A 144,179-nucleotide genomic window follows, 5' to 3' on the forward strand; every position below is an offset into this window, starting at 1 on the left:
ATCCTACAATATTGACAAGCTGTAAGCTGTAAAGTAAAGCATCACTAAGAAGCAATTCTTTTTTCCACTTCAGCATGAGATCTGTCTTCTGATGAGGGTGAAAATAAAGACCATGTGATGTTTAAAAACAAACTTTACAGAATTACCTGTCTTAGTGTTCCTGGTGCTGATGTATAGATGCAGAGGCTGACAATTACTGAAGTGTAGTGCCATATCAAAAGGGAACACACATTTGTGCTTAGTATCAGTAGCGTACAGCACAGGCTCTAAAAGCAATAGAAACAGAGCAGAGAAGACATCCTGAGCTCTGCTGATAAGAGAAAAACTGACTACATTTCTGCCCATTTTGTAATTCAGTTAGACATTATGGCATCAATGAAGAAAAGCCATACAGGGCAGAAGGTCACCTTCAGGAGAAGATAGCCATTAAGAGGTGAAAATGAAGAGGAAATAGCATGCTATGGAACTGGAAAAACTGTGCAGGAAGAGAACACTGTCTCAATAATACAGCTAAGAGGAGCTGAAATGGTATGGGGTGTGCATGAGAGTGGGTGAGCATGTAGAAGGCAATGCCTGCAGGGAAGAGCTCTGAGGTATGGAGCCACAGGCCATATACACCTACAGAAAGTGTCTCAAGTCAACTGCCTTTCTTCACTTTACATTCTTAGAGGATCATGGTTGTTACATTATTATGTACTAAGTATTGTGTAACAGTATGTTCCAGAGCATACCATGCTTTTTCTTATTATGTCTAATACACACAGACACACACAAATCACTGTAATTTTAAAACATTTTCCAAACCCATTACAACTGTAATGATGATAATGTGATATGGTCACCTACTTGTTTACCACAGTTAATCCTAGCAGAAGTGAGGAAGTTAAGTTATTCTTGAACTCTTAAGTAGATCAGATACTGATCATTAAGCATGATCTGAAATATATTAAATGAAATCCCAGATATAGAAGAAAAAATCCAAACTTTTTCTATTAATCATATACAGAACCACATTTTTAAGTTAGTCATCTCCACAACCAGAAAGTTGAAACATTTAATATCTCCAAAGTTATACTACTTATATAGTTCATCATCATCTTCCAACAACAGAAAATAACTCTGCCCCATATGCAAGTGCTTTATTTGGAAGTGGAATGCATAAAACAATGAACTGAACAGGAAAGTCTGGTTCATTTTAAAGACTTCAAATGCTCTAATTTTATACTCTTTATGACTACTATGTGGGATATTATGAGGTCATTGCCATCAGAAATGCAAGACAGAAGAGCAATAAATTCACAGTATGTAAAGGTGCAAGAGTGATTTTTCAACAAGCTACATACAAAAATGAATGCTGAAATGTTATAAATACCTGAATATGGTATTCTGGACTTTCAAAAGCCATTCTAGAAGAATCAATGAATTGATTGCTTTCAAATGGCACAAAAAGGGATGCACTGCCTTTTTGTATTATTTATATCAGGATAAAATTTTCAAACATTTAACTACTATTATGAAATAAGAGTCCCAAATTAATTTGCTTCACAGCAAAGAGCTCCTTCCAAACAAATCCAAAACAGGTACACGGTATAGCAAATACAACCCCATTTTCGTACACTTATGCATGTCTAATGATAAAAAAATCAACAGATCTACGGTCTTCCTTATTTACCACTAACAATGTAAAGAGCTTAACATGAAAATGAGTTAAATATGCACCTCAAGACTCCTTTACACTCTCAGCAGCGTATAAGGACTTCAGTAAAGAAAGACTATAGTCCATGACAGAAGAAGTTCAGCACATTTCTGTATCTCTTCAGAACCCAAGTATGCCTTTAGACTTCTGCAATATTAGGATTGGATAAAGTCTATTTCATAAAGTAGTAACAGACCACAGTAGAAGATCTGTGTTCTGTGAAGTTATTCAATTTATGTTTCAGATCAGTAGCATGTTGAAGTTAAATAGCCTTGCACAAACAGGGTACAATTTAATAAAAACCTTTTGGTTGGCAGTTATTTGGAAAGAAACTTAAGAATTCTTAGGGTTAATCTGTATAAAGTCACTGACCACAAAGAAACTAGAATTAGTTATCCCATTTTGGTTTTTGGAATTAAGCATTTTTATTTGCTGCTAAAAGTCATGCTCTATATATTTCATTTACTGTCACTAAGAAACACAGAGCTAGAGTTTTTAAATACACCTGTGCAGTTTGAATTTTGGTATAACAATTGAATTTCAACCTGATTATTTTTGCTGATTTGATGGTGAGAAACAGATCAACATACCCACCTTCATAAACTTCCATGGAATATAGATTTTAGAATGTTTAAAAGTGAACTGTATCTGTTCTTAAACAGGTTGGGGGTTTTTTTCCTGTTTTTAGGCAATTTGTTGAGCCTGTATTGTATTTAAGCAAAATCATTCCATTTGAATGATATATGTTTTGTCTTATAAACAGAACTGGGATGGGAGGGAGAAGGGAAAGACCAAGGAATTGTTCCCTTTGAAAGGTAAGAAAATTGGCCTATTAGGTCATTGGGTACCACATTGTGAAGAATTTCAGATGTGTTAAGAGACATTCTTAGCACATCACAATGATTTGCATTATATGAATACCTGCTATGACAAGAAATCAGAAGATTTGTTAACAATACAGAATGATTTATATAAACTTAGATACATACTAAAAGAAATCATGTTACAGTTTTTTCACATCTTCATTCAGTTTAAGACAACAGAAATCCTCTGCCATGTTGTGGGCTAAGACCATGCCCAAGATTTGAATTTTACCAGCCCCGTCTGTCTCATTACTTATTCCAAACCAAATTTATTTTAAGCTATGAACTTAAATGCCCACGTACAATTTTAATCATGATTTCTAGAATTTCCATTATCAACTTGTAGTTAGTGTATAGTCCAATAACTATACATTTTAATTTTGACAGCCTCCAGTTTGGCAGTGATGCTTCATTCTGCTGTAACACACTGGGTTATTTTTTCACTTTTCATAGCCTAGTGGCACAGGCACCACACTTACAGTTACTGAGTTGTCTTAAAAACATAGATTTGGATATCAATTACAATGATGAGGACACTTAAGGTTTTCACTGAAGAGAAGTTTAAATGCAGAAGGATACTGAATGACATCTGGCAGATTGTTGACCTCGTGAGGACAAAAAGGAATCTTGAAATAGGAGGATATCAAAACTAGATTTTGGCAATATAGAAGATGTATTGTCCATGTAGTTCTTTCATAAGCTTTAAAAATACTCTTATTAAATAAGTTTTTTCTTAAGACCAGATAATACATGTAACCAATAAGAGTCCACGGGTCAGATTCTTCTTCAATTCTTAATTATTCTCTATGAGTTTTTTTTATTGGCTTTTCTTCATAAGATTCTCCATACTCATTCACTCTGCTCTTATCCACAGGATAAAGCCTGGCAGAAAAAAAAATGATTAGCTACATGCAATACTGTCTGCCAGTTCAATGAGATTCAAGCAGTTCTGTGCTACTTGATTTTAAAAGTGAATTCCTTTGTCATTCTACTTTATTTTACAAGTCAATTCCTTTCTCATCATAGTCTCTATTCCCATTTGTGGCCTAAAAAACACAACAGTCAAAGATCAGCTACAGACACATCAGCTTCTTTCTATTAAGACTTAACCAGTTGTCTCAGCAGGGCCTCTCAAAGGATGACAGAGCTCCCCTAAAGCTTGGCAGGAATATTTCTCAAGCAGCCCAGGATGCTTTTCCCAAGTTGAACCCAGTGCCAAGCCCCTGTCAGAAGTTTCTGGGCTCTTAATTTCTAAAACAGTACCTTAAAAGGGGCCTGTTTTATGTGGAATTATATAAAGCTAAAACGCAAGTTCTCATTGAGTATTAATGATTAGTCAGATGTAAACATCCACATAATCTGGTGTAATGTGAACTTGGCTTAAAATTCCTGTTTGCTCCACAGATAAATATTTATTGCTGAAAACAAGAATATGTCATATTTAGCTTAACTTATGAATAATATTTCAATGGCTACTATATGGAGCCTTCTTCCCTTCTGCTTTCATTTACTTAAATAGAATCTGAAACTTGCCAGGTACTTCAATTACTGGAGAATCTGACAACTTGCGTTTGGAAACAGACAAAAGCAGAGCAGGACAATCCCTCACCAGAAAAACATCCTGTGTTAGTGCCTTGCAGAGCAACTCAGGAAGTGTGCCTCAGCTACAGAGGCCTGCGTATAGACAGGCAGCCCCTTGGCAAGGGTTAGAAGCCCAGGACTCCTATGTGGGTTTGTGAATACAAGCTTAAGAATTGCTCTTCTCCACCTTACTTCAGGTCTTTGTCTTTCAAACTATTTTTTTTTTTTTTTTGGCAACTTGCAAATGTGAAACTCCACCTGTTGAAAAGCAGGAGCCTTGTTTGGGGAGGGAGAAGAGAAAAGAGACAAGAATTCTGTAATGCTGCGAGAAGAGGTTTAGTACTTTATTACTATCTTAGCATACTAAAAAGGGTCCAGGAATAGTGTCAGTTATGGGAAGGTGCTTTTGCTATGCTTAGCTTATTTGTACTGAGATTGCCTTTTCGGGATCCCCCACTCAGCCTTCCCATTCGGTAGGCATATACAGAAGTACCATTATCCAGACCATACTATATACATTAATATGGTATAAAAATTCTGTTTAAAGTCTATCCCAAACTATTCCATCCCCAACTATTCTGTAATTCTTTATAGCAATAAGATTGCAAGCATTTAGAGTGCTTTAAAAACTCTTATCAATATTAAGGAAAAGCATACCATCTTTGGTAAAGATAGACCAGGAACACAACATCATCTCTAAAGCATGCCAGCCTATGAGATGTTGGCATAGTGATGATAAAAGCAAAGATATCATCAATAAAGGTGTTGAATGCCTAAAAATGAAAGAAAAGCATACTTCAATTGGGTATGAAGAAAGGAAGTAATGTATCATACAAAGCTACAGGAAACAGGCTTTTTAGAACAGTATTTTTCAGTAGATACACAGATTATTATGCATCTATAGCAATATTTAGGGGTTAGGCTGAAAAACTAATTAATGCAAACTTCAAAGTGCCTTCCTTTAATGAAGACTGTACTGTCTACTTTAAACCAAACAATTACAGACAATGTGTAAGCACGGTCTAAGTTACAAGTAAAAAGGAAGTAGGACTACTTCAGGCAAGTGAGAGTATTATGTGAGGAAAAAGCATACATTAGCAACTTCACTGAAATCTTTAAAACAAACAGATGAAACACTATAGCCTCCCATTACTCAAAATATTCAGGATTCACAAAATGTCATAGTTCACTTTCATTTTCTGTGGGAGAATGAAATAATTTGTATAAAAACTCTTATTTACTATTAAGAACATTAACTTGACAACCTTACACCATTTTCAAGTTTTCTACCTCCACTTAACTAGGCATGCTAGAGGTTCTGTTTTTGAAGCAATAGTAGAATATTTTCTGACTACTTGTTTTGAATGAGAAAGTTTAAATTCCAAGATATCTGCTGGGAAAGCAATACAAGCAGGCTCTGAGCTATGCACGGGTGACAATATTTTGACAGAAGAGGTAAAGACAAACAGAAAGGTAACTCTTCTGGATCTGATCCTAGCCTGTGGGAAGGGGTAGATATCAATACTCACACTCTAGCACTCATCGGATGGTGCAATAAACTGATTCAAATCACTAAAAACAGCTGGAAACAAAGCTGGCAAAGAATATTCACGATTGGGTTAACAGACTGAATCTGCTTATGAGAGCAAAAAAATCATATGGCTTCTCCTTTCATTACTGGTGAGCTCTTAGGCTGGCTCAACTGTATATAAATCCATACCTTAAGAAGTTGGGAAAATGATACATTTTCTAACTAGAGAAGGATTCATTCTTGGGGGGAGAAGGGGAGCAATGTTTATATGACAAAACAAAGTCAATTATTCAGTGGAAAACTGGGATGTTGGAAAGGGAAGAGTTCTGATTAGTTACAACAGGCAAGCTCTTTCTGGCAAGTCAAAACAAATCTGTCAATCCCAAGTGATCAAAGACTACAGACAGCACTTCTCAAGACTGCACAAAGAAGATCTGCCAGCAGAACAAAAGAACCCGGACAAATCACAGAGTGAGGCCTTTCCAAGTTAACATCCAAGCCATGTCTTCCAGCAAGGGTGAAAACAAGCACTCAACTCCCCACCCTTCCAGATACTTATGCAGCCCTCAAAAGTCATCCCAACTGAATACCTGAAGGTAGCCCTTCTAACAGTGTTTAGTGTCACTGATTTGCTTTTCAGATTACTTTGTTTGAAGGTATTCCGGTGCATAAAAATAGTGACTACAGCAACTGAAAAGTCAGAATGATCTCAATTTTTGCCAGTCTTCAGTAACAAAAAGAATACTGTACCTAGGTAACATTTTTGCTATTCATAAGTAATAAAAAAAGGTTTCCTAGAGACGGCATAAACTCCTAGACATGTTAACAAAATGTAGAGTTCAAATTAAAGGCAAAAAATGCTTTGCCTGCTTAGGTGAATATCAAAAACGCCAAATCACACCAAAACAGGGAAACATCCCAAAACTAAAACATTGATTTTATTTAAACGTGCCCTGAAGTGAAGTTGCTCTCGTTTTTTGGATTTTAATAGGAACTCCAGAAGCTTCCAGAAGCTTCCTAAGACATGCTTTAAATAATTGTAACAAGCTATTGAAATGATATCAATTCACTGTTTTGAGAGAGGGCATGCAGGCTCCATTAGTAGCTCTTTTCACTGATTAGGACCAAATCCCAGAACACAGAAAAAAATTAAGGTTTCTCTTATCTCCAGAAACAAGCACACACGAGACCTCAGACTATTCTTTCCACTATTCAGAGTGCAGAAGACAGCAAGCAGCTTTAAATATTCACTAGGAAAAAGTAAGTTATCCCCCTCCAAAGGCCAATAGTTAAAACTAATTTTAAAAATCATATACTTTTTCTACATAGACACAAGCTTTTGTTGTGGGTAGCCTCTGGCATCTTTTAACAAGAAACTAAGTGCTCAGTAGAAGGTGGCTATTCAGAAAGTGCATTTTACTGCTTTGAATACAACCCGTGTTGCCTATTCAACTGCTGAGGTCTCTGCTCAGTTACAAAACATGTATTTTGTTGCCAAAGTAAGACTGAAGTTGGTTCACTAATATTCCCTAATAATACAGTTCACCTTTTTCTTATTAGGAGACAGGCTGATTTGCCTACTAGATAGGTGAAACACTAGAAATTCATTTTAATTTTTGGCCATATTTCCATATTGCATACTGTTCAGTTGCTATCCTGCTACCAGGTATACTTCAGTATGTTTTTCCTAGGTCCTTTGTGATTTTTTAAAAATATCAGGAAGGCAGAAATTGTGGCTGTGGCTGCAGGCTCACAGAAATATAAAAACTATGAAAGGCTCTTTTAATTTCAAAATTTCAGTTCCTTTGTCCCAGATTATCAGTTCAAAAGTGTACACCATGTTTTTAGAAGCTTTTAACACTGCTTATTTTAAAGCACTATATGTTATGGAGAATGCTGATACACAGGTGTGAAGGGAGAATGAATAAAAGTGTTCACACGTGGAAGCACAAAAAAGGGGCACGTTGATGGACCTAGATTAGCACGTTATCAAGATCCCAGCACATCTATGTGTACCTTCTCAGGACACAATTATCAAGAACACAAAGGGCAGTACAAGCAATCCTAATGACTCACAGAGGTGGGACAGGATGGAGACCAAACACTATAAACTGTTAAAAGATAAGAGAACAATACATCCCAAACCAGCATGTAGCTGCTGATTTAGGAGGAATGGAGGAGACATGGGAACTCAGGTTGGTGTCCCTTGTTCTCCATATCATCACAAGGAATCCCAACTGGGCTACTTGGATACACCCATTTTGGTGCCTGAATACTATACAAACCATTTGGACACACATGTGGGTGCCTGTGGGAGTGCAGGTATGAGACTGTTAGTGAGCTGATTTTTTTCTGAAATGAACTCGTTTTCCCATTCTCTAAAGTTTGGTGCTAAGCTTTGCTACATTGTTGCATTATTTCCTACAAAGGTAGCCGTAGGTAGTGGGCACACCACAGTGCAACCCCTTTTTCACCATGTAACAACCTACTATACATTGGTCACTATACTTCCCAGAAGTTCGGAATTACTATATAAGCACAACACAGCATCTACATTACTTCAGTCTCTGGTCACTCCTGGAACCTGTCAAGATAAGGTCTCCTGGCAGTCCTGTCTATTTTTTAAGAACTGTCAGTCAATAATAAATCTCTCACTTGCTAAAATAATTGAGACTGAAAAAATTATTTGCAGGACCAACATTTGTACTCACACAGGACAGGAGAAAAAGCAATATTTTCATCAAAACTGGGATGCAGTTATTCTCATTACATGGAAGCCATTATGAAAAATGGAAGTTGATTTTTTTTTTTTAGGATAGTTGCAAACAAATTTCTACTTTTACTGGCAGTTTAGTTCTTAAAAATGAATTCAGCCTTAAGCTAGGTCATACTATCCTGTTTTTCAAGGAAAAGCTACTTCTGAAATAATAGCACGAGCCTTTAAAAAAAGTACAGCTTTACTTACTTTATATGTGAAAGCCTTCCACGGTAAGTGTGCAACAGATTTCATCTAGGATTAAAAAAGAAAAAAAAAAAATCAAGCTGTAATAAAGTCTGGAAGAAGAGACAACAAAAGTTGACTTTCATCACTTTTCAATCTTACCTTGTAGTTTACAAACAGCTGGGGCAGCATAAATAGGAATCCAAAAGCATACACTCCTGAAGATAAAATATGAATAGTTTAGATGTAAATGCACAACAGAAGTACGCCAGCCAACTATACTTTCAATTAGAGATTCACGTTTTTCTTCCTAAAGAGAGAAGCTGCATCTCATTCTTTTGGCTCACTTCTCCCTTTTCTCAATTACTGCAGTAATTTTGGAAACCATGGTCAAATTATTTTTCCGTATCACATTCTTCCAGCTAATGCCAGTTAGTTTTCTACTTTTGAGTCTTGGCCTTAATTTGAAGAGGTATAAAGAAAGAAAAAGGGGGGTACTCACCATTGACAAAGCTGTTAATCAACCAGGAGTACCAGCTGCAAACAAATAAAAGCCAGTCCAGTTACTTTTCCATCTCAGCTAAATAGATACACCCATAATACATCCATCCCAGTGGCTGTATGCTGCCAAGGGCTACCTGACTACTCAAAGAAATTGGCTATCTTGTGAACTACTTTACAGAAGAACTAAACACCTCACCTTCCTTTGATTAGAAAAGGCTCCAGAGAAGCTCTTAATAGTTTAAGCAATGGACACTTATCAGTGGCATCCAACAAGTTTGGAGAACTTTATCAATGGCTTAAATAATTTTTCAGAATGTTCCACGACTCCTCCATGCAAACTACATCAGTGTGCACTGCACACTGTCCATATTAATGCCTACAAAGAGTAGCACTGTATTTCTAAATATTAATTAGACGTAACATGGCACTGCAAGGATTTATCAAATTTAAGACAACAAATACCATTCAGTGTCGACCACTGTTTTAAAGAGTAAATACAAGTAATCTACATCCTTCCCTAGTTAAATCTAACAAAACCTCCCAGATGTTCAGTGGAGCACAACCTTAGCCAAATAACAATAGTGTTACACATGGTGGTTAAACTCCGTCCTTCCATCTGCAATAGTAAGAAAGGCTAATAATTGCAATGCTCACATTGCATTATTCAAAATTGAACTTGTACACAGATTAACAGCAATGTTCTAGCTGCAGCAACATTAACCCACATGCCTCTACAAAATACATCAGAAAACACAGCCTGTAAGATTAAAGGATAATCCGCTGCTAAGATTATTTGTTCCATCACATTTCTTTACAAAAGTAGATTTAAGTGATCAAAATTGTATGAATTTTCATTTTCTTAAACTACAGCTTACAGAACATTTGCCATATATTATTTTGCAGTACTGAATGAATTTAAGAATTTTTTAAGAAAAGCAAAAATTTGTTTAAGTGCTGCATCTTTGTTAACTCCTTACAGAGACAAGAACCACTGAAAAACATATTTTTCCAATAGCTCATAAATTGTCTCAATTTCTACTATAAGCACTATTTCCCACGTACATTGCAATAGTAGTCCTTTCTGATGCTATTTTAAGCTGTTGTTTTCCCTCCCAACCCCCTTTGGCCTAGAGAATATGAAGGATTTTCCTGCATGGCCCTCACCAGGCATTTGCAGCTTTTTTCTACAACAAAGTTTCATGGCTGTCTACTTCTCTATATTTCTCCAATACAAAATGAACTAGCTGCACTATTTTGCGTGAAAGTGGACAGCAGTCTCACCTTTTCATGAAATATCAGACATTAACAAGAGCTGAAGACTTGATACAGTGCGGTAAAGCCATGGCTCTGAGGGCACACAGACTCCCTTCTTAAAAAATACTTCTGCTTGCTTACCATCCTAACCATCACATTTAAGAACACAGGAACCCCTCAGGGTCAGAAGAAAAGTAATTTGGAGCCCTTTTTACTTCTTCCTGTTATTGGATAGGTTCAACCACTGAATTCCTCTGCTCTCTCCCCCATGTTACCTGTTCTCTTAACATCACTGGCAGCTTTCTTCCTCCTCTTCTGATTGACAGCTTATTTTTGTAAGTGATTGAATTCTATACTACAGCACTATCTGCTCACCTGCGAAGTACAATTGCCTGTAGCTTACAGGATGTTAAAAGGCAGCTAGTCTTTCCAGCTTTAAATCCTACAGAACTAGGAAGTTTCTGGTTCCTAACTTAAGAATCAAGCAACCTAAAATAACCGATTTCCATATCCCATCATCTCAAACTAATTAGCACTGAAAAAAAAGTGAAATATTTCAATTCTATATAATATCATTTATAGATTTACAATACCATACCTTTTGTACTTGACATTCAGCAAGGAATAACCTGCACCTCCAATACAGAGTGGATATAGCAAATATGACAAATATTTCATAGCCTAACAGACAAGGAAAGTAATTTGTTAGTTTGCATTTTATAAGTAAAGGATTTTTCATGATGTCAACTGGAAGACAGCTAGGTAACTTTTTCCCTGAAAATCTTTTCCATTTTCTGAATATCTATGATTATTTCCAATATGCTTCCAGTCCAAGGGAAGGTAAAAATTCCAGTGCTCAGTTCAGACCTCCAACGCTGCTTAGCGCATACATAGGCAACATGACACAGTATGCAGATCAGAGTCTAAGAATAGCTCTCTGCTTAACACCAATGTTCAAGTACTTTCATGAATCAGGAAGCACGCGAACATTCCTCCACATAAATAACAGGTACAAATATCACAGTTTTCAAATTCGTGAGGAACACGCAAGAACAGCAACCCATTAAGACATTCCTCTTCAGATAAGTTACTTGCAGTTTGGCTTCTCAGACAATGTTTCAACCAGATTTCAGCTTCAAACACAGAAGTAAGTCAAAACTTTTGGTCTTTGTTATAACAGCATGCATACCTAATCCATAGATCAACTAATGCCATAATACCTTCTAAAACTTTCCAACACAGAAAGAAGAGAAGAGTTCCTTAAATTCATATTATTTCACCAGAGAATTCTGCTACTTTTTCTGATGATATCAACTGACTGTGTTATCTGTTCCCTCAAGATAAAGAGTGAAAATAACATTCCAGCACTCCACCACTATAAAGAGCTTGGCTCCATCTTCTTGATAACCTCCTCACAGGTGCTGGGAGACCCCCTGAAGCTGCCTCTTCTCCAGACTGAGCAAACCCCACGCCCTCAGTCTCTCCTCACAGGGTGAATGCTCTAGCATCTTAGCAGCCCTCTCCTGAACCTGCTCCTGTTTATCACTATCTTTCTTGTATTTGGGGGCCCAAAACTGGATGCAGTATTCTAGATGCGGTCTAATGAGTGCTGAGGAGAAGTGTATAATCACTTCCTTTGATTTGCTGGCTATGCTTCACTTGAAGTTATCAAAATACCATCTTACAAGACAGACCAACACTTGTCTACAATATAATAAAGGAAGGACCATAACCATGAGGTTTCTGCTTTTCAGTAGCATCAGGAATCCCCTTTATTGGAAGTCTATTACTGAACCACAGAACTAATGATTTAATACTAGGTTTTGTTATTCCTAAGGAATCTTGTTGCAAGATATAATTAAAAATCAGAAACACCATAAGAACATAAGGCATCCGCACACTAGGCTGAACCAAGTGTCCACCTAGCCTGCTATCTTTTCTGGGTGGCCAAAAGATGATGCGTTGTTAAAAACGTAAGAATAGAAGACAATTCAGAATATACCCTATCTAGTTTAAACATTTTCAGTTCAAGTCAGTGACAAGTGAAATTGTTCACATGTAGTCAGCCTTAGGGTAACAGCCAAGGCTAGCTGAGCACTTTACCCATACAGCAAATCTGGTGTCTCAACTTGAAAGAGACAGCACTGATTTGCAATTCTGTAATGACTTTAGGACAACAGATCTTACTATGTGTTCAAAGCACGATCAGTAGGCCACATTAATACTTATATACCAGAAGTCACAGGATTCCCTCTTACCTGGGTATCATATTCTTCAGTTTTCTTTTCAGAGTCATTGTACGTACCAAACTGCAAATCATATAAAATATATAATTAAGTCAGAATTGTGGAAAAAAGTATTTTTAACAAAAGTAAAAAGTTGCTGTAAAATTCAAGAATGTTCCTAAGGTATTAGACTTCAAAATCTACAGGATGCCACCATCTAATCAGAATGTCTAGTAATGGAAGAAACATACATGAAAAAACATTACTTGAAGGTGAAGGTGCATTTTCCCTCCTAAACAGCATTTGATATCATACAGCAATTCATATTTAATTGCATTTTTCACAGAAGATTATAACAAAAGGTTAAAAAAATATATATCTGTTATATCCCACGCTAAACTGAAAATGGGTAAGGCATTTTTCTTTTCTACAGGGAAGGTTCTTTTCTTTGTAGGATAATTCTAGCATCACACTATGCTCCAAATAGTAATCTTATTCCAAACTAATTAGCACCTCAAAAACAACACATTTTCTACTGACACAAAACAAAGTCCTTAGCATTTACTGCACAACTGCCTAAATGGAGATTTAAACTGCAAACTAAACTAGACATACAGCTTAGTAGTAGTTCAAAGTTCTACATGCTTCTATATAAGACAGTCACTATAAATGATGTGTGCAGTCTGCTAAATATAGGGTAGCCTACAATGTATAATTTTTTCCTTCATATTTTACATTGAACATCCAGGACTTTTCTGCTCTGAAATGTGCTGTTGAGACAGCAGAGTTCACCAAATGAAAGCAAATGACTAGGAATTTGGCAGTTAGAGGAAGCAGTTATTAATAACCATAACCATTTCATGCACAAAGAGGTCAGTTACAAATTATCTCCACTTCAATTCCATTTTTCTGAAGAAGACTGTTAATAGTTTCCTCCAGACAAGCCAGTGAAGTCAAAGGTTGTTTTATTTTATTTTTTTAAGAAACCTTTTCATCAGAATTACACACGTTCCAACAGTACTTTTTTGAAAACAGTATTCACCAGCCTTTAGGTAGAGGATCAAAATTCAGCAAGTGACAAGATAGCTTGTCCAGTACAACAATTGTGAAAACACTGTATTTTAAAAGAAAAATACCCGATGAGTGTTTTTTTTCTGTCAATCCTTTTATGGGCTGTTCTCATTGTTTTTACTATGCAGAGGTTTTTAAATGTTAGCATAACTAATAACCGATTTCTGTTTCCAGACTGAAATACTACTGTTCTTAAAGCTAAACAAGTGATTCAACCAACTATGTCCTTGTAGGCTTAAAAAAAACCAACCAAACAAAAAAAACCCTCACACACAAACCACAGTTGTAATAGTACAAAAACTTTGAAAAGAACTAAGGATTGCACAGAAGTTGTGATTGTTTAAAAATGTTTCCTTGAATACTATCAAGGGAGCAAACAGAGCTATCAGCTACTTAAAATGCAGACTTCAAGCAGCAAAAAATGCCAGAACTACTTGTGATGTAAACATTGGAGATTATACAACTGTTTCTCATACCAAAGAGAAAAAAAACTGTTCTAATATAGACTCTCTTTTAAAAAATTTGTATGAAGTTACTGTGGCCCAGAATTTCATGATCTTCATTACCAGCAAAAGTGAAAGACCACAATCACATAAAAAAAAAAAATCAAACTACAACCAGGATTAATTGGAACCTCGGCTGACAGCACATGTCCTGCAAATAGTCTAAAGACTTTCACAAATCCTCAGAGTAATAGTTTAAGACTCTCCTCTCCCCAGAACATCGGTCACATCACCTGTTAGTTGCACAGTGTAGAAATTGCACCTTCAGTTTCATGAAAAATACAATCCTTTAGTTCAAGTCACCATGTGTAAGAGTGCTTTTCCAATATGGCGGCAAGAGCACAGGCCTACTTGTTAAAATTCAGTGGGACTGAGAGGCTTTGAAGTTTCACGCATCATAAATACACACAAATCGTTTATCCTTCCACACAAACTGATCAAAAATAAATTTGTAATTTTGAAACTACTCATCTAAGCTTCTGTATTAAGTCATCCTCAAAGACGATATGTGCGTACAAGGTTTTTATAGTTTTTATATCTTCATTTTACTGAAAGTCAAGTTGCACAGTAACCTGAAAGGAGATAGAAAGTTCAACAGCTCTAATCAGGAAAGGGCTGATGTCTGCAGTACCTGAATTTTGGGTCTTATGCCTTGCCATTTGATTGTCATTTTCAAAGCTTTCTTCACTTTCCAGAGCTGTGGTTAACAAAAACAAATTGCACACATACAAAATTATCTAAAGGAATTTCTTCCACAAGATTCAGATAATCAAAAGGCCACAGGTATAAATGCCTGATCACAGCAGACTACCTGCATATACACGCGTACGAACTAAAAGCCACGTCACCAGACAGGTACATCATTGAGAGTCTGCATAATTAAGTCCCCATATTAGATGATATACTTGAAATGAAATAACATAGTCTTTCCAGGATATTTGTATTGCAGAGCTTAGGTGGGAGTTAGTGGCTCTCAGCATTAATGCACCTCAGGTTAGATATCCTCCAGTAACCACCTGCTAAGAAGGTTTTTACATGCCTTCAAGGTTAGCTGGGGTCTCCAAGATGAAGGTGCCTCCAAACTCCTACCACTGATTACACAGGCCCTTACATGGTCACTACATTTCAGTAGAGGACGATGAGGATTAAGGCAAAGTCAGTGAATCCATGGGGCGGTTTGGCTACTTACTGTAACGCTGTTACAGTCTGGCCCTCATGCAACCAAAGGTTCAGTTCATCTGAAAATTTAGTCAAGTAGCCACCCCATTGTATAGTTTCTACAAGTTAAAAAATACAGTAAGCTCAGCAGGACTACATTCCATGAAACTTTTTGTGGGCAAGGTTGTTTGTTTGACTTGAACTTTTTGTTTGAATTTGTTTGCTTGAATAAGGACACGGATACTCTTTTCCCGCCCATCCTATCTTCCAAACAAAACAGCACAATTGGGTAAAGGCAACGCTTTACTGTCAGCTTTGACACAGGCGAGAAGACTACTTATTACAGAAGCACTGTCACGGTTACTACTGCATGAGAAATAGGTGTTAAGGATAAGTAGTGAATAAGTACTCCCAGGTAGCCAAATTTCCTTTGAGATATATAATCTGTATGTTCATTTTCACTTTAGATAAGCATGTTACCTCACCATCACTTGAGATCAGAGATATTTTACTTCAACAATACTTTAACAACTTCAACTACAGAACATTTTCCCTCCATACAAATTCCACATAATATACCCATATAATCCCTTAAATGCAGTTCCTCCAGCCTGCAATCCAAAAGCAACATATCCGAAAATAAGGCGTATGAAAAAGACAACAGGAAGCAAACAATCGTAAGGACTACAGATCTCCAAGAGGTCTATTTTCTAGCTCTTTGGGCAGCTCCAACAAGAATCTCTGACAGGCACAAATACTTTGGAGTCCTTCAACAAATGAGATATGGATTTGCATGTTCTTAGGTAATGGCAACCAATAAATATATTTTCTTTATAAAACAGGAAAGCAAAATCTTCAAGTTTCAACTGAATTTAAATCTTGAAATGTAGTTGATCCTGTCTGTCGCCCTACCATATGTTCCTGATCTGGTTTTCACTAAAACTTTTGAAAAGAAAGCAATTTAGAGACTAACACTATTTTTTATTATTTTTTACTGTAACCAAAACTGTCATTTATCTTGACAATACAGATTTTAAAATCATTTAACCCTTTTGGATTTCTGAAATCTTTAGATTCAAAGATTTTTTTGATCCTTAAAATCCAAATAAATGATATTTGGCAAGATTAGCAGCATGTTTATAGCAAGTTATCACATTGGGATATATATTTATCCCTGAAATCTTGTTGGATGTTACTGTGAATACTGATATTTAGTTCTAGAGCTTTAATGACTTACCTCAATCACTGCACCAATGCCTGCTGGAATCAGTACCAATAAACTTGTTTGTTCATCCAAAAGGAAAAGAAATATTACCACAGTACTAAAGCACCGCCAAAGGACTAGACAGAAAAAAAAAAACCTATTAATATTTAAATGAATAGTTGAGACAACAGAAGGCTGTTGGCCTATTTACTATAATTCTATCTTACTTAAGCAGTTTAAGCATGAACTTCTCCTCCATATATCTTTATATGTCCTAGAAAGCAGCCCAATTACCTATATACCTCCAAGCGGATTGAATAAGACACATAACAAGGAACAAAACCTTTTTAATGAAATCTTTATCACAAGAGATGAAAAGAAATCAGAATATTTAAGGAAGATTTCTGTACTACAGCAGCTCAGCAATATATCAATACTGTTATGAACTATATGTTCGTGACTCTTGTCTTGAGCAAGCAGTAAATCATCGAAGTAACGCCAGTCTTTGAAATTCATGCAACTAATTTAATGTTCGTAAACTGCTAGGAGAAAATCAATCCATTTTACTCAATGGCTTTGAAACCGTAAGTAGTTTATTTTAGGGTTATTTTTCAGGTTCTGCAAAATCCTGTACAAGTATCTCCTAAATAATTCTTAGATTAAACTAGGTAGGGACAGAAATAGGGAAGAGCTACAAGACACTTGGACATCAACAATTATGTTGTACCATTTCATGGTAATTTCCTGTCCCACACTTCCTGCAGGGGAAGGAGGAGGAGATACAGAGAGGAAGGAGATTAAAGTTTGCTAAAGAGACAGTGGAATCATCAAGTCAATTACCGGAGAGTGAACACTGAGACCACTGAGACGTTGATAGTAAGGTTAAAAAAACCCTATACCCCTCAGTCTTTGCAATTTGACTTTTCTCACTTAGCTAATTGGCAATTAGCACTTCCAAGCCTGAAATTCCTTGGATCACTTCAGATTTTCACTGACCTTTTTGTGTACATATACAAGCTGCAGTATAAATGCCTTATGCCCTCTGACAAAGAAAAAAGAAAAAATCTCCACTTGAGAAAAGCATGTTGCTGTTTATCCTAATGTCACAATGCCTTATTTTTTCCTATTGATATCCCTGCCATATTTTAATCAATCTGTAAATATTGTAGAATTAGGGAGATACAGTTTTAGAGGGTAAACGACTCCAGATTTTTCATGTCGGTTTATAATCTCAATGGATAATCTATTAGAAAAACAAGCAGTAAATACTAACAGAATAAATAAGGTCGAGTATTTTAACCTCAAGTGCCCATGGCTGGCTGCTAACCTCTAATCTGTCTCTAAGAAAGCTTGACAAGATGTCAAACCACTATGTTTCATCGGAGTCCTTCTCACATCCAAAATCAAACCACAGCATTAGAGTATTGCATTTCTTTTCTTTTTCTTTCTTTTTTTTTTCTTCAAATAAAGTTTGGAGCTTGTTGTTATCTAAAAGGGACATTTGCTATTTGCAGGATAACATTACATATGACAGCACATTCTCTCCAGTCAGAAGATTTTTTCATGTCCTCATTCTTTTCTCTAAGTATTTTTGTGTCCCTCCTTTTTGTGTCCTTCCACCAAAGGGAATTTTAAACTTGTTCTCAGTTTTAAATTTATTCTCGATTGCCAGAGAGTCAAACCTTGAAAGTAACACAAGAGCGCTTAAAAGCAAGTGATACTTGAGCGCCAGGCTATTAAAGTTAGAACCAACTGTGAGCCACCTTTCCATGATCATAGAAAGAAAACATCTCACTTTACCACCTTCGATGAATCTACGTGTCAGTTTAGAGCAAGAATAAAAGCAAGAATAAAAGCATAGTATATACTATCTAGCACACATACATACAGCACTTTGAATTATAGGTCATACCTGCTTTTGTAGACATCCCAATCATGTTCCTTTTTTTCTTCCAGAAACTGATGTCATTTTTGAATGCAAGGAAATCAAAAAGGAGCTGCAAATAGCAAGAAACATGCTGATTTGCTTGAAACGTGTGCCAATCAAAAACTGCCAGCTGAACTACTAAAAATGCATTTAAGATGGAATTACAAGTCAAGATTCATAAAACTGGAATCAAAATTACACACCACAAATACAAGCTAAAAAAAAAAATCTGTTTTAGAAGCCTGTGATAGAGGATGAAGAACTGAGGTCCTTGAGAAGTTGCTCAGCTCCTTGATAGATCAGGGAACACCATACCAAGTTAGATTCAAAGTGCTTTGTATTGGATTGACAGTATTATTCAGTTTAGGTTTGGACAGTACCAAAGTTTAAGGGGAAAAAAAAAAAAAAAAGTCCTGCAGTATGGCAAATCAGGTTTTATCTTGATTTTAGCAATAAGAAGTTGGCCTAAACTTCAGGGACTCATTAAATTTATTTGCTCCAAACCATTTTTTCTTTTCAATATTCTCTTTAAGCATTCCATATTTGAAAAAGCACAGATGATTCAAGAAATTCCTGGGTCAAGTAATTTTAATGAAAAAGTACTTCTATAGATATATCACAACTTGATAAACAGAATGGAAGAAAATAAATGAGTATGACTGGGAAGTATAAAGGACTTTTCCCACCAAATTAATTACATGTACTCTAACTATAAGGAAGCATAATGTGCTCTGCAAGTTCTTAATTATACCAGAACATGGGAGTTGTACTGAGCGTAATTGTAGATGACAAAAATATTCAAAGTAGAATGATGAAATCTGAAAAAAACGTTCACTAAAAGATTCACATTTAAACCAAGATAAACACAATGCTGACAGAGGTGAGGGACACTGTAACAACATGCCTATAGCAGCAAGCTCTGCACATTCCAGCTGACAAATTTTTAATGTAAACCTGGAGCTGATCTAAATTCCTACAGGGGTTAGAAGTTGGTGACTCAAAGAACTATTACTGGTGCTCCAGCTATCCCAATGCAGTGGTACACCTTGTGATAACTCAGCTTATCAGAAAATCTGAAAGTGTTGGCAGGCATTTAATTCTGGGGGTTCTGGTTCCACTCCAACTGAAAAAAAAATGATGATGAAATTAAGTGTTTTATATTTCAGTCAAGGGTGTTAGTTTATGGGCTCATACTTCTATCTTTTCTGGGATTTTTATATTAACTCTGTATTGGAAATACTGTTGACTTGTACAAGATACCACTTGTACTGCTTTACTGAAATTACTATTTCCAAGAACAGTTTTCAATAAATGAAGGAGCAGAAGTTCAAGAAATCTTTATTTTCATGTAAGCTATAATTCTCAAAAAGAAATTTTCACCACTTACATGGAATGCTGCTACAAAGAATGTCAGAGCCAGAAAATACAGGTTAGTATCCACAAAAATTCCTTTTACTTCATCTGCATCCTTTTCTGAAAACCCTAAGAGAAAGAACAAGTAATCGTGCAAGAAATACTAGAGCATTAGTTGCCGTTGTGCTAGATTTCAGTATGAAAGAAATCTTCCTATTTTACCTGCATGTATTTTGGTAAGTAATCGTAAATCCAAAACAAGGTAGCAGGTCTATTAGTTAAAATCCAATTGTAAGTATATTTTGACTAATGATTTGGCTAGCTTTGAACAAAATCTATCAGTCAGAAGCAGCCTCACGTGCATTTAATATCCTGTGTAACTACAACCTAAGCTGAACAACAGAGACAAAAACAACAAGCACAAGAAGTCATCCTGGCCTGAGGGAAGAATAAGGATTATTCAACTTGTCCTCTGAACTTTCGCATGATACACAAGGAAAGTGAGCTTCACAGCAAAAACTGAAAAAGCAGAAAAGGCATGCGCTACAGAAGACAAGAGGTCAGTGAGAAAATCAGCCATATGTGCAACAGTATGACTCCTGAGAATGGATCAGCATCAACTCTTTCTACAGCCCTGCAGAATTAACTTAGAAGCTCCTTCTTGATAAATTGAAAAAATGCAAAGCATCTTCCAGGGATCACAGCCTATAAGCTGAATATGTAATTCTCAACTCTCTTATCAAATCTCCTGAAGGAGTAAGGTTGTCACCTTGTTAAAAAGGTAACTTTTAAGCAGCTTAGAAAAGAATAATCAGAAAGAACTGTACCGTCCAAGGCTTTGCTGTATTTAACCCTAGGTATATGGCTACATTCCCAGTGATCACCATTTCAGAAATTTATCTTTTCAACATCTCCTGCATTCTTCAAAGCTTATGTAACACCTATTCAGCTGTCTTTGTTCCATGGATGATAAGGAGAAGCCATGTGAAAAATTTTCTCCTCTACTTTGTCCTCTTATGCTTTTACAGTAGTATTCTCTTGAGAAAATTGTAAATTAATAAATCATTAATCAAATAGTTTCCTATCATATTTTAACATTTTATTTCTATCTTTATTATATTAATGTAAAGCAGCTTACATTTGTACACTAAAGGTTTTCACCATCTTACCAGAAAACAGAGTAGTAAATATCTATGAAGTTGAGAGGAATTTGAGAATTTAAATTTTTGCCTTATGTCATTAAAGATTAAAAAAACCATACCAAACTGTTGGAGGGAGTACACAGCATCCTGCATGTGGATCCAAAATCGGAGTTTTCCAAGAGATATTTTATCATATGACACTGTAAGAGGTAGCTCTGTGGTTGAACGATTTATAACCTGTATTTCAAAGAGAAAGAGTTTCCTTTTTAAGAGCAAAAATAAATTCAGCAGTTATTTCTATTCATATTTTTTTGAAAATAAAGGAAACTAATCATATCACATGATTTATCATAGGTTGATTTTAAGAAGTTGGTTTGTTTTTTTTGAAAGGACTAAGAGCTTCGATCTCTGGACTGTGATTGAAATTTTGGGGTTTTTAAGAAATGCTAAATTAGCAGTCTGTTCTTTTCAGGTTTTTATACCAACCTCACTGTTATTGTATACAAGAGCCTTTGAAAAGCTTACATAAAGATCCTTCTGCTAGTCTCAGCTCAAGTGCGAAAAGTGTGTGTAAGGTAGTTCTCTATTTTGGTAGTTCTTCTCCAAATGTGCATTAACCTAAGCTATAAAACAAAAAAATAATCTGTAAGGCCACAGTAAGAATTTTACTGAGACTTTTTTATTGCCTTCGAGAGGAATGAAAGTTGTAACAAAAGAAAAAAACAAGCTCATACAAAAGAAAAAAAAAGGGGGGGGGGGCAGAATGTTGCTGCTTCCTTAGACTGGAAAAGAACAATGCTAAGCAAGATACCCTGCCTGCAAGACTTGGATCTGGGGTGTCACAAAGTCCTTCTTGCCCTCAACAGAAAAAACTTCAGGCTAACCCTACTGTCTCATATACATTTTAGTTATGAGAACTATCTGTGGCCCCTACATTTGGGGGGGGGGGGGAAAAAGTACTCTAGTGAGTACCAATAATTTTCCTAACGGTACCTCCTTCCCCAGTCCCTATAAGCTTATCAGAGATAGGGGCAGCACATGCATGTGTGTAGAGGAGAGATAGGAAAAGCTTTATAAATGCAAAGATAGAAAGCTTGAAAAACTAGAACGGCGTTAGGGATCTTTGAACTGTCTGACAAAAAACAGGGGGGAAAAAAGGGGGCAGGGCTGAAAATAAAGAACGCTAGTGAGATTTTACTGCTGTTTACCAAAAAACACATACAGGTCTTCCAGGCTTCTCCCTGTAAAAGGATACCTATAATACCTCCATTCTCTTTCTAACTGCTCAATCTATAAAAGATAACATCAACATTTCTGAGAGAGGATGGAAAGAAATTTTTATCTGTGCTGGACAGACAGAAAATAAAACATAGGAGAGTAACATGCAGTCAGTGCACTCTACCCAGACAAAACAGTACTAATAAGTTAGAGGTACCGTAGAAAGAAAATTGGAGCATTAAGACAGAAATTACTGGACACCAAAAACATGAACATATAAAAACCAGAAGAAAGACCTCCTTCCTAAGGGACCACTAAAGCCCACAAGTGCTGCCTCACAACCTAGCTGAGCATGATGATTGCTAAGCCTTTGAAAACTAGGAAGTTATCAAACCTCTGCAATACAACCTACACTTGTAGTAAGGCCTCCGAACAGCACTCTATAAGTACTACAAAATTGTGTGTGAAGAGGGCAAAGTAGTTCTGCAGAATGACTTTTAATGTGTTCTCAAATCAGAACTCTGTGCCCTCCCCAAACTCCCAGGATTGGCATGAACATTTGAGAACATGAAGAACATGTAACCTCTCAATCACAATGCAAGACACCTCAGCACTTACCCTAGGAGATCTACATCTGGGTCAAAGTAGCAGTCAGTTCAAAATCTATACAGACTATCACAGCAGGGAAAATGCATCTTTAGCTACATGGCTTTAGGTCAGGCATAGCATTTATGCTCCTATTTACATCATTCAAATGCTGACTTTGCTCCACACAAGCTGTATTACCTTATTCTTTCTTCGTCTTTGCTTACAGTTTGCTAACTCATCATATACATACTATTAGACCACTCTTACTGTAGGGCTTGTCAGCAGTTTGGCAAATCACTATCAAGAAGCTACATGAGCCAGTGCTGAAGGGGAAGTTCGCTAGTTTGGTAGCTTAGTCTTTGCAGTGCTTGTTTTCAAGATCTTTAACCACTTTAAGGCAGAGAATTACAATAGCAGCAATTGTGATGTGTGCAACAACGGTGGGAATATCATTTATAAATAATCTCAGTATTATCATGTTATTAACAGGGTATATGACTTGACCAGTTAGAAGCTATTGTGTACTGACATGAATGCACTGAACTTAATAATGAGCTCTGGTAAGAAATTCAAAACAAAAGACAATGACTGCAGATAAGGACATCACAAAAGAAGTATCTAAAGAAACACTGGACAAAACTATCTACTCCTAAGATCTGTAAGTTTGTAACTGAAATGTTCAGGAGTTTGTTTTGTCAAATAGAAAGTCTGGAAATAAAAAAAAAAAAAAAAAAAAAAAAAGCAAGTTCCTAAAGAAGATTCTCCCCAGCATTCAGCAATAAAGTTCTTTGTCTATCCTGAAGTTTGTGAATTGGGAAGGTCTGTGGAAAATTCACACCTGCCAAGATTGCCAGCTGGAATAAGATGAATCCAGACATACTCACTTATTAGTCTGAGACATTTGTCAAGAAGGCTTTTTTTCCCTCAGGAATTTTTTGGTTGGCAATTACCATTAACTGCAGGGCTTAACTAAGAGCTGCATAAGGTGATCATGGTTCAGATGCAGGGGACTGCCATGTGAAACTCATAGCAGTAGAACCATGTGATTTCCCCAAAAGAAGAGAGTTGGGCACAAAGTGAAATACAAGAAACTGCATTTGAATATATATATGTAAAAAAAAATTATTTATTTAACTGTAAGGCTGACTGAACATTGGAACAGGTTGCCCAGAGAGGTTGCGGAGTGTTCATTCTTCGAGACATTCAAAACCCAGCAGGGCAAGGTCCTGAGCAACTTATTCTAAGTGATCATCCTTTGAGCATGGTGGTTGCAGTAGACAACCTCCAGAGGTCCCTTCTGACTTCATTCTGCTAAGTCTGTAAGTTCTGATTTGAGTGCACAAAATCATGAGATGTGTGGTGCGTACTGCACTGGTGTATTTCCAAGTTTTAAGATGCTCAGGGTACTTTCTAACATTGTACAAAGCACCATTGCAAAATTAAACATCAGTGAGTATTTTCAAGGTAAGTCAGTAGGTATTCTCTTATCTCAGTGTAGCTTCAGTACCAGCTGCATTCACCATGCTCTCTTCCCTAGAAGATATTAGGAGCAACTCTGGGATGCTAACGCATCTTCATGAGCCAGCTTAGACAGTCAAACTGCTGGTGAGACTGTTCATGCCACAGCTGCTGCTGCAATGTCCTCCGCATCTACCCCACAGACAGCAACAAGGGAATCCAGATATCTTTTGGCAGAACAGAAGGGAGTGTTTGGCAGCTATTTCTGCCAAGGGGGAGTCTCAAAACCCAGATCCAGCTTCTGCAGTTGCCACAGTTGATCACATTAAATTAAACAACAGTTAAGATCACTGAGAGTCCTTTTATTAATTTCTTACGTTGTTTGCTGTAATGAAAAACTATGACAAAAATCTTAATTAAAACAATTTTCAAGATTGCTGTTAAAATTGTTAAATGTAATTAAAGGTATTCTATTACTCACCATCAAATCTTTCACTCTGTTGCTTAGCTGATCAATAAATAATATTGGAAGGTAATGCACTGTCTTCCCCAACTGAACCCTAGGATGTTTAAAAATGGATTTTATGACTGTAATGATCTAAAAAGAAAACTACTTTTATTAAAATTAGCACTCAATCATCACTTTCAGACCTACCCATTTAGGGGGTCCTACCATTTTCCACCGTCTTTTCAGGCACATTTTTCTTTAACACATGGCAAGAGAGAAGCAACTAGCCTAGACTCTTTAACTGAGATGTCTGTATAACAGTTAGGCATGTCATATTTCTTTCTTTAGCTTCTGCTTTTACTTTTCAGTAGACAGGCAGAATAAGCAATAAAGAATGAAAGACAAATGAAATTGGCTGTGATGATGCCAAAGCTGCCGTGTGAACAATGGTAGTGGGAATTAAATTCTGTCAAAGGGAAACATGCTGAAGTCATTACTACGTATTTGTATCCTTTATTTCAAGTATCCCTCTCTTTTTGCAACAGTGCCAATTCTCCTCCATCTCTCCTATCCTCTGCATCTCCAGTGACAACCGTCAGGTCAGTGACAGCACTTGCTGTAGCTAGCACAGGACTACGTACAAGGCAGCTGGCTGCTAGTGCTGTACGGTGCTGGAAGTCTGGACACTACTGAAGAGTGCACAAGGAGCATGAATCTTCTCTGCCTCATCCTCAACAGCAGCACTCATTCAGATTGCTCTATCATCTCAGCAATCTACATAAAACCAGTAGAAACTTAATCTTTAAGCCCCCAAAGATTTCCATTGACTGGAAATTGTGACTTCATTGGCCAGTGATTTAGCAGATAATCTATAAGCAATTGCTTTGTTGGTATCTTGGAATAGGGTTTAGCCTAGTGCCCTAGGAGTACTAGAAAGGCAATTATCCACACTGTGATGTACTTGATAAAAGCAAGTCTATGGAACTAGCATAGCTGAGCCTTTTAAAGCCTGAAAGTTGAATTTGAGCATTTCACAAAAAAAGTCTCCATGTGTGCCAAGAAAGACTGCATACTAAGTATACAAGGGGCAGCTGGCCCTCTTGCAGTAATATAGAAAAAGCATTAACTCAAGGTTCAGAAATACTGTTTGACTATTTAACTGAAGAGGCTTAAATTTCTATACAATAGCTACTAACAAAGCTACTGCTAGTGGAACTGCAGCAGGCTATTTCATATTCAAACTACTGCCTGTATAAAAAACAGTGCTGACAAATCTAAGTACAACTGGAAGAGGTATCCTCATTCATCAAGCCTGGTCCAACCCTTTTCTGTTATGGGCATATCTTAAGAACTACTAAGTTTATCTATTCTGGTTGGGAAGCTATCCCAGAACCTCACCGTTTGCTCGTTAACAAATACTTCTGGATTCAATAGGATACTTGTAGAGAAAGGCATCAAGGTAAGGCAGCACAAGCCAACACAGCACTACTTATATGGTTAACCCTGGAAGTCATTTAAGTGAGCTGTGAACAGAAGCTAGCGCTTGCATTTAGCAGCCTAAAAGCCTATCCTTGCTTTTTAGTATTTTCTTGAGAAAATTGACATGATGTAGGAAGACACATTTTCAAAATAAAATAAAACCAGTCATGGAGGGAAAAAGATGGAACAGGAAATCAACTCTGCCACTTAAGCACCTGCACTTTATATAGATAACCTGCACATGAAGGTTAATTGGAAAGGTCAAGGGACAATCGCCTTAAATGTCTGAAGTACAGCTAGAGAACAAGAAGCCTGCTGTAGCATTTTGCTTTTGTCTTTGCAGTTATAATTTGTCTCACTGTAACTCCATTCAAAAAAGTATTTTACACTCGGAGCTGCCTTGAGCAGCTCCTATCTGGCTCTGAGCTGCAAGATATTATGTAGCAGAAAACCTCACTGGAAATATGTTATTAATTATCGCTACTGAAAAGTGAGCATTAAGAATATCTATTCTTATCTCCCGAGGTCTGATTTAAATGTAAAATACTAAAGGAGGACAGGCAAGATTTTCAAAGAAGTGTGCAGTAAGTTTATAATACTAAAAATAGCAAAATTAAGTCATTAACTTACATCTTCATATAACGGTGAACATCAGCAGGGAGGGATGAGCCATCGAAGACAAAATCTTCCACCATGACATTTAAGGTTAACCTTGACCTCCAATGTGAGACAGGTTCATCTAAAGCATTGGTCTGTTTTTCTGCTTCAATTTGCTTTAAAAATATAATCAACATACACACTGCTAAACAAAACAGAATTTTGAATAAGATGATATTTCAGCTCACAGAATCTATGGAGCCATTTGCTGTATCACAAAACAGAGGCTCATTAAGAAACGCTTTACCTTAATTTTGACCAGATCAAATATTTTGTGCAAATATAACAGAACTGATCATAATGGCCCATCATAATTTGACACTGAAAAACTCCAGTACCCACTCACAGCCTTGCTCATCAGGAATGAATATTTAACTAAAATTAATACCCTAGGAAGCTGAACACTTGTCAGAAGAAGTCACTTGAAAATAAGGACATCAGAGCAATCAGACATTATTTCAAAAAACCATTTGCTTTGAATTTCTGAGCTTCTAAACACTGTGTAAAGTAGTGCTTAAACAGAGTAAGACCTTGGCTTTCAGTATGTTGGACCGTAGCCTCAACTCATTTTCAACTTCATTTACATTCTAACAGGGTTTAGAAACAGCAGTACTGGCTACAGATATATTTCAGATTCCAAAGGAAAAAAAAAAAAAAGGAGTGAAATTCTCAAAAAAAAAACAGTAAAAAAAAATCTCCATTTGAATATGACGTATAATAACCATTACAAGTATTTCATTCTCTAACACTGCATTTTTTTTTTCCCTAGTGAGTAAGCACAGCATTTGACAAAGGATACTATCTTATTCACTTGAATTGCAGGGAGAAATAAAAACATACTAAAGAAATAGAAGCAATCTACACTTTCATCACTCACCAGTATCAAAATCAAGTTCATGCCTCTTTTACATAAGCAAAGCACGGTATTTTACATTAATCCAATTTACCATGCAAAGCAGCATCATTCTGTTACAGGACAAAACAGTGGTAACAATATATGGGTAGGTGTAACAGATCTCAATGCAAGACAGACACCATCTTCACCAGGATGAGGGTGCAAAGTCTCTCTTTTCCTTTGTTGTCAGCATGACCTTTAAGTTAATCGCAAAATAAAGCATGCCTCCAAGTCTGCTTTTTTGCTACTTTCTTAAATCAAAAACAGTTTTGAAGAGAAAGGCAGTCTGGTGTCTGTTAGCACCAAGTTCCAGATGAACAATCAATGTTTATTTTTTATATTTCAACGTACATTGAAGATGGAAATTATGTATAGTATAGCCAACACAACAACGATCTCCAAATAGCGTTCTTGACATTTTGGCAAGAGCGTGAGATCAGAATTTTTAGCCATGGTGAAAGACACTACAATTTGGAACCAAAAAAGGGCAAGATTTATGCATCATCTACTTTGATATTAATATATTACAGTTTGAGCTACAGAGGCCTTACTTGCAAACAACACAAGTACCTTTCCCTAAACTAAGCTTTCTCATATTATAAGCAGCATATGCCCAATGTCATGTTCAGGCCAAAAAGGCAGAAGTTGAGTTTTGCCCCATAATTTGGGAACATATGTTTATTCGGCTATCCAGGCTCCGGACCTTACAAATAAATTATAAATAAGTAAATAATAAATTAGAGAATTTATTTCACACAAAGTGCTAATCCAGCTTACAGCTTGTTAAATTACTTCACGAGCAAGCACAAAAACCTACTTCGTGATGCTTCAAAGCAAGTCTTTATTTAAATATCTTTTCTTGTTGAACTGTTGAAAAAACACCTACCTGTGTGTCTGATTCTCCAGTGAGCAAATTAATCTCTTCTGGTTTAGGAACCATATATGTAGTCAGAGGACTTACTATGTGCACCTGTTTACCATCGTGCCATGGCAAAATGCCAGCATGGTGAAGAAATATATATGCATATAGTGTTCCATTATTTCGGGTTTTCTTTGGTACAGAGACATTGACTGTCCTAAAATACAAAAGAAATACATTATGAGATGACACAGTGTAAGTTGAAATATTGATCTGCTACTTAGAAAGGAGCACAGCAGGTGTTGTGGAAGTGAGCAAGAAGAGGCTGAGGTAGTTAGAAAAACAGAAGAGATTCATATAGCTTTCCACACAATAACTACTTCTGGCTAATATGCCTCAACCAGCCTTGGCTGGGTGGGATCAATTTATATACTCCAGTATGTGTCATATTTGAATTATCAAGGTTTTACTGTTATCTTAAAATATCTTAGTCCCTGTCCAATTCATCCTTTGTTACCCCAGATAACACAGAAAGACTGTACCATCAGTTGTTTTGTTGTTTTCCCATGACGATTGCTCACAGGGCCAAAATTATCACAGAACATATAGAAAATAGCCTTCTATGTGCTGAACACATACCAAAAAGTGTTGTTTTTATTCTTATATCAAGTGTACCAAAAAAAGTTTTGCCAAGCACTTCGCATTAACAAAATATCTTCTCAGCTATGGCAAATGACAAGCACAGAACTCTAGATACCAGAGTCCCAAATCATGAAATCACTTCCCTTGCATTAGCCAAGAAATCACCACACTTGCCACCTTGGACTATATATCCCTTCTCTATTCTTGTCAGTTTGCTGAGGTTGTAAGCCAATGAAAGTATTTGGAGAAAAAACAAAAGCAGACTGTGTCACAGTAAAACAATTCTTATATTTTCAAGTCTACCAGAGATGAAGTTTAACATTTTTAATCATAAAAAAAAAATGCACAACGTGAAAGAACTTCGGAGAATCTGTGATAAGAGCCTCCAAAAACAAGATGACAGTTGGTTTTAAACAAAAAACGTGAGGCAGTACAATACAAGTAGTTCTAAACATTTTAACTAAAAAGAATCACGTATTCTGAATAGAAAGAACATGGTGTTATGCTCAGAAATTTGACTTCAGGCATGAGCCTACTGCATGTTAATGAGCAGCAATGTCCCTTCAAAAGAACTCAAAATCTTAAACCATCAGGAAAAAAAGATTTAGTTTTATGATTGTCAGGATTGAAACAGTTATAGAAAAGCATGTTGCTAAAACATGAGTGAAAAGAATGTGGTTCTGGACTTCCAGGTTCTGTACCGAGTCTGAAGCCACAGCTACTAAGAAAAACATTGTGTAGATAGTAGACTGGCTACAGATGTTATCAGAGGAAAGTCTCAAGCGTTCCCAGTCATTTTGACTTAGATTTTCACAGTAGAGTCATTTTTACTATTACAAGCAAAGCATACTTTTTTTGAAACATTTGTTTATATGGCTGAAAATGGTACGTTGATCCAAACTAGCCAATACTCATAGTTTAGCACAGCATACATAACCAATCTAGTACAGTCAGTGAGATGAATGCTCAGAGCGGGATCAGAAAATTGTCTGACAGACAAGAAAGGACAGCATTCAAAGTTTGTAAAGACTACATGAGAGAAAAAACTATTCCTATATTTATCACAGAGACTTTGTTTTGCAGGGATTTGTTTCTTGCAACATAGCTGAGATGATAGCTCAATGCAAGAAAACTTTGTGAAACAACCTATTCTTTAGTGCCACATGAACTTATTTCACCCTTTCCATCAAGACAGTCACTTTATCAAAACTTAATTTAAAGGTTAAGGAACCTTTAATTAAAAAAATAACCCCCTCCACCCAAAACGCTGCCTTTACATATAGGAGTACTTTATCCTAAATGCTAAGCCTGACGCATGACTAACTTCTTTGCTGCCTTAGCATTGCAAATATGGTTACTGATTTACTAAAACACGTGTGAACTGAACAGCCTGTAGAATATGCAATAGTAGCCTTAACCCCAAACCAAAAAATACAAGAACAGCAGCAACAACCAACTCTTTCAACACTACTATTATGAACAGACAGTCCATCTCATGTCATTTGTATTTGCATACATGTGATTACTAGTTAGGATACATTCTTCCGAATTAAGCAAAGAACTAGTAGTGCTAACACTTACCTTTCAAATTTGGATTCGATGTCAAAATCTTCCACATTCAAAACCAGATCTATATTATTCTCAGCACCAATGTTTGACCTTGTGGTAGTATACACACTTAACTGAAATTAAAAGACAGTACATGGCAATCAGTACACAGAAATACTAAGTTCATACATCAGAAAACTTAGAGCACAGTTTTGTAATTCACCTTCACTAACCTTCCCAGTGGTAGGATGATTACGTACACTGAGAAAGAAGATGATCTACTCAAAGTTTTAAAAACCTTTTAGCTATCCCTGCCCTCTCTTTTTGGGCAGAAATATAACACAGCCACTAAATATGGTTTTATAGGATCCCTCCTATAGGGACAATCAGCTATGCTTGAAGTGAAGTAACATTTTTTTTCCAAGGTAAGTAGAGCCATTTTTCCAGCAAGCCTGTTCCATTTATTACATGTGCTAACAAACACACAATACCAGAAAAACAGAACAGAGTTTCCTCCAATCTGTGCTTCAGCCAGAGCCGTTATCTACAATACAAGGAAAGACAACATAGGGCACTATTAGTGCACTCATCATTTTCTGCTCATCCACCTTGAAACCTACAGCGCCAAAGCCAGTATACAGCTAAAGTCACTGCGAACAGCTCAGCGCTTACAATAGCGCAGCAGCAACCAGCTGGAGCCGTGTGTCCTGATTAGAGGAAGGCGGCGCAGTAACACAACCGTCAGAAAAGTCGGGGCTGCAGCTTTGGCCCACTAAAAAGAACAGGAAACACACACCGGAGAGGACATTATTCATTCTGCCTCTAGACCAGGACTCAGAGGCGTGCCAGTATTAATGAGCACATTAAACAGTGAAGCTAGACAGCAGGCTACGTAAGGACCCAAGTGCTGGAGAAGCAGGAGCACACTGAGTGCGCCCAGGCGGGCGGCCGCGGGGTGGGCGCCGGGGGAGAGCGGCCTCCTGGGCCCGCCGAAGGGAGACGGCGCTCGCCGAGCGCCCGTAAGCCAGGCCCCGGCAGCCGCGCAGCCCGTGCTGAGAGGGCACCCCCTCCCCGCCCGCCCCAACGGCCGCGCCTCACTCACCTGCAGCTTGGGCCGCCGCGCCAGGTACGGCCAGACACAGCCGGCCGCGCCGCCGCCCGCCGCCGCGGGGCAGGGCCGCGTGTACACGATGCCGTACATCACCCAGCACGTGTGCGCTACGTACACGGCGAACACCCCCACCACCAGGCTGGTGAACGAGCTACGGCTCAGCATGGCGCCCGCCCGCTCCCAGATCACCCGGGCCGCCCCCGGCCGCCCAATCGCCCCCGCTGGCGCATCCTCCGCTCCCGACGCCCAGGAACCGCCCCAGCCCCGCCCGCGCCGTCACTTCCGGGACGCAGCGGAAGCGGCACCACAGCCTGGCCCCCCTGTTTCGTCGTCTAGCTACCGCCTTCGCGCGGGAGGGCGGAGCGCGCCCTGGGGACTGCCACACTCGCGGCTGATGCGTCACGGCGCGGACGTCAGCAGGGCTGCGCGAGGCCGCAGAGGGGGCGCCCCAGAGCAACGGCCGGAGGGCGGGGTCTGGAGGCGGGGCCGGGAGGCGGGGCCGCTCCCGCGCCGCCATTTCACCCCGCCGGGCCTCGGGCGCCGTGGGCGTTTAGGCGGGTTTCGCGCGGGCTCCTCCTCGTCGCTGCAAAGGCTCCAGTGTAGCCCGAGGTTGCCAGGGGGGCTCTGCGCTTGCCGGGACACTACCCTGTGCACCCCTGACTCCAAAGCCCACGCAAGGCAGGCTCACAGGGAGCAGAGTGCCTTGCACCTTGCTTGTGCTGGGTTAGGCAGTTGCACATCCCAGTTTCAGGTCGCAGTCTCAAACCCAACCGTGCTGTGCCTCTGAGGTCATGCCATAGCTCTGCAGGCACGTGGAAGGGGCCTGCCTTGGCTCGCGCTCCACTGAAGGGAAGCAGCTGCAATAGCTCGGGCCAGGTGCTGCCATGGGGGCGCCCTCATGGCAGCACCTGGCCCTTTTCTCTGGGCAGTGCTCGCGTGTGTCTGCAGGGAGCAGGAACAGCTGTTACTACTTGTACTAACTGCACAAGACTGGCTGTGGCCTGTGCCTGTTCCCTGATATCAGGTGTAGTGTGGCATGCAGCCAGTACCTGCCCTCGTCTCCTTGTCCAGCCTGGGTGTTCAGCTCCGTATCAGGCACAGGCTCTGCCATGGGCACTGCCTCAGAGCATCCTAATCTGCTAGTTAACAGCCAGGGAGCAGTGCAGAACTACCATTCTTCGCATTATTTACTCGTATAGAAGGAAGCACAGATTGTAAAAACCAGCCTGATCTCAGGGTTCATCTGATTAATGAAAAGCTCTTTTCTCTTCTCCGCTGGAAGCTTCACCTACCTGTTTCCCTACTGGTTTTGCACCCCAGGGTCTCTGGCGCTGCAGGTCCTGCTGCCCCATCGAGCTGGCTTTTGGGGTTCCCATGCACCAGGGCAGTGCACCTGTGAGCCCAGGCAAGGGTGGCTGGAAGCCCCACGTATGTTTTCAGTCTACATTAAGTTTTGCCCCGTCACAAAAACTGACATGACAACTCAAGGGAGTTGAAGAGCCCCCCTACACTCCTGCACTACAGTGTAAAAACAAGTGTTTCTTTTGATCCTCATGTCTCTGCTCGTGTTGAATCAGGAGAAATCTGTGGTGCAGGTAAGTATCTCAAATAAGTCTCAGGCAAGAACATCTAGCAGAAGGTAGGTGGAGGCAGGAAAGACCACCAAGCAGCAACAGAGCAGTGGCCCCTGACAGTGAGGGGCGGCAGCACTATGCAGAGCTTGCCTAGGACACAAATGGGACCCTGGAAACAGCTGCCCAGTGCACATGAGAAATGCACTGCTGGATGTGAAAAGGTTGGAAATACCATGGGGGAAGGTGGGGACATACATAACAGTTCGAGGTAGTGTTCCTTTCCTTTCCTTCCCCTGTCTCTGTCCTTTCCCCTTCCTCTTTTCTTTTCCTTTCTTTTCTCATTTTTTTCTTCTCCCTTCCTTTCCCTTCTTCTTTTCCCTTCTTTTTTCTTTTCTTTTCTTCCCTTTTTCCTTTGCTTGCTCTTTAAGAAGAGGACAAAGTGGGGGAGAGTAATAGGAGTAACATGAGGTGAGAACAAGAGGGTGAGAGGGAGGAGGGACCACGGAGTGAGTGCTCACAGCTCCTACAGTAGCAGTCTGTCACCTAAAGACACCTAAAGAGCAGCCCGTGGCAAAGAAGGCTGGCTACTCCCCGGTGAGCCACGGACTGCAGTGGCCAGAGCCGCCAACGATGGCAGTGTAGCTGCGCAGCGGGTAAAAGCAGGGCTGGGGCTGGGTGCCTTTGGCAGGCTGTACACTATGATGGCAAATGGCAGGGTAAAATGGGCTTAAAGCTAGACAATATTTGCTATGTAACAGGGGCAGGAGAGTCAGAGGCAATGAGAGAAGCTTAGTTTTTTTCTTTTAAGGAGGCAGTAGAGGGGGTTAATCTGAATTACATTAACTGTTGCTCAAGCCAACTACAAGTAGTTTGGCTTAAAAGCTGAATGGACAACTTGTGTTTTGAACAATGGCAGACACCAAATCCCAAATATCAAAGTTTGGGCAATACGGAATTCAAGGCCTCACTTTGTTTTGTCCTGTAGAACTGGCATAAATGTATTACAGAAATATCAACGTAAATTTAAGTCCTTGTCAAGAGTCTCCATCCCTGGAAATTTCAAACCCTTTATAATAAGAAATCTTGGATGCATATTTGTGCATTTACATATTCTGTAACAATATTTTATGAGTATTATCCTTTTCATTGGTAATTAAAAAGTGTTTCTGAAAATACAGCACATTCTGATAGCATACTCTGGAATTAGTTTCTTCTTAGACATTTTGCACAGTGTAATCCATATAAGGATAGAACCAAGAAAAATTTGCATTATAGAGCAGAAGAAAAAAGGAAAAACGTCTAAACCCCCCCCCCCCAAACTTACGTAGAAGGAAGTGGAATACAGGTTTATGAGATGTCTTAGTTGTTCAAGTTTTAAACCTTCGTACAAAAATGCGCAACTTGCTGCATGACTAATAGGACTTCACTGAAAGAAGAAATAATTTGTTTTGGACAAATACAGTATTTGGTATTTTTAAAATAGGATGAATTTGTACTCATTTGCTCTCACCTACAGATGTTTATTCTTTCATAGAAACCACTGCTTAACTAACCTATGTTAGGCTGCAGAACGTTACTCAAAATCTGCATTCACCCTATAACTTGAAATTAGAGACTATTTTTAAGAAAAACATTAACAGCAAGTCTTCACTTACAGCCTTCACATCATGAAGCATATATGTAATTTCTGTGGTAAACTTCCCAGTGTTTAACTTACATTCTTAAAGATATTCATATTAATAGTTCAGTTTATAACCCCTGGACCTCCTGTCATTTTTCACCTTATCAATTTCTTATTTGTGTCAGTATCTGTGGACTGTCGAATCACATCTTGTCTGTTTCTTGGATAAGTAATGTAGCTGGAGCTACTTTAGTCTAATTTACATTGACTTCTTGTCCAGACTTCTAGAGCACTTTTTCTGAATTTGTTTTGATATTTCAATATTCTTTCTTAAGCATGGACAAAAGAACTGAACTCAATATCCCTGTAATCCTTACTAAAAACAACCCCCCCCCAAAACCTGTATTTCATACTCCCACTAGTCAGGTAAATGCCGTTCTACACACTGCCACAGAGGGAATACAATATAGCATGCTTAAATATATATGGACCTGGTTTTAGGCACAGCTATGATTTATATCCTTTTCCTTGTTGTAAACCTTATTGTTTATCAAAAACTTAGATCTAAAAAAAAAAAAAAAATCCAAAGGAAACCAAACATTTTTTGTTGTTTTTAATTTGGTTTCACGCTGAAAATTCAATTTACAGTAAGCCAGTCACAAGGAAAATGTCCAATTGGGCAGAATGAGCCATGATTGTATACTGCGCATCAACTCTTGTAGTGTATCACTTAATTACCTTTTAGTAAATCATATGACTTACAGCACAGTTTAAGCTTCTATGTCATTGTTATTTGGCTCAGCTAGTTCATTCCACACTACAGTCCGTTTCGACCTATCAGACAACTAACAAGAAAATAATGCTCAAATTGAGGTATTTCCTTTAAGAAATTACTGATCACTGGTATTCAGAGGTAATGTTAAATCATATCATTTTAAACGTTGAAAAAATGTACAAAAACAAGTTCATTTTTTAAAAATAGTATCCTTAGTCTTCCATGCATGTTAATAAAAAATATAAAAATCAAATTTGTAGCACTGAAGCCGTACTCTTCATTCTGCAAAAGGTTAACCATTCCAAGCATCTCCACCATTGGAACCACAAGCTATAATCATCTTTAGTACACTACTTATTTTTGCTTTCCAATTCTGAAGGATAGTCACTTCAGTGCAAAGATAACTGTCTATATACACACACCATAGGAGCCTGTTAACAGGAAAATTTACAGCAGAAATATGTATCGAGTTCATTATTATCCATTAGCACTATATATTGTTACAGGTATGACACTGCATATCCAAGGGCTGTAATAAAAAACTTGCTGCCAATATGCGCCTTTAAACACACAAGGTCTGCCTGTGCAGCTCTGAAATCAGAAGTACCACTGATGAAACAAGCACATAATACCTTCTAAGCGAGTTCACACAAAACTTAATTTCCTGCTCCATAAGCACAGGTTGTTGGTCCAACTAAACATATCGTCTTCATGGCAGTGTCTGAATGGGATTCAGGAGTGGTAAAAGATGATTTCCAAATTTGATTTTTTAAAAGATTAACTTTTTTTTTGCATTTAAATTCTCAGTTTGTCCAAAAACATAGCAATATTTTTTCAAAATATATAAATGACATCCTCAATGCTATTTAATAGTAATTCGAGAGATCAAAAATTTTTTTTCTGAATTATTTCTCAGCTTGTTGGTAACTTTTCTTCCAAAAAAAGATCAATTAGTATCCAAGATCAAATTAGAAATGTCTTGCATACTTGGAGAGATGCTAGGAGTTACAAAAAAGTTTAGAAAGTGATCCCATTGAACAGATGTTAGATACTTTCTACACACCGCCGTAACACTGAAGTTAAATAGTACATAATACAAAGTTAGCAGATGCTTAGTCTTGGTCCTCCTTCAGGATACAAAATCTGTCACTTTTAAAGAGATTTACTTCTGATTTCTATTTCTAAAATTACTGATATACATGGAGCTCTTAATATCCTTAGAGCAATTACAGAAAGCAATGTAAACAAATCACCAACACAAACAACAATATGGACAAGCAGCTGCAACTGTTTTCCTTTTTGTCTAAATATATACAATTGAAAAGGAGTGATATTTAACTTAAGGAATTCTGATCCACATATCTAAAAAATACAATATCAATTTTAGCTGTTTACTTAAAACTGCTTCTGTAGTCTGGAAAGTACAATACTGGCTAACTTAAATCTTCCTTCTGAAATACAAGAAATATTTTGCTTGAACTTTAAAGAAAACATAGGACAAAAATATATACTTAGGGCATACAAGATCTTTACAAGTTTTTTTAGCATTTAAAATACAAAATTGTCTTCATGCTGGATAGTCAATAAAAGACATGTATTTGGGTTTCCCAATATACATTCACACACTTAGAAATAACCTATCATCAGATGAATTTCATTTCCAATACCATGGTAGGATGAAAAGTTTCTGAGGTTCAACTTTCTTCACTATCCATGATGAGAACTGGTTTCCTATTTGCACACTGCATTCTGAACTTGGAGGTAAACAGGCACATACCAATGTGACATACACAATCCAAGTCTATCCAAATCAAGGTTTCATTATACTAGATTTCAAAATTGAATTTCTTATTGTTCACAGAAACATTAAGTTTCTTATAAGCAGTTTCAAGCTTGCTGTCACCTGGACATACCCGCAATGGTTGAACTGCGGGAAAAGAAAAACTAATCCTATGAAGACATAAACACAAGCTAACGCAGTACACAGGCCTTCAATTTCAGTTGACATTAGCAGAACACAACCTTAATGTTCACCTAAAGTCTGTGAATGAAGCGTAAGAGAGGTGAGGTCTGCTTCAGGCTGCAGCCAAACTGCAACAGCAGAACAGATAGCACGAGCAAGAGCTAGGGATGTGGAAGACTAAATCCACCAGCTCAAGGGACAAAATAAGATTCTTCTCTACTGTGGGAGAAGGCCAGCTGTAAAGTGGAAGCTTTGCTCGTGTGCTGTTTTTTATGGGATTACAACTTTCTGGTTCCGCCTAATATTTCTCCTTTTGATTCTTTGGCTCAGAATTGGTACTCTCAAATAGCACCTGTTCATAGTATCAAAATGTACTATTACAAAAACTAATGTGACTTTTGTCTTGCTTCTAAGACTTTTGATCAAAGGGAAAGAACTGACTTATAACACTATGTCCACAGGTTATTATACAACACCTTCTTAGAAATCCCCAAGCTAACCTCAAATGAGCTGGCACGTTCATGTGGCCCTATGAAAATATTAGATCAGAATCAAGAAGCGTAAGAAATGTGTTGTGCTGGTATGAAACTACATGTAAGCTGATTATCTCAACAGCAACAGCTTACTTGGGTGCAGTCTGTGCTGAAGTGATTCTACTGTTTCCCTTTCTAGTCTTAGCAGTGTGACTGATCCTTTGAAAATTGTGATTAGCACCCTGCTTCTTTACCTGTTACAGATGGCCATCCAAAGTTAGACTGAAAAAGTGCTCTGCTATGCCACTTTGCTAAAGGAAATGCAATAAGCAGCCTCTGCTATCAAAACTAGCAAAATTATTTTGCATAACGAACTTGCAAGAGTTACTTGCCACTAGGCAGACTATCAACTACTGCAAAAAAGGTCTCATCCTATTTCACAGAAACATAAACCTTGTGTTTTATAAGCCTTTTAAACTTTCTGCTCTCTCAATATTGCCTAGTTCAGTTTGATGCCATTACACATGATGAAGCACATCATCCCACCTGGGGAAAAAGAAGCCATCCTCTACAAAACAAGTCACTCCTCACTGACAAAAGACAAAATAATTAAAATCTTGAAATAAAATGGGAATGAAACTCTCATAACTACATCAACGAGATAGAGGAAATATTCACATGCATGTTTAAGCATATCTAATGGATGATCTCTTTGCTGCTGTCTTTTCTGTAGTTTTATCTCATTATTATATCATTTATGCACATTTTGATCAAAGGTGACTAATTTGTATACCAAGTTTTGTGCCTTAGCTATAGCACACAATGATGGTGTTAGTTCCTCTGAGGTGCTGCTGGAGGATTTTATCTTTAAGAATGTCTTTCAAGGTTCTCATCATGGTGTGTATGTTTTTTTCTGGTCTTCATAGGAGAAGATCATCACCAGCTGTGCTGCCAGTGACCTGAACAGTCACCTAGATACACCATGTTGCAGTACCTTCAAGAAATCGTCACCTGACTGAGGAACAGGTGGCTTAATCTGTACATAGCTGGAACTGCAATATCATAGCCTAGAAAGTGAGGATATCTGAAGAACCATCCTGGTCTTCCTGTTCATCTGTGAACCGAATCCTGAGGTCTTGCTGGACTAATTGAACAATGGCACTGGTTACAAATTCCTACTTTCATTTTCAAACTGTTGGACCTACTCTTCCTCCTTTTTTGTAAGGATCTGGCCACAGTGATTAGGCAATTGAAGTTTTCAAAATTAGCTGAAAGCCAGATACCTAAGTAATCAACCATCTGAAGTGCTCAGTTAACAGGGAACTTCTGTGTTCTGATGAGTTTAGGAGTCTAACTTAGAGCTTGCTAATGCAAAATGCTTGGCCTACATATTTGTAATTTCTGGGCTTAATTACAGAGCACTCTGAGGGCTTAATTACAGAGCACTCTTGTGAGTGCTGCTAGAAACCAAGCAGAGGTCTCAATCTAAACAGAAAGCAATAGTGCAACAGTTCGGAAGGTCACATGACCCACACTGACCCAGAGGAAAATTAATTTGACTTGGTCAAAGTTATCAGAAGTGAGTTTTTTTCATACTAGTTCAAGTGCCATAATAGATGCAAAGCTGTGTTTATACAGTCAATGAGAACATGGGACCTATAGGACACCCCACTCAAGTTCTGCATCTATTCTTTTAAGTTCTTTCTCATTAATTAGTTTTATTTACAAAAACACTTTTTTGAAGGAGCAGAAAGCAGAATGGGAGTTTAACACTGTTTTGAAACAGTGAGACATTGGACTTACCATGCAATGATATGATGTAGGAAAAATCATTTAATGACAATACCAAAGATAGTCATAGAAGGAAACTCATAAACAATAAAAATACACCTAATTCAGAAAAATATATCAAACTATTCAGAAGTTGAAGTGCAACAATTTCTTTTCTGGAAAAAAATATTTACTACATAATATTATGAATAAAAATATACTTTCCAACCAGCCCAATGCTTAAACTAGTTAACAAACCTGTTCAGTGTGCATAAAAATACTCCCAAAACAGCTATGTACAAAAACTGTCATTATTTACTTCCTGTAGCTTTGCTTCTAAAGATATTGCATCACTTCCCTACTGCACAAGTGTCTGCATTTCAAATAAACTGTGACCTAAGGATTTAGACCTTCAAAGTGGGATTAGCCAACAGCCAAAATACACTTCTTGTCTTCTAGCACAGTAAGAGGATTCTGACTAAAACAAATGCATTATCATAAATAGTGAAATTCACTGGTATAAAACTAAATATACAACCTAATTTCTCCATTAAGGCTTTAGAATTGTCTATAATACCTTTTGAAGTATGTATCTGCTGAGATCAGTGCACTCTGAGAAATCTACTGTAGAACTTACCTTCCTGTGGTGAAGACAATTGTTTAAACATGCTTTGCACCTTTTAAAATAAAAAAAATTTAAAACAAAAGTTTGTTTGAAGAGAAATAAATGAAGCAAAAAAGACACTTTTTAGATGTCTTGGATTTCCAAAGTTTTGGGGATTTTGGTGTTCATATTCCTTCAAAAATTCAGCATTTTTTTTTCAACCATATCAGAATAACAAAGCTTTGGTTGAGTCTCTCTGATACAACATACAATAAAATTCAGACTGTTGTAACAGCACTACTGGCAAGGGATGGCAGTGTTACATAAAAGTAGCAAAACGTTCATCACTACTAGCTGACTAGAGACAAATGTCGAGAGTCTTCGCATCACTGCATTTTTTATATAAGGATTATTTGTTAAGTGAAACTGCTGTAAAGAACTGAAGTAATTTCTTTGTGTGTCTTGCTGTGAATTTATGGGCTGTTGATATCATCAGTTAAAACGTGTGTGTAAAACCGGTAATTGAAAGCCTTTACACACCAATGTTTGGTGGAGGGGGAAGGAAGCTGTCCAGCCTTTTCACGCCTGGTCTTGCAGCCCAGCAAGACGCTGAAACTTAGTGTATCACAATCTAGCTGTTCCATAGTCTAATGCCTTTTTAAAAGACTGGTTAGGTGGAACCACTAAAACATTTCTGCAGTCTGAGTTTGACAGTTGAATTCAATGAACATTGCTACGTTAATGCAATGTGTTACTCGTCTCAGCTGTCAATAAAGTGAGTTTACTACCCTATAGTAGTGGGGCTTTTCTGTCACTACAAGGCAGTCTAGTCTAATATTGTAGTCCAATATACTACAGATGCTGAAATCCCCTGGATTGCATTTATTAATGTTTCTGAGACATTGAATGTTTCCATATAAACTGATTAGGTCTTCATCCTGATATTTACCACATTATTTCTCTACCTACATCAATCACCTCACAAAAGAATGAGTGCTGGAAGTCATTACAGAATCTAGATGTTTTTTAAATGGTCACTCCACCAAGGCTGCTTGTTCACCAAGCAAATGCAGCACTGGTCATCTGGGCTTCTCCAGCACTGCAGCTGCTGCAATGTTTCAGCTCTGTGGATAGAACTGACACACAGGGTTTTTAAAGCATCTTCATCACTCAATGTCATGTTTAAGGGCCCATCTACTGCAGGCTGCAGCACCCTTCAAAGCCGTACACTCTGAACAGCTTAGTTGCATGCTTACAATTGCAGTTATTACATTCACCCCAATTAAAAAGAAACCCCCTCACCAAACCAAGTAAGAAACCAAACAAACTTTTTGCTTCTTTTTAGAAGAGAGGTGCCCAAGTTATAAGCACCATACATACAAATTAGGTGTACTCTAATTTAGCCAACATCATGCACATTTCCTTGTTCTTTCATAGATGTGGGCAGAGCACTCCTTTCTCTGGAGACCCCCTCTCACCCAAGGTCTTCATGGGATGCTAAGCTGCTCTTTTTCTTGTTTGCAAACATGCCAGAGATCCCTCTCTCCTCTCCTGCACTTTGAAATCCTAAGCTCCCCAAGTTCACATACACAGCAAAACCTGACCATCTATCTTATGGGCAGCTGTCTTGGGCCACAATGGAGTGCCATAAGAGATCTTACAGGTCAGATGTGATGCCTAAACTACAGTTTGTGTCCCCTTCCTTGCATACTAAAATACCTACTCTATAAAAAAAATTAACTATCAGAAAGTAGACTTCAGAAGAACTACTCCTACAACCCTAAGGCATGCTCAGCAAAATCAGTAGTGTCTCTGCCTTAGCTGCCTGTCCTGTTTGCAGAACCTCCAATGAGGGGAGGCTCCTCAGCCCACCTGGACAACCTGCTGCAAAGCTTAATTAGATGTGTTGCAAGTTTTCCTAATGCTTAACTTGCCTTTTAAATGAATTGGCTCTATCTGCCAAAGAACATGGAGAAAACTTCCTATCTTCTCTAAAGCAACTTTTTCCGTATTTGAAAACTGTACATGTATCTTCCTTCAGTTCCCTCATCCTTGATTAAAAATTTCTTTCCATCTTTTTATTATTTTCTGTCCTCTGGACTCCATCCAAATGCTTCCCATCTTTCTAAAGTGCCCCAGCATGGATAGGTACTTCTAGGAAGGCCTTAATCAATCCTTGGAACCCAGAAATATCACACAGACTACACTTTTTACGCATCCCACTATAATGACTATCTTTGCTGCAGCAACAAGTTAACTGTCCTCAGTGTGCAATACACTGCACCCTCCCTGCCCTTTTTATGGAGTTATAGCTGCTCCCTCCTGTATTTGATCAGCAGACTCCTCCTGCCTAAGTGTAGTTCCTTACATGTCTTATTTTTCAAATTGTTTCTCCGATTTTTTCAAGACTTTCTTTGGTGACTGTTTTTAGTTCTAATTCTGCCTGCCAATCTGCTGCAACCCTCCAGCTTGGCATGCATTACTTAGATAAATCAAAAATTTAATTACACCACCTTCAAATCAGGGCATACCTCTGCCTATCCCATAGAAAGCATTATTTCTTACCTTTTGTTTCCCCATACCATTTCTATTAAAGCCAGTTTCTCCCAGTTTGGAAACTTGCCACATGCAGCTAAGGATTTCTAAGGACACATTCCAATACCCTAATGAGCTTCAAAAAGCTTCCTGCTATTAAAAAAAAAAAAAAAAAATTTGGTATAAACAGATTTCCTTCTGCCAAAATTCCTCCCTTTCAAATATAATTTTAAAGCTATACTAACATAGGGAAGATCCAAATCTCAATGGCAGCTTTCCAATCACAAAAACATCATTTTAATGTGGCCCCTGCAGGGTTAGTCACATAAGTGATTTGAAAGTAAACTGTTGGTGGTGGTGTTCAGAAGCAGACTTGCCTTCACAGTTGTTTTGTGACAGAGCACTTCTTCCTACTCTTTGAGGCTTTTGTCACATTTCTGAATATGCGGAGCTCTGTGTTTTTTGAATTGTTTCAATATTTCTCTCTGAGCTCTTCATTCGTAATTAAGGCATTTGGCTTTACAAGAGGAAAGATGTAAGAAATGTTCCTAATACAAATGTTTTTAAATTTCTTTTAAAGAGTTCTAAAATAATTTAAGTTACATCTATGTTATACACAGTATATCTAATGTTGCTATAGAGCTTTAATTAGTATTCCTTTGGGATGTCCTGCAACTTTTTGCTCACTTTGCTTTGGGAGTAACTGCAACCTTTTCCAATTTGTGCTGATACAACTAAGTTTTATAGCATCTTCCATGCTAAGTTGTCTCTGTATACAGGCTTGCTACAAAAGAAATCTGATAGCTTTAGATTAAATATAATTGTTGACAAGTCTCCCGTGTAAATGTTGGGTGGACAAGATCTGAACAGGTTTCAAGAGAAAAGTGCAGAAACAGTTTTGTCATGTGTTTGCAAACAACATGTGGTATGTCAGTTTGGAAAAAAAAATTCAAGTTTAATTGCATCCAGAAGATTACAGTAGAAGAAAAGTGTTGGGGATGGGGGGGGTGGGGGGGTGGGGAGACAGCCTTTCCTTTTCATTCTACCATGAGTGGATTGAAAGAGAAACAATTCTGTCATTCAACAATAAAAATAAAAAGCAAGTAATCCTTAGCAAATTTCTTTGCATTGTTGTTTTGGAACTGTTCATTGAAACCAAAACGAATGGCCAAAAACATGCTTGCCTTGTTCAAGAGAAGAACTCCACTGAAATCAACAAGCCTGACTATGCAGATATGGACAGCAAAATTTGGCCCCAAAACATCCCTGTAACTAGGGAAAACACTAATCACCAAAGTGCACTTAACACCATAGTAGCTACAGTTTCTTTATACATGCACAATTTGTGCAACACTTTGTACATGAAACTAGCCAATGAAATATAAATAAGTGTGCCGCTTCCTTTTAAATATGAACATTAATAATGAAGCACATTCACATTCTTGCCTTTCAAAGACTTTTTGGAAAAAAAAATAAGAACACCTTCCCCAAAGTAACATGGAACATACTAATAAATATAGCACATATGAATCAAAGAATGGTATTAAGGGAGAACTTTCACACACAAAACTGGTATTTGCTGTATAATTGGAGTGACTTATGAAAATCCCAAGAAAAGACAATCCTCTCACCAGGAGAGGAAGGTAACAGTTGTAGTATTAATTCAGTTTCTTCTGCAGGGGCTTCTTTTTATCTTCAGTATTTTCAGGGCTGAAGTCAGTACAGATGCCATTAGGAGCAGGAAGAGATGAAGTCTCCAAACCACTCTCAGCTCCCATCTGATCGGCATACAGATAGTTTTCTGCAAAGTGTGGATGCAATTCGGCAAATCTGTAGAAGTCATCTAAAAAATTTTTTTTGTTACATGTATTGGCTCTTTGAAACAAAGAAATGCTAAGTTCAAACACATATGGAATATAATCACAGGATCACTTTGTAAAAAAACAATGCTAGTCTCATAGCTTGTTTCAGCTTTTCAACAGAAGTTTACCACACCCTCACAACTGAGATGCTGCAAAAGGTTATCTAAGCATTCAAAGCCTTTCAAAGCAAAGTTAGTCACCTTAGCTTGTGTGGGGAAGGGGTAAACAGACTCAGATTTGCTTAAAACCACACAAGGAGCACTGCATGCCCTGACATAGCATCCCACTACTCACTGGGGGAAGGGCAGAAGCCCTCCAGCTGAGGAACAACGGTGAACAACTACAGGAGTCATTTCTTAAAGTCTGGGAAATCTGTTGCAAACATACCCTGTAATGCTTTCCACTGACAACTCTCTTCAACTGAAGGCTGGCTGTCATTACTGCCTTCCTCTTTCAAGATTTCACCCTTTCAAAGCTCCCGGTATTTTAGGGATTGATATTGCAAGAAGTTAATTCATTTGCTTGCTCATTTCATTAAAACACTATTATAATTTTATAAGTCATGACTCACATTGTGAAAACTGATTTTAGTGTTGTATATTAATAAAACAATATAGAAAACAAGATTAGCTCTTGGGGGAGGGGGGAATCCCTAACACCAAAAAGTAACATTTTTGTGTTAAAAATGAGGCAGTGAAGCCTTGTCACAATCTATCCATATGGCTGTTTATTCAGACATGATTTAAACATCAAGATCCAAGTCATAAGAAGCTATTTTTATAATGTAAACTGACACTGGAAGAAGCTGGATGTGAACGTTATCACTAACTGTCATCTATAGTATAAGCCCACTCAAATCCACTGATTTATCCCAAAAGAGCTTATGACCAGGCAGTGCTCCAAGTTCCCTGGAGTGCAGGGCAGATGACAGCTGAAGTAACTTTTCAGAAGAGGGAAGCCCAGTTCCTTCTGGTACAACTGGATCAGCATGGAAGAAGGAAACTACCACAGCCTCCTCTCTCCTCTGTCCTTTGCTGTTTGGAAGAGCGTATTTCTCTTAGCATTGCAAAGCATGGGGGAACGTCTTTTGACCCGCAGGTGCATGGAAGGCGTAGTTCAACACTGCCTCTGAACTGGTGCAAAGGGGTGGATGGGGAGAAGGCAATGAACAAATCTTCACCCTTCTGCAAACAGGAAAAAAATTGGAAACCTTCTATCTACCACTTTATATCGATCAAAATTATTTTGGACCCTGTAACTTCAATGAAAGCTGATGATACTCAGGTCCTAAAAAACCCACAATCCTTTATCATCTGTGTTGAAAAACCTATACTTTAATACTGTTTTATTCTTAAAAATGTCCTCCTGTCTCTGAAGTCCCCAAGGGCTTAATAGGTACAGCACAGGTTGATATGACATAAGTGATTCAGTGAAAATAAAAATATTTTAAATATGTCATAAAATGCACATACATTTTTCATTTGACAGTATTTTTAATGCAAGTTCTTTTTTTTCTCCTTTTAAATCTCATAGCAAAGAGTCTGATACTCTGATCATTTCCAAGGAGGAACTGTAGAACAATTATTTTAACGGTGGTGGTAGTCACAGTAATAGTGTATTAATAATATTGTATTAATAATATTGAAACACCTGAGTGCAAACTAATTCATCAGAATCAAAACACTTGAACACATTCAACTAACATGACTGAGGACATTATGATATTGCAGTAAAAAAGGTGAGTAATGACCTATCAGCCTCACTTGGGTCTAGCCTGTAGCAGGAATGTGAAAACATTTCCTTTTTTCACAGGGAAGTTTTAAGCTAGTCCCAGGAATCTACTCCTCCTCCTAATAATACACAATGGTGTTTATTATATTAATAACCATGAAAAAATTAGCCTTTTTAGGCTAAGAGTTTAGCCCAAATGAATAAGAAAAGTATAAAAATTCAACCAACAGCACCAAAGATGCTCTTGTAATCACATTAGGCACAAGCCTTTTTGCATGGGAAAGATTAGAAAATTTACTGTAGATGCCATTCTAAGTAATTCTTCAAAAGGCAACTGTATCTTCTCAGAAAAAGAATGTATAAAATCCCTTAAAGCGATTGTTCACGTAAATATGACTATATATATCCTAACCTGCATCCAGACAATGTCTCTTCAGTATTGGATCCAAATGAAAAACTCAGATTTTAAGGAGGACTGAACTGAACAGGATAATATTTCTGAAAGACCTAAGTAGGCATTTTGGGTCTTGTTGAAAGAAGTCCTAAAGATAAAGGAATAGTCATTTATCAAAATGCTTCAGAGCAGAGCCTAGAAAAAGACTGCTGGGATTTGTCTTATCCTTAGAAATGTGAGACAAGATGATTTACAAAGAACAAGCTGTTCCAGTAATGCTTCTAATTACAGTTCTCATCTTGGCACTCAAGCTTAAGACAACCATGAAGCATTGAGAAAAAGAGAGATCATCTTAGTCATCTGCTTAAAGAAAAAGCAATTTTGCTTTCCATCCTTTACCAAGGGGAAGAGGCAAACGCTGACAAAGGGCCCAAAGCAGAATTCTTTTAGAATTGCTGTCTACAGTTTTGCATTAAGTCTGTGCATGTACTACAAGAACTTCGGATCAGATGTTTTCCTCCTGCACACCCAACACTTGCATGAAATTCTCGCATATCCTCACTAATTGATGCTCCTGATGGAAGCTGCAAGTTCATCAATCTGCTCTATTTTTTTTCCCCCCCTTCAGCTACATAATCACATTAGTGTACAGGATCTCCAAGGCAAATAGAACAGATAGGTGGTGAATACAGATTCAAATAATACATTTTAAAGAACTCTAGTTACTAATAATTCTTCCTTCTTTTAAGTGTTCATCTGTGCAGCTATTCACAACACTGCCCTGCTCCCTTCTTTGTTGTCAGCAAGCAAGCCAGGATCAGCAGAACACTTGTACAGTTGTCATTTATCTATCAAGGGCAGGCAGAGTTTCTGAGAATTTATGATGCACACCTGCAGCATGGCTGTAGAAAGGTACAGGCACTTATTCAAATTCTCCAGAATCATGTCTCAAGATGGAGAAATTTTGTCCCTCTAGATTACAGAGACTGAATCAGCTTTGGAAACAGGGTGCATCTAAGTAGTTAAGCTAATAGCTGACTTTCTAAGAGAACTGACACAGTACACAGGCAACTGGTGCATTTCCAAACATGCCAAAAATCCAAACTTCTAAGAATTCAGATGCAGCATTAATCGATCTAGTTACATAATCTTAATTTTGCTATTGGCTATTTCGTTTATCTGCAACCTGAGCTTTTACTTAGGAATGAGATCTCTTGATTCTAGGATTCTTACTTGTACTATGATTTAGGCTTGATGGTTGGATAATTTATTTTTTGTTCTCAGAAATCATAAACCTGAATACTTGGTATTCTAAGGTGATAGAATTTGAAGTAGAAAGAGGGTAGCAGGCTTGTGAGCAGTCTTCCCTGCTGTGTGATCCAGAGTTATTTCAGTACTCTTCCACTGGATACAGACATAGCTTTTATTTCACAGAATTTTGCTGGACAATGCGTTCAGAAACACTGTAATTTGCAAGTTTTCTGCCTCTCCTTTCTCAGTGTTGCAACAAATTGAACAGGTGGAAAGTTACACACATTCTCAGGCAAGACAAGGCCCCAAAAATTTATCATAAACTGAAACACTGAGGAGGCACAAATGCAATACCTAAGTCTACCTTCATCTTCCAATTCTCTACCGCAATAAAAATGGGACACTTATTCTATGATTAAGCTTTCAGATAAGCTGCTAAAAATGTTTTTACAGTGTTTATATTATTTATAAAATGAGCAGTTTTCTCAGAAAAAAGATCTAAGCAAAATTTCAAAGCAGCAATGCAAACACCATCCCCCTTCATATAACCTCACAACAGACTAGTGAATGCAGAAGGAAAGGAGTGGAAATGACAGCCAAACATTTCAGTGGCCACCGTTGTAGCTGAATGGACCAACATTTCTTGTTACGGAAACATCCCAAAGCCACTCAGGGGAAAGTGCAGATTTAAATGCAACTGGGTATTATTAAAGATTGATATTCAGTGTAAATTATTCAATAACCCATGTGAATTGGTTTGAGTTTGCTTGTATACTATTTTGAATTTAGAAATTTTCAAATAATGAGATGTGCTAACATTAGGAGTTCTGCTGGACTCACCAGCTTAAGTTCAATGCTTGCATTTTTGAAGCTGGCAAGGGGGGAGGGCGGGGGGGGTGGAAATTAGAGTCACAACCCCAAATGAGTTGGGAGAAAACAAGGAGTAACAAAGATAGTCAGCAAAAGGGCAATCATGGAGGAAGGACAGAGACAATGCTGGGGATTTGGCAGGTGAAATGTATGAAGAAAGGGGTGGTACAGCAGGAATCAAGAAGGCAAAAAGGTAGCAGTTGGAGGGGGCGGGGAAGAGGTCAGTAGTAATGGGACTCATTATGAGCCTCATTCCAGCAGGTTCACTACACATTGCATGGTAGTAATGTGGGAATTAATATGGAAGTGAAACAAATTCTAAAAACATGTAAACATGATATTAGATATTACAGAGGAAGCTCAATTTTTTTATTCTAAATTTACTGTCTGCAGTGCTTTTATAGTTACAAAACAAGACAAAAAGATAAAGTCTAACAAAAATACAACTTGTTTGTAAATCAACATGAATTCAGACAACCTTTACATTTGTGACATTTCAGATCCACCTGAAATACTCACCATATGTAATCTCCCCCTTTTCTTCTTCATCTACAGCTCTAAAAAGGTGTGTTACATTGATCTGTGGCACACCCATGGCAGTCTTCAGAATATGAGCTAAATCCTCTTTTAGTATAGTTCCATTTTCTGACTGGTATAGCTATGAAACAACACAGCAAGATAAATCATTGCAAAGTTGAATATTAACTCCCATAAACAACAATACATTAAGAAGTTATGCAAATAAAATTTGGTTTTGGAATATACTAGTTGGTCTCAGATTGATGATGGTGTATTAAGAATTTCTAAATAGTTTGGGTAAAAGTTAGCATCAATGAAATTATTACTGGCCTGTGTATGCTTAGAAAGTAAAGCCTGCTATATCCAGAAAAACCTATGTTTGCATACCTCAACACTAGAATCAGAGTATTTAAGAGACTGCAAAACTGTTTAACATCTTTTGCATGCATATAAGTGAGAATAAGTATAGTGTCCATAGTGCTAGATGTCTACACTCTCAAGGAGTCTGTGCAATCAGGAAACCTATTTAGGTTGGCCTAAGGCAGATACCTTTTCCATTTGGTCAGCTGTAAAACTCAAGATTCCCTTAACTAGATCTTCACCAATGTCTAACTGATTAGATGCCATTTTGCACAAAAATGCCTACATCTAAATACATTGTCTTAATCAGATGACTCCTACCCCAAACAGTGAAATTCAAGGACTCTGGCTTTCTGCAAATAATTCTTCAGTGTTCTAGAAAATATCTTGCATCCTTCTCTGTTAAGTCCTGAAGCAGAGTTTCTCACAGATAAAAAGTTAGCTTTACTACTTAAAGGAGACTGATAACTGAAAATAATTGTTTATAGTCTCATTCTATCTTTGAATACATAAAATGCTTTCCCCTGGAAAAAGGACCTCAGTATTTACAAACATCTGTAACAAAACTTCATAAAACTTGAATAATTCATTTTGCCTCTTCAATAGAAACTGAGGCAGAAGAGGTTTTGAAACATCCTTGTCTAGTTTTTGTCAAGACAGCAGTGCAAATATTGAAAAAAAAAATATATATGTATGTGAACTGTTTTGGAAACTTCTTTAGTTTCTCCATGGCAATAAAAAGGTGAGAACTGATGAGGCTGAACAAAACAGGCATATAAGGAAGTATTTTCACAAAGCAAAAGTTGCTGCCACAAGAGAGCACACCTCAATGGAATCAAGAACACTAGAGTTCCATGGAAAAAAAAAGTTCACATCCAAAACAGGACTCTTGTGTTTTCCCCTTTAGCACCTAACTTACACTCTATTTCACAAAGAGTAGGGGCAAGAACAAGATACTGATTTAATAAAACCTGCTGTGTTTTCACAGATCAGGTAGTCAGAAGGTGATATTTGATGGAAAGGTTCACGAATATCACATTGGCAGGATTCACGACACCCTTTCCTTTCCTTAGCCATTAGAAAGGGAGGATGTCTGGCACTTACACTACAGTGATCCTCTTGGAATTTATCATCATAATTCCTTCTACTACTAGTTTTAATTGCCCACCAGTTTAGAAATCTGCTGGTGCAGTAAACTTTATTTTTCAAGTTCTTCAACAACATACTAGAAAACTTCCATTTTGAGCACTTGTTCAATTACATGAAATGCTGCAGTTTATCCCTAAAAGCAAATGACAAGATGCTTTGCAAAAAGTAGCACGTGGCTGAAAACAGCAACTATTCAAAGTCACACATTCATGAACCAGCCAGATCTTTTGATACCTCCCAACAAGCTGTGTGAAGATTTTAATGTACATGATCCTGGAAAAGGGAGGGAGAGGGGAAGGCAGAAAAGATTAAAAAAATACACACACACAAAATATACACACACATATATACACACACATATATATATTATACATACATACACACAATCACTTCACAAGTTTTATTTTCCTTTTTTCTTTTTCTTGAAATACTGTCAGCAAAATTTCCTCAGCCCAAGACCTTTTTTTTTTTTATCCTTCTGATCACTAGCAGGATAAACCATAAGCCAATGCCGCCCTCCTCTTGCTGAATGCTTCCCCATCTTAATGCATGCTATCTTTGCAGTTCTACAGTTCAGTCTGTCCTGCAATTAACCTGGGAACTCAGTTAATGCATCGTGAGTTCCGAAGATTACAGCAGGTACTGAAAAACAACAAACCTTGCAAGAAACAGTTCTATTAATTTTAGATTAGATGCTTCCAAAATAAATATCATTCGGTCTGAGATCTTATCTTTCTCTTAAATGGTAAGAGTATAATGCACATTTTGCATCATCACGCCAAATTTCTTTGGAATACTGCCCAAAAGCTACATTCAAATTTACTTAGCTGTGTTCATTTTATGGTGAACATACAGAGCTGGCCAGACAGCATGTGTCTATTTCCCCATGCTTCGCCAGTAACTAAGGACAGAGACCTCTCCGCTTTTCCCTTAGAAGAAACAGTAATAAGTTTACCCTCTAATTGCTGCTGATATTCACAAAATTTGTAGGAACTAAATGCTTTTGTCACTTTCTCCTTAGTCAAATTTGTTTGCCAAAGGGTGAGAATGGTAGATGCAAACACTAAACATTCACAGAAGACTCATTTCTTTAGGAAAGCATAGGGAAGAACCACCCCCCCCCCCCCCCCACAGGTATGCTGAAGAACCTGAGAAAATACACTCAGAAAATAAGGCTTCCATGTAGTAATATGCAGGGGAATGCTCTTAACTCCATTCATTCACTAGTGGTGACAGCATCAAGTGTTAGCACTCTCCAGTCTCAGTAACAATGGAGGCACAAGATACTGAGTTCAAGGGAAAGCGAAAAGACTGATACAAGATGTGTTGAAATAGCAGTATTAAGGAAATGAGTCAAAAGTAACAAATCAAGGTGTCAGACAAATCTACTGGAATGGCAAATATTCAGTATTGCTGCTGCCAGTTTCCCAAAGAGCCTGAACTAGCCATCTGTGCTGATGCTCCAACAAAATACTAGGGCTAGAAAATGATCAAGAGCACTTCTGGAGAGCTTAAGTCTGGGCAAAGAGCTTTCTTCAGAACTGCAGGACACTACAGAAACATGGTAAGACTAAAGGAAATGAAAGGAGAAATAAATGTTTCTATGAACATGTAAAAATGAATGTTTTGAAAAATGTTATTAACCTGGAGAGAAAAAAAAGATTCAACAGAATGCTATAAGCAGCAGTAAGCATAACTCATCAGCATTTAGTCTGGAGCAATCAGTACAAAGGACTGCAGTTCTGAAACTCACTGTGCTGGTAAAGATTCTAGCCAAGCTCCACAGAGATCAATGTCACTCTCCAAATTCCCATTGTTTTATATGACTGAAGCCCACACCTGCGGTTCATTCCCTCTGACTGCGACCCCCTAATCCAATTTTCATTAATATATTTTTTAAATGCAAGTACATATCAAAAGAGCATGTGAAACAAGATTCTGTAAATCTAGTGGCATCATTTCTAAAAACAAAGTATGTAAACCACATAGAGGAAGAAAATGCTGCTTACCTGAAATGCCAACTGAATTGTTTCCAGAGTTTTGGATGGTTTACACACAACTGACAGAGCAATAACAAATTCCCGTATGTCAATTATGCCATATTCATTCTGCAAAGGAAAACCTCACCTGAACACACTGCAATTTGTCTCAGAATTTTTATAAATACTTAACAGCTGCTACAGATGTAGAATATTCAGAAAGACCTTTACATACACAGTTGCAATAAGGGTCTCACTGAATGTGAATTACTTCAGTGCAAGAATCTGGGTGGTAAAACCTCTGTAGGCTCTTTTCAAAATCCCAGAAGTCATAATCCTGTGAGACACTGCTGCTATCATTACCCTACACTTGCATTTTTGAGGTTTTAAGACATTTTGAGGCATTAAGACATCCAAACTACCAGTTTAAAATTAGAATTAGAGAACCCAGGAACAAAACTAGCTTAAATTAAGCCCTGAATACATGACACCTACTCTCTGGCTTAGAGGAGAACATTGTGGACATAATCTAATCTCCTGGTCTAAATAACATCTCATCCAGACAAAGATAATGGTCATTTCCCCATCTTAGCTAATTGCTAAAGGAATGATAAGCTGGCTCATTTGCCAAGCTCCTGGATCCTTCAACATTTCAGGCATTTCCAGAACAACAAATGATTTATTTACAAGTTAAGGGAAACACTGACCAACAGATATTGCATCCAGTTGCAACAACAAGGCAGGCTTGGCCTGAACCAATCTTTTTTCCTCCTCATGTATTGCATCTAAAAACAAAACAAAACAAAAAAACCCAACCAACCCCCCCCCAAAAAACCCAACCAAACAAAAAAAAACAACCAAAAACCAAACAAAAAAAAGTCCAAACAAACAAAAAAACCCAAACACAAACGGTTGTGTCCAACTGATACTCCTTTTACCTTCTACCTGAATGACTGCTTTATTTAGTTGGCAATGCCATCAATCAAATGTAGTCTTACCTTGCTGAAAGGAAAGTGCAATAGGTAAATTCTACAGTGATATTCTCAAAAGCACTTAGCATTGGCTCAAATCAGACCTCAGTGAATGCAGTGGGAACAAAATTAGGTTACAGCAGAGTTTATCACAAGTGATACAATTTTTAAACATGGTGTTGTTTCTTACCTCATCAAAAAGGGCAAACATACATTCTAACGTGGGAGAAACTGGAAATTCCAAGTATGCTGAAAATCCTTTAAGATCAATCTTTTCTTTTTTCATTTTCATGGCACGTTCAGCATATTTATCAAGATCTCCTTCAAGCTTTTCTGGTTTCAGCCTAGAAAGCACATTATTTTTGCACATTTAAAAAATAAACCTAGTTTTAAAATAGAAGTATCAAGGTACTGAATGAAACAGGGAATGGTAATGGGGTAAAATGTTACAAATTCAGGATCAGAACTACTAAGTGACTTTTTTTTTTTAAATAAAATAATGGACCCTGATAATTTTGAGGCTTCCATTAGTTATTGAACTATGTTACAAATTATTATGAGGACTTAGGAAAGCTAGCCATAAACTAATTTTATTCTTATACATATGGCTTATAATCAAAGTAGAAGTTCAAAGTGTACAAGAAACACATCAGTCTAGAACTAGCTAATACGGAGTAGTAGGTAAAGGGAACTAGGTGGGATTTAGGTCACCTGAATATGGCCTTATTGTAGGACAGTAACATAAACCAATTACTGATTCCAAATTTACTAATGGCACTGAACAGGAAAGACCTGATACACTTTGCCTAAAAGAAGTCAGGGATGACATAATAGCGATTATACTGTTAATCCTGTTTGTTAGTCCTCACTTTTCACATTCTGTCCACAGTTGGATACTCTTGGGGGGCTATCCATCAAACAAGACTTTAGTAGCAAGTGTAGCTGCATAAATTTCCCCACTCTTTGATTGCAAAACCAGATTTTGATCTCAGGATTGGTGTATGAACAGCTTTATATTAATGGAGATACTATGCTGAACAGTTTTATTTCTTGTTAAGTCAAGCTTTTCCCCATTTTTGCTTCACAAAAATAGGTTTTATCATCTCAAGTATTTGCTGTGCTGCAGGTTTGCAGGGAAAATTAAGTTCTCTTCCCACTGTGGCATCCACCAAATCTTGATCTGCAGATTTGCTCTGAACTGATTTAAGGTAATGTGGGCATCCAAACTTTTCAGTATGAAGACAAAAGCAGCCAAAAAATCTACAACATTCTTCTCCAACATACTAAGCAACTCCATGCCCTGCATTTCTGATTTATAAGACCTTAACGTGCACCTTTTCTTTCACAGACCTATAGTTCCTGGAAAACATTCATGTGTTCTCCATCCTGACAGTACGGCATCTATCATCTGTTTTAGTCCTTGACAATATAACAAGAGCCAGATAACTCCCCTGCAGGCATTCGCTTTCCCTGGTATAATAGAAGAGTAGCAGGAACAACAACAAAGGAATCCGTGGAGAGTTTCAGATGCATACACAGCTTTGCTTCTAACATGTGGCATTACATAAGAACAGTCCACTAATCCTACCCAGTGAATATACATCCCCACTGTAGTAGCAGAAATGAATTCTAACTGTAGGATAAGGACAGCTGGCTTCTGAATCCTCTCTTCAGATAAGCCATCACTGACACAGAATATACAATCTAACATCTGTCCCTGTGAACCACAGAAATTTGATTTGGAATGAAATGACTCAAAATTCACCTTCTGGAAGAGAGTGAGTGTTCATTTCATGAGTAGCATTTGAGACTTGATGGGATTTCCTCTCCGCCAAAAAATAACTAAGTAATCTGAATAGATAAAAATTTGAAGAGCAAAACCTTATTTAAGAAAGTAACTGTGGCCTATCACAAATCTTAGACATATCTTGTGGTTTGGAATTATAAATATACAAAAAACCAAGTGAGCTAATCCCCCAAACAGTATGTAGATTTGTGAGGTAAACATTTTTAGCTTCAACTTCAGTATGAATGCATTGTACTTCCTGGCAATCCAAGGTGGGTTCACTTCCTTTTACCTCTTTCAGAATCAGAAAGTAATTGCTGTGTGGATGACTATGACCTACTATGCTGAAGTGTTTTGAAGCCAAGTGTTCCAAATCCCACAAGAGTTTCTTGTTCTGAGACTAGTGCTGAATTAATGTGAAATGGTTTGAATATCTCAATTCCTTTAAAATTGCTGCTTTTATCCCAAAGGAGGCTATAAAGGCTGGAAAAGCAACAGTGAATGCCTTTGCTCATGAAGTCATGTTTATTTGCCTAATGGCTTCAATGATCTCAAGTAGGACAGGATATAGCTTTATTTGCTGTTGTGGTGTTTTGCTTCATTTTTCTGTTCTTTTTAGCTGAGCACTTTGGCATGAAAATCATTCTTGAGCCCCTGAGGATGGAGAGGATGCATTTTCCACAATGAACAGCTCTGAACATTAAATCCGTCACAGCAGACTTCACAAGAAAAACCAGATTCCTGAAGGTAGGATATTTTCTGCATAACTACCACAATTATTAGCAAGTGAGATGTTTTAGCTGGTTTTAGCTGCATTTGACCATTTGAAAACAAACTCATTTCTTACATGTTCAGCATCTGCCAGCAAAAAACTCTTAGCATCTCACAGAGCTGGAAGTCGCATGTGAACATCTGGATCTTATAGCTAACTACTGTAAATTGCAAGCTCACAGAGAAATATGCCTTAAGCCAAACAAGTACAATACATTTGTGTTTATGTCGGCTGATGTTCTTCTGCATGACTTCTTGCCGTAATGGAGACTGAATACTAAACAGCTGCAAAACTGATCTTCTGAATACCCTGGCATACCCTGTCCCTTTCTTATGAGAGAAGGGCTATTGTGGCTGGTATTTGCTATACTGAGCCAGATCCACGATCCCCTAGTGTAATGGACAGCACTGCTTTCCGCATGAATGCAAACTGAGAACATCCTCCAGAGGTACTTTCTTGTACAGAAGGTCTTGGCACACTCTGAAGTCTCTCCAGTGTAGGTTAGGTGGGAAGGGTTATTACTGCATGGTTGCAAAGCTCTACCTACAGTCTAGACCACACCTTCAGGCAGAAATGGACAGCAAAAATTTGCATGGTGGTCTGGATGGTAAAGACTGTTGACCAAGAGCAGAACGGCACAAAGCCTGTGAGATAACTATCTCCTGCTTGTGGCTCTTATGAGCCACCATACAAATGTATGGGCACAGCCAAGTAGAAGCCTTGTGGCCAACTGGTTGGAGCAATATTCTACATCGGTGGTCAAAATGGAAGTACTACTTCATTTAGTTCATTCTTATCTCAGTACTAAGTTTTTTAAAGAATCAGAATTGATTCAGATTCTAAAATAAGTAGGTTTACTAACACTGAATTTCACCAGGGCCAGGGAGCACATAAGGAGGTAGATCTTGTAGGCTTTCTAAGGTTGAAGAACATTCTTCTGGGGACAGACAATTGTTCAGTGCAACAGACATTTCCGGTACTCATCACGTGGGTCCAAGAGTGCAGCAATATTCAAGTCCAGGAAAGCAAAGGTGACTGCTAAGGATGCAGAAAGAATTCTGAAAGAAATCGCTCCCCATCATTAAAGAGAAAAATTACTGAACTAAGCTAGAATAATTCTACTGTGAAAACTAGTAAATCTAGAGGGCAAAGGATTTTTTGCAATCCGACCTGAAAAAGAAAACATGGTGTAAACCAAACCATTTAAAAGAAATGGACATAAGAACAGCTATCACGTGTTTGATGAGAAGCACAAAGAACCTCAGAGTCTGTGTTGTAAATGCATCATAGCTGGTCAACAATCCTTCAAATCAAAGGATCCAGTGCTGTATGCATATCAATAATAGAACACACACTTGTACCACAACACCATATTATATTCCTGCTGTACTTAATATATTGCTTTTTGATGCACAAAGTGCAAGCTAGCTCTTGTACTAAATGAGAAAACATGACATCCTGAACTACAAGTATTAGTGCTGCCTGGCATCCAAGAAAATGAGAAATGAAAATCTTAATAAAAATCAGAGAGTAGAAAACAAAGATGACTAAAACAAAAGGAAATTAATCCTTGCTAGAAGTCCCAAATCACAACCAAGGTATTAAGTGAAAGCCCCCCCCCCCCCCCAAAAAAAAAAAAAAACCCAAGAAGTAATCAAGTAAATAATGCAGTACTAAATGTTAACAAATTGAAGGGCAAAAATAAGGCAAAAACAATACTGGAAGAGATCAGAGAGGAGGGGAAAAAAAAAAAAACAAAAGAGTGATAAGCAAATAGACTATCCTTAATCTGGCTAGAAGTTTCATGAGGCTACCAATGTTTTTTTTAAAACAATGCAAAAGGCCTGTCACTAAAATTACTTGAGCAAAATTTCAGGCTACATCAAGACTGATTTTATAACATTTGTCTAAGAGCAGTCAAAATATAGTAATCAAAAGATGCATGCCCTTTAGGGAAATCAAATGTAAGCAGAAAACAAAGGTAGAAGGTAAGATGGCAGAAATAAGACATCGGGAGGTGAAAGAAATGTTCTACTAAGTTAGGGTTGCAATGTGTGCAGTATTTGGCTTTTTAAAAAGGACAGATATCTAATATTTTCAGAAGATGAAAAAAATTACAACTGAGACTACTCATGACTAAAAAAATTAGAAAATCATTTGAATGAAAATTGAGCATTTTCTGAGAAGACACTGATGGTCAATAAGTTAGGGTTCTGTAAGAAAGCAGAACAACAATTAAGGCTAAAAGTCATCATAGTTCTTGGGCAAACTGAGTGCAGGAATTGGAATGAACAGAAATTTGAGGCTATAGGGACAAATCAAATCAGAACCTCTGAGTAGCTGCCTGCAAGGAGACCCTTAAGCAGCTCAAACAAATTTATCTCATAAAAAGATAGAGATGTGCTTTAATTGCAATGTATTAACACTTTCTCAGTGAGAAAATATCCGAAGAGCTCTTTAAGCAGTCAGAAAACCTTAACAAGCTTCAGCACCTGGAACGTGATATATATGCAAAGTACAAATGGGGAACCACTTTAAACAGTGGGCTATGTAATCGTGGGAATAAGCCATCAAATAAAACAGAGAATTCATAATTTCTGAAACTTTCAGTAAAGACTACACACAGTTTAGGAAACTGTTCATTAGTCAAATATACATTATTAGGTTCAACAAAAGTTTAACTGCTTGAGGAATAATGAACACAATTTGAGAAGGTCAGACTATGTGATCTCATCAATATGACAGTCATTTCACCATAGAATTGAGTATAAGGCAGCTGAGTTTCAGCCAGCTGTGACCTAGAAACAGTATAGCTGTGTCAGCACAGAGCCCAAATTAATACTCTTAGGGGCCCATTAGACAAAGCATGGGACCACACTACTGTTGCTACATGGCTTCTGGATTGGGGTTGGCTCCCATCCAGCTAACTGGAACACAGACTGAGCAGATTTTATGGACAGTGTTGATGAGTCCTGCATATATATATCACATGAACCAAAACAACTCTCCTATGTAGCAAAGGTATAAGATGATTTCAAATAATTTGTAACAATAATGAAACTGGATTTGCCTTACTTGAAAAATCTTGAATTTAAAACTGGATGCTTCCTGGAAAGCATGTTCTTGCTCAAAAACAAGTATTAGGACTAGATGCAAAAATCACTGATAAAATTTAAGTTATTCAGAGATGCAACTCGATGATCATAATGCTTCCTTGGCCTCAAAACCTTTGAATAAACAGCAAAATGACTGCATGTTTGATGGAGATACAGTCCTATTGCAAACTCCATCAAGCTGTGTCAGGAAAATAACCATAGTAATAGTCGTCTTACTGGCACATACTCAGATCAAGAGTGGATATTTCACCAAACATACAACTGCTCAAATCAGACGAAACTTCTGAGGTGTGGGGAACCTCACTCATACAAATGCACATAATTGTTTTAGAGGCCTTTGACAAAATAAAGAATCCAGAAAAGCATAATTTGAGAGAACAGCTGTAAGCTGAGCAGACAGAGAAGCCAGGCAATGTTACAAGAAGATTAAACTCAATCCCAGGATTATCAGCTGCACCATAAGAGGGTTTCTTGGTGGTGGTGGTGGGTTTTTTTTTTTTTCTGTTGTTGATTTTTTTTCTGTTGTTGAGTATAGTTAAAATCAGAGTTTTTGGAACAAAGCAAAGAACCCTCCTGATTCCCCTTAGAAGTCTTTCCTATGCTATTGGAAGCCTTTTCAGACAAAAGGTCCTTAAAATAAAGTAATATATACTCGTCACCCCTTCCTTTATCCTACATTCCTTATTATTAAATAACGAAGATAAAGATTGTGCACTATTGATGTGCACAAGCTGGAAGATGAAAGAAAAATTAGTGATAGGAAATAATTAAAATGTGGAATGGAAACATGAAACAATGTGCGATAGTTTCAGGTGAGGAGACGAGAAAAAATGAAAAGGAAAGGGTGTTTATATCTAAGCAGTTAAAAGGCTGAAGCTGTAAGATTAGTTTGTGGCCATTTGATAAGGTTAGAAGAGAAATGCAGAATAGTTGGAAAACAGCAACAAACTCAATGGCTGGTTTATGTGAATTCTTTCACTGTTTGGTGAAGCTTTTCTGAAAGGTGAAACCAGAAGAAACTGATGCCAAAAGAAAAGAGAAGAGATGAGCCACACTGCTTAAACTGCGCTTCAATTTTATTAGAAAGGACATCTAGCAGTAACCCACTCAAAAGATAAGCCATTTTTCTTGGTACTTTTGGAAAAGGGTTTTCCCCCTGCCTTCATTATTATGGCATTAACCCAGTCACAGGACTGTGTTAAGGCAGCACTGTTCTCCCTTCACAGGTGTTAGGGGGAAGGTCAGTTGACACTTAACTGTACCAAATATTAGGAGTCCCACAGCATCCCTGGCCCTCTTCAGGAGTTATCTTCTACTTACACTTTCATTCAGGAACAAATGCTTCAAAGACACACTGCTAAGTTGTCAGACTATAACAAAATTAATTTTACAATGTACTGTACTCATTAGGATGTAAGGGTGCAGGCCTGCAAGTGGAAAAAACCTGCATTTCTCTTAAAATGTGGGAAAATTGCTTCCCAGACGTGTGTTCCTCTTCTCATTTTATGGCCAGAAAAGAACCAAAGCCTCTTCTTATGCATAAGACTGCTTCCCAGTCGGGGGAAAAAGCCTGGAGACCTTGAGTATGTAGAAGTCAATAATTACATAGCTTTCCTGTTCAGATAACCAGAAAAGGATCTCCACTCCTTTTCTTACCCCTTGAAGAGATGACTTGATTTCCCACTAGCAGATGAGGGAAAAACAACGAAGGAATAATTTTTAAAGTGACCTAGGGCTGTTTTTCATCTACTGTCCCAAGGAAATTCTCTTCACCTTGGAAGCTGGGCATGGGATATTTGTCTCTAGTACAGTACTTTATTAGTGTTCCCCCAATTGTAACATGACAGCATTCCATTTGCACTCATAAGAGCAATATTGTTAGATGAGGAAAAAATATAAACACAGTTATATGCTATAGATGCATCTTGTATATAAACATGGCATATGCTCACCCAAGGCTTCTCACGAGCTTTGCAAATTCTAAAAGGCATGTGTCTGAAGGCAGACGAAGTTGTCCTTCAGCCAAAGCTAGCTGACAGTCTTCAAATGTATAGTCTGTCACAGAAACGCCCAACGCCCTTAAATAAGCCAAAGAAACATAGTAAGTGAAATAACCCATGAAACCTGAGCAGAATCTTTACTGTCCCATTTTGTATAGCAAGAAAACCTGTGATAATTACGCTCTATTCAGAAGAAAGATAAGGAAGTGAATGAACCCATAGGAGAAAGTTCACATACAAAGGATGAAATATACACTCTATATACCCATTGCAGTGCATCTATTTTAACTCTACAAGTATAAGAAACCATAAAAGAACACACAACACAAGTGTGTGGAGAAGAAAAAAGGCAATATACAGACTTTCAAATTCCTTAATTTTTCAATAGGAGTGAATAACAATAAACAGGGTTTCAAAAGTATTTGTCTAAAACAAAAAATTATTAATTTATCATTAATGTTTAATTATGTTAATTTTATCATTAATATTTAATTGTAATGTTAATTATTTATGCTATTATTACAGCAGCATATTAATAAATCAATAATCATCTGAGCAGAACAACTATTACCTTCAGGTAACAATACTAAAATTACATATTAGACAATAGTTTTAAAGTACACTGTTACAGTTATGCAGTATAAGCTCTATGCAAAGGATAAAACATAAAATATGTGGAGTTAACACATGAACTCCAATGAACTCCAAGAAAAATATAACTTTTAATGTATGATACAGGAAAAACAGTAATTCTTGAGTATTTTTTCTTCTGTATGTCACTTTTTTGCTTTACTTTGAATTTGAGGCTGTGTGGCAACAAAAACAACCATGACACTCCAAGACAATCTTGATATCGCAATTGCACTGCATTTGCTACACTGACGTTGAGAGAAAGACACTTCAGTTTGGAAGAGGCATTTAAAAATTCAGTGCACAAATTAAAAAAAAAGTATAAACTACAAATGGCTCCACATGAGTTACTCGTCTGCCATGCTTTCCAATATGGCCGATATTACTTATGTTAGTGAAGATTATCTCCACTATGCAGCCCTTCCTAGCCTGATAAAGTTCTTCTGAACCCCTCTTCCGAACTAAACTTCACTTTTTTCCTCTACAAGTTTTACTGCCTTATTACTACCACCTTTTTCGTCCGTAAAGCTAGTATACATTAATGACAAGATTGTAACAAACCCCTGAGGGTTTGTTCCAGAGTCATTCTTGCCTTGATGAAAAATCCGTATTTAATTCTACTCTTTATTGCAGCCATTTTGACCGAGTTCACCTCTCACCGCTTATTTCTGCTAAGTAACCTCTTCCCCAGAATCTGGTAAAGGCCTTTGAACGTCAATGCAAGCTACATTAGCCAGTTCTTTTATCCACCAATTAACTGTTAAACTTATGGAATTCTAACATAATAGTGAAACATGCACTTTTCTTATTACTAAAGCTACTGACATTGGTTTCTTTCTTTTTTCTGTGGCTGAGAAGGAGCCCTGGCCTACTCAGGAAGGGCACCTCACTGATAGATATTCAACCTCAAAAGTACAAAATATGTAACAAAAAAAAATTAAGTGTTATTTGTAAGCTACTTAGGATCATACGCAGTCATAGAGTATAGCAATTCTGGAGGAACAGCCTCCCCTCTGCAAGAAAAGCAAAGGGAAAGAAACAAAAGGAAAAAGTAAACTAAATCCCCAAAGGTATGGGTGCATGGGAAAGACATGTTAAAATATCCTACAAATGCTGAAGGCTGGATTGCCTGATATGGATGATCCTAAAAAGTTAAATTCAGTTCATCCAACTTCTTCACTTCTTGATCTGTTCCTATTTCATTACTCTACGCCTTCTTTGATGGGCAGTGTCCTAGGAGTTTGCGCAAATCAGTAAACCACCTTAATGGATGAACAAGAGGTTCTTACAATACTGCCATGTCTGGCCAATACTTCTCATTATATAGTATTTCAATATAGCATGGTATTAAACAGTATGAAATCAATTTTCTTTGCAAGAAAAAAGGGATGGAAGAAAAAGAGATTTTATCTTGCCAGTTTAAATTGCTTTCTATTCCCTTCCTCTTTCATACTCTGAACACTAGATCATTCCCTAGATCCCCTTAAGAGGATCTCCCTGACAACTGTCAGGGATATAGCTGAGTTCCTACAGCAGCAGTAACACAACATAACCCACAGGCAGCACTACCCAGAGTGGCATACATAAAGGGGTATGATAATAATCAAATCTCTCATGCAACCAGACACATTACAACAAATCTCATCAGATCTTAGGGAAACGGTTTGTATAATAGGCAACAGAAACATGGGAAGTTACAGGAGATCAGCAGAAGCATAGGGGAACTACACAGGAAAGAGGAAGCTAGTTAAAAATAAATTAAAAGAAGAAACTAAAGGGCTAAAGTGTTCCTTTGTAGTATAAACTAACACTATATTAGAGAATTACGATGAAGACGACACACTTCTCAAAAAATATTCTGTAAGGACAAAAAATTGCAATATGACTCAGCAACAGATTAAAGCTAGCACTTAGAAGGACAAGGCTTATTTTTTGAAAACATGTTCTGTCAAAGAAACCAACAAGTTAAAACATAACCATACAGAGACAAGCCACAGCAAGAAACAATAACTTGTTAAAAATAAATTCTAGAAGCTTTTCAAATACATCTAAAGAAAGATGACTAAGAAAGATCAAGCCATTCAAACTGGCAGGAAGATAGAGGCTTGACCGACTGCCATCCCAGAACCAACACTTGAGATTTAAAGAACATCTCCTAAATAACAGGCCCAAACATGTTGCAGAAGCCTAGGCAAAGAGAAAGCAAAAGCCATGATGCAGAACAGATTCCACAAACAGTGATCATCTTAGGGAATAATTTTTTTTTTTTTGTGCTAAGATTCTCAATTTCTTAGAGTGATGACAGACTTAGAGTTCAGTGTAAAGCGCGGATGCAGCTTAATTTACAAGATTTTCTACAGAACTAGTTACTAAACTATCGAACTTCAACTCCAAGGAGCTCTTTCTTACTTCCATTCAATTGTCACAAAAACAAAGATGATTTCTATCTGAAATTTGAGATTCAAATTGCAAGTACAACCCTGTGTTTTTAATAAACAGCTTTTCCTATACTTTCATTTGGAAGAATGTTTTTTTCCTTCATACTATCCCTACTTTCACAGCCAGTTAACTTGAGTTTACTCTTTAATGATCAGCAATTTTGTGTGGCCAGATGTGTACATCTGGCTTGACATATTTAAAGACCTCCTCCCTCCTTACCTTGCCTGAAATGCGAACTATACTCCTTTCATATCACACAACATGGAATTCCAAAGTCACCAAGAGACTTAACAAAACCTACTTTGCGAACTCAAGTCTGTTGCATGCAGTGCTTGTGCTTGTTATGTTCTGATTTCTCACACCAAACAGCTCCCTATGTCTGCTGCTTGTGCAGGCATAATGCAGCAATAAATTACCAAGTTTCTCATTTTCTGCATAGCAATCCAGTACACATGCAAAATTCTAAAGATGAAACAGTATGTGACTGTTGTAATATTACAGAAATGAGAAAAAAATAGTACTGAAAACAAAAGTGACATTCTCAATCTATGCTCCAATAAATACATTTCAAAAGTGTTTTTGCTATGTAATATTCAAAACTGAAAACTAATGTAGAAAATCCCACAAGCTGCTCAAGAAAACTTTTAAATCTAATGCAATCTTCAAGGGTTGCTGAACATAGTAAAAGGATATGAAATTTGCTATTTCACTTCAGAACTGAAAATAATCAGATCAAAGTTCCTCCAGGCTGCTATTCTGTCTTTGACAGTACTTATTAGCAGATATTTAGGATAAAATAAAACATGGTGGAAAGCACAATCCTTTTACCCAGTACTTTCCAATAACCACCTGTATAGGTACTTCTTGAGCCAGACACACTGTTTGCAACACTGTTTTTAGATCACTGATGAAACAAATTCTTCAAGAATATCTCATCTCTGATGAATCCATTTTATACTATTGAGTGCTTTCTATCTCTTCTGCTTTGAGGAATAACAGGCTCTCCTCACTATGCATTTCCAGAACCTTCACAATTTTACTGACCTACCGAACACTCCTGCGCTCAGTTACTTTTCTTCTTTCCAAAGCTGAAGAGCTCTCACCTACTTAGTCTTGGCAAGGGCAGATAGCCCTTCTTCGCTCCTTGTACGACTACTTGTGACATTCTGCAAGTGACTGAAGATCCAGTCATAAAAGTCTGGAGCTTGCATCAAGAATACGAAACCTCACTGTGGTTCAATTTTTTGGGGGGTGGGGGGGAGCAGCTACCAATGACTGCAGGGCACTTGTTCCTTGCATTAAGGAAAGGGGATTGTAATTGTAATTTTTGGCATGGATGAGAACTTGTAGGCCTGCACATCACAGACTTTGGAAGGGTGAAAGTTAAGGCAGGTTTTCTGTCTTCTCAGCACTTGAAAATCCAGTTCAAACCAGACTGTTGCAAAAATATTACTGAACTGCAAAAGTACATCTCCTTAACAAGAAAATAATCTTAGCAAGAAGGGGCACAGAATTAACCTGGCTCAGTAACTACATTTGCCTAATTGCCACACCTACTGTGTTCGCAGAGCAGAACTTTAAACAAGTGTACAGTGCAGTTGTCATCTCCATTCCTGCACATGGCAAGAAACCTAAACAAATGGATGCTTGTTAACTTAAGTGCTTCAGTAATTCCACTTAAACTGGTCTACATGCCTTTGATGCTATAAAAGGACAAGAATGGTCTTGAACTTCGAAGTTAAGTGCTGAGCATCCAACCAGTGCTTCTGCAGAATCACATATATGCCTTCAGGCAGCACAAGCACACAGCACAGCAGTATTTCCAAAGTTAGTTTTAAATGGCCACTGAAAATACAGCAAACAGTGAACAAACAGACCAATAAGCTACTGTAAACCACATACACCTAAAGTTATTCTTCAGAGACTGGCACCACAGTTAGTATCACATGCACTAGCAGATATCATGTACTGATGCTGTGAAAGCCTACAAGCAACACCTAATTAGCACCGTGTAGCACACAGACACAAAGGGAAACGGACACAGGAGTCTGTGGTATCTTTGGCCATCACCAGCATGCTGGTGGTGGTGGGGATTAATTCCTCAAAAATAAAAATGCAGTCCTTATATCAAGCTGGTAAGAGTCACTGCTTTAACAGTGTGATACGCAAGGACTTGCCAGAGAATACATAAGGAAAACATCTGTTTTCAAGTTTCTTCTCTAACACTGTCTACTGATCGATTTGAGCACCTGCAGCAAATATATGATAAACCATTCAGAGACATGGTTCTCCTCATGGTTCCTCCATGGAGGAGGGAGAGAGAAAGTTATATGCAAAAAGCAAGCAGACCAGACTACAAAGTTTTGGTATCTCTACAAGAAGTCCACATTTCTGGGATTGTCACAGAAGAGATGGTTAAAAACTAGTGGTTAGTCATGTATGTAGTTACAAGGCTGAGTTAAAACTCTAAGAAAGAGATCAGAAAAATGAAGTGCTCAGACCAGGACTGCTGCTAGAACTTCAGTTCTGAGGTACTTACTGTTAAAGAAAAAAAAAAAAAAAAAAAACCAAAGGTGTCTAGTTTTAATCAGTTCAAATACCTGCCATACGCATAAAAAATAAGCAAGTTTCACTTGCTTTTTTTCCTAATTATATTGGTTTAACCACACTCTTCCTTATTTGGAAGATAATTCCCCTTGAAGAGACTAACAAACTAAAGCAAAACAAGTAGTATTTATATATTAATAAATGCCTACTGTTCTTAGTGTGTAATTACTGAACAGGCAAAAGGCTGAAATCCCACAACCAAAAAAGATGACTTCTTTTTCCAGGGGAAAAAAAGATGAATTTTAAATGGATATCAACAAGTTCAAAATTATGATGCATAAGAAAAACAGGATGTAAAACTAAAACCAGAAAAAACTGCAACTGATACAGCTAAGAAGCGTAAGACAGTGTTTTTAAAGCATATTGCTAAGGGAAAGAAAAAGCCATGACATAACCTATTAGTAACTGAGGATAGTAAAATTGCCAAGAGGCAGAAAAAGCAGTCATATACAATAAACACTTTGCTCTGTATTATGAAATAGTTAAGATGACCTATCACATGAAGAAAATGAGGCTCTCTCCAATGCTTTAACAGCTGTAGAGATGTTTCCTTTTTCACTAAAGGAATTTTAGGAATAGGTACTTGTAAGGGTAAGGCCGAATGATTTGTTCCTAAAAATTCTAGAAGAGCTGGTTGAAGGCTCAAGCCTGCACACTGATAATTTTACATCACTACTGTAGTTCCAGTAAATCACAAGGAGTTAATACTATGAAGATAAAAAAAATAAATAAAAAGAACAAACAGGATAACGTAGGCCAGAAAGCTTGACATTCACCTAGGAAATATACAGAAGAAACAGGAAGTGATTAAATTAATAAAATAACAGCTAAAATTCAGGCATGTTCACTACCATCAATTACAGGGGAAAATATGTCATATAGATAAAGCACAAAATGGCAATTTTGGGATTGTAATTCATATTTACAAAAGTGAGCCAGTATAGTATCTTACACATTATATAGTATGACTTATTAGCGTGATGTTATGAGAACTGTATTAGTGTAATAAAGAACACAAAGTGAATTAAAACACAAGATATCACCAAGTTTAGTTTTATTTATTTATTTTTTAAGCAGAGTGCCTGCAGGGACCAATGCTGTATTTGAAGGCATTCAATATTTCTGGCAGTGAACTGAAAGCGACCCTAAACCCACTTCCTGATAACATTCTGTGGATGAAACAGATACTGACTACAGGGAGTAACAAGCAGAAAAGGCCAAAGAAATTGAAGACAGACAGACTCTCTCAAGTAAAAATCAAATGCAAAGCATAATAGGAAATAGAGTGAGGGGCCAAACTTTAAGCTGTGGATTAATCTAGTCTGCACACACTCCTTGTGCAGAACAAGAACGTGATCCACAAGAAGACAGCATGAAGTAACTATTTAGCAGCAGTGGCTATTCTGCATGAATAATTCCAGACATTTTTGGTTACAAACAATCCCCCCAAACAGGAAGAACAGCAAGCTGAGTGGCTGTAACAAGACTGCACAGGGTTCTCATTTTTTGCCCAATGCTTTTGGATAATAATTTTCCAGTGAGGTGGAAAAAAAAAGATTAAGGATTTTAGTGTCTATAATACTGGTAAATCTCTAGGTGAGATTAAGCAACACTTTTAAAAAGGAAATTTGATATGGATTCTTATAGATGCTGTATATATGTTGTAAAAGATCAGCCACTAAGGCTTAGATCTTGCTCATCCTCCTGGACTGAGTAACTTCTGGTCACAACATTCAAACCAATGAGATAATGATCAGACCTGATATTGTCCAGTAAAAATAAATCAGTACGTTCACATGCAAGCAGGCAGTAGATACTGGCAGAAAAGATGAACAAGACAAGTGGTGGGATTACTTCTGAATGCATCTTCAGAAAGATGCATCATTCCTTGTCACTCTGGATAAGTAGGAACACAAGGGAGAGGTGAACCTGCTCTACAGCAGTTAAGAACTGGCATTTCTTTTGTTATTGGTATGGCTGCCTGAGGGAACCTGAAACACAACAGCAGAATTATGCTTAAAGTCTTTGGCCTGAAATAAAGAGCCAAAAGGTGAGGCTCACTTTGGATTTCACTATGAACAACATTTTTTGGGCAAGTAAATTCATCCATTCTGCAAGAAACTGATGCCATTAAAAAAAAAAAATCCTTCAATGACACCATCTGCTTAGTCAAAAGTTGTTTATAATTAAAGCTTGAATCAACATGTAGAAGCAGTGCAAGAATCAGGCATCCCATCAAGTGCTTTGTTCAACAGTTAACAGAGGTTGTTTCAGAAGACAAAACTACAATGAAGAAAAACATTTCAGGAGTGGAAATTATATCTATCATTGCACTCTGCAAGTTCTAGCAGTTCTAGAAATCAGGGACGAGACACAGGGTTTTGCCACAACACCTGTCTGGGACTCAGGAATGCATTATTATTTGGGACTACCGCCCCAGCTGCTGTAAAATATCTAGTAGGGTTAGACTCTTCTTCCAGAAACATATGGGGATGGGAAAGAAGCAGACATTAAATAAATTATGAAGTGACCTATTGACATCAGAATGGTACACAGTCACCAATTCAACCTTGAAGAAAAGAAGAGAAGTCCTGATGGAGCAGTAAGACTGTCCTTTATTTAGTAATGCATGGTTTTAATGGGTGCAATGATAGCACCTAAGAGCACTGGAGGTGCTAAGACTGCAACAACTGCAGCTCCAGAGCAGATTGACAGCATCTAAATTGACGCCTCCTATACCAAAAGCCATGTAAAAGCACTGTGAGGGTTTTGAGAGCTGCCACTTCAAGTAAGCATTGGGAAATGGTCAGTAGAACAGGCACTCTCAATTTCTGTGAGTTTATCATCATGTTTTTAATTACTTAGATGAAACTAGGAAGGAATATTTTGCCTGTGCTGATGCTATTTTAACTGGCCCAAACTAATCCACAGTATCCAAAATTCAGCATTCTGGTTTATTTCTATCTGCATTTTAACTTCAGAACTTTGATATCCAAACACGTTTCCCTTTCACATCAACACAGCATCCACAGCCCTTTCTTCATCTCAAATCAAGCCATGCTTGCTATCCTCCATTCTGACAATCTTCCCTTCATATCTGCAGCCCATTTCTCATTGCCAGCCCTAAATGACTAATTCTTCAGAGATGGGAGGGAGAAGTGAAGGGGAGAAGAAAAATCATCTATCTCCCTCTCTGCATACACAGGGAAAGGAAGTCTTTAAACATGCAGTTTGTCAACTTCCAGAGTTTTTCAAAATTCATCCTTATGCCACACCAACCCTTTCATCTTTTGACTGGAGGAGAGTTCAGAACTGTTTCTGTAACAATGCTTTTTACCCAAAGTCTGAGAACAACGTTTATATGTTGTGCCAGCTAATTATCTTAAATTAACCACACAAATCTTGGAGGTCACTGCAACTCTAAGATGGGTTGATTCACATAGATTCTTTTGTTTTTTTCTTTTGTAAGGACCTTTTGTACAATGGACCAAAAATTGCTCTATTACAGAGCCAACATCCGTAAGAAACTCACAGATCCAGGTTCTGCTTATAAAACAGAGAATTACCAGTTTCTATGTATAAACTGGCCTTTGGCTGAAACTCGTATCTGAAAAACGAAGAGAAGTTACACAAAGAAAATTAAGATTTCGTAAGTTCTTCTGTAGGAGTATAAAGATGCATAAATCTTTCACGAGTTACTAGTGATCAGAGGCTTTTCTGTAAATACTGAAAAGAGTATCTGCAGACCTGACTAAAGGAAAACTTACTGAAAGGACATAAAATGAATGACAGTTTCATATATCATCTTACAAGTAAGAGAAAGTAATTAAAATACAACAAAAGAGAACTAAGGTCTGTATATTCAATCTTGGCCATATAAAACACTATAAACAAGTGTTCTTAGCTGAAGGTGAACTTTAATGTGAGGACAATTAGTATTTACATTGGTCCGGTGCTCAATTTCTAAAACAGAAGCAACTCACTGAACTTAAGTTCCCTATGCTTTACTATTTCAAATAACCATTAGCTGATAATGAATACATGACACTATTCTTAACCTCATAAAAAAAGTTAATTTATAGCTTAAAATGTAACCTCATTAGCACAAAATTCAGTTACATTAACTTAGAGCTTCAACCATACTTTTTCCCTCCAGAGGACTTAAATACCCACAACAGCACAGGAACTGGCTTGTTAAGACACGTAAAATGTAAAAAACCAAAACCCATGGAATTAGAACAGCTCTTGCTATATTTGTGGCTCCCCACCTTCCTCATATAACAAAATACATTAGAGAAGTGAATTGCTAAGTAAGAAATTCTGTATACACTACTACAGACTATAAGCTTCTTTGCAAGCAGGCAGCTACACTTCCAGATTTCATGACATTTATTTCATGTTAAAATTAGAACATACATCTATTTTTGTCACATATTACAGCATACTTACTTTGCCATTACACGTCTGACATTACTGGCATATAATGCTGGATTTTTTCTTTCTTCTTCTGAAGGAATATACACAGGTAGAAACTGCACACAGAAAACTGAATTATACCAAGAATACTTAACATTTTAAACAATCTGTATTGTAGCACTGCAATTAAAAGATACATACAGCCAGTTGCTATTTACAAAGCCATACTATCAAGAGAACTACAAAAACGTAAAAATTGAAGTCTTCACTGCTTAAAAATGCATCATACTTCTGGAAATTCATTCAGTAGTGTCTCTGCTCATTTCTTACCTTACGGAACCCAAATAAAGTTTTACCTTCCTTTCATAAATGGAACCAGGAAGCTTTAAATGATTTAAAACTATTAGCATTTTCTTGCATTAACCTCTTATGTCCAAACTAATACTTCTGCATTGTTCAACTCAGACAACTAAGAAAAACACCTGCTACATGAGCTTTGTTCTATACCTTGGATTTTTGGAATCCAGATGTTCTCAGGACATCAGGGATTTACTGTTCCTATTATACATTTTGAAACCATATACAACTGCTTAATGTACACATCAGAAGTATTTTTCTTTTCATTTGCTGGAGGTTTTGCAAATTCTCTTTCATATTGGAGACTGGATATTAATACAAAATTGTTAGAAAAATTCTAAACAAATGCAGATGGCCACAAGAAATCAAGTCACAACTGACGGAGATCTGTGATAAAAAAAGGGCAGCTTTCAGAATGGGATAGTCTGTGTTAAAAGACCGCCCAGCTTTTGGCTATGATGCTAAGTGTTCATTAAGCTATGATGTAAGCTCTGTGATCAGTGCCAGACTCCATAGAAAAACCCTCAAAACCTATCAGTTCAGCCAAGGAATTAATTTCTCAGATATAAGGAACAAAGGAACACCAATTCTCCCTCCACAGCCATTAGTATAAGAAAAATACCACATTCGGTAGGGCAACACCATGAGATAATTTATGCACCAAGTGAACAAAAACTTTCGTAATTCTGTAGAAAGCATCTTAAGTAAAAAAAGAACACAAAGTTTAGTTAAAAATTGGTATAGTTGCCTATAGTGCAAACTGGAAATTATGATTCAGGAATTTCCTACTAGCCCTTGTTTTCCAAGTTTTGCTTTCAAAATATCGTTTGTTATTTAAGCAAGTGCTTTTTATCAACTATGGAGTTCGCAGTATTTTCAGACTCAATCATATGATCAGCAGTACCCAAAATACTGCCATTAGATGTTTGTCTGTTTCTTAGAAATGTTCAGTGATAGAGACTCGACAAATCCTCAACTTATTTATTTTTTGCTACAGTTTTCCTATATACACCTTGACAATGGAAAACATACTACTCCTGTTTTCTTAGTTTACAAGTAGGTACACCATCCCAACATGATATAATATATAAAAGGATAAAGACTGTGAAGCTAACAGAGACGAAAAGATTGTTCCTTCAAATTCTGAGCCCAGTTCTATTCTTCCTACTCTAAGCAGCAAATTGTCAGCAATTCATTCATCCATATGCAGGGTAAGTTTGAATATGAGGCAATTCCTAATTTCAGGGGTGTTCCAATATCTGTGCTGAACTGGACAGAAATAGCATGGTCAGTTCAACAAACTAGAAATCTAACAGAGGAACTCTCAGCTACTGGAGACTGATGCATGGATGAATGCTGAAGCTGACAGGCCAACAAAACAAAGAGACTGAAGCCAAAACAAGCTCAGGCATGTGCAGATAACTATATACCTTTCTTCAAGAGATTGCTTGCATGAAGTACAGGACAGATGGGCTAATCTTTATGTTAACCTATTATAAAGTCTACTTGGATGTATGCTTCTCAATACATACGCTGGATGACATGCATAGTATGCCAGAACATGTATGATATGCAGAGGAAGACCAAACTAGCAAACCTCAGATGCCACTTGCTTCACAGCCAGACCTTACTGCCTGTTATCCAAGCAGAAACATATTAAATTGTGTTTGCTTGCTGTATACCTCCCTGAATTGCTCTATCTTCAGCAGTAATTCCGGTATCAAGAATAGTCTGTATTTGCCAGTAACTCTGTGCTGATGTAAGAAAGCAGGAAGAGGAGCCAATGAACTTCGGAGACGAGGGAAAAACCATGACTTTGAACACAGAACAATTCCCTCTTCCTCCACTGTCCTAAATCTGCAGCATCTCTTTCCAAAACCAGATTCATCACGTACCTCTTAAGTACTCTGCCTCACATAGTACAGCCTTACAACAGCTTTGCTCCTCCACTATCTCCTAGTTTCTGCTTTAGTACAGGGTGTTTCAGAAAGTTGCTGACTTTGTGGGTTTTTTGTTTATGTTTTTTTTTCTAAGATGACCAAAGATCGGAATTTGTTCTTGCGTAAGCTCCATATGAGCTACAGAGCAGCTACTGCCTCAAAAATCAAGAAAGTTCAGCAAAGCTCAGTTCTGCGTGAAGGAGCCCATTTTACTTGTGTAAGGCAGAAAGCCATGTTCCTGAGGCAGAGGAAAAATCCTGCCAATCAGTTAGCTTGCTTGTGTGAGGCAGTAGTTCCCTGGCCCTTAGACCGCTCATATTTTAACTGATTAAAAGGCAAAATATATATTTTTGGAGATACTTCTTTAAAAAAAAATACAGCCATGTATTAAAGGTAAAAAGAGCACACTGATCTTTCCAATGGACTTTATCATGTCAGCAAACATTAACATTACTTGAAAAATCCAGTACAAGGTAAGCAGAGGAAAAACAAAGTATTATAGTCTGATGCAAACTGAAAAAGCATCCAAGTGTTACACTCTGTTTAAGCAGGATAGAAGGAACCTTCCCCACAGAATTTCAAGTTAACATACAAAGACCGAATACAAACTTTTACAGAAGAATTAAATACAGTATTACATATTCTGATACTGCCCAGAATATAGAAATACACTTTTTTTTTTTCTACTAACCTCAATTTCCACAGAATTGTGGAACTGACACAAGGTAAGCCACAGAATTTCTAACCTAAAGGGAAGGGGGGGGGGGGAAAGGAAAGAGGGGAAAGAAAATTTGAATAAAGTGAAACAGTAGTACATTATGTCCTGACGTGTTCAAGTAACATTACAGTCCGTAGATATGATTGTATTCAGTTGTCAAATTGAAAGAAAAGGTCTAAGGGCACTTCTGCACATTATTTTCTGTAAGGTGCAACAAAAGCATTTCACACTGAAATCACATGTTAAAAGATACCCAGTGAAGGGAGAAGACCAACAGTAAAATAACACATGTACTAATATATATACACTAAGATATGAATGATGCATGCACAGTACGTAAATAAATAGTAAATCTGTTCCAGGAAAACACTGTATTCAGCATAGGGTTGGCAAGATTAGTTAAAACTGCTAAGATTTTTATCATTGCCTTGGTTTGGAATCAAAATTGATTATACTTCAGAAATCTGCTAATGAAATACAGTACATGTGTTTTAGCAGACTGAGACACAAGATATTGGAATCAACATGACCTTAGAAGGCAGAAAGATTCAAATCTAGGAAAGGATTTTGGAAACCTGAATTACAGCTGCACCAGTAGCTACATTTTATATAGTATCTAAGTAGTTACAGTGCTCAATAAGCATGTGGGGAGAGCTGGACAAAATCCTCTTAGACAGATAAAGTGCTGTTACTATAAGTAACACTCTACTCATTTTGCTATATAAGGCTGCAGTGTTGTTTGCCTTCTTTCCTGCTGAATTTCCAATACGGTAAAACAAAGACAAATGAAATTAGTGATTTTAAGTCATTGACAGGAAACATGAAGATCTATCTTGTACATCCTCTTCCAAGCACATAAAACCCCTTAAGTTACAAATACACTTGCTCCCTATCGCCTCTCTCTAATTCTGAAGGTATCTGCCACACACACACACACCCCGCTCCCCACAACCTTGTTTTTAACATGCTAACCTTAAATCATAAATATTAATTGGAAAAAAAAATAGAAGTGGTATCTAACTTAAAGATTCTCTGGCTATGGCATACAACTTAAATTTTCTCTACATCAGATTTGTTTTCAAAGCAAGTCCATTGATTTGCTGTGAATACTGCCAAACAAGTAAAATCTTACTTTCCAGAAATTGTATACTTTGTACGTGACAAATTTTCACTCTATTTGACTGTCTATTCAAAGTTGAGGTAGCCTATAAGTCTTCTGTATACAGAATAATCCTGTATACAACAACATTACCAGATTAAGTTTTGGTCAACATTATCAGAGATGAAGAGAGATGTTTGCTGAAAAACTGAAGACTGTGGTAGCCTTAACAGTATTTTTTTAGGATATCATAAATACATTTTAGGTCACTCAGGAGGATTAATCCTAATTAAATAAAAACTGTAATTTAAATTGGCCAAGTACATTTGCATAACATCACATGCTGCTTCAGAATTTGATTCAGCTTTCACTTAACTTCATTTGTTAGTAGCAATCAGCAGTTCTGAATGAGGCTACTGTTTTCGACATGTTAAGACGATCTGAGTCAACACTCCTACAAGTTCCCTCCCTCTTCCTCCTCCTCCTATGTGTTCCTGACACCTCAGGGAAGACACTAAGCCAGAAGAGAACTACTCACCTTTTTCCCCTCTGGCCAAGTTAGTTTGCTAGAGGAGTTGTAGTGCCAGCACAAGGCAGAACAACTCACAGGGAGAGACCAGAAATCCTTGTCTGCAGTAAACGCAGCAGCATTTGTTTAGCGTAGACACTGTCATGGATTCCACTACTCCTAATGTAATGATTTAATTGAAAGGGGAACCCTTAAAAGTGACCAGCGACTTCCAAGTACCCCCATCTAGATGTGCCCTTAATCAAACCTGATTCCTAGTCCATTTCAAGGTACAAGGCACAAAACTGTAAATTACTGGTATCCTGGCCAATCCAAATGGCTCTCTCATTACTACTAAAATACAGGATCTCAAGCAGGACATTCAAAACAAGTTCCCAAAGAGGCAGTTGATGGGAAACTATTAACCATGGAATTCACCTCCCCTTTATCTAGGGTTCAAAATTTTTTGTTTTGATCTTCATCTAAAAATTTTATAACTTTGACTCCAGCCCAAATGTGGAAATAGTGCCAGAAAGTGATTTTTTTTAAAAAAAGAAAGAGGCTACATTTTATAATTTACATTACACAAATTTGCTAAATATATTTAAGGTACCTCTAGAATAACATTTAATTTTAAATAAATCAAAGTTACAATTGGGCAATATTCTGAAAATAGTACTTCCAAACTCCTTTGTTGCGACGACTGTCTCCGCAAGTTCTATATAGACATACCGAACTGATATGCAGGCGCAGAGCAGAAGCAATTTGTTTTACTTCAGGTACTTGGCTCAACAAATAAATATATAAAAACTAAAATCCATTCCACAAACCATCAAAATTATAGTAGCAAAAGTATACCCTGTTTATATCTGGACTCCTCTAATTGAGTATTATCATACTCAGGGATGAAAGACACAAATTAATCCCAAGTAATAGTCCAATAACCAGTATATTCCTGCTTGACTTTGTACTTGTACAAGTTCATGTAAATAAAACTATTTAAGGAAAGTAATCATGATGCAAACAATAAAATAAAAGCCACTTACGCTCCTGGCCCTTGCCACGTCCATGTGATGGTGTCCTAAAAAGAGAAGCGTGACAGTTGCAATTAATAATTGTACTTTAAACTTCTGTTACATTATAGATAGTATGATGATGTAGGAGTATGACGTCTTCATGGAAACTTTGACGCCTTTTTTGCAAAACTTCTTAGTCCTATTAAGAGTAAGCCAATTACAGTAGGAATCAGCCTACCTTTTATGAAGCTAGGGAATACCCAGTAATACAGATCTTAACCACAAAACATCTATAGTCATAGAACACTTACAGATCCACAGATTTCTCAAATGCTCTTAACCTTGGAAAATAAAGTCTTTTACCATAAGCCAGTGTTCTTTCAGATGTACAGTCCATGCATACACTCTAACTCACCCAGCTGTAGAGGGCGTCCCTTAGTGTCCCTCACCCTTGGACCTTGGTTCCCTGGACCTTCCAACAACAGATACGAACACTCTGAGACACTTCTGAGGTACTTAGGACCCATACAGACAATGCCAAGGAAGTCCTCCCTACTGACAGGAGTCAGTGGGGCCAGTATTGGTCTTGCCTCAAACAATATTTCTCCAGTTCCCTTTTCTCACAGAGGGCATGCATGCATCTGCCTGATCCAAGAGTCAAAGATTATTATTACTAGATACATTATTATTAAGATACATTATAAGATTTGTATTACTAAAACCCCCAAACTGCTCTCAAGCAAGACCAGCAGCACTTCTGGATAGCTAAAATGAACAAATCTACAATCCCAAATCCAAAAGCCTTGTAGGAATGTTTGGTGTAATCTGGGATTATTATCCTGCTCAGACTGCAGAATTGAACAAGTTGAGTGGGGGATGCCTGGCATGGGTTTTATTCTCCATTCTGCTACACAGAAATTAAAGTTTCTGTCAACTACCCCTGAAGTCTAGACAAATTTCTAGTGCAGTAAAAGGATCCTGAAAGAGACTGTGACAACGCTTTTTGTGATCTGTTAAAAAAAAAAAAAAAAGAATTACGTGTGTAAAACACTAACGCAAGTAGGTAGCTATGAAAGATGTGAATATAAGGTCATCAGCAGGAGAGATCTGGAAAGGAGTAATTAAATGACAAGAATGAAGACAACAGTATAGGTCATCATATTTTTAACTGTAAGATTAAGAAAGTGTAAAAAACCAAACCAAACCAAAAAAAAACCCAAAACCCCACACCTGTAATACATAGTGGAAATTAGATTTGTACAGAAAGGCAAGAAAGCAAAAGCTGCAAAATGAATTCCAAGCTGTTGTTCTGATCGACTGGGAAAACAGTGTAAAAATCATTAATGGAAATACAACAAGAGGATTCATGAAATTCTGGTTTCTAAAAAAGCAGATCAGAGAGAGATTTCTGCCAACCTACTAGAAATTTTCTGATTTAGTTCCATGCCATCCAAAACCATTTTACAGAGTTCAGGTGATCGCCTGTGCCAAGATCTTGAAACTGACGTTTAACTCATTTTAATTACCTCTTAGAGCAAAAGACTGTCACAAGCAAAATGAAAGCAACACATCCATAAGAAGTGCAAATGATTAATGCAGTAGAACAACAGTTTGGAATAAAGTCAATATATCATGAAGGATTACTGAAAATTTAAATTTTGACTTTTAAATTATTTTAAATGAGACAAAATATCATAAAACAAAGGGCTTCCATCTCCAGCAATCAACACTGGTGCATGAAAATAGCTTTCTCCATCTAGTGTTCTTGCAGAGCCCAAATAAATGCCTATAGTTTTACTGTTAAACAAGCTGCTTTTGACAATTGTGTTGTCCTGATGATACTACAACTATACACATCAGGTGCTTTGTTTTTTTCCCACAAGTAATTTTCATTCACAAACCCAGATCATGGAGCATAAGACGGCCTAAAATCTCTCTAATCAGAGATTACATCTGTCATATAGAACAGCTGCACAGTGCTACACATATCCAACTCAATCAGCTCCCAAAATTGCAACGGTGCAGGAGGAGAGAAGAAGGGGGCGGGGGGGGGGGGGGGGAAAGGTTAGCACTACAGAAGTACCTTGCTGGGGCAATGGACTACTGAACAGTGAGAATATGTTTTCAGAATCCCAGCTATCGTGCTGGCCAGCTGGCATGACTTCTCTGATATGAGGAACTCAATTATGTCACATAACAACCCTGTGAAAAACTCCCAACTCTAATATCACAATAGGCATACACGTGCTTTCTCACCTGGAACATTAGAGCATAGCATGGATGAAGAGTAAATGCTAGGCTGTGGAAAACAGGATTCTGACCTGTGAGGGGGCTGGGAGGGGCCAGAAATATTTTGTAGTAGGTTCCCACTAATGTATCCAATATTGTCATGTTAAAAAAAGAGCAAGCAGAAGCTGGGAAGTGCTATTATTTGTACCTATTTAGATGCCTTTTACATTTATCACAGCTGTCAGCTTATGGCTTATGGACATCACTTACCTTCAAAGCATACTTACAACACTATCATAACTTTTGTACCTAGATAGTAAATCCTTTGATATGGAACTTGGACACAATTTGTACTTGATGCAAGAAGAGGCTGAGAATCACACCAAGCTTCAAACAAAGCCAATGTTGCAGCAGAATGAGAATCAGCATGTAAAAATACAGTCAATCAGCCCTTAATACCCCAACGCTGAGCCAGAACAGATACTTCCAAACCTCACATCAAATAGCACAGTTAACTGTTGAGGACGCTTAGACATCGAAATACTTTTTAAGAGAATCTGTAATATTTAGACAGGTTTATAGCCTTCCTTAAATACTAGTACACTGATAGAATATTCAGACAAAGAAAAAACTATGTGCATGATGAAGGAACTTAGTGAAACAACGAATAGCTGTACAACCTAATGTCCCCATGTATTAGAGCATTTCCCTTATATGGAATATAGATAACAGGTGTCCAGCATCCAACTGCAAAACCTTTGCCTTGCTCTTGAATGTAGGGAGTACAAGGAAACAAGTGCATAAGAGTGCACACAGCTACTTTCACCCCAGGCTGTAATCTCCAGAAGCCTCCCAAAACAGTCAGGTGCACACACACCCAAGATCATTCTCATCTCTATTTTGGAAGTAAGAGCTCTGAAGGTAGGACAGAGCAGCTAGCTCAAGCTGAAAGCAGTGGAGTAACTGCACATGATAGGTGACTAGAATTCGTTGGTTTAGAAACGGATCTTCTCCTGCAGATCTTCTCTTAACCTAAAATTAGGATATGCATTGGCTAAACAGGATAGACAGGAAGATAGAGAGAGGAAAAAAAAGATTTGCTAGAAATGCAGTTTTGGGCTATGAAAGACAACATTCTCTCCCCACCCCTTTCCTCTTAAATGCATCCTAACCAACACAAACCTAACCTCCATATATCAAGCCCCTCCTTCCCCACCTCACTTTTAACTTTGCTACATCTCTTCTGCAGACCCTGAGCTAATATGAAGTCAAATATGAATAACAATTATTTTATTTTCCTTTCTCATTAATGTCAGTAAAAGAAATTCCTAGGAGTTAAGTGACTCATCAAGGCACTGAAAACATACCGGTCTTTTATGGTAATTACAAGTGGTAAGAAAGAGAAAATGTGGGCCGATTATCCTATCGGTTACATACATTCAGGTCATCTCTGTTGGACATCCATATAAATACGTAGAGTTTAAGACATTTTGCAAAAATGTAAAAAAGTTTATGAAGTTCACTGAAGTGATTATAAATCTTCCATGCATGGTTTCTGTTAATAGAGTGCTAGGAACATTTAATATCAGTTTACAAACACTGCATATTATGCACTATAGGTAATAAGAGCATTTCACTCTGAAAATAAATATACTTTTGAAGATACTTGCAAAGTTAATGTTTGATAGCTTTGTATGGTTTGATATTATTATAAGTATAATATTAACTAAGAGTAACAAGGTATATTAAGTATGATGTGAGGTATATGTGAATTTGCATTTTAAACTGGCATGTCAAGAAGACAGAAGGTTAAAAAGATATTTAGAAAAGGATCTGTTTTCCTGAAGATAAAACAATTTCTATATATTGAAAAAAAGTCACTGACAATCTGCTATAACACTTACTAATACTATGCAAACACAGCAGAGGCTACAATACTTGTCACGGTATCCTCAAAGATAATTCTGAGGGCTGTTACCACAAACTAGTTGATTACCATCACACCTGGTCTCAATCAAGAGCCAGTGGTGGGCTCTGCATATTAATTTTGTTTAGGAATTTTTAATCAAGCATATGTTTTATATAAATTGACAGAAAGATCAACGGATAGAAACACTTCAAAAACATAAGCACTCATGCACCAAGAGGAAACTGTATCCTTTCTAACATCAAGGGGTGGTTAACAGGCCAGTTGAGGAGACAGAATGCAATCTTCTGATGCAATGCACATCACCAAAGAGGTAAGGCAGTCCTTATTTCAGTTCTGACAGTCCTCCCACCTTTCCCCAAATGACTTAAATTTCAGTAAGGGGGACAGACTGAACCTGAAAGTAATCCCCAGAGGGCTCAAAAAAAAAAAAAACACCCAAGAAAAACAGTTTGACTATAAAAGCCAACACAGTTCACTAGGGAGCATCTTCTTCTAATTACCTGAGGAATGCAGAAAGACAGGATTCTTGCTGCAATAGGACAAAAAAGTATGTACAGCGGATCAGCTAAACAAAAAAAAAATCCCTCTTCTCTGCCTTCCTGTACGCCTGATCTTGAAGTAGATCAGGTGAGCTTTGCTCATATCTTTACAAGCATTTATAACAACTGTCTAATTTAAATATTGTAAATAAACACTTTAATTTGCATTTTACCATAACCTGATTTATACTGAAGGACTATTTCAAAATAGCTAGCATCTAGCGTACCTCATTCAAGTGCACAGAGAATGTAAAACAGGCCAGGGAGACCTTATAAAATGATGAGCTCCCCAGCGATTTTGTAATTATTGAAATTTTGTAATTTTGAGACTAATATCTCAGCAGGTAGCAGCATCTTCCAGCAACAAATGATGGTAAGAAAAGCTCTGCAGTACACAGCCTAGTAACAGGGAGCACTTCTGGATACAGATTCAAGAAAGAATTTGACATTTCTGTCTTGTTATTTATGCTCAGCAAATATACAATACTTCTTGTAACAACCTGAGTAACTTTCAGAACATTGTTTTGAAAGAGAAACTTAAAAAAAGCAGAAATACCTAAACTGCTCAATTTAAGTCTGTTTATATTGCTAGAGGCTTAAGGAATGAATACTTGGTCAAAAAGCAGTTTTCAATGCTTTCTAAATTTCTAAACCTAAGGATCTAACCTACAAGGTTACAGAAATGAATGTGGAAGAAAATGCATTCTGACTACAAACATTAAATAGCACATATTACTAATTATGAAACACGCTGAACTTACCAATTTGTTTGGATAACGTAAAACCACCGGCTGTACAGGAACTCCTGGGATAAATGCTCCTGGAACAGACATACAACTTATCATGACTTTATAGCACATTTTGGTACAGAAGAATTTATTGAAATAAAGAAAAGATTACATCAATAATGGTTTGGTATGAACATGAATTACTGCTGATAGTGAAAGAATAAGATCTGAAAGAATAAGATCTGAAAGTAGTATCAAAAGTAATCAAGAAAAAAAAGAAAAATGAGCACTGGAGAGTAACAACATACCGCTACGTTTTCAGAAGATAAATAACTAAGAATGCTTGTTTACATTCTCTAAATTATCCTCTACCACTTACATAAGCTGTTATGCACACAAGCCAAAGCCCAGTACCAAATTCAACTGGATTATTCAATTCAATATTATTATTAAAAATAATTATCAAATGATTTTTTGAAAGAAAGAAATAGGAGTACATGCAAGATAGTTAAGTCAATATATTGCCAGTGGTCAACACATTTTTTTTGGAGAAGAACCTAAGCTTTCTTCTGCAAAAAAAGTTCTCTGTATTTAGCTGAGCAACACTGATTTAATGCCACATCTTTGAAGTAATGGTATGAATTTAACTTCTTTTCTCTTTTTGTACCTTACTTCCCCTCCAAAGGGCTTGCTTGTTTATTGTCAGTTATGGAAAATCTAACAGTTAAAATGCATTGGACTAGAGCTATGGTACAGAAGTATTACTTCATTTTACATGAAAATTATGGTTTTAATAAATAGGTAGCACAAGATCTACAGACATCATTCGCTAATCTTTTTTTTTGGTTTTAGTACAAGGATTTGATATGCGTGATAACTATCTTGCTCAACATTTCTCTAAACACATCTTTTTCTCAGAAACAAAAATTTGGTTAATAAAATTTGCATATAAAACATTATGAGTAAAGCTATTTACTAAACACTGCATAATATTCCTATTAAAATTTAGGACTGAATGATATAGGTATACTGTATGCTCAGCATTACATTTGCTTAATGAAACAAGTAATTGCAAAGATATAAAAAGAGTAACTGTTAATGGGCTGTAAACATCTTTAAATGAAGTTTGTCTGACAGGGATCCTGCAGAGATTTGGTTCTTGGCCCAGTGGCGTTTTCTGTTTAGTCTCCAAGAACAATGCCCTAAGCAACTTCTGAAAGAGTCCAAAGATGACAAAATCTGACTGAACGGTAAATGACAACACCACCGTTTATACCAAACTAAATAGTCTGCCCTGTACAACTAGTTTGCATGAACACAGAATGGGAAAACAAGAACAAGGAATGCAGGCCACATTAGCAGACTGGGAAAGGTATTCTGAAAGCAATTACTCAAACAGGGAGCTGCAGTCCTTTGATACAAGTGAGGAATTTAGAGGCAAAGGATTTCTGGGAGACTGGATGGATACAGAAGCATGTTACAGCAGGAAAAGCGAGACAGTCAAGAGGCAAACAGCAGCATGGGCTAGACCAGAGAAGTAGAAGATAGAGGCACACTGGGGACTTGAGGTAGAAAGTATATGGCATTTGGTGGCTAGAATGTCTATGGAACAGAGGGAGAGCAGGAAACCAGGATTTTAATGAAGAATTCAAGCTGGTTTACAAAGCATGGCCAGGATTCAGGTGGAAAGAGAATAAAGAATGACAGAAGTGGATGTTCTCCTAACCGTCACTCACTCATCCAAAAGGTAAGAGCTGACACAGGAGGACGAAAGACTTTTTGAATGTTTGTTCAGGACACAATACAGAGATTCCTTCAGCCAAATGAACCACAAGCAAGATTCCAAGCGAGGAACCACAATGTTGACTCATTGCATGAAATCCCAACAGGGAGGTGCAAGTTGCAAGCAACATAACATAGAAGACACACAGTAAGACCAGAACACAACAAGATAGGCAGAAACCTGGGAAGAGTCAAAAGCAGTTTCAGAACTGACTCTCACTGCAGCCTGCTCACTCACCATCTCCCTACCTATGTCACAGAAGTGAGTTTGCATCAAACATTGGTGGTACACTGCAGAATTAGCAATCCTCCCTATTATAAATGCAGCTTACATGGGCAAAAATGCTTAGTTCACCTTATACTCATTTGATAAGCAAAAACAGCAATACTGACTAAAACCAGCTTAGAAGGTGGACATTTGATATAAAATATCACCTAAGAAGACAGCCTCTGCAACAGACAGAGCTATACCAGCTAAAGATTCCCATACCATCCTCACTAGAATGTAACTCAGCAGAAGAGTGTATAGCTTATGCCTAATCAGAAGACAGGAGTCAACCAGAGACTACCCAGAAGCAAATGCTGCAGCAGTCTCAAATAGATACACGCTGAAACCTTAAGCTATACACTATACCTAAATGTTCCAAGACTCACCCCAAAATATGAAATGTGGGGGGCGGGGGAAATCAGTAAGACAAACATTAGTCCTGTAGCTCATATGAAACTTGGAAGCCACGGGAAAAAAAAATCTGAATTATCTGAACCAAAGTTTTGCGTAATAGTGGAACTCCATCCCTTTTGCAGCATCAGAAAAATTCTACTCCAATCGTGCCCTATTTCAAGTTTTTTTTAACTCAACTTCTGCAACAGCAAGCAAATTACAATGCAAGTGGTATTTTAAAAACTGAAGATATAAGAACATTCTGTAGAGAACAGAGAAATGAGCATCATACCTACCAGGCTTGAATGTAATTAGACAGGATCGGTTTGTGCAAGTGCCCTCTGGGAATATCATTATCTTGAAGTAAAAAAAAAGTTTACTTTTAAGAAATATAAATATTTCATGTGGATTTATTAATAAACACATCTTTTCAAAGATAATGTTAATGGGTTACAGTAAAAGTTTTCCAGGAAAAACAGCCAAGTTAATGTAAAGAATAGTCCTCAATGAAGAAGTCAGGCAAAGTTCTAACTAGTCAAAATATTTTCTTTACATGGGAATTTGCCTCTCCCTTGACCTCTGATAACAATTCTACTCTACCAGAACACTGACAGGGACCAGAAAAACTTGCAAGTACAAGAGAATTTTCACAGGAAGTTTTGGTGCTGGTAAAAAAATCTCATTTTTTGCTCTGTACCAAAACAAAATTCCTCCTCCCAAAATACTACTTACAGCTAAGAAAAGGAAGATTGTTATTTTATTTCTGCATTTAATACCTGGCACATGCACAATCAGAATGACAGAGGCTGCAAATATCTAAGCAGAATTCTAGTACGGAAAAAAAATCCTCAAGTTGAACCAGCTTCAGAGGAAGAGATTAGACTGCGAAAAAATATTTTGGCCAGCAAAACCCAAGAACTGCTGAAAGTTTGGTTATTTGCAGAATATTACATTCAAAGGAAATAAATACATATTAGAAGAGGACAAAGCAATGGTCTGGAATTAAGGATATTAGTTTTCTTGCCCACTCTGGTACTGGCTTCCCAGATATTTTCTGGGAAGTCACTTCAGCTCTGAAACTCAGTTTCTTCATCTATAGATGGGAATGTTTACTTTTTAAAGCTCTTTGAAATCTATTGATGGGAGTCATGATATGAAAGCTACATATCACCTTTCTTCCAATTTGTTCATAATAGTTCTGTAGTACAATAGGTGGAAGTAACCTTTGTAGTAATAACAAAGTCAGGAGACACAAATGTTATATCTTAATCTCAAAAACTCCCAAGAACAGTGCTTCAAGTTTTCAAAATAACCACATATTTATAGGAAATCTAGACCCCGAGGTAGTCATTCCTTTCTTCCCATTACTCTCTTCCAAGGTGCATTCTAAGTAGTCACATTTCAGGGGGGTTTTTTGTTTGTTTTTTTTGTTGTTTTTTGAAGTCCGAGCTGCTTATTTCAGAAATGTTTTCAACACCTGTTCCAGCAGAAGCATACTCCACTTACTGGAGCACATGAATTGCTTGGGTCTATCTCACCTAGTATCCTATCTCTGACAATGGCAATAAGCCAAAACCTCAATAAAGACAAGAATACATACTCTCCCAGGTATTCTACTAAGCTTCTGATTATTTTCTTCTTAGAGTATTTCCTAAAAATGATGTAGTTTGTCCATTCATAACACTTAACAGAACTCTATTCCATGTACTTATCCATACCCACCTTTCCAACATACTGCAATGAACAGCTTGTGTTAGAGATGTTTTGTGCAGATAAGTTAGTTGCATTGCATATAAACCATCTAAAGCATCCTACAGGGAAACAGATTGAACTGCATATCCAAAGCCTGCAAATGCCAAATATCATCTGTCACACTGTAGTAGTATACAGTACCTGTGGCCATTTACCATCAGACTGAGCACGTCTCTTTATCTCCTCAACAGTTTTCCTGCGAGAATCTTGGTCTGACCGAGATACAAACACCGGACGGATGTACTTGATTAGAGCTGAAGAGGGAGAGAGAGAAAAAGAGAGGGAGGAAAAACAATAATAATTTTTCTCCCTCTTGCTTGAAATAAAGATTTGCATTTTATCATAGTATTCCTCTGGACAAAAATTTTAGTAAACATAAGAAACTGCTTTACTAGATTACACTACAAACTTAAATTTTTAGCTGAATTATTCCAGCTTTATTGAACTATTTTCACGGATTCCTGAAAAGGAAAATGGTTTTCACAATTTTGGCACTTTGTACATGTTCAATTTTTAACAGACCAATAGACATATAACACACACACACCTTAAAACATGCCTGTATATATTATGCAGTTTTCTGCAACAAAGCAGCTGGGGCTGACTACAGGCCATTTCCTCCTATGACAAAATCTACAGGAAAAGCCCTCCGAACAAAGTTAGCAGGAACCTCCATGTGCAAGTGCTTCAAAAAGACAACCGTGGTTCTGGAACTGCCACTGTCTTCTAAAGCTTTTGCCTCCTCTGACAGCTCTGGCAGATTAGCCTCACTGCAGGTATGCTAACAGAAACAGTCCATACACAGATTGTTATCTTTTCTGGGGAATCAGCAGTGTCAAAAGGAAAAGCAAGCAAATTTGCTAAGCTCTCACCTGTTTGCGACTTCTTCATACCAGATTAATCAGATCTCAGGCATTCTCTTCCCGATTCAGTGGCAAACTCTTTCGTACATAGCCAGACAAAATGAGAGTGAGCTCAAGAGTCAGAAATGAACCCACAGTACCCTTTCCGTACGTGCTCATTTCAAGAACACTCAGGGTCACTTAAAAATAGTATTTTAAATAGCATATCCAACTCTCTTGGAATGTCAAAGAGCACTACGTGAGAAGCATCTGCAAATAAACCTTTTCAAGCTTCATGCTTTAATTTCAGCAAATGGCCTTTAATTACTTTTTCATTAGTCTTCTGTCTTGTCATCCTTTTCTAAAGTTTAAGAGTCACAAATTCAGTAGCTATTCTATTTGCCTAAAATAGAGATACAAAATACAGTTTCCATTATTCCAAATGGAATAATTTCACTGATGTTAGCTGTACAATGTGTACAATTTTACAAAGGATCCATTAACGTAGCAAGGCAGTGCTTAAAGTGAGAAGGAAAAGAAAACAGGGTATATGGAGTAATAGTCCTGTACTTAGCAAAAGCTGCTGGCTCTGGTGGTACCCAAGTGCAGTTTCCAGCACTCTCTGAAATCCTTGTATAGATCCTGTGAAACTAATCCCCCCGCACTCTGCAGCAAGTTCCCAAACAACTGGCTAGTGATACCTCTGAAATACTTTCACCCCACAGGTTGCTGAAGCGTAGGGGACAGTACATAAGAGAAGTTACCACACTATGTTCTTGTACTTCTCCCTACATACCTGCTCTTGGCCGATAACTACAGAACACTGCTTGCTAGGGATATATCAAAGGTCATCCTGGGCCAACTGGAGTTACTGCTATGGGAAGGTGGGGGGCGAGGGGAATGCAAAAGAAATCATATGTATGTATTTTCTGTTGTCAGAAGTCAAGTCAAAATGTAAGGAAGCCTGGAATCAGTACTATAAGGTAGTACATGAGGGAAGGAATGGGCAGAATTAGAGCAAACTCAGGACAGGAGCCAAAAGCAGTATGCATTAAAACAGCTTCAGACAGCTGGCACATTGAACAACCAAAGGAATCGAGCAGAATAGTGCAATATGCTTAATAAGCAGAACACAATCTTCATTTTCACTGCTCATCAGTTTCTCAACTGTCCAAGAGAGATTGTATTCAGATAGCTAAGACCACAGCCCAAGTACTCAAGAGATACTGAAAGAGATCCTTTCCCACCTACTCTCACCCCATTAAAAGCATCCTTAAGTTACAAATTATATTATGAAGTCCAGTGAATGGTGATGGACAATCCCTTAGTTCACAAAACTGACTTTGCCAGTGTCGTTATTCTAACTTTTTTCTCTAGCAGTCTCAGACCTACTTCACATAGTCACTCTCATCCCCAATCTCAGCTCATCGCAAGAGGTCCTGAAGATAGGTGACACATGCTGTACTCCACCTTCTTAGGCAGGTGTCTGCATTTTAAATAGTACTGCCAGTAATTCAATAAACCCTGCAGCCTTGCAGGGTGGGGTGCAGGATGCAACAGATAAGCTAGCTGACGGAAAGTTGCTGTAGCACAAGACAGCCCACTTGACAGAGCTTACGAGAAATAAGTAACACCTTCCTTCATTACAGAATGGCTGTTCCAACTGATTTCAGAACCGTAACTTCTAAGCAATTGCTTCAAGCACCAGCTGATGCATTAAGCCATCAAGTTCTCCCTTGATGAGCTGAACACATACAATTGGTGTCAATGAACTTACCTCAGGATAACTGGAAATAAGACGGAATTTCATATTTCTATTTCCAGGCAAATGTGGGTGAGGAAGCCCTGCTTCAAACCAAGACTTAAAGTGATATTCAACACATGATAAAACAAAGTACTGTTGCAAACCATTTAAAGTATGTTTGATAGTTACAACCATATTGCACATAAAGCTGTACTGGCAGCATTGCAGCTGGTGTATAAGGAGTCAGGGAACAAAACAAGCAAGTAGCGTAGCACTAAACACCGTTCTTCTAAGATGTGTCCTTCCACGTGTATTTTTGAGTAGGCAGTGACATTTTTACATCATCCCTGTAGAAAGAGCATCAAACAGAGCGGACAGATCTGCTGCAAGAGTAAAGAACACTGAATGTGAAGCTTTCACTCGGCCTCTCTCCCAAAAATCCCATTATGCTTGTTCCTCTGATAAGCCAAGATGACAGCCTAAACTTCAGTACAATTGGTTCTATTGTCAGTTAACATGGAGGCAGGCCATACAATACAGGTAAACTTTCAGTGGAATATCCATTTACAGGCCTTACTCCCTCATTTTTCCTACTATGGGAAAAAAATATGGACCATTTTCTGATAGCAGTTGCCATCTCGTTTGTTTTGTATCTAGGTCTTACAAAGACATGAAGGTTAACAAAGGTTAAAAGCAGCCCTGTCTTGGGCTTCGTTTTAAGAGTTGCCTCACTCAAATGGATATGCTCTCAAAGTTTGGATCTCTCACCTTTTCTAACGCAGTAACACCTAACGTGAATACTGTGGGGGAGAAGGGGGATAGAAAGAGAAGAAAAAAAGGGGGAAATCTGCAAAAGGCTTACAAGAAGTCTTCTGAAGGCCACAGCATCCAAAATTAGGATCTTTTCCACCCGGAGTTATACTGTTTGCAGTACTGGCGATAGTGTTATTGTACTCATGCTATTTCTACATGAGATTTGTAAAGATATTACCACTATCTTTTTGGAGTACGATCATACACAAAAAATAAGCTTTTTTCACCAAGTCCGAAGCAACTGTTAAGGTTAAATACATGTTGAAAACAACTGCTTTGAGTTTGACTAAATGCATACCAGCTGGACTATCTGATAGAAAAGATGTTAAGTATTTGTGATGTAGAGACAGTGTTAATGGGAAAATTGTTCTCCTTATTTCCAAAGAGAAAGGCAGGAAATGTACAGTCTATAGGACAAGGAGAGGTCAGCAGTGGGAGGTATACAATCAATGTTCTGGTTAGTTTTAACTGAAGTAAATTCTTAGGTGGTATTTTGGTGGGTTTTCCAAAAATGTGATCTATTTCCCTGAAGGACTTCTTGAGGCATAAAGACCCTCTTCATGTTGCTGAGAGTGCTGTTTGCCCTCATGCCTGCAACATCCCTGTCTCAGGGCTTGGCTGTATGTTTTAGCTTTTGTGCTGCCATTCTAAATGGTTCTTTAATGAAGGCAGCTGTGTTGGTTTGCAGGTTTCCTATATACTGTAGTTTGTAACTTATCATGAATGGCATTAACTAGGATGCTTAAGGCAAACGATGGTGGTTAACATTCCAGCAGCAGTTTAAACAAAGGGTAATTGCTACTGAATTTATGGTGGAAATCAGCAAGAGTCCAGGATTTCAATCTAAACAGAAACATACCTAAAAATATAGAGATGACAGCATACGCTTGACAGTACAGCTATTCTAAGTCACTTCAAGAGAGCTCCTGAAAGGTCTGAAGTATTGCAAGGGCTGGGTGTCCACAGCCTGAAGGCAACACTGGATTTTGAAACTGAATTTTTAAGGAAAGGATGAAATGGATAAGCTTGGCAATAACTTCAAGCCACTGCTCTGAACTGTAATGCTCTTTCGCGTTCTCCAGGCAGGCTGCAATGCCAGCATAGCATGGGCTTTCAAGCTGGTGACCTCAATGGTGTTGTAAGCTGCTGGTTTACAGTGTATACAGAGAGGAAGTCTGTGATATCTTGAGAAAACCTGCTGTAAGGTGAAAAGGATCTTGAGAACGATATTGGTGGATCCCAGGAGTATTTAACTAAGATCCTCACTGAAGACCTATGGCTCAACCATGGTTCTCTTGTCTGTGTGCTTTGGAAAGTACACCTCCCTTTCTCCACCAAGGACCACTGGGGTAGGAGTCTGGGGGATTAGGTTCCACAACTTTTCAGAGCTGATGGGGAAGCGATTTGGTTTCTTCTCACATAATTACTTATTTCTTGTCTGTTAGTTGTGATCCTCAAGAAAGACCTATAAAGAACCTCTCAAAGAGGAGCTTGAACAAAAACTCATAATTTTACTTATGAGTGAAAAGACATCAACTGAACTGATAGTTTTTACAGCATGCTACAATTTTCCCTTCTTCTAGTCTTCTGTATTCTGCCAACTACAAATTGTCTCCTTCATAGACTTAAGCTAATATATCCCCCCACCCATTTCACAGGTACCAACTTCCTCTCTTCTTTCAGAGGGCGCGGTTACAGATGCATAGCCATTGCTTTAAATTTAACTTAGATATCAGCTCAAGTTTAACTTTAAAAAGTTCAGGTCACAGAAAAAACTTTGACTCTCACAATCACAAAAGTTGATCTAACAGACAAACAAAACAACAAAAGTAATATTTACTGACAAATCCCTTTTCCTTTATATGGAAGTATTTCTGCCCTAATACTGACCACTTCACCTGTGAAAGATAACTTTTAACCAGGATGTTTCACCATACAAAAATAAGGCAGTCAAGTGTGACGACCTAGGATTTGTGCAGAGCCTGTTTTGACCCCACATGGTGGTCCAGTAGACAAAGCAGTAAGGACCTGCGCTGATGCATGAACTGCTCATTACTTATTCCACCTATGTAAGGTGCAACAGATTCATAGGCAGTATCTTGCTAGGGCTCTGCAGCTTATACTAAAGGGGTCAACTGAACTTCAAATCTTTAGCCTACTAAAACTCTGGAAAGCCACTGTACAGAAAGATATGTCCTACTTCAGTAGCCTGGTGATGTGCCAAGCCTATTCTGGCATTCTCTACTCACCAGACACTGATTTTGTGATGATGCATTTATGCCTGGGTAAGCAGTTCCTCCTCACAGTTTGTTAAACCACAAATGGGCATCTTCTTCACCACTGATGACTAACTCGAGAGGTCATAACTCTTCTTTCACAGCAAGAGTTCTCCCCCTTGCCCCCGCCAACACACATGCACACGCGTACAAAGAAGGAAGCTGTCTGAAGGAGTCATGAGACTCAAGTCTGCTTCAGACATTGGATTTTGTGGTCCAGGAGAGCTGCCTTCAAGTTAGAAAGTAATAAAACACTTGTGTGCGTGCGCGCACACACACACACACTTGTGGAATAATTCCAATTCCATAAAGAACAGGCTCTCAATCATCTGGACTTAAAACTGCCAGTGAATCAAAAACTTAATATTCCATGACTGGAAAACTAAGAGAAGCATAATATAGGCAGCTGCACCAGAAACCCATAAAAATGCTTCTGGAATCAATCCTGGTAGTCAGTTAACATTCAGACCTTTTTGTTCCTGCGGCTTGTCCCTCTGGTGCATGAGGCACACTAGCCTGATAAATGCAGTCATTACATCAAAACAGACAAGCTATTTACTGTGTGTATTTGGAGATTTTGGATGAGGATCTATTCTTAAACAAGTGACCTTATCCTTAGAAATTATCTTAGGATTTCCCTTGATGCTTGATTTCTCACACGCATTTAACTCTGGGCACTGCTTTCAGCACATACATTATTTGAAACCTTTAAGAAGATTCTGAAAAGACTGCTAACAAGCCTCAATTAGGAGGCAGCAGTGTTAGCTTTATCAATGGCTGGCTCCAAAATTCCACTGGAGCTGGTACAGGAAGTTTGCAAGAGTCACAAAAACTGAAGAACATAAAACAATTCTGACCTTTCTGGGACAAATTCTGCACGAATGTCTGACTGAAGAGTTTCACTAAATCCAAAAAAAATATGACCACATTTCGCCATATCACATACATGAAGTGTATACATGATAACATGAATTACCCCCCTTTTTTTAATTAAAAGAAGAATAAAGAATAACATTGAATTATCACACTAGATCAAGGAAGCAGAAGATGGTCAGTAGCAGCTGTTTCACAGAAAGCCTTTTTCAAGCAGAACCCCCCCCCCCAAAAAAAAAAAAAAAAACGAAACAGAAAACCACTTCATTTTACTGGCAAATTCTCACTAAACTTTAAGCCAAACTCTAATCATTACAGTACAGAAACTTACTTATCTGATTTTCAAAGTCCATTCACTTTAATAACACACACGAAGTAATTACTGTTGCTCAAACAAGAGCAGTTTTAGAAGCTTTTTGAACTCTGAATCCCAATTGTGACCTCTGTCATGTTTCTAATCATTTCGATGGCTTTTCTCTGAACACTTTGTAATGGACTGCATCATTTTTGTAGCTGCATGACACAAAATAAATGCAGTAATATAGGACAAAATACTAATTTACTTGACTGCACTGTTTTTTCCAGTAAGATTACATCAAATCCTCATATGTAGCCCTTGTGGGGGTTTTCGGTGTTCCGTAGCTATTTTTGCTCACACATGAACAAAATCCCCTCAAGTGAAATCTTAGCCCTAGTAAAGTGAATCATTATTTTACTATCTTTTAAAACCATGCATTGGACTAAGTCTAGACTTCATTTGAATCCTTTAAAAATTAACTTAAATTATGTATATAGGAAACAGTGTGGACTTCTTGATATGCCTAATTTGTGCTATAATCAGTGCAATTGTAATCTCCATCTCCCCACAGATTTCTTCAGACTTTCATACCAGTCCCCACTGAATCTATTAAGTGGAATACTTAGGGAGTTATTACAGCTTTTGGCTGATTTTTGTCTTTTCATCACATTTTAGTGACACAACATGGCATGGAGTTAACTCCTCTAGTTTGAGTTCTCCAAACAGTCCAGCTGAAAGGAGAGCTCCACATGGGCTAATTTATTTTGCTGAGCTGGCAATTACTAAGCAGTCAGTGAGTCAGCTGAGAAACAGCGTAAATCTGCCCTTGCTTCTATGGCTGGACTGCAGATTTCCGATGCAGCCTAGATATCCTTTCACAGCAAGATCTTTCAAAACTGGACAACCTACTTCAGTTTTCTTTTTCTTTTGTTTTCAAGCTATGCTTGTTTGCACACATTCATTTTTTAAACATGCCTATATCCTTTTGTTCGAAAGATTCATTTCTTTTTACACAGATGTCCACTTTTTAAGCCACAAACTCTACTAATCAAACATCCAATGTATTTGAAATCTATCTAAAGTTCTGGCATATGCTCTACTTGATGGACAGACACCTTTGTATCAAGGAATTCTCTACATGAAGCTTCTAGATGTAACCACTCAGGATTTGCCAGCCATCTTTCAGCCTCTGGTTTAAAGCATGCCTTTAAAGTCACGTTGTCCAATGAAACTTTAGGAGGATGTCAACATCAGCAGCCTCATTCCACTTATTTGCTATTAAACTCAAAGCTTTTCTTCAGACGTCTATATTTAAGCATCCTCAGCCAAAGGCCAAAGTCAAATCTTTTGTCCTTTTTATAGTACCCTTAAAATCTACACAATGCAACATAGATTGTTAGAACTTTGCTGGTCCCTGCACAAGAGAGTAGGCTTCTCTAAAATGCTGCCATACAAACTTTTGCTACAAGCCCTCTTTCCTTGTAGTCTAAAGTGAACTAGTCTTTAATACTTACATCTTTGGTGCAACTGCACCAAAAATATAAAATAAAAAAAAAAAATAAAAAGGTCTCACTAAACACTAGGTGGAAATTTGCATTGGTAACTTCAAAGACAGTATTCCAATACTACTGACTTTGGTATCTGCATTTCTTACAACTAAAGCTGAGAGCACAACAATCTGCTTCTTACCTCTCATTGCCTGCCTCAAACAAACTTACTAGGGGAATATGAGGGATTAGCATCACTCCCTCAAGGCAGAATCCCATTCAGAGCAGATGGCCATTCTGAAAGCTTACTTGAGAGAGAGCCTCCCAACACACCCCAAGAAAGAGTGGTTTTGGTGGACTTTCTCTAAAGCCTCCCCTTTGCCTCCACAGCCCCATCTTAACTTGCTTTTCTATTTGCCAGGTCTTAAGATGTTGCCTTTTCACTGCAAATTTAACCAAGGGTTCTGCAGAATTAAGTTTGGACTTTGTACAAGATTTACCTTTGGGGGTGGGGGGAATATATATATATATATATATACACACACACACACACACAGACACACCCCCCCAAACTTTTTCTGTCAACTTTCATTAATCACAGAAGACCTAGAAAAGTCTCACCTCAAGTGATAGCAAAATGTTCTTTGTGCTTCAGGGCTTCTCCATAACTAGTAAACTTAAGTAATCTTTTTTGAAAAGTTAAGTGTGTTTCAACTTACTTCCCCACACAGGAATATCTTTGCTTTCTGCTTTCATCACAATGGAGGCAAAGGTCATTGTTACTGGAATGGCATCAAAGTAGGATGAATGGGGAGCCACAGTTAATATTGCTGCTTCTGATGGCAATGCCCGTCTGCCTTTTACATTTATCCAGTGGAATCCTCCAGCAAGCCACATCATTCTCATGATTGCTTTCAGCAAAACATCCACTATCCTGTAAAGAGTTGAGATAAGTTACAGTGCCACAGGGATATAAAATATTTTAAAGAAAAACTTTACATAAAAACTATAAGCATGCAGAAGGTAGACAGACAGGATATACTGCTTAAATAGAACAGGAACATTGCATAGTCATTCTATTCTCTTCCTGAGCAGGTTTAATACCATGTTCAAGGTAAGAGGCCATTTGATCAGACTATGACTGCTGATTTTCTCCTATAAATGTTTAATTATGCTTTTTAATAATGCCAAAATGTTCCAATAAACTTAGTCCCGGAAAACAGTATTAGGACACTGCTGGAATGCAACAACCCTGATTCTTGGGTTCAAGTTTACCAAAACAAACCAGTGGAGCAACGCAAGGCAGAGATTTTCAACTAGAGGGATGCACAAAAAATACACCATCTGGGAGCTCTGGAAATATTTTACTTTCTTTCCTCTTCCCCTTCTTCCTATCTTTTCCTTAAGTGTTTTTTTTTTCCTTGCCTGGCAGTCACGCAAACAAAAACATTTACTTTGAACCAAAAGGGTGCAAAAAAACAAACAGCACAAGTTGTTATACTCACAGGGACTGAAGACTGGAGAGCAGGGTGATACTGAAGAGTAGATGAAATGGGGGAGGGACAATCTAAAAGCTTGAAAACTCTATGCGAGAATTGAAGGCCATCCATTTTTCCTCTACTCATTACATTTAATTTGGAATAATATCGATATAAAGTGACATGCCTCTATGGTTCTCAACCTACTTCCCTCCTGTGATACAAAATACAATCAACTTCCCTTGTGCTAGTGCCAGCTCCTACAGTTTCAGTGTTTTCTACCAAAGAGGCGATACACTACTCCCTCCTTGCTCCTCAAATAGCAGTTATCACAGATGGGTGAACACTACCTTACATTTGACTTTAATTGGCATTCCATTATCAATGTAAGCACAAAGACCTACTGAGTGCCAAGGCATAGAGCAAGCCCTCAGAGAATCAACAGAAATTCTGTCAATTCATCACAAGGTAGCAAACAATGAGGTGAAACAGTTTAAACAACAATCCAGAATATGAAATCTGGACATATTCCACGGTGTCAATCTTCATAACATGAAGTTGATATTTACAGGAATAATTGAATTTGAAGGACATTACAATGAAGTTTCACATTACATCCTCGATAAAGAAAAAGACTGATAATGATCTGTTTCTTTCCCTATAATTCTAGGGTCATCTAGTAGAATCAAACGATTGAGATATTTTTAGTTTCCCATTTAAGGAAAACATTTAAGTGATAAATATTTTTCTTCTGAGGAAGAGAAAAGCAGGTCTGTGGGACAAATATCAAGTATTTCCAGTCTTCTCCATTTCAAAGTGCTGAACTAAATATTGGTTCTCTTAGTACTGCACTGCATCAGTGACTCACTTTCGCCACCAGGAGATGGGCTTTTCAAGCTCTTGCTCATCAGATCCCATTGAAGCAATGAATGCAAAAGGCCAGGCCAGCAACATCATAAAAGCAGCAAAAAAGAGTCGGATAGGAAACAGAGTCAAGGTCATGAAGGCAATCTGCAAAATCCAAAACAAGTGAGTTATTCTAACAATCTCAGACTAAAAAAACTCAGCAATTCCTAGAAACTGTTCTGAAGTGTTAACTAAAAATATATTCCAAATAATGTTATATTTGTATATATGTAATACTTTTGTATTCAGATTTTAATTATAGCTGAAACGGCAATACTCTAAAAGCTAACACAGTCTTAGCTTTCTACACTTCAGGTACAATGCCTGTCAGTGAGTACATACAAATGCTCTTTTCCCTTTCTGCAGCCTCAAATTAAGTAAATACTCAGGATGGGCATGTTGCAAATCTTACTGCACAGTAGAGTCAGTCCGTCAAAGCAGCTCCCAGCCAGTGATGTGCATGTCTTCAGCAAGGTACATTCACATGGCAATACAGAGCCCGACTTAGTAAGCTCTTCCAGGACTGGGCAAGCACCACACCCTCTGCAGCACGTTCCCAAAACCAGAGGATGTGGGCAACACTGTGCAGAGACACCTCTAGAAAAACACATCTAGACAGGCTTATGAATTTATGTTCCAGGCCTGTGCTAACAGGCCAGGCACAACTCCCCGGAAAGCAGTGATTTAGCAGAAGTTACCTGCCCCTTTAAAGTCACAGTGAACCTGGTTGCTTCTACACTTCCTCCTGGCACCATACTACTCGGAGAGCCCATTCCCAGCCAGCCAGCCCTCTGCCTTCAACATAGATAAAAACAGGTCATTTCAGAACTTCTATCAGAGTCTTAACAAGACTTACCCCAAAAGTAGGGCCTTTCCTGAGCTGCTTGGAGTTGTTTCCAACTGCCCCCCTCCCCCCCCAAATGCAACTTAGCTACTATTTGTGGAAGGATCCACTTGTTGCAGGAAATAGTACCAAGAGCTGAGAGTCTCATCCTTCTCACTCAAAGGACAGGAAGAAAGTAAAAAATGCTTTTAAAGTGGAGGGGGATATTGCTTCACATGATTGGCTAAGGGAGGGAGGATGAACCTAAAACAGTTTGATGCGAAGAAGCTGACTGGGGTAGAACCAATGTTTCTCAAGCTGTACACAGGAGGCTGGCAGAAGATGGACAGGACAGTGAAATGATAAAAAGCCTATGTAAAGAAAGAGAATTCAAAAGAAAATATGCTATGCATTCACAGGTGCACTAGATGAGGTAGGAAAGTATTATTCAGCATGATGGCTGGGCAAGGATCAGGAATGAGGCATAAGGTGCTGTCTCATATTACACTTAATCTGGTCTATCTGTGAGCTGCTCTGAAAAGCATTATTCATATTCTCCTCCTCTCCCCTGCTGCAGATCTAGTCATCATGCAGCTCAGTTTTCCATTCACCAGCTCCTGCTTCCTCTTACTTTCCAAATGAGGACAGTTTTGCAGAAAATCAGCTCACTAAACCAACTCATCCTGTAGCTGCACAGATCTCTACATGCAGCCTAGGGCAGCTGTAGGGAACACACAGCTGGAGAAAACCAAAAGCCACCAGTTCCATGTGCAGTCCACAGCAATGCCAGATTTTATAATGATGCTTCAGACTGACACTGTCATCTCATAAGAACCATGGTCTCATTCCCAAACACAGGACTCCAATCCTTGGGTGGGCTGCTTCAGTTAACTAAATCAGAAGGCAGAGAAGACTTTCTTGGATAGGCTAGTTTCTGAGATCAGCCAGTTTAACTTTCTAAACTGGCAATGGTCAGATACATGCTGAAGTCACATTAACTGACATGACTTTGCAGCCACAGACAAAACCACCCCTTCTGGCAGTAGCAAGCAATTAAGTCACATCAGCTGTCTCATAAAACCTCACTCAGACTGTGGAATGAGGGAGAAGGAGACAGATTAGTGAACAGGGACATGAGAGATCTAGAAGCTGCATGAGAAGAAAAAAATTAATAAGCAAGATTTTTGTTTGCAAAAGAGGTGGGGTTAGGAGAATGAATAACATAGGGATTCAAGAATTGATTAGTAGTAAGATCAAGAAGTTAAAAAAGCTGAGAAGACAATAGAAAGGGTACAAGTGTCTCAGGAAATCAGAGGCAGAGAAAGTAGCAGCCTCAATGAAACTGAGAAAACAGGGGAGTACTCATCTGCAAACTGGGGGAGAGAGAGCACTTGCCCTGCAGGCTAAGAAAAGAGGGACCAGCTGTCTAGATAAGGGAGAAAACAAGATCCAGGTGAGGACACAAAAAACCACTTCTCTACTGTGAGGATGGTTGAACAACAGGACAGGTTGCCTGGAGAGGTTGTGGATTCTACATCCTTGGAGATATTCAGAACTTGACTGGGTAAGCTCCTGAGCAAGCTGCTCTGACTGACCCTTCTTGAGCAGGGGGGTGAGACCAGATGAACTCCAGAGGTCCCTTCCAACACCAGAGGTTCTATGTTACAGTTCTCTGGGATCCACATCCTCTTCCTTCAACACCTCATAGTCTCCTCCTACCAGGGCAGCGCTGAATGGCAAGTGACTGGTGAGCAATACAGTCCTTGTATCTGTGCAAAAATCTTTCGTATCAAGATCACTTTAGGACCACGCTGCAGAATGACAGCAGTAGTTACATCCATATGGCTTTGGAAAATGAAACAAATGGGTAGAAGAGGCCTCTTTGCTTTCTGTGTCCAGAGAGGTCAGTGATAGAAACAGCCAGCAAGAAGTAGTTTTAAGTACACAGGCTACCACTGCTGTTACACCCAAGAAGTAGTTATAAGTACACAGGCTACCACTGCTGTTACACCAACCTCTTGTTAGCAGATGGCAGTGGAGTACCTTTCCACATAAGAAGTTTTGTAGGAGGGAGAAGGACTATGTTTGGCCCCTAAAGAAGGTCAGGAACCAACAAAGACATGAATATTTGAAAAGTAGTTGAGTCTGCATTCAGACATCTTCCTGGGTATGAAAGTTTTTATCCTGTAAAGCCTATATACAGTATTATTGTCAGTGACAGATAGAAAAAGGGAGAAGGTCCAAGCTCTGCTGGCCATTGTCAGAGATGAGAATGCAGGAGAGCTGGACTCCTGGTCTGATCCTGTACAGACATCTTATATGGTGATTGTAATTTTACATATTTAGGACACTCACCTACACAGATATATTTTCCTATTAACATAAATTCTACCTGGTAAGAATATGTGTAAACACCTGTGTTTTAAGATACATTTAAGGAACTCAAGATCCATTTGGAGCTACACATTGTGAGGTGCAGCTCATTATCAGTTTTCTCAAGAGGGGTTTGACAACAGTTTAATTAACATTTGCTGGTTAACAGGATGCTGCTTTGTTCTTTCAAGAGTTGAACTGTAGGCTGTGAAACACCCATGGACAGCAAAAAGGGAGAAGATGGTCTTCTAGCTCATAACAGAAGGTTGCCCTGAGAAACTGGATTCTACCCTTCCATCAGAAACACTCCAGTCTGATGCAAGGCAAGTCACTTAAACTAAATAGGTACCGCAGGTACCATAGGAACCTCTTGTTTGAGAAACCCTGCATTCTGGTTTGAGGAATATGAAACTACTTTCAATGAAGGTACAAAATATCAACCTAAGTCCTTTGTAAGTTCTCCAAAACCTCAAGTCCTAAACACCAGGCATGAAAATCAAGAATACCCTTGTTTCTTCTTCTTTATGTCTGTCTCCTGTCTTGAAAGTCAGTATCATATCTCTCATTCATACAGAAACTGGAAAAATGCACCTTTGAGTATTATTACCAATAGTGAACTGCACATTTAACATGGTAAAGGTACTGATTTTTAACATATCAGATAGAAACCACATCTTGCCCCTCCTTTCACTTCTTCAGTATCATCATCCCTATATCCCCAATTTACCAGTAGCAAAGATTGCAGTCAAAGAGCTGGAATTCATCCCTCAACAGTTCTCTTAACACCTGTTTTCCTACTTTGCCAGTTCCCTCCTTTACACAGTTACGGAGAAAATTACAGGAGTACAAATTTTCAGGCATGACTAAGCCAATCTAACAAATGACTGCTGCTAAAAAGGGTGGTCCTGTTTCCTCTCTCCTTAATCCTTCCCTTGCGTCAGATCTAGCACTTACCTGAGCTTACAGTGAGCCAAAACAGCTAATTAAACTGAAGAAAAGCAATCCCAGCAAAAGAAAAAAATAATCCAATCAGAATACAGAAAAACACAATAATTTTCTACTGGTTTAATGAGCCAAATCAGCTCACAAGGGCACCAGTGTACACTAGCACTGGTGCAATAAAAAGGCCAGAAACAGTGACAGCAATGACGATGGCACTTTACTATCTTTTTAATTGGCAGGGAAACACCAAGTCACTGCCACCATCTCAGTGAATTACCATAGTCGTCCTCAGAGTGCAATCTACATTGCTGCTGTCACTGTGCTACCTTTTACCTGCTTCAACTCACATGTTCCCACTTTCTACCTTGTACTGAGTCAGGTGATCATTTGAGAAGTGAGCCAATTGAAGGGACCAATGACTAAACCAGCTAAAAACTATTTACTCCTATTTTTGTGCTAGTTTTCTGCCAATTTCACCTATTAATCAGTGAAATAAACAAAGCTATGAATATTCTCTGGCAGCTTCAGTAATGCCTTCTGCCTATCCTGCAGAGGTAACTTGATTCAAGAGTTTGATTTAAGCGGTAAGTGCCCAGAGCATGTTAGGATATTAATGAAACCATGTCTGCCTTTCTTCGAGATAGCATCTTTTTGTTATAGTACTGAAATAAAACAGGTAAGTTCAGGAATCACCTCAATTTTCATGCTCAAATTTGGGCAAAACTAACCAGCATTCCTACAGAAAGCACAAGACTCAAAGTTTTCTAGCTTTACTGCTTCTGTCTTCCCGTTATCTCCCATTTTTTATGAAGCCAATAAAAGAGATAACGTGTCAATTCCTTGACATTCAAATGGGCTTTTTTGCTGCCTTGCTTTCTCACTGGAGTTGTTCTCTACTTTTTCACTTCTGCAGCCTTAGGCTGAAATGCACTGAAGTGCATTTACTTTGACCTGTATTAGTAAAAGAAGTTAATCTAACCTTATCGAGAGGGCAGAACGAGGAAGGCATGAAGCAGTGGTGAAGAAAATAGAGTTATCTGACAGAACATAAGCAACAGACAACAGTCCTTCAAAGTAGTCTTGTCTCTCAGTTCCCTTTGCTCATCAACTCTTCGCGTACCTCCAGTCCCCATATGTTCCTAACCTGCTTCGATAGGTTTTGCAATCCCAGAACTCACACTTATTGCATTCATGGGGTAGATATGTGCATACTGTGCCACAGCTACAGCTGAACAGGAAGCGAGTTCAGCTGTAATACTTCTTACTGAACCCTGAGCAACAGGCCAGGACTGTATGGAAAAGAACACACACTGCTGTAATTGACTGTAAAGCAGACTCCCCATTCAAGAAGTCTCCCTTTCCGGGAGAGGGAGATTCCCTAGAGAAAGGTGGGATCACAGCAACTGCGGCTTAACCCTTGCCCACAGTTCCACAGCTCTTCTTTAACTACCTCTATCTCAAGCACAACTTTTCTTTCAATTAGCAAAGACGTTATGAGAGTATGGTTAAGGTAGAGAAGATCTACCACAGTTCTGTATGCCAGCATGTGCACTTCTTCACATAATACTGCAAACATAAGATTGTGAGAAAGGCTGGCTTAAAGAGCTCTGTGCCACTGTATATCAATAAAAGGTTTTTCACTTAAAAAGCTAGACCAGATCACACTCTTTTCTTTGATGAAACTATTCCTTTCGTCTGCCCACAGTGAAAGGCTACAGAACTTTAAATGCATCTTGCAGTTTTTATTGAAAATAATAAATTCTTGAAACCAAATGGCAAAGCTCATGTCTCATACAGATGTAAAGATCAAGCCATACAGAAGACAGATGTGTACTACAACCAGTCACTTAGCTGGCAAAGCGGCTAAAGGTCTATGTTGATCTATGCTATCATTGTTGATCTAGGAGATTGACAACACCAATAATTCATGAGACTTAATACTGCAAAAACTGTGAAACTGGTACTCTACCCCCCCACTATTTTAAAAATTCCTCTCAAATAACCAAGTAGGAAGTGAATTTAAAGATACACTAACACTGCAAAATAAAACATATTCTGTTATTGTTATAATTAGATACAACCATAATGCATATGACCACATGCTATCATTGCTTCTCTCCACTTCCTGAAAGAGTTCTACCTCATTAATTTCATAGAAAAGATGACTTAAGGAATGAAGCAGGGTTACATAGAAAAGAAATCATTAAAACTGTGTGATTTATTGGAAAAGCTCCAAGTATAAAGTAAATGAGGCAAATGATATAAGAAACCCTTCAGCCTTCCCCCATTCAAACAGCAGCTCCTCACGGTAACCACTGAACTCATCATTTCTCTGTTTCATACTGAGAAACTTGATAAAAAAAAGTCTTTTCCACTGGAGTCCACTATAAATTTCTTGGCCATCAGGTATTTAACATGATGCACATTCCACTGTTTTGTAAATCAGGCTGCTATGTGTCTCATGTTAAGTACTGGGTGGCAACAAGGCAAAGCAACAAGGAACTCACACTCAGAACGTATCATGTTATCAAAGTATTAAATATTCCACAGAAAGATGGATCCAAAGAGCCTTGATCTGACATGTTCAAAATTAATGGAGTTTAACTTCCATGCTGATGGGTATGCTCTTTTCTCCAACCACTGAAGGGTGTTATACCCCTAACAACAGCTTTAAGGAAACATTTGTAAAAAACTCAAGTATTACAATAAGGAAAGCCACAGAAAAGGCCAATTCCTTTTTAGGGAAGTCTTTGACAGTATTTCTTCATCCAGTAAATGCTTACTAAGAGACTAAGACGAGGGCCATAAAGTGTGACTATCCAACTACCTATTGCTCATCAGGTGAGGTGAATGAGGCAGAGGCATGGGAAAAAGCCATACAACTGCAAATTTGCACTGAACCGATTCTTCCAATCTCATGCTACCTGTACAATGCATAAATTATACCGTATGGATTATTTACCCGGAGGCCAAACTTCAGATGCACGGACTACTTTGGCCCTGGCATAGCTTAACTTGACACCGGGCAAGAGAATCTCTACAGAATTGTCCTCCAGGCCCCCATTAAAAGAACAAAAAGGAAAAAAAAATCAGCGAAGAAGTTGAGGAACACACCCTTGGGGCGGCCCTACAAAGGCGATTTGCCCCGCGAGACCCAGCTCAGGCCCCTCTGGCTGCGCAGCCACCCCTCCCCAGGCAGCGCGGCCCCCGCTTACCGCCGCCAACGGCCCACCGCGCGCGCCCACCCGCGCCGCAGCCTTGCGAGCGGAGCTCTGCGCACACACACACGCACCGGTTTTCCGCGGTCCCGCCGCTCCCGGCGGCTCACAAAGCACCGGCAGCAGGGCGTCCCCGCCCGCTGCAGGACGTGGTCGGCCAGTCGGTACGCCGCGGGGGACGTGCGCAAGGGATGGGAGGGGGGGAGGGAAGGGGAACTGAGGGGGCCGGGCCCTGCACGCCCCTACCTTAGCTTTCTCCAAGGGGCTGAGGCGCAGTTGGTGCACGAAGGGGCTCCGCGGCGGCGGCCCGCGCTCCCGGCTGCCGGCCACGCAGCATCCTCGGCCGCGGCTGCTCAACTTCATCGCGGGGCAAGGGACGGCGTCGTGGGGCAGGACTGCACCAGGCCCCGGCAAGGAAAAGGCCGAGGACACCGCGCAGCTACCACTAGTTCCCGAGTAACGGCAAGCAAGGCACCCGCGGCCACCCCGCTCGCCAGTAGGCTCCGGCCCCCGCCCTCCTCGGGGCCTGCGCATGCGCCCTGCGCGCCGGCTACAGCTGCTAGGCTGGGCGCCGGTTTCCGCGTCGTTGGGGGGGGGGGGGGGAGCGGAGGCGGCGGTGTGCGCGCCCGCGCTTCGCCTTGTGTGAGCGCCGCGCGCGCGCTCCCGCGCCCACCCATCCCTTCATCCCTGAGAATCTTGGGAGCGCGGCGCCGCCCGGGGGGCCGCCCCTCCCCCCGGCCCGGGCACCTTCCCCCAGGCCGCGCTGTCGGGGCGCGGTGTCGCCCACATCGCGCGTCCCTCTCATCGGCGGCGCGGGGAGCCCCGAGGGGGATCGAGCGGGCGGGCTGAGGGCTGTTTCACAAATAGGATCTGGGATGGCGTCACGAGCCTTCGGGGCGGCCCTGCGTGGGTAGCGCAGGGCGGCCGTGGGAGCACGAGTGGCCGGGGCGGGGCCGGCGGCCGCGGCTCGGGTGGGCCGAGGCTGGCAGCTCACTTGGGTGCCTGCCTGGCCTCCTGAAGTACTGATGGGCGTGTGGCCACCCAGTCAGCGAGGTGTACGTGGAAGGTACATGTGGAAGTGTATTTACACGCATCTGTGCTCAATACTATTAAACAGAGAATGAAAAACACCCTGTGTATTTTATGTTACAGAAACTTGGTACAGGTGCCACGAGCATGAAGAAAAATCCCCGCTTAGTAGGACTTAAGAGAATTTCAAAAAAATGGCAGAGGAAGAGGGTAAGGGAAATCCCACTGATGTGGAGAAAGTTCTTAGATGCTAGCAGTAGTGATACAGGCAATCGATAATATTGAATGAACATCTCTTCTTACCCTCTTCTCTCTTCTTACTCTCTTCTCTTACTTAGAGGTTTTAGTTGCATCACATGAAGAAGTACTTTCAAGCCTGTTGGCAATCTAACATTCCAAGCAAACATAGATATTTTTTAAAATGAAGAGTCCGGGTAATTTGCACCCAGGGATGTTGAAAGAGTTGGATAAGGAATTATCTAAGGTTCGATTTTAATAAGTATTAACTATGAGGGAAATTCTTGAACATTGAAAAAGCACTAGTGTTCTGCCAGTTTTCAAAACGTGAAGTCAAATGTGCCATGCAGTTGCGGAATGCTAGAAGTAAGATCAACCACAGGCAAAATAGTAGAGAAGATATGTAAATCATTTGTTAAAGAAATTTAAAAGTACAGCTACCTTTGACATCAGTCATCTTATGGGTCTAATGAAACAACCCCGACAGCCTTGTTCAGTGGGATGTAAAGGTAAATTGACAAAAATAACTGCACAAACGTAATGAATCTGCAGTTCCTAGTCATTATGCAAGATGATCTCTTTGAGTGCTGTAGCTAACACTGTATATACTTCTAACAGCTAGTGCTACACCTACAGTATTGTATAGCTAAATGTATTAAGCAGATGCATAGTTCCTGATTTTTGAAAGAACTGAAAAATTGTCAAAGGTTAATATTCTTGATGTCGGGGGCTTCCAGAGTTCTGCAGGCTCAGTGTATTTCAAACTTTTCATCAAAGATCAAAATAAACTCATTGTTAATAAAGTCTGTGGATGTTGTAAATGGTAATCTGGTAAACTACAGTGAGGACAACCACAAAATGATCCGGACTGCTTGGTAGAGTTAACACTTTCAAACAGGTTTTTACAGCCAAATGCAAAGATACATACATGTGAACAAGGAATACAAGCCCTCTTTTTAGAATGAGAGCCTGTGTCTTGGAAAAGATTGTCCAAAAACAATTTGGAACAAACTGTTATAGATAAAGTCCCAGGGCAGTGTGTCAGATATGATTGCTGGATGTATTAACAGGATTAGTGAATAGGAAATCAATTACTTTGTGTATTGTATTAATGAAAGTGGTACTAGAGCAATGTGTGTAGTTCCCATGTTAAAAATCAGGTGGTGCAGGAAAGAGCTGCAAAATTATTAAAGGACTTGGAGGAAATATTTTACAATGATAAATTTAAAAAGCTAGATCAATTTAATTTATTGAATGATCTATTTGAGTTAGCTTTACTGCAGTATTCAAATATCTTCACAGGGAGCAAGTGTCACATACTAAAGCTTTTTGAAATAGTAGAAAAATATACAAGAAGAATCAGTGGTTGGAAGCTGAGATAACCTAATTCAAACTGGAATTTAACAGTTTTAATCTTTCACAAGTTACTTAATTTAGGGACTAGTGATATGACTTAATGACTCATGATATAAAGGAGGTCACAGTATGTGATCCAATGATCCCTTTTAACCTTAAGCTCTCTAAGTATTTTATCCTGGTTCCAAATGATTCAGCTGCCCTTCTCCTTTGCTCTCTCTCCAATGACTTTAGGCCAGTGATTAGTTCAACCGTATGGGACTGATTTCGATCATAAATGACAGTTCTTAAAGAATTAAATACAGAATTCCACTAACAGGCCTGCACAGCACGTGATGACAGCTCCCCGCAGAGATCTACTTGGCTCATCAGCCAGGGAAAAGTGTCCTGTCAGGTCAGCAGGCAGGTGGTGGCCACTGGCTAACCACCTACACAGCCCATCAGAGTACTCAAGCATGGGCAGTCTTTTCCTGTCCAGTAGGCACAGCACGTGAAATCAAATGAGGGTTTTGGAATAGGGAAGGAAGTGGGGACTGTGAAGTGGAACAGAGTTCAGCTGTGAGATGCAACTAGGGTTCATTAGTTCTGTTAGTTGTGTTCTGTTAATTTTCTAAAGCCAGCTTCCAAAGTGATCTAATGTTATTACCGATCACATCAGAGTTATCTGTATTTGTACTTGTCTTCTGCAATTGTTAAATCTGCTGGAGTATTAGAAATCTGCATATTTATTTAGTACTTAAAAATAGATTTCCATTACTGTTGCTGCTAAAGCACCTGCTCTGTATTTCTGAGTGTACAGGCATTCTTCTAACTTGTTATTACTGCTTTCATGATTTTTAGTCTACTGTTTTCTAATTGTTTTACCACCTTAATCAATTTCCATGAGAGTTTGTGTTTTCATGTAACGCATTTGTTGGATTGGCATAATGTTCTATGAGTTGTAATGTAATGGCTTTTTTTTTTTTTTTTGGATTCTGTATGGATACACATGAACTATTATGAGATTTTCAGGTACATCCTAGATTTTAGTTCTCATTTGTTCTCCTTACAATTCTGTCGTGAATGTTATAACTTAAGATGAACATCCTAGCTTTCCTAAATTTGCAGGAGTGTGTTCCCCCATCTCTGTAGTCCCTTTAACCTGCAATTGTAAAAAGATGGATCTAAACCCTATTTCTAGTGAAAGAAAATTCATCCAGTGAAGGAGCTGAGCATGAGCCTTGGAATAGGGGCAATCCCATGGCAGAGCTTGAATGGGAAAGGCGTGCTAGTGGGTACAAGCAAATCAGTGTGGCATATGATAAACAGGTAAAGGGGGCTGGCCCACGTGGCAGGACAGAATAAATCATGCTTATGCGACGCTGCTCCTTTCTGTACAGTGAGCTAGAAAGCTTAATCTAAATCCTTTTCAGAGACATATGATGAAACTTGCACCTGGAATCTTATTATATTTCTCTAAGAAGGGGGGGGTAAGACTATGCAAGTGTGCTTAAAAAGGAGGCAGCATTTCATGTGTGCATATCCTGGTTTGCTGAATGTGGATTTAGATATTTTGTTGTTCCATAGTCTAAATGCTTATTCAAAAAGAAGTGCCCCTTTTTTTAGTGAATTAATTTGGAGATTAAATTAAGTAAGGGGTTTGATTGCCACCTTTTTGTACAGATCACAAAACAACTGTAACTGTGATGTTGCTATCAAGGCTTGGGTACATTACATAGCTTGTCTAGTAATGACTTTTAAGGACATAAGAAGAGGTGATGAATTTATTGCCAGATTTAGGGAATCTACCCTGCTTAGCAAGAAAAGAAAATGTGCGATACATTATGTTGCATGTCAGTGTATTAGGATACAATTGGAAAAGGCAATGTTGAAGTTGACTATCATTAGAATAAATTGCTGTATGCTCTCAAGTAATCTCCTCAGGGAAACTGTGGAACCTGAAATCATTAAAATGAGACTGTGCAAACATATAAGTGCCATTCTACCCTGGCGCACAAAAAGCTCTAATTGGTCTTTCCTGTCGCTCATTTATTTGATTTAAATAAGAGGGAGCTGTACAAATAAGATGACTCATGTATAAAAAGCATATAAATATTAATTGTGAAATATGCTTCTCTGAGTGCTCAAGTAGGAAAAGGAATATTCAATATTTAACAGCTGAACTGAAGTGGGTTTCTCTAAAATAAATCAAATAAAAGCAAGTATGTTGACCACAGTACTGGAAAAAGGACAAATGAAAGAAAGAAAAAGATTTTCTTACCTAGAAAAAGTTCTTGCTTTGATTTTTAAGATGATGGTCCTTCACCATGATGGTCCACATAGTAGAATTAGCTGATACCTATTCAAGCACAATTCAGATACGACTCCGCTCCCAAATCAAGTTACAGTTGATTTCATGTGTTCTGTACTTACTCTTTCTCATAATTCCTGTTACAAATCTATTCTGTGTTCAAACCAAAAAAGAGGTTTTAAAATATTTGAAGAGAAATGTATTTTGTGAAGAGAAAACTCAAATATATTCGTGTTGAATTGCTAGCAATAATACAGGTTTTGCAGTGAAAATATGCTCACGTTTTTCTTATCTGTGAGGCAATATAGAATCCATCTGACTTTCCTGAATCAGGAGAAGAATGGCACGAGTTAGCGGCAGGTCTATGGGAAGAACAGCAGTCTTTTGTTCTGATAGTGCTGTGTTGGATAGTGTCAGCCTGAAGAAAAAGGGGGCCCTCATGACAAAAAAAAAGGATGAGATCCAATTCAGGAATTCAGAGAGACCTAATTCAGGAAACCTAATTCAGGGTTTTCTAGGAATAGTTGTTGACTTAGTTTAATAGGTGCTTTCCATCTCAAGATTCTCAGTGTTGTAATTCACACATGTCCTTGGCTTCAGCAACCACAAGCAAACTCATCAGCTCTCATCTGATGATGGCCTCTGAATACTGAAGCAGGAGAAGGGACATGTGTTAGGTGTCATAGATGTTTTCCTCTTTGCCAAGTGATGAACAGTCCACACTCATTGTATAAATCCTGCGCATGTACACCACGGGAAATACTGAGCATTATGAAGGTGGCTTAACCCAAGGATTAGAGCATGCTGATTCCAGGCTTTCCCAGTTAATGAAAAGAATTTTGGGGCAACTAGAGCCTTGCTTGACTTTTTCAAAGGGCAATTCAAGACTATAGAACAAACTGCTTTGAGATCTGAGATCTTTCATACAGAAAGACAGAAGCATGAATATTCAATAAATGTTTCAATCAATAAAACTTCTCAGATTTTTCCTTTGAGAGTGAAAAGAAGAATGGGAGAACAGCATATGACAGACGCTACTGCTATTGCTACTGGCACTTTGATTAAGCCACCCAGAAGATGAAGGCAGTGTGAGAGCTTGAATAGAACACAACAGTTACCCAAGAGTATTCCAAATCTTCTTGTATATTTTCTTTCTCTCTGTCGTTCTTACACTAAAATTGAGAAAAAAGAGGCACAGTGGCTCTGGCTATATCTCATTGATATTTAAATGTTCTTAGAGAAGATTCTTTAAACGTTCTTAGAGATGATTCAGGTGTAGACTAAACTCCTCTCAATTCTTAATTCAAAAACCACATCCTTAATAATGGGCACACACACTTGGTGTATGAAAATGAAAAGGAACAGAACATAGATAAAGTGGGCTAGGTACAAATTAAAGTAGTAAATTTTTTCAGTTCTTTACTATACCTGTAGCCAGCTATGTCTGAGTTCATTTCTTTTTAATCTTCATGCACCTTCTTCCTCTTCTTTCTCTGAATGTCTTAGCTAAAAGTACTCTACATTTCTAGTGGTAACAGGAAAAAGCAATCCTAAGGAAATGAAATGCTCCATGTCCCTGACATAAGGTAATCTTGGCAAGGTGTGGAGTGAAACCCTTAAATTCTGTTCTGTGACTTTTCAGGTACCTATGTTGTCAGCAAGTAGAATATGCATGCTTGTCAAATTCTACAGATATATCTTATATGCTCAAAATAAGCAGTTCTTTTCTGTCCATGTTTAAAACACACATGCAGGTATACAGCAGCTAAAGCTCCATATTACCGTGATGGTAGTTACAATACTAAATACTATGTCAATGGTTTCCATCTTCCGGATCACATTATATAAACCAGATAAGAACATCTTAAGCTTTCTGCCAACTTCACACTTGTATGTTTGTGCAAATATTACAAAATCTTATCAGAATACCTTTTGAATTCCAACACGTTTGAACTTTTAGTTTGCCCATGTGCTTTTCTGCCTGCTTCCAGTGATTTCTCATTTCTGAGTTACTGTATGTATTTACAGAGGTTTCGTGTTAGGCAACCTTTATTTAAAGAGTATTAAATTAACAGCATTCAGGAGATGAGTAAAGCAGTATCCAATAGCCTTATTTTAAGAAGCTTTGTATGTTACTCATAATAAAAAAATGAAAAAAAAATCATTGACATTGCTAATAAGGTGCAGGAAATTCATGTAAATGAATTCATTAAAAGTAGCCTTGATTAAATGAATACCATGATATACTTTCCAATTACATGAATGCTTCATTTATTTTTTTCTTAAGTAGCATTGTAGTAAAGTCTATTATTTAATAAATATGTTTTAAGTATTTATTTACTACAAACTGGTAACACTGGTTAAATATGTGAAACATAGCATGCAAACATTTTATACTTCTCAAAGTGTAAATGGGATAAGCTGCCAAAAGATCTCTGGGCAAGAATGTCCAGACTCAATCTGTTGCCTTGGGAGGGAGATTGTAGGGGAGGCAAAATTGCAGCCTGTAGTGAAAGAGAGACCATATGGGACACATAGTAGTGCCTGTGGCTCTGTGCCCAGCCCATGCCAGCGCAGGCCCATGCCTGTGCCAGCTCCCTGGCAGCTGTGGCCCTCAAATGAAACAGGCAGCTACATCCTTCTTTCCTCTTTACCCAACCCCACTCTGCTGGGAGAAGATGCCTCCCCAGCAGAGAGAAGAGGGAGATGAGGTGTGTGGGAGCTGGGATACACTGACTGCTCTCCAAATACAGATGGATGTGCAGCTCTTCCCTGGGGTCAGTGAAATCCAGGGGCTATGTGAAAATACGAAATACGGCTCTGCAATAAGTGTTTTATTCTAAATGTATTTAGCTTCCACAAATAAGAATCACAAAGGGCTGGATCTGAATGACTGCCAGCAACATGACAGGAAAGAATTATCTAGTCAAGATAACCCAAAGGCAGGATGGAACCCAGGGAAAGCAGATGGCAAAGCAAGCAGAATAGAGTGAGACACTAAAAATGGCTAAATACAGTTGCGTTGTTTAAGGATGCGTCATTGACTGTGTCATCCTGTGGAATAAACCCATCTGAATCTAAGCATAATAGCTTCTCCAGTGGGTTATTAATGTGGGTTAACACCATCCGTTTGCAGATGCAGGGCATTTTATCTCTCATTAACGTAATATAGTATTTAAATGTAGACAGGCTCTGGCATGTGATGACTATCATTCAGCTATTTTTCATGCTAGGAATGATTTCAAGGCACTGGAGAAAGGAGTGGTTAATTAATATAGCTAATTGTACCTAACTTTTCTACAGCTTTTCTGAGATTCCAGATTATCTAGCCAATAAAAAGACAATTCTCTGAATACGTTTTTACTACTTAAATGCAAATATTTTACAAAAGTAAACCGTGATGACAAACAATAAGGATGGCAAAACTGAATGCATTAATTTAATGTGAAAGATAAAAACCTATCAAGTAGTAATAATCAGTTTGAATGATTCAGTTATAAATTGTGCAGTCGTTTTCTATACTAGTCTCATACTTGATTTTAACACTTTCTCACTGCCTCTTGCCAAAAGGTAACTGACTTTTTACATCAGCTATGAAAGGTGGAAAAAGATGGTAGTGGGAGTCCAATTATTGGTGAGGAGGAGAGCCCTACTAGTGAATCTTGTTGACTGGATCAGATTGTTTTCCCAAATCTTTGACAAGGATGGATAGATATCAGAAAATCTACTCAGTGGCAGAGAAGAACAGTCATGCAGATTCCTTGGTTCAGTGAACAGTCACTGTTAAACAGAATGTCCTAAATTGATATTTAAGCTTAACTCTGTGACTTCACACAAAATTCCAGCAGTAACCGTCAGTAGCTACAGGTCAGCCAGTTGATGATTTGCCAAGGGAGCAATAGAGATCATTGCCCCTACCAATTGCTAGCAATACAGAGCTACCCACATGCTGCACCAGGAAGCAGTGGTTGTTACATGCCTACATGACAGCTGTAAGCCCTCAGTGGAATGGCCTATCTGTCTCCTTCAAGTAATGTGCTTGTAGTCTTATGTGGCTCACATCACAGTGAGCCTCACAGAAAGGAAACAGTAGTCAGAGATGCTGAGTTTATCAGGAGGGCATGGGGATCATCAGCCCATCATTAGCATCGTTCCAAAACCATGTTCAGGCTCCCACTGTCATGAAAATCATGCAATTACGTGGCTTTCCTGTTTAGACTGGATGTTTCTGCGGTGGCACTCCTCTGTGTGCTGCATGAGTGAGATTGCTACCAGAGTATCACATCTTCTCTTCATAAAGGACACTAACATATAAGTGAGGTTCAGACCATATTCTGTGGTCTGAAAAAAACCCATCTGATGAGAGATTTAGAGTTCGATGTAGAGTTTGTAGTACCCATAATTGCATGCACTGAAGGAGATTTCTAGTAGTAGATGTCTCTAATCCTGTAGAAAAAAGTATAACAAAATTCAATGACTGCAAGAAGCTAAAAACATTCAGATTCCAAATTAAATTGGAGAAAAGGAGATTTGGGAAGGGATAGTTAAAAGAAAATAATTAAATATTCAAAGGCTTCCTTTCAGATGCTTACATCTCTCTCACTAGAAATTTTTAATGAAGTCTAGATATGTTTCTAAAGAGGAGTAGAAATTAACGCAAAAGTTACTGGGTGAGATTTGGGGCATAAGTTATAGAGATCAGCCTAGATGATCATGTGGTGTTTCACCTGAATGGCCATTGCTCCAGAAGTAGTGGACTTTACTGCTTCAGCTAGAAGTTAAACTAATGAACCACAGAGGAGATCTACGAGCAGCCAGGGACTCTGGGAATGATTGCAGTCAGTGTCAGAGAGAAAAGCAAAATGTGACAGATAGCCAAGTTGCAATGTATTTCAGGACTCAGCTGCCCTAAAAATCTCAAGTTCTTTACTGGTAGCATTAGTGAGCCTGTTACCGTCACATGAAACGTTTGTGAAGTCAAGGAATGACAGTGATTTAAAAGGAGAATTCTCAAAAAAGCCATTTCTTCAGATAAACTACTGCTTCATTGTAGAGAAATTCCTCCTCTTCATTTTTTAACTGCTCATTGGCATTCTTCAGAAAGCAAAACTTTATTCTAGTAACTCTTCCTCCTTTGTGCCATCAACTTGCTGTCTTCTGACATCTGACATGATGAAGGTAATCTTTTATACTGAATTTCCAAAAGTTAATCATGACAGAATCCATAGCATACATAGAACACTCACTTAACTGAGTCTTCTCCTCTGTGATGAATCTCCAATTCCTAGTCATCATCTTATTCTCCAAGTTGTAAGAAATAAGGCTTGATAGCTTCCCAGTTCAGCAGAAGCTTTGCAACTGCAGCAGAGAGGCTTTACCCAGTAAGTGAATGGAGGCACAACACTATCTGACACTCTTGGTGCACAAAGCAGATTTATGTAATTTGATTTTCTTAATATATATTTTTTTAACATGTAAACACATTGAAAATCTTCCTAACAAGGCCTTCCATATCAGGACTTTTAAGTAGTTTTTTGTTCGCTATATTGTGATGCTTTTGCTTAGCTTGTACTTTCTGTAGGTAAATAGCATTCAGTCTAGCTCTTAGATTCTCTATCATTGTTTCCAGAGTATGTATATTTAATTATATATACATTTAAACATAAAGTGTGGATATATTATATATTACATTGTGTATTTGATTTTTAGATTTTTATATTCATATAAATATAAATATGTATATTCATGCACACACATGCATACACCAGACTTTCAGTTCTTTTTCTTATCCCAATTGCCACTTAGGAATTAGTTACATACAGTTAATTTGTTGCCACAAACAAAAACTGTAGTTGTATATTCCTCTGTGAAAGATGCATGCCAATTAGCCTTCTGTCACTGCATCATCTTGTGTTCTTCCATGAAACCTCCCCAAACCTCTGTTACACACACATGCTGCTCTTTGCCCTGGACTGCTGCTTAGTGTTCTTTCCTCACAGCATAGGCTGAAGAGCATCAACTTCATTGTATTTTACAATAAAGATGCATTGTCAAATTGTACAATGGGCATTTGTTTTATCGGTGTATTTTGCCAGCCAGTCTTTATATTCGGCCACATTTTATCAGAAGTCATGAAATGTGCAGTTTTTGGTTTCACACTTTTTCCTTTGGAGGGTGGAATTATTTACACATGCAAATCTTCTGTTTGTAGGATGGTTAGAATTTGATTGTTGTTGCAGCAAGCGCAATCAGTTTTAAAATTCTTGGTACTTCTTCACATACTGCCTTGTTCTTGTGGCATTTCCAGGGAGAGTGCTTACATATAGGTAGCACAGACATATAGGTAATCCTCAACAATTTTGACCTAGTACCATTTAAAGTGGTCCTGGACTGTTCTGAAGCAATGAATGTAGCAGCTGAATTCTACCTCTGAATGTAGAAATGCCTAAAGAGATGACACCCCAGGAAGTGTAAAAGCAGCACATACCTATTATCCTTTGGCAGATTTCAAGTAACTACCAAGTCCAGTTAGTTGTCAGCAATCACTGAAGAGGTTGCAAACCTATTTACACTGGCCTGGTAGTCACATATCTGTGAGCGTGTAGGAGGCTCTCTGGCCCCTGAGAGGGCCTTCAAACTCAGGAAAGAATGATAAGCTGTACCATGTTTTCTTCACAGGCTCCTCACAGACCAGGGTGAGTTAATCCACCATCAGGTGCCTGTCTGGTCAAAGAGGACACAACAGAGAGTCTGTTGGCTTTGTAGGTGATGGAGTGAGCCCAAGGTCTTCTGCTGTGAAATGGAGACCAATGCTATCTCAAGTATCTGATGGAGAGAGGCCAAGCGTGAGGCCTCCACTGTTCACTGCAGTGGAAGGGGTTTGGCTCCCATCTCTGCAACCACAAGCACACTGTAGCCACAATGACTTCAACACCTGTTCTTTGGGACAGAAGAACACAGTTTGACTTGCGCTGTGAGGGAGATGGGCTTAAGAGGCACCAGCACCACTCTGAGCGCTGCTATCTGTTCCTGCAGTACTCTGCTAGGTAGCACGAGGACTCAGGGTAGGGAGAAAGACAGGCAGATGATGAGATGCCCAGGAGTGAGGACCATAAATCTGGGAGAGGGAGTGCTGATACTTTTGTTCTGGGAGTTGTTTTGAACACTCGGTGTCCATAATACTTCCCTTTAAGGACACTGTTTTACAGAGTGCACAGGTAGGCAATCCATAGTGCAGACTCAAGGCCTGAAGTGATATGGCAAGGTGGGCTACCCCCATCAGCTGCAGCATTTCATAAGAAGGGATATATTTTGCAGTTTAAACTTCCAGGAATTCTGTCTGTCCCTTTCTTCTGTCCATCTTGCTCACCCAGAATAGGCTGGGTAACCCAATCTTACCGTAGCTACAGACTTCACAGTAACTCTGACAAACAATACAGAAGTATTCTTTCTGTGAATAAACTCAGTGTATTTGGTACATGAGTCCTGCCGACAGCCCACATGAGTATGTGGTATTCTCAGATGCATTGCTGCTCCTTCATGATAGCAGTGTGTACTACTGCAGTAACAACTGATTTATCAACAAGTCTCTGGTTGCAGCAATTGTAAATGGTGAGCTTCCAAATGCCAGAGGAAACTCTTTTAACCTGAAGGGAAATTTCACTTCAGTGAACCATAACGGCAGCCTTTGAAGGCACTAACATGCAGAAGTTTTGCTGGTACTGCCAGATACTGATTTGTCCCACCAATCAGTGCTAGCTGTTTTGAGCCAAAGAGAGACAGTTCTTTGAATAAGGCCTCCTTAGGAAGAGTTTGTGTAAAAGTGTCTGCTCTGTTTTAGCTTCTTCCACCTCACAAATCTATGCCATGAGCTCTTCAGATGACTGCACAGCAGCTCTGACCAGCTTTTTGTGTGCCTGGGATGCCTCAGTGTGATTTGTGGCACATGTGCACAGCAGCAGTACAGAACACACATAGTAAGCATGATGTTTTCAGGGAATGCCTAGTTTGCTTGCAGTGCCTGTTTGCTCTGCATCAGCCCAGCAAGTGCTATGTTCCTGGGAACTGGCTGCACAGATACTGTATAGTTCTTCATGCACTCAGGAGGAAGGAGGTATCCCCAAAAGCATGTGACAGGCAACTCTGCTGCACATGGATAACATGCTGGACATACTGTGCTACACAAAGCATATGCATATACTTTTGTCCTACACTAAGAAATTCTCAGTTTTCTTACCTCTCTCCTGATCTTGGGACTTGTTGACTGTGCTCAAGCATTTTTTAAGTGATCTCCTTGATTCTCTCACTTTTTCCTATCTGCAGTCATTTTTGCAGCTCATTTCTGAAATGTCTCCAGTATCTCATCATCCTTCTTAAGTATCATGCTGGTAACAGACAGACTGATGAAAGAGCTGATCTGCTACTTAAAGGGAAGGGAATATGGGGGGAAGATATCAACAGGTCTTATCCAAGAGGCCAGAGAAATTAATATCTTTTTTTGTTCAATCTTCACTACAATTTCTGCCAACAAGATACTAAAAGTGCCTGCCTACATGGAGCGTTATTTGGGGAAAGTATTTCTTTGTTTATGTAGCAAAAATGAAGAAGATGATAATACCCAATGGCACTAGTGGAGGAGGTAAAAAGAATGGCAAGAGTGAAGATGCCCAGATAAAGCAGCAGCAGAATGTATCTATATTTCCCTAGAGCGCCTTTCTGAAGGAAGGTGGTTGGTTCTACATGAACCCGATTTGGCAGAGCAGAAGACATCCTTAGAGGCATTATATTCTTAGAGGCTTCATGAAAATCTGCAGCTGAATAAAAATGTGAGACAGAAAGGACAGTCTGCTGTGGGAAGGCTAGAGCATAAGCTCACTCGTCTTGTGCTGTCTCCAGCCTGCCAGCTCAGGCTGGTGGCAGCTTGGCCAGGCCACGTTCGAGCTCCTGGCTAAGGACGTGAGCAGAAGCTGAAGGTTACTGAGAAGAGAAGTTGTAGGAAAAGGGGAATGAAATCAAACAATTTTTGCAGGTGAATTCTTAGGAGGCTTGGGGAAAAAGCGAAATGGGGATGTGGGAAGTGGACTGAGATCTGCCAGCAGAAACTTCACATTTGCTGGTTCACCTGTCCATGGAGCAGCCTGTTCATCCCCTTCCAGGGCACACGTGAACCTGTTTGGTAAGCTAGGAGCACCACCTAGTGGCAATTTCAGCTTTTGTAATTGTTCATCCCGCAAATAACGCGAAATGCAGGCTAACAGATATTTTATCTTTACACTAAAAGTGTACACATTTGCTCTTATCTCTACTTCTAAACATAGGAGAACAGTTTAAGTGCAGCATCACAAATCGTATGAAATGCAAAAATATGTTTTTATTCTATCCTCGTTCCTATGTAGCGACCATTATTATCAGTTTTTGAGACCAGTGTGAAAGTACATCATATCCCTTCATACAGTCCTTGCTTGTTAAGTGCTGTGGATTCCCCATTTATATACTTAGCACATTTGGCATTTTCATGGTCATATTAAAGCAGTCAGTGTCCTACCTACTCCCTTAAATTCAATTTATATGCCTGTAAATGCCTGAACTAGGATAGATGGATACAGAAGAAAGGTGCAAAAGAGTCTGTTATAAATGTAAAGAGTCTATATTTACTGAAAAATGAGCACAACCAAAGGCTGTAGTAGGAACTGAAGATCATCTATAGAAATAACTTTTTTCTATAAACTGTTGTGCTTACTTTATCTGTAGTAGAGTTGATGTTAAACTAATGTAAAGCTAATCCCTAAGCTATGTATTTTTTAACATTTTAACAGAATAATTTTGCTCTGAGTTACAAATAAATACAGATAAGCAAGCTTCTTCATGCTGGAGAATAGCTGAATGAATGTTTGAGAAAGAATATGATAAAGATCTGCTAAATTAGGAAGAGTGTGAGAAGGCTTATTGGGGAACAATTTTTTACTGTATTTCTCATAACATAGAAAGTAGAAAGCTCTCAGTGAAGGTGCCAGGTGATGTATTTAAAGTAACAAAGATGAAGTGCCTTCATACACAATTAAACTATAGAATTCATTGTCACAAGATGTTGTAGAGACCAAGAAGGGTTAAGGAAAGGTATCGGGTATATTTCTGGAGGATAGGTCTAATATTAAACACAGCAGTTTAGCTGCAGTCCTGAGCTTGGAAATTTCCCTGCTGTTGATCAGTAGAAGCTGGTAGGATTTATCAGTGTTAAGAACAGAAGAGTGGCTGGACTGGTACAGATCATGGGCCATCTAATCCATTATCCTGTCTCCATCAATGCCCAGAAGTGGATGGCTGGAGAATGATAAAAGCAAATATGTAAAATACTTCCCTCAGTACTTTCCCAGCTGAGGGTATTTCTTGAGCCTGCTGTGGTCTTTTTAGCAATCCTGAGGGGATCTTTCTTCTAAGCACTCCTCCAGTCTCCACTGATCCTCACTAAACTCCTTGTATCTGCAGCCACTTGTGTGAGGAGTTTCTCAGCTCCAGTACCTGCTGGATGAAAAGCCACTTCCTTTTGTTTATTTTCAACTTGGCTTCCACTTAAATTCATTTGATGACTTTTACTTCTTATATTGGAAGGGACAGAGAACAGTCAGTCCCTTTTTCATGCCATTCAGGGTATTGCAAAATCCACTCATTCACTGGGAGCTCTTACAGTCTCCATATGTCATTGGAGCACTGCTCCCGAGCTAAGAAGTCTCCCTAGTGCATTGGGGCATGAAGAAACTTCAGGTGATTCAGGGGTGTTTCCACTCCAACTTGAGGCAAACTGCTCAGCGCTGCCACGCTCCTGTTCTCTCCCCTGTCTCTTCCTGAGCCTGTTTCTGGCTGCGAGTTCCTCCTTCCTTGTGTCCTTGCGCCAGCATTGATGTAATTCAAGAGCTGCACCCTTAATAGCATCAGGTTGCTTTGCACTGTGCTTCCTGCATTTCCAGTTGTGGAAATATGGTGCAGGGACCTCTGAGCTGAATTTTCCCAGAACTGTCTGACATCTGAAATGTTTTATTAGTTTGGTTTCTGTGCCTTGCTGAGGTGAAACCAAATGAGCTTGAGAAAAAATGTACTGAAGCATTTGCACAGCACCGTGCCTCAGCTCATAAACCCTTAAACCCTCTAAGACCTGAGATGGCTCTGCAGATACTTTTCAGTCCTACCACAGAGTCCACTCAGTGCGGGAGTCACTGGGAGAGTGCTTGGGTGTGCAGGCTGATGGGGCTGACAGGGACAGCACATGCTGATTGCCCAGGGGATGCTCATGGGACCAAAGAAATCTGCCTTTGGGGACAGACTCAGCCACACCAGCCTTAAACAAACCTGATGGTATTAGTTTGTTTATTTGTCTCTACTTTTGCCAACTTCTATAAATTTGGTAACTACTAGTATAACGTCACTTAGGTCTTTATTAACACAGTCAAACTTCTAGACCAAGCCACTGTGTGAATAATTTGCTTGAGACAGATTGGCAGCCACACCACCAGTATTTATGTAATCCTTTCTCCTCTTTTTTGCTTCTCTTCTCTTTGTTACTTTTGCAGACTCTTTTCCTTCTTTCCATAATTTTGTCTTACTTGCAATTTGTTTCCTTCCAGCTTTATGGATTTGCCTTACTGTTCTCCATTCAACAGAAAAGTATACTAGGGAGAGGGAAGACTGTTGGTGAATTTATGTATGCAGGTCACTTATGTTGTTTGCAGCTGAGTTGACTCTCTTGGGAATGGAGTAGAGCCATTTGAAACAGCAGCTGCTCCTGTGTGAGCCTCCAATCTTGTGAGTATGAATTGTGCCTGTGGCAGCAAAATTAATGGCTAACGTAGGAGGAGAAATAGAAAGCAGGTTGCCTCTTGAAAAAGCAGCCAGAATTCCAGGACCACGTTGGTACTATAGGGCAAATGATCAGCCATGCATTTTCTTTACCCAAAATATTTTCTGTAACCCTGTCCTAATCTTACTCTTAACTTGATCCAGAATTATCCCAGAGGCCCATCCATCAGCATGGATTAATTAAAATACAATTAAATGAATGTATTTAGATCCCAGTAAAGGGACTGCAAAACCCTACAAAGCTACATATGTCTATTAATTTATATTTACTGTTCAGATGCTTTTATTTGTAATGACAGTCAGGTCATGAATACCCCTATCCTCAGAAGAATGTAATGTCACCCTGCAAGGTATCATGTAGTTGAAATCTGCTTCTTCATTTCCTAATTACAGTGAGTAGTGTCTCTTTGTTCATTCAGCTCTATACTTCACTGAACTTGGTCAAATACATTTAAAATATCTTTTCACAGATGAGCTTGAGGCACAGAGATCAGGCAGGGCTATGAATCTGGCTTATTAACATCTCCAGGTTTTTTCGGATCTGCAGTCTGATCCACTACACTGGAGGATCATTGTGCCATGACGGTGGCACAAAAGGTGAACCTTATTTTCTTTAAAGACCCTATTTGAAAAGCTGGCTTTTAAGATAGGCTCGGTGAGCTACCTAGAGATTCTAATGTGAGTAAAAGTTGGCAGACAAGGCCATCTATTTGAATGGGTAATTAATTCCCATAAGTCTACATTATGAGATACATACCAGTACTACAGAACAAATTATTTGTAACATTTTATAAGTACTAAAATTAATGTTGTATGAATTTATCATTTCAACAAAAAAGTTATGGATTGTTTGTATTATAATTTTATCGTGTTAATGTAAAAGTAAGAATTTTGCTTTCTTTGGCCTCTTGGGAAAAAACAGTGTATCTAATTATCTGAACACTCAGGAACATAAAAAAATAGCAAGTAGTGAAATTATAAATCTGTTGGAACAACTCCATGTTTTCTGATTAAACTCTATTTCTGGTGGCTCTCAGCAATCATGTTCCTCCTGTGTTCATAGTAATTGCATGTGTCAAAGCTGAGGCCTTGTGTAAACTGTACCAAATGAGTTACAATTTTAATTTAGAAGGAGATAACTGTATTTGCCCCTGCAGGCAGATTGTATTGGGTCAGAAGTATAAAACCAAATAGGAAAAAAGGAAGGGGGAAGGCTGGAGGGCCTCCAGGTTAATAATAAGTAGAAAATCTAGTAAGGCTTACGTTACAACAGTTGAATTTTAGGAGGAAAAAAAAGGAAAAGAATGCAATTTGCAAATATGAAGCCAAATCCTGTTACTTGTATTTGATCCATGAGTATGAGTGCACATTAGTATATGCATGTGTATATGTCTGGTTTTGGTACAGAAGTCTCTCTGTTCTTTTATAGCTTAAGGTTACAGTGCACTTTACCCTGGCAATGTACTGACCAAAAAAAATGCCACCTTTTCAGAAAAAAAAAAAAAGTTTTCAAGAACTTCCAAGTGCTCAAACCCTGATGTATTTCCACTATTTAAAAATATCTATTCAATCTTTATAATCTCATTAGATTTCAGAATGTTTGTTTTAACCAATACACTAAATAATTGTTTTGATGTTACATTGCATTTTGAAAAGATTAGTATTCTCATGAAGAATAATTCTTTTTCTAAATATGAAATCTTGTTTTTCTTTTGAAACTTCAATCGAGACTGTTAGAAATATATATGACCATAGATATGAAACTACAGTTGTTTTGTGTATATTTGAAACAAATCACTTTAGCAATGAGCAGATATTGTCAAGAATTTTGCTTGCTAGTTTGGACTGTGGAAATGATTTCTGCCTGAGCTTCTGTTCAGATGACCAGTAAAACACAAGGGTTAATTGAAAAGAATGAGCTGGTAATATTGCTTATAATTAAGGCTTAATTTAATTTGTCTACAGCCTTACAAGATTTCTGCTTTAAGCAGCCTGTTTCAAGCTGATTTTGTGTTTGTGCATGTTTAATTCTTACCTGAAATAGTCTAGGCATTTCTCAGAGTGAGATTACAAAAGAAGCCTGTTTTCTACCTCTTAACATTTTCTTGATAATTGCTTTATTAAGAAGCCATAGTTCCTACATGTTTTAGTGTAGGACAGTTAATTTGAAGACCGTAAGAGACGGATAATCTGCTACTTCTTTTATTAATATGTTTCAGAGGTAAACTACCCTCACTATTGAAATATTCTGCCTATTTAATAATGTGAATGTCAGGCTTCAGCTTTTAGCCTTTAGTTCTTGTTACACTTCTCTTTGCTAGTTTGAAAAGTCACTTAGTACCTGTATTTGTATTTTTTCTCATGGAAATAATTCTACGGTGTAATAATTTCTCTTCTCAGTCTCCTCTTTGATAAGTTAAAGAGATTGAGGTCTTCAGGTGTGTTTCTTTCTCTCAGAGGCGTTTTCTCCAGACTTTGAGTAATTTTTGAACCATCTCCAAATTATGCACCACAATTGGCAGTGCAGTAATTTCACTGCATTCTTTTACTTAAAAGGAAAGTGGTCCTTGTGATTTCTTACTATTCATTGCATACATTTCTTCCAAAACGTTTTCTGCTCTCACTACAATTTGAGGTCTATTTCCCCTGAAGAATGGAACTCCCTGGTCTTTGTCAGCACCAACACAAATGACATATTTAGCTTTTCCGTGTTGCCCAGTACTTCCATGCACACTGTAATTGCATCTCTTGCATGAACTGGGCCCATTGCTTTCTGATAGTGTTTGTGCTTCTTACAGGTTAGGAAAAAATAATTACGAGCTTTTAAACCTTCAGCAAGTTGCTCCTCAAAATTTTCTCTTGTGGCTTTACATTTTATTGTCTGAGTTAATGCTCTTTTCCGTTTTCCAGCTTTGTATTTGACTACTTCTGTTTAGAGGATTGTTGTTTGTTTGTTTTAGACATCTTTAGACATTGTGCTGTTTAATGATGCTGTTTCTTTTTGGTCCTGCTGGGGGATATGGAATGGCTGCACTGTTACTGTCTATCTTACTCTTCTGCTCCAGGGCAATAGTCTCCCTATTGTCCTTGCTACATAAATGCTGTTTCTCTGCTGGGCTCTTATGGATGGGGGCAAATAGCTCCTCGTGAGAGGAAATGGGGCATAGCTACAGGATAGGTCTGCTTCCTATGGACTGTGTAGATCAACTCTGGTTCTGCTTTTTCTGTCTAGGCCAGGATACCGATATTATCCATACACACCTCATGCCTTCCCATCCTACCACGTATTTCTCTAAACCCCACAAATACTTCTGTGCCCCACCACCTGCATCACATATCCTTGGCATCAATTTATAGAAATACAGCTGTGGCAGGATGTGAAACAGCCCTATTGTTTCTTATGCCCTTGGATTAGTTGGGGGAAAAAACCCTAGCAGTACAGAGGAGTGCCCAGGAGGCCTGAGGAGATGCTTCCTTGTATTTGGAGCTGGCCAGGAACCAGGCTTTTGCAGCAGAGAGATTTCTTACAGCATGTATGAGAAGGTGACCAGGCACCCCAGCTCACCCAGCTCACTGAGCTGAGGATTGCCTCTTTAAACTTCAGAAAATCTGAGGGTGTGCAGTGCCAGCAGTGCACTGGTGCAGCTCAGCATGCAGGCTCACAGCAGAGTCCTTGCTATAATCTCTAACCAGCTGCATATGGGTGTGTGAATGGGGAGCCCAGAGGCCCAGCTTCTGTTGAGGGTAGCTGCCTTGGTCCTCAGCTGTTGCAGAGGCCCACTCTGTGCCCCCGACTCTGCAAGGGTTGGACGTCCCCTCTGCATGGGACCGCACCTGTAGTGTGGGACAGAAGCCCAGTTCCTAGCCCAGAAGCCTAGTCATGTATCTTCCCTTTTAGAAGACCTGAAGATTATAGTCAGTTTCCAAATAAAGGGGTTTCTTGCCGTAATTCCCATAAAGTACACTAGTTTCAGTGCTTCTCCTTTTCATCAATAATTTAAAAACTCCGCATCTGAAGGTGTTAAAGAAGCCTTTCAGGGTAGATATTTTGCATACTTATCCTCTTGCTTCCAAAATACCTGCTGAACTCACTGTTTTTCACAAAGTTCAACAGGATTCCTCATTGGCAGATAAAAGTTTCAAAATATTTGGAATTTTCCAAAGGACTGAGTCTGAACCAATCAGGTTTTAAGCACTAATGTATCACAGACTTTTCCTGCAGTATAACATTTGGAGACCAAGAATCACAGCTTCTCTTTCAGTGAATAAAAACCAGTGTTTGGAAGAGTGAAGGCAATTTTTTCTTCCCCTTTACTGTCTTCTGCATTGCTTCATCTCCCAGTGGACTGATGAGAAGATTCTGGAGTCACCTTCATTTGCACCAGTGTATCTGAAAGGCAGACTTGACCCTTCACTGTCAGAAAATGGAAAAAGTGAAACTGCTGAATGTGAACTTTTAAAAATCTGTTAGATCAATAGTCATTTTAACAATGTTACAACAATTCCAGAACATGAAATCTAAAGAATCTTATTTAAACCTTTCTTTGACTTTACAAATGTTTTTGATTTCTGCTACTAGGAAGGGCATGTCAGCCATGACTACAGACTTTAAAAGGCCTAAGGTATGTTGATAGCTTTTTCCACCAGCATATTTGCATAAATATATCACAACACATTTACTTACCACTTGTGTTTATTTTTGACTTTTGTGTGTGTAACTTTTCAGCAAGATGACCAACAATCCATCAAGAATACTAAAGCCTATAACTTAACAGCGTAGCCTTAGTCTGAAATTGATTGTGGCACTGAGTTAGTATTTTAATAAGGATGAGAACATGGTGAACAGTGTGGGGAGAAGTCAGCTCCTTTCAGAGAGAGGCTTTAGTGTAGTCTTGCGTCCAAATAATCCACAGATATAAATATGCTCATGTATTTTAGATAAAAAGGTCTGAGAAAGGATTATTCAAAGTAAGGGGAGTAAAATCACTTAAAGATTATATGTTCCTTAGTAAATAGGTCTACTACTTCTGTTTCAATATTCTGTAGGGTTTTTTTTTCCTGTGATAACTTCTGAATGTTTTCACTATGGCAGATGGAAATATTTCAGTCTTTTTGCAAATGGAACTAGTTCATAGTAGAGTCATCTGGAGTATTTTGTTAACTGATATTCTTTGGAAAGCACTATTATTTCAATTGAAAAACTCCACAAGTCTTATTTCTAGAGACAAAATCCTTTTCTGCCCTATATTACTCAAAAGCAAAAATGCCCTTAACAAGAAAGCCAAGATCAATTTATATAATCAGTTACAATGAACTTTCTGAAACTGAAATACCATGACAAATGACAGCTTAGTTGATCCTATTAGAGTTTCAAAATGACATAATTAAATGTTTATCCTGTTCCATGTGGTCTGTTAGCAAACATATTTCCATTGGAGATGGACCTTGCATTTTCTCAGAAATAAACAGTTCTCTAGCATTGGGAGAAGTTTCATAACAAATGTAAATAAATGTCTAGAAGATGTCTTCTCTCTGTAGATAGTGGCTTTCATTTATATATTGGAAAGAATGATAAGGACACACAGAAAAAGTTCTTAGTTTAGCAGTATTGTATGCAGGCAATGACTGCTTATTTTGATATTAGTGTTGATTAATGTCCATGACACATGAATTCTGAAAGAGGACAATGGCCCAAATTTTGTTCTCTTCTGTTGTCTAACTTGAGTGACTATATTAAAGTCATTTAAGTTACTGCAGATTTACATCATCTTTAAAAGATAGAGAAATATTTCTTAATGTAATGAGTTCCTTCATCTCACTTAATCCTGTTTCACTTCAGTGATATACTACAACTTGCATTCTATTAATTACTGATTCCTAGACTGTAGGAGTGAAGCTTACTAGACTTCAATTACTCCTCAAAGCCGCCTTCTCTAATTCCAAACTAATTCATAAAAGCTGTAGATCTTTTTGGATTAACATAAACAAACAAAAAAAGATATTGCATCTACTTGCCATACTGCCTTAGACTTCTTCTTGTTTCTTTTAAATGTGAAATTATGTTTGTTTTACAGGTTTCTTTTTCCAGGAAACTACTGTAGAACTTCATTGTTTGCATTAGTAAAAGCGAACTTTGATGAAATTTTCCAAAATGTCATATGAAATTTGGGTAAAAAGCTGTGACTCAGACTTAAAAGTATTGGAAATTATATGCTTTTTTTTACTTTTAGAAAGATTATGCACTAATTAGTATAACTGTGTACAGTAGAATTACATACGTTTCTAATGTTTCTAATCATTGTGATATAACAGCAATGTAGAATAGTATTACCAGCTAAGGATAGGAAAGGCCTATTATTCTTTCAAAGAGTGTGCCTGAGTTTTTCTGTTCTGCCCTCTTGTTCTTACTGATAGCTCCGCCCTGTTTATGAAACTTTCTGATTTCTTACTACAAGCCAGAAACAATTGCTGTGTTCTTCATCCAAGAGTCCTTTGAGATTTGAGGCTACTGACAAGGCAAAATGCTACTGGTTTGAGTCTTTTCAGTAATATTAGGCCTTGAGTTTGAGGTAGGAGTCATAAAAAAGAAGAAAAAAAGGCAGTAGTGGTTCACATCCTTGGCAAAAACCTTTTTCACACAGCCTCTCCCTTCAGTGTGGACTCAGGGCAGTTGTCAAAGCTGCTGCCCTTTTGTGTCGGCAATGCCTGCTGCCAAGTTCCTGCTCAGAAAACATCCTTTCTCTTTTCTCTTCATTATCTCTCCTTTCCCCCTTTCCCTGAATCTTTTTTTAACTTTTCCTTTTGTATCCTTCTTTTCCATTTTGTCTATTTCTTGGCATCATTTTCCTCCCCCTCTTTTGGCTACACCATTCCTCAAGGCTGACCGTAACCAGAATATTATCCTCGAAGCTGATCCCTGAGCAACTGTATTAGGAAAATCCTTCTTACTGATGTCCTCATTAATCTTATTGAGTCCTCATTAATCATTCTGTCTGGGCAACCATCATTTAGCAATTTTATAACCAGTTTATTGTGAATAATGATTTCTGTAGTCACTTCTATTTAAAATGCTGTTCATTACTAAATAAAAGTCTTTCAGACGCAAAGCTTGTTTTTATAGCTATGTCCACCACTAGTACTAATAAAAATATAAAGAAATACAGTGCAGAATGAAATTGGACTCAGTTAATGTGTTGAGGTGATAGTCCCAGGGGATTTCTCAATGTCTGTTTTGTCGTGAAGTCATCAGTCCTTGAAATCAGCTTTGTTGATCCCAACGGAACTGTCAACAAGATATAAAATTTTTGGCGACAGGATTTTATCCTTTTAAACAAGGTCTCCACTCAATTCAAAAGAATCGCACAGCTGCGAGTATAACAGAAATATATGTTTATTGTACATACTAAAGATTAAGGTGAAGGCTAATCCCTTTTAGTAATAAATCTTCATAATGATGTCAGGTCCTGATCCAGAGGTGACTCATTTGGATTTATCCTCAAGATCAAAATAAACTAACAGTTCAATAAACTAACCCAGTGCTTAAAACAGTGATGAGGCTGGCAAAAAGGACCCCCTTGTTCTTTTCTGCTTTAGGCTCTTCAAATTCAGATTTGAAATAGTCTAACATTGAAGAAACTGCATTGTGGTGTTTTTCAGAAATGTGCGTCCTCAACATTATTGTGTAGTGGAAAATGAAAGCAAGCTTTTAGATAGACAAGAAGAACCTGCGCCCAAAAAAGTGCCCCAAAGCCTAATAGTTTTTTCCAAATATTTGAGTTGGTCTAGTAAGGGATGATGCTTACAAATCTTGCCATGCCTATGTTCTTACACCATCAGGGCTGCTAGAACAACAATATATTGCTTGTGCTGAGAGGAAACATTATGTCTGTAAAGAAAAGTAGGTTGTATAGCCAGCCTTTGTCTTTCAGTAACTGGCAATCTTCAGAAAATGTACCCCTCTCTTTCAAAAGCACCTTAACTTCATTTTTCTCAATTTTCAAGGCTTTGCTAGGATGTTTCTCTTTGAAAGCCAGTGAGCTTTAAAGGGAGCTCTCTTGCTCCTTGCTGTTCATTTTCATTAAATAAACTATGAAAGTCTTCAGGGTTTAATGCCACAGATGATAAGGCAGATAATACAGATTGAAACATACAATAAAAAACAGTTTTTGGACTGAAGAGCTTCCTGATGGGTAAATACAATGATAGTTTCCTCCAGAAGTTTTCAGTAAAGCAGCAAACTCATTGTGCCTGTCAGGTATAGTGTGTGCCTTCTCTGTGCAAGGACTCATCTGCCTTAATGAAATTTTATATATTTACTAACTGTCATATTTCTTTCCATCTGAGCCATGATCGTTGAATTAAGTACAGAGGCAAAGAGAGCATTTCCTCTCTTAACTCAAAATTTTCATTCACCAAACAAACTGTTTTGCCTCTTTTGTCTGCTTTTTTGCATCTTTCACCTGGATCTTTCATCTGCTTTTTACTGTTTTGCATTTTTACATCTGTTTTACAGCCTTCACCAATTGCAAGTGAGAAATATTTGTGTGTAGTACTTGAAAATTCAGCCTCGAAGCATTGCTGGACATCTCAGTGCTTCTCATTCCAGGAAAATCAAATTCAGGGAACAGTCTTTCTGTGTCTGGGGACTGAATGAGCAAAAGCATTGGGAGAAACTGATTGCAACAGAAACTCTGCTGTACATAATGACTACTCCTGACACAGATATCTAACTGCATTAGTGCCACTTTTCTTACTCCCCTGTAGCAACAGGTCTTAAAGCATGTTTGTGATAGGGGCATGAAGAGACTGGATTAGTCTGCTGTCATAACAATTTAAACCTTGAGTTTAGGGGCAATGCCATCATTTCTAAATCCTGGGCTGGGTCAGAGTGCCTGGTGTAGTAATACAACAGAGATATACATAGAAGGTAAGCTTCCTTAGTAAGGTTTGACATTTATGAATATGCCTACTTAGAATTGTTAATTTGCATGTTTGAGTACAGGACGGTAATTAATGCGTATGGCAGTACCTGAGCACAGATGTTTCGATACAAGATCATCAAGGATTACATTTAGTTACATCTCTGTTTGCTTCTGTTTGCCCTTGGTTTGCCGCAGGAAATGGAGCCTTATGAACAATTTTAATGAACAAACAAACAAAAAATCCAATCTACATCAAATGACATTTGTTTTAGGTTCAGTATTTCTCAGGTTAAATTCTTTAGTCAGGCAGTGGCGTTTATTGCAACAGAAAATTGATTGGGTCATGTAGGGCACAGAGTACAAATAGCAGTGTCATTCACCAGTAGGTACCACAATTTCCTCCAACATGTACTGAACTCCTACTGGTCCTTCCAGCACCAATGGAAGAGAAACAGGAGAGAATATCGGTAAAACACACTTCGTTTTCATTTCTATATCTTAAATAAGTCCTGAGGCTAACACTCAAACGAGTGACAGCCTGGCTTATGTTGTTTTAGTCTACAGAAGTGTTTTATCAAATTGGTAGTGGTGTGTGTCAGTCATAGGTGACCTCTGTATGGAAAATGTTTACATGATATTATTAACTATTTTGCTCCAGGGTTTCCTCATGAATCTGCGATACTCTCTATATTAACAACATGAATACTGTTATGTGTCTGTAACCAAGCTTCCCAGACTTCCAATCAATTTTCCAGAAATGATTGTTTGAAAATGCATCCCTACATATGCACAGACTCTTAGCAAATGCCCTCGGTTCAGAAGTTTTTGGAAAAAGTTATTCCAGGTTGGGGCTTCTGTGTCACTTAATGGACTTTCAGGCACTGAATAAGCCACTAGTTCTCAGTTCAGTCTCCCCTACTTAACAGCAGATAAAAAAAAAGAGCAATGACAATTATCCAACACAGTGATATAAATATGGTATTCCGCAGGGTTACAAATACTGCTTTTTTTACAAAAGAAGTATTGTTTACCCTGATAAATACTGTATAACATCCACCTTGTCTAGGAAATTGATTTTGCAGATCAAGTCACATTCCAAGTCTTTTTCAGACAAGCTCATTCCCCCTCTCCTTATATAGCACTAGACAGACCACCTCTTTACTCAAAGTTATGTTTTTCTTTCTTTCCATTCTGTCTTATGAGACTTATTTTACCCTGGCAAGGTTATTCCTCCAGACCAGGAAATGATAGTTTTGTAAGTGATCACTCTTTCCCACCACATGCAGAACTTGTATTTAAAGGCTAAACCTGACCCTTCATAGCCTTAAAGACAAGAAAAGCTGTTTTAGGAGGAGCCTTATTCTTAAGCTGCCTCATGTTTTCAAATAAAATAGACTCTGCAGCCCTTTGACTGAGTAATGAATCCAAAATCTCGTCAAGTAGTCTAGGGTGGTTTTACCAGTGTCACTTTTTTAACTGGTTAGTTTTTTTTTTTTTTAATGATCCTAACACACGACTCAGTTTTGTCAATGAAGCTGCATTCCCACTATTTATACTTTGTAGGGGCAACATGCCATTGTTCCTCAAACAACAAATTATTCCTTACATTGGCTTGTTTGGCACCTTGGTTTGTTCTAGGGCTCTGGTTCCTGAATGGTTCATGCTGTGTGTGTGCTAGATCACTCCCTATCTGTAGAGAGCCAAGTATGTTCTTCTGAGAGGAAACCCAGGCATGGTTAAAAGGATAGTTAACTGCAGGCACTGCACCCGATAGATAACACAGACACAGATGCAGCAAGTTTCTTGGAATGGTCCTCCAGCATCTTCTCGCTTTAATTACTTTCATCTCAATTTAACACACCCCTCACAACCATGCCTTAACATATGTCCAACATACCTTCCACCACTTGGTATAAGAATACAACCACGACAGCATGTCAGTAGCCCCTCATGATTTTAGATACCCGGCTCATTTTCAGCTTCTGGCCTTGTGTAAAACCCATGAAATAATGCCTTAGGGACATAGGGTCATCTAAAGGAATCAGAACTGTCACAGTCGTCTGCTTAAGTGGCCAACTGAAGCTCAGGAAGGAGGACTTCATGCTCTACAGTCTCACAGGTTTGGAGCCAGTGGTCCATACTAAGCCGTGGAGGAGCCTGATTTGTATTTTCATCCTCTTGGCTCCTGAAGGAGGAGACAAGGATGTAGAGGAGCTATCTTCCAAGGCCACCGGATCAACCTCTCCTGCCACCATTTCTGGAGGAATTGGAGGAACCTTAGGGTGAACAATGCCTTTGGAACAAGACTGGAAGTTAGTGCTGGTCCATGGTCTCCTTTGTTTACACTTGACAAAGCTTTGGGGGAAGCAGGAAAGGGAAGAGTACAGGCTCTGCTTAGTAACCACTCTGTGAGAGTGGGCAGCTTTTCATTGGCTGGATACCACTATCACAAGGGCATGAAGGCAGGAAAGAGGGAGGAACATTTCTGCCCACTCCTCCCCACCAGGGAATGAAGAATGCTTTGAACATGCAGTCTCCTGTGCCCTGACAATGCAGAATCATTTGAAGGACGTTTCCACATGGTGATTAGCAACATTATTGCTCAGGTTTTTTGCTAATCAAGAGCAGGGGGCATAAGCCCCTCCCTTCCTAGCGAGATGTAGATGGTCAGCTAGATGCCATTGCACACAAATACACACAGTTCCTCACCTCAGTCTCCCAGCATAGATGAAATGACAGAGCACTGCTTTCACATTGCATCATATGCTCCAAGACAAAAAACCCGTCCCCTCCCTAAACCTTTGGAAACAGTAACTACAGCTGCAATAGACTGGCGTTATGCAGCAAAATGCTGCTGCAGTATCAGTTGTCACCTTCGCTCTCCTTCAGGGGAATACCCTCTCATGCTTTCTGCCATTCTGCGTTCTCCAGAGGGCTTATGACAGACCAGTTTCCTGGTTCGCCACCCAACCTGTGAAATATTTTTCTGTTGTTTGGCCACAGTTCAAGTGCTTCCTCAATCCATAGATGGGACCTGGCAGAGTTGCAGGCTGCCAAAGGAGGAGGGGGAGAGGGCTTTGGATGCTTTCCAAGACAAGGGGTGGGATGATAGGTCCAGGACAGCGTGGCAATGAGAAGCAAAGCAGAGAGATATGAAGGAGGTACTCCAGGAGTTTCACTGCTTTCAGAAAGCACTGGAGTCACAAACCTACCACCACAACAGGAATTGTGGTATACCTTGCTGGGAGTAAGAGACAAGAGAGTGGAAGCCAAACAAGTAAAAAGAGAGGATCAGGTGTGCCCTGTCTATGTGACAGCCAGATTGGATTTGGGTTACAGCCAGGATAACTACTGTTATTGTCAGACTAGTTTCAACTTTTAAATTTCTTATATGTATATTTTATAATTAAATGTACATTCAAATATGAAGTGGTGTGTCCCTTCCCTCACGAGGGTCTTAGGTGGCCCTCTGCATGGATTTCCTTTTCCTAGCCTTTACCTGCACTTGATGAGCAGGATTTCCTTAGGAACAAGGGACAGAAGTATGGGCTACCCCAGGGACTTTGGGGAGGGGAGAAGAACAGCTGCAGAAGTCTGGCCTTGGGAAGTCTACAGCCAGGCTGAACAGGTGTCATCTACTGTGTTATTCCTGAGCCCATTGTAACTCCCCACTTGGGACAGCAGAACCAGTGGCGGTAGTTCTGCCAGCGTGGGCAGTGGTGAACCAAAGGGCCCATCCATCTGTGACTAACACAGAAGGAATGGCTTATCAGTCTCCCATGACTCTGTTAAACCAAAGGTCTGAATTGAGTCTTTGACTGTTTGGGAGAAGGTGCATAAGCCAGTGCAGTGGTGGGTATGCAGTGTCAGCTATGATACTGAGCTAACTCAATGGTTGCTGATGATTCGGGGAGAGAGAGGGCATCAGGCTTTACTGGAAAAATGTGGGTTGCAGAAAGTCTATGCATAGTAGCCACTGTAGCCATTTCCAGATGGTGGTCCATGGAGCTCTGCAAAATAGGAAAATGGCAGCTCCTGTGACTAGAATAGTTGTGAGACACATCAGGAGGAGGGAGGGGAGGATGTGCTAGAGCATGAATTGTGTCCCCTAGAATTGGGGGTGAACAAAGGTGCGCATGACCTTGGGGATGTGGTGGATGTGGACTCCATGGAAATAGAGGATCTACAAGATGGCATCTGAGACTTCTTTGACCATGATGCACACGTGCAAGTAGATTTGCATGCTCTTTTCTTGCTGGGGACAAGTTTGCTGAGGGTGGTAGGCTGACACTGAGAAGCAAGTGTCACCTCCCAGAAAAGAACATCTCCTCTGGCTCCCAGCAGGCTAAAACTCTGGTACTCTTCCCAGGTGAATAGGAATATGCTATCTGACCCCTGGGTGACAGTTTCCCTGGCTGGAAAATCTGTCTACAAAAGGGAGACTATCCTGGGCCACAGCCTAGAGTAAGCTTTTCCTGCAGGTTTATCCACAGCTGTTGTTTAGGAAGCGCAAGCTACCCAATATGGGATCATTTGACTCCTTTCTGTCTGATGGTGCAGATGAGTGAGTAGATGCAAAAAGCTGTGGGACAGGTTGTGGCGGACAGATGAGTGAACTTTTGCCTTGAACATTTCTTGGTACATAAGATGCAAGCGAACCATAACTCCGAACAAGCCATCTGTTCCCAGCGGAAACAGGACTGAGCTGCTGCGACCCCTGAAAAGGTCTCCCTGCGACCACCCGGGACACACCGAGCCTGCACTGAACGAGACCGCAATCGGGCAGAGACTTTGGGATCTGGACTGTAAATTATTGTCCGTTTTTAGCACAACTTCTATAAAACCTGCTTGGCATGAGTGGCTAAATTTGCTGAAGCCTTAGGCCGCACTCCCTAGTACAGTGAGAAAGGGCCCAGAGCTGCTGCAGGCGGGAATGATAAGGGCGTTACCAGCAATTTGCATTCCTGTGCACTGCTGAAACAGTGCTAATTGCTGAAGTTATCACCTTCTTTGTCAGGACCTTGAGAGCTAATGGCTGGACCCAAGAATGGAGACACACCTGTCAGCAGAAACGGCAACAGTAAACGGCCTACCTAGGGACAGTGATGAGACCCAATAAGGAGCAGGAGACCCCAGACCCAAATATTACTATTGGTCTGAACTACCACGTGAGGGGTGGGAAAACTTAATTTGAAAAAGCTATAATTGCCGAGGGATTTCTTTGTTCGGCCCCCCATCTCTTTCTCACTCCCTCTCTCGGCCCTCGCTCCTCGTCCCTCGTCGGAGGCACCCAGCTTGAGCTGTGATTCGAGCGGAGTCAGCGGAACATCATCGGCCTCGGAGTGGTGGTAGCTAGCTTCCTCTCTCCTTTTCCAACTTTTCTCTGTCTTTTCCCCTTACCCTTGTTCCCTTTTTCCCTTCGCCTCCCCCCCCCCCCACACGCCTTTTCTCCCCACTTCGTGGAAAATAAAGGTAAAAGGTTGTACGATATTTGACCGGTTTTAGCGTCTTAATCTCGTCCTTGGGATCGTAACGAAACCCTCCCGATACTGGATCGGGACATCTAATTGGCGTCACGGACAGGATCCCTTGAGACGAGAGTGTCGTACAACCTTATGGTGTGCTGAGTGGTTGTGTGTGAACGAGACGTACGAACAAGTACGAAGCGAGTGCGGAGTTCCGATCCGCGGCTTCGCTCTCCCGCGAGGGAAGCGGCCGGAGACGAACGAAGCGTAAGGAAGGAGTGAATGGTGAGATCTTTAGTATACTGGTTTGTGGTTTGGCCTCCTGAGGGTGTATAGGGGAAACTTGGATTTTAAAGTGTGACCCCCTCAGGACGAAATCCCCTTTGTAGGACATTTTTTGTAGTAGCTTACGGTTTGGCCTCCCGGGAGCGTATAGGGGAAACTTGGACTCCTTTAAGGTTTGGCCCTCCCGGGACGAAATCCCCTTTGTAGGATATGGCTGCCCAGAAGGCAGGCGATTTTTGTGAGGAAATCGAGAAATTATATGGCCTTTTGGAAGCACACCGTTCTCGTCCCTCGCCCCCGGGACGAGACTGGGCATGGGACCATTGGTTCCAATTGCAAAGTGTAGTGGACCGAATAGCGGTCTTGCAAAAAGAAGCTAAAGTTAAGAGAGGAAAAGGGAAAGCTATTGTTTGCGCTGTGCTAGGAGCGTGCCTAGCAGCTGCGGTGGAGGACAGGCAGCGGGCACCTTGTCAGGTGGAAGCTGTGGTTGCCGCGCTGCAAGCGGCACTAGCGCCGCTGCAAGAACAATTACGGGAAACCAAGCAGGCACTGGAGGAACAGAAGCACCAAAAACTGATACTGAAAGAGGAGCTAAGAAACCAGCTCCTGAGGGAGGCAGACACCCTCACCGAAACTGAGGTGCTGCTCGAGGGAAAAGGGGTACGCCAAATTTACCCCCAAAGGGACCTAAAAAGATTAAAGGAGGCCGTAGACGGCCCACCCCATATGTGCCCACTAGTCAAAACGGAATATATATACGAGGATGATAGCGACAACCGCCCTGAGGTTGTTACCAAAGAAATCCCTTTCACAGCTACCGAATTGGCCAAGCTGCGAAAAGATTTTGCCAGAACGGCTAGGGAATCCAAAACCGAATACGTGTGGAGGGTATCCCTGTCGGGGGGGGACGGGGGGACGGGATCCTGCTATCTGAAAAGGAGGCAGAGGGATATTGGGGCCCGGGCGTGTTCCTCACAACCGGCGATCGCCGAGCCCCGTGGTCCCTGACTCAGAGGGCTGCATATTGGGTGGGGGGGGCTGAACCCTTTGGAAAGGGGGGATCCCCTGGCTATAACAGGTTCTGTCGATCAATTGCTGGAAAGTGTACAAAAGGCAGCTTGTCTGCAAATGATGTACGATCGGGAACTCAAGACGAACTTGAGCTCTCCGATGTTATTGCCAGTAGATCCCGAGCGGATGACTCCCCTAATACGGGGACTTCCTGATTCCCTGAAACCTATTGGGATTCAATTGCAGGGGAGAATCCAAAATGTGCCCCGCGAGGAGAGAATCGCGGCTGCCCTGGAGGGGATGGTAACCCCCAAGCATGGTCGGCTAGGGAAAAAGGTGTGGACCTGGGGGGAGATAGCCCAGGAATTGATTAATTATGAGAGAAAATACGGGCCAGTCAGCTGGATTTACCAAAGGGTAGAAACTAGGGCCGTGCGGGCGGCAGAGCCAGCAAACAAGCCGCTGGCATTTTCTGTGAGGAGCCCAGACTTAGCCAGAAGAGAAAGATCCCTGACCCGGCAGGGACTATGGCAATTGGGGCTGCAAAAAGGCGTGCCCCGAGACTTGATGGACGGGCTCCCGACCAAAAAACTAGAGCTCCTGGTACGGAGGTGGTCTGGACAGGGACCCCGGCCCAGACCGAAACCACCCCCTGGACCGGCGTTAAACGTGGGGGAGGAGTTCGAGGAGGACAAAAGGGTGGTGGGAAAACTGGCTCCTCCGCCCCCTCAGGGTGAGGGGGGAGGCGGAGGACGGATGTTTATAAGACAGCTCACCTGCAATAACAAAGGAGACTTGTTAATCACCCTAGCGGTGGGGCCGAAGAGAAGGCCTGTAACTTTTTTAATTGACACAGGGGCCCAAATTACAGCGCTAACACGGAGTGAGGCGGAACGGTGTGGCATCTCGGTCCCCTCCAAACACCTAATAGTTTTAAGTGCTCTGGGGAAGACCCAAACTGTGCCCATGACCCCGGTAACATTGTGGTTCCCAGGGGAAGAGAGTCCTGTGGACACCATGGTGGCTGTGGGGCCTTTTCAAATGAACCTCTTAGGCATAGACGTCCTGAAGGGGAAACAGTGGCGGGATTCCCAGGGGAATTCGTGGTCTTTCGGTGTTCCTCAGGTCAGAAGACTGACCGGAGATTTCGGTGTGGCAGTGCGCTCGCTGCAAGCGACACCTCCCCTCCCCCCTTCCCAGCTGACTAATGTAAAACCCTATCTGTTACCTTTGGGAGCGAGAGAGGGAATTAGCCCAGTATTGGAGGACCTGAAAAAACGGAGTTGTGATCCCAGCACAGTCCCCCTTCAATTCCCCTGTATGGCCTGTTCGAAAACCAAATGATAAGTGGAGACTAACTGTAGACTATTGGCAATTAAATAACAATACAGGCCCATTGATGGCAGCTGTGCCAAACATTGCTGAATTAATAGCGACTATCCAGGAGCAGTCCCACCCTGTGATGGCAACAACTGATGTCAAAGACATGTTTTTTATGGTCCCTTTACAGCCTGAGGACCAAGAGCGTTTTGCCTTCACGTGGGAGGGACAGCAATACACATTCACTCGACTACCTCAGGGGTACAAGCATTCCTCTGTGCTAGCCCATCATGCGCTAGCACAAGAGCTCAAAACTGTCCCCATACAGGTGGGAGAGCTGGCTGCAGTGTGGAGTGTATTCCAATGCAAAGGCCAGGCTACTTCCCCTGTACACATCTACATGGACTCATATATGGGTGTTCAAAGGCTGCCCGGAATGGCTTCCTTTTCAGGAGCAAAACAGCTGGGAGGTTAATAGAATAATAAATGTACTTGGAGAGCTAGTGGGAAAACCCACAAGATTCACACAAAATGGATTATTCCCTCCTTCTGACCCGAGGAGCGAGTTTGTTCTTATTCCTGTTCTCAAGGGCGGCGGTCTGACCAAGATGCACCTACTGCCCTGGACCATCCTGATTCAAGGATGCATCCACGAGGGTGATGAACGACCACTCCCCCTACCTTCCCCCCACCCATTTAATCCCTTCGAGAACAATGAGTTCGTGTTGCTGGCAAAAGCAGTAAGCCAAACTTTCAATTTAAGCCACTGCTGGGTGTGCAGAGGACCGATAGGGTTATCAAGCTGGCCATGGATGTCCACATCCCTCACCCCAGACCAGATCGTAAGCAATTACAGCGAAACTGCAGATGACACGTGGAACGACGGTGGGACCTGGCCAATTCAGTTCCCAGCCATGGGACAATATTGTTTAAATTGTACCCAGGAGGGAGGGATTGAAGTGGGGGAAAGTCAGTGGACACTCACTTGTAAGCTACTCGATAAAGACAGGAATCTCCAGCTATGGATGTGGCTTGATGAAACGGGGCACAGCTGGGTACTTGAGGGATACTGGTCAAACAAAAATGAAACTGTAACTCACCAACGACCCAATTATGCCCCTTACAAGTGAACCTGCGAATGGAAAGACACTTCTGGGGCTTGGTATTGTACCGGCCGAATAGGTGATGGGGCAACCACATTTTTCAGCCCTCTGGGTGACAGAGACACAACTTACTTTCAGTTCCCACCAGGGATAAACGGGCCATTTGCTCAGGGCATCGGAGCTAAGAAGGGGCATTATTGGATCTGTGGACACACAGCATATAAATTTTTACCCGTGGGGTGGTCAGGAATTTGTTACATAGGGATTATCAGACTGTTGTTTTTCCTTTTACCAGAAACAGGCGGACCTCAGTTAGGCATAAAGGTATATGATAACCTCGGAGACAGAAGGGTTGCCTGTAAGACGCGATCCATTAAGGTAGATTTGGGTGGGATGCAAAAATGGGGAAATAATGAGTGGCCTCCTGAACAAATAATTCAACATTATGGGCCTGCAACCTGGAATCCTAATGAACTAATATTGGGGGCGAGAGAACCAATTTACAACCTAAAAGTGGCTGTAGAAATTATTACCAACAAAACCGCTGATGCAATAGATCTTTTAACTCTCCAGTCCCAACAGATGCGCACGGCAATCCTTCAGCACCGCAGGGTTTTAGACTATCTGTTAGCTGAAGAGGGAGGGGTGTGTGGGAAATTAAATATTTCCAACTGTTGTTTAGAAATAGATGATGTAGGCGAAGTAGTTCTCCAGTTAACCAAAGATATCAGAAAAATAGCCCACGTCCCTGTCCAAACCTGGAACAGCTGGAGTGGCGATTTGTGGTCCTGGTTACCGGGGGCACTGTGGGTGAAACAGTTAATATTGTATTTGTCATGCGTGGTTGCCGCTTTAATGTTCTTACCTTGTATAATTCCTTGCTTTGTTCAATTAATCCGACATGTTGTGTCAAATAAGCAATTTGTTCCGACCACCTCACCTGACGGCATAAAGAAAATCCGTGCCATCCATCGGCCACGGCCAACCACAGTACCCATCATTTAAACCCACTCCCAGTTTATCCTGAAGGAGGCAATTGCGTATTAACATCCACAACGCATTTGCTAACTGTTTTATACTTGTTGTAACAATCACTTAACCTTGTTATCTCAGTTTTGATTTTTGTTCTATGAAGTTAAAGTTGTTAAAGAATTAGCTTGCATTGAGCAAGACTTCTGTTTAATCGCTGTTAAGTACCTTTCCTTTTACTCTTCCCACAACTTGTTCCCGTGCGTGCTTCTATCTTTTCTATATTTCCTACTGGTCTCTCTCTCTCTGTCTCATATTATCACCATGGACGAAGGCTATGAAGACTTCAGGAAGGAGATGTACCAATCAATGTTTAAGTCACGGGGTGGTGTGGCGGACAGATGAGTGAACTTTTGCCTTAAACATTTCTTGGTACATAAGGTGCAAGCAAACCAAAACCCCAAACAAGCCATCTGTTCCCAGCGGAAACAGGACTGAGCTGCTGCGACCCCTGAAAAGGTCTCCCTGCGACCACCCGGGACACACCGAGCCTGCACTGAACGAGACCGCAATCGGGCAGAGACTTTGGGATCTGGACTGTAAATTATTGTCCGTTTTTAGCACAACTTCTATAAAACCTGCTTGGCATGAGTGGCTAAATTTGCTGAAGCCTTAGGCCGCACTCCCTAGTACAGTGAGAAAGGGCCCAGAGCTGCTGCAGGCGGGAATGATAAGGGCGTTACCAGCAATTTGCATTCCTGTGCACTGCTGAAACAGTGCTAATTGCTGAAGTTATCACCTTCTTTGTCAGGACCTTGAGAGCTAATGGCTGGACCCAAGAATGGAGACACACCTGTCAGCAGAAACGGCAACAGTAAACGGCCTACCTAGGGACAGTGATGAGACCCAATAAGGAGCAGGAGACCCCAGACCCAAATATTACTATTGGTCTGAACTACCACGTGAGGGGTGGGAAAACTTAATTTGAAAAAGCTATAATTGCCGAGGGATTTCTTTGTTCGGCCCCCCATCTCTTTCTCACTCCCTCTCTCGGCCCTCGCTCCTCGTCCCTCGTCGGAGGCACCCAGCTTGAGCTGTGATTCGAGCGGAGTCAGCGGAACATCATCGGCCTCGGAGTGGTGGTAGCTAGCTTCCTCTCTCCTTTTCCAACTTTTCTCTGTCTTTTCCCCTTACCCTTGTTCCCTTTTTCCCTTCGCCTCCCCCCCCCCCACACACGCCTTTTCTCCCCACTTCGTGGAAAATAAAGGTAAAAGGTTGTACGATATTTGACCGGTTTTAGCGTCTTAATCTCGTCCTTGGGATCGTAACGAAACCCTCCCGATACTGGATCGGGACATCTAATTGGCGTCACGGACAGGATCCCTTGAGACGAGAGTGTCGTACAACCTTATGGTGTGCTGAGTGGTTGTGTGTGAACGAGACGTACGAACAAGTACGAAGCGAGTGCGGAGTTCCGATCCGCGGCTTCGCTCTCCCGCGAGGGAAGCGGCCGGAGACGAACGAAGCGTAAGGAAGGAGTGAATGGTGAGATCTTTAGTATACTGGTTTGTGGTTTGGCCTCCTGAGGGTGTATAGGGGAAACTTGGATTTTAAAGTGTGACCCCCTCAGGACGAAATCCCCTTTGTAGGACATTTTTTGTAGTAGCTTACGGTTTGGCCTCCCGGGAGCGTATAGGGGAAACTTGGACTCCTTTAAGGTTTGGCCCTCCTGGGACGAAATCCCCTTTGTAGGATATGGCTGCCCAGAAGGCAGGCGATTTTTGTGAGGAAATCGAGAAATTATATGGCCTTTTGGAAGCACACCGTTCTCGTCCCTCGCCCCCGGGACGAGACTGGGCATGGGACCATTGGTTCCAATTGCAAAGTGTAGTGGACCGAATAGCGGTCTTGCAAAAAGAAGCTAAAGTTAAGAGAGGAAAAGGGAAAGCTATTGTTTGCGCTGTGCTAGGAGCGTGCCTAGCAGCTGCGGTGGAGGACAGGCAGCGGGCACCTTGTCAGGTGGAGGCTGTGGTTGCCGCGCTGCAAGCGGCACTAGCGCCGCTGCAAGAACAATTACGGGAAACCAAGCAGGCACTGGAGGAACAGAAGCACCAAAAACTGATACTGAAAGAGGAGCTAAGAAACCAGCTCCTGAGGGAGGCAGACACCCTCACCGAAACTGAGGTGCTGCTCGAGGGAAAAGGGGTACGCCAAATTTACCCCCAAAGGGACCTAAAAAGATTAAAGGAGGCCGTAGACGGCCCACCCCATATGTGCCCACTAGTCAAAACGGAATATATATACGAGGATGATAGCGACAACCGCCCTGAGGTTGTTACCAAAGAAATCCCTTTCACAGCTACCGAATTGGCCAAGCTGCGAAAAGATTTTGCCAGAACGGCTAGGGAATCCAAAACCGAATACGTGTGGAGGGTATCCCTGTCGGGGGGGGACGGGGGGACGGGATCCTGCTATCTGAAAAGGAGGCAGAGGGATATTGGGGCCCGGGCGTGTTCCTCACAACCGGCGATCGCCGAGCCCCGTGGTCCCTGACTCAGAGGGCTGCATATTGGGTGGGGGGGGCTGAACCCTTTGGAAAGGGGGGATCCCCTGGCTATAACAGGTTCTGTCGATCAATTGCTGGAAAGTGTACAAAAGGCAGCTTGTCTGCAAATGATGTACGATCGGGAACTCAAGACGAACTTGAGCTCTCCGATGTTATTGCCAGTAGATCCCGAGCGGATGACTCCCCTAATACGGGGACTTCCTGATTCCCTGAAACCTATTGGGATTCAATTGCAGGGGAGAATCCAAAATGTGCCCCGCGAGGAGAGAATCGCGGCTGCCCTGGAGGGGATGGTAACCCCCAAGCATGGTCGGCTAGGGAAAAAGGTGTGGACCTGGGGGGAGATAGCCCAGGAATTGATTAATTATGAGAGAAAATACGGGCCAGTCAGCTGGATTTACCAAAGGGTAGAAACTAGGGCC

The 144,179-nt window shown here is 39.4% G+C and overlaps 2 protein-coding genes across 5 annotated transcripts; both read right to left on the minus strand.

Moving 5' to 3' along the window:
• Window positions 1-1,040: 1,040 nt before the first annotated feature.
• On the minus strand, window positions 1,041-32,169 carry CLPTM1L (CLPTM1 like). Of its 2 annotated transcripts, XM_026093900.2 has the most exons (17): window positions 31,848-32,169; window positions 30,779-30,879; window positions 28,583-28,772; window positions 26,775-26,917; window positions 24,699-24,777; window positions 21,073-21,190; window positions 19,846-19,940; window positions 18,444-18,528; window positions 16,565-16,668; window positions 14,801-14,866; window positions 12,629-12,679; window positions 10,969-11,051; window positions 9,115-9,149; window positions 8,775-8,830; window positions 8,637-8,681; window positions 4,798-4,913; window positions 1,041-3,441 (listed from the first exon to the last, which is right to left on the minus strand). In XM_026093900.2, the coding sequence occupies exons 1-17, from the start codon at window positions 32,019-32,021 to the stop codon at window positions 3,357-3,359; spliced, it is 1,626 nt and encodes a 541-aa protein (XP_025949685.1). In that variant the 5' UTR covers window positions 32,022-32,169; the 3' UTR covers window positions 1,041-3,356. The 2 variants fall into 2 exon arrangements, with proteins under 2 accessions (XP_025949685.1, XP_025949686.1); XM_026093901.2 differs by lacking the exon at window positions 14,801-14,866.
• Window positions 32,170-35,649: 3,480 nt separating this feature from the next.
• On the minus strand, window positions 35,650-105,923 carry LPCAT1 (lysophosphatidylcholine acyltransferase 1). Of its 3 annotated transcripts, none has more exons than XM_026093895.2 (14): window positions 105,602-105,904; window positions 97,962-98,104; window positions 96,335-96,549; window positions 87,424-87,536; window positions 85,827-85,887; window positions 83,121-83,179; window positions 77,692-77,726; window positions 75,012-75,066; window positions 72,057-72,139; window positions 61,884-62,009; window positions 54,448-54,601; window positions 53,317-53,415; window positions 49,799-49,937; window positions 35,650-45,014 (listed from the first exon to the last, which is right to left on the minus strand). In XM_026093895.2, exons 1-14 carry the CDS (start codon window positions 105,887-105,889, stop codon window positions 44,830-44,832), a joined length of 1,755 nt encoding a protein of 584 aa, XP_025949680.2. In that variant the 5' UTR covers window positions 105,890-105,904; the 3' UTR covers window positions 35,650-44,829. The 3 variants fall into 3 exon arrangements, with proteins under 3 accessions (XP_025949680.2, XP_025949683.2, XP_025949681.2); XM_026093898.2 differs by lacking the exon at window positions 105,602-105,904 and adding an exon at window positions 105,430-105,540; XM_026093896.2 differs by lacking the exon at window positions 61,884-62,009 and having other exon boundaries at window positions 105,602-105,923.
• Window positions 105,924-144,179: the final 38,256 nt, after the last annotated feature.

The sequence above is a fragment of the Dromaius novaehollandiae genome, chromosome 2, assembly GCF_036370855.1.
Source record: "Dromaius novaehollandiae isolate bDroNov1 chromosome 2, bDroNov1.hap1, whole genome shotgun sequence".
Taxonomy (NCBI): Eukaryota; Metazoa; Chordata; class Aves; order Casuariiformes; family Dromaiidae; genus Dromaius; species Dromaius novaehollandiae.

Coding starts and splice junctions, on each gene's coding strand:
- CLPTM1L (XM_026093900.2), bottom strand. CDS start 32,021: ATGCTGAGCCGTAGCTCGTTCACCAGCCTGGTGGTGGGGGTGTTCGCC. Junction 24,778..26,774: donor GTTCACCGTTATATGAAGAT/GTAAGTTAATGA, acceptor TAAACATCCTAG/GGTTCAGTTGGGGAAGACAG. Junction 14,867..16,564: donor GCATTGGTGCAGTGATTGAG/GTAAGTCATTAA, acceptor TGTTAACCACAG/CTCTGGAAAGTGAAGAAAGC.
- LPCAT1 (XM_026093895.2), bottom strand. CDS start 105,889: ATGCGCAGGCCCCGAGGAGGGCGGGGGCCGGAGCCTACTGGCGAGCGG. Junction 87,537..96,334: donor AGATATTCCTGTGTGGGGAA/GTAAGTTGAAAC, acceptor CTCCCTCTTCAG/CTCTAATCAAGTACATCCGT. Junction 62,010..72,056: donor GTCAGACGTGTAATGGCAAA/GTAAGTATGCTG, acceptor GGCTTATTTAAG/GGCGTTGGGCGTTTCTGTGA.